The 144,179-nt window shown below is 37.6% G+C and overlaps 2 protein-coding genes and 1 long non-coding RNA gene across 4 annotated transcripts; 1 reads left to right on the top strand and 2 right to left on the bottom strand.

Annotated features, from left to right (window-relative positions):
* Positions 1 to 66,821: 66,821 nt before the first annotated feature.
* On the bottom strand, positions 66,822 to 104,767 carry NUP35 (nucleoporin 35). Its single transcript, XM_026492381.4, has 9 exons — positions 104,660 to 104,767; positions 101,421 to 101,591; positions 97,999 to 98,126; positions 95,558 to 95,624; positions 74,563 to 74,704; positions 71,525 to 71,594; positions 69,965 to 70,093; positions 68,741 to 68,905; positions 66,822 to 67,481 (listed from the first exon to the last, which is right to left on the bottom strand). The coding sequence occupies exons 1-9, from the start codon at positions 104,697 to 104,699 to the stop codon at positions 67,404 to 67,406; spliced, it is 990 nt and encodes a 329-aa protein (XP_026348166.1). The 5' UTR covers positions 104,700 to 104,767; the 3' UTR covers positions 66,822 to 67,403.
* A 73-nt stretch (positions 104,768 to 104,840) lies between these two features.
* LOC113250691 (uncharacterized) lies at positions 104,841 to 130,221 on the top strand. The gene is made up of 3 exons (XR_003314169.3): positions 104,841 to 104,995; positions 105,688 to 105,718; positions 129,962 to 130,221. It is a non-coding gene; the product is annotated as an uncharacterized LOC113250691 (long non-coding RNA).
* On the bottom strand, positions 126,421 to 143,748 carry DUSP19 (dual specificity phosphatase 19). 2 transcript variants are annotated; one of them, XM_026492382.4, is made up of 4 exons: positions 143,326 to 143,748; positions 139,840 to 139,886; positions 135,281 to 135,433; positions 126,421 to 130,123 (listed from the first exon to the last, which is right to left on the bottom strand). In XM_026492382.4, the coding sequence occupies exons 1-4, from the start codon at positions 143,549 to 143,551 to the stop codon at positions 129,884 to 129,886; spliced, it is 666 nt and encodes a 221-aa protein (XP_026348167.1). In that variant the 5' UTR covers positions 143,552 to 143,748; the 3' UTR covers positions 126,421 to 129,883. The 2 variants fall into 2 exon arrangements, with proteins under 2 accessions (XP_026348167.1, XP_026348168.1); XM_026492383.3 differs by having other exon boundaries at positions 130,028 to 130,123; positions 135,281 to 135,315; positions 143,326 to 143,562.
* Positions 143,749 to 144,179: the final 431 nt, after the last annotated feature.

Raw genomic sequence — 144,179 nt, 5'->3', positions numbered from 1 at the left:
AGTTATGTGATACACTTCAATCTGCATAGTGAGTTAGAAGCAGCATCAAGACCAGATGCCAGGCTCCATCCAGGATCCCAGGTCCTCGTTCTTCCTATTTACACTGACTTGTGCCTACTTGGAGCGAGTGGTTAAATATGTTTGCTAAGTTGAATATGATAAACTGTCAACTAAGAGTCTTAATTTATGATTACGTCTGGCATAGCATAAGGTAGCCGTGCACTGACTGGGTTTCTCTTTTTCTTTCTTCTTGCTCCGGCATGCCCTCTGTGTTGGCCCATAAAGAGGAGAAAGACAGTCCATAAAGGTGATAAAAATTTGGGTATCGAATTTGGGCACTCCATCTTGAGCAACAAAAAGACCATTTTTATAAACCTGATATTTGCAGCACTGACTTTCTCTACACTCTCCAGATACTTCAATCTCCTCTCTGCCTACCCTTTCCCAATTATTTTATTTGTTAGTATAACGAAAAATCTCACTTTATGGGCAGCTGAACAATGCTGATTTCCAAATCCAGCAAGCAATTCACTCAATTATTTCATAGGAAAGGGGCTTTCCAGTACATTAGGGACCCACTTAAAGGGATTCTTCAACTTTCGTTCAAACTACACTTCCCTACATTATACGCTGACCCATCCAAAACACCTGCCACATGTAGAATCCAGACTTACAACAGATATGCATGCATTTCAAGTTAGCTAACAGCTGTGCAGCTTTTTAAACAACAGTTCTGTTTATTTATTATTAGGTAATCATTTAAAGATTTTATTACATTTCCTGTCACACAGCATAGGAAATGGAAAATAAAAATGCACAACCAGCTCTACTATAATTAATGCAATTGAGGGAAAAAATGGCAATCTCTAGGTATACTGAAAACAATACAGTCAGATACTCATTGGATTGAGAAAGAACCCTGTGTTTATAATTGTGAAGGAAATAAAACAATATGTTCAAAAGGCTGAAAATATATTATCAAATATTTTCTTAAAGGCAATATTTTTTAACATTGTTTCAACTCTCTGGGAAAGGAAACCTCTTATAACATGTAAGTTGTTCTCAGACGCCAGACAGGTTCCAGTAAATCATCTATTAATTCTCTTCGACTTTTTGTTCTTGAATAAAGGAACTTACTTCTGCACCAGCTCCCTGGGCTTTCTACCCTTTCTAAAATATTGGTTCTTCCCCCCTTTTGTTCAGAAGCCAAATGATTAGCTTCAGGCTCATGACTGATTTCCCATTGTTCCATTCACTCTAACCTCTCCTCATTGCGCCAACAATCTGGACCCCAGAGGGATTTGTCACAGTTCTCCAATTCTTTTTCTACCTTGGCAGCAATTTTTTATTTGATTTTTCTTTTCCGTTACTTTTATAAAAAGAAAAATTCTCACTTTAACACTTCCTTTTAAATCGTCCTTTGGTTATGAGAGGAGGAAAGGGCCTTAACTTCTTGGAACTCACGCAACGTTGACAGGGAACGCTGGTGCTCATCCTTGTGCTACAACCCAGAGATATGGAAATGATACTCTTAAAAACGGTATTGCCTTTCCATCCATATTTGAGTCTATTCGTCATGATGATAAATTCAGTTTGATTCTGTCACAGAAGCTATTTTTTAAAAATTACCGACAAAGTAAAAACAACCAACAGTTACTAAAAAAAAAAATCTCTGGAAAGGAGTGCAAAAATGATACTTTGCTCTCAAATAAATGGTATGACTTTCAGATAACAAAGTACATGCAGCAATAGAACGAATATAGCTGTTGAAATCATGCCGGGGTGAAGGGGAGGGGGAGATACAGGTTTCCAGTTATGCAATGAATAAGTCACGGAAATAAAAGGCACAGCATAGAGTATAGTCGATGGTATTATAATAGCATTGCGTGGTGACAGATGGTGGCTACGCTTGTGGTGAGCATAGCATAACAGACAAAGAAGTTGAATCACTATGCTGCACACTTGAAACTACTGTGACGCTGTATGTCAACTATACTCAAATAAAAAAAAATTTAAGGAAATTATTCTGAGTGGGGAAATCTGTTGCCATCATTACTAGTAATAGCATCAACGACCCAGGCAGTATACACTGGAAATTGTATTTAATCTTCACAACACTCTGTGAGGCATATAGTTCCTTATCCTCCTTTTTTATGTGTTAGGGAACAGGCTCAGAGAGGTTGCTTAATGCCCGATGTCACATAGCGGAGCCAAAATAAAAACTCATGCATAACTGGGAAGGCCTGAATGCAAGAAGAAAGTGAGACAAATGAATACTGTATTGGACTCTGTATCATTTGAAATCTAAGAATTTACCAAAAACAACAGACAAAAAAAAAAAAAACAACTCACTTAGTTGAAATCACATCTCTTCTGGTATAGTTTTTGAGCATATGGTTTGCAGGATAACACAGTAGATGAAAACATTAACCCATGACACCCATTTTTGTAACCTGTAAATCCAGTCATACACAGGAAGTATTCCAAAGGATAAAACAACAAAATTAAAAAGTTTCATAAAAGTCACCTGATAAACAGTTATCAACACTACTGAGAATTTTATTTTTATATTTAAATTTTTAGGTAACATCTTTTTTTTTTACCATAATTTAATCTATGTAAAACAGTCATTATTCCGTTTATCTCAATCAGATATTATCATTTTACCATTTGAAAGATTTTAAGTTATTTATGCATAAGACATGTATCAAGAGTGGACTAAACAGTTAAATTACAGAAATTTAAAAGCTGACTACTAGTTTACTAGAATTCTAATTCTGATTTTTTTTTTTTAATTGTATCGGCAGTAAGATGCAGCAGATATGAGAGAATCCTTTTGGAAGCAATCCCAATGACTACAGGATATCTTTCATCTATAGTTCATGTCTTATTTAATATCAGAGAACATGAACCGGGGGGTGGGTATTCAAATTATTACAAATCAGTTTTGAATTATAACATGGGCAAATTCTTGTTGATTTTACCATGAATTTTTTTTAAGTTCCTTCGAGCACTGTTTCCACTTACTAAATAAGATCCTCCAACTTCAATAAGAACTGCATCCCTAGAAATTGAAGAATTAAGTTCTTTGTTCAGAAATAAAAGAAAATTATTTTTTTCAGTCTTCTCCTTTCCCCTTAAGATTTCTAAGTCAACATAGTAGTAAGAGAGAGTCTCTCTCTCTCTTTTTTAAAAGATTTTATTTATTTATTTATTTATTTATTTATTTGAAAGAGAGTGAGCAAGAGAGAGCACACACGAGCAGGGGCAGAGGGAGGGGGAGAAGCAGACTCCCTGCTGAGCAGGGAGCCCGATGTAGGGCTCCATCCCAGGATCCTGGGATCATGATCTGAGCCGAAGGCAGATGCTTAACTGACTTAGCCACCCAGGTGACCTCTCTCTTTTTTTTTTCTTATTTACATACCTATAATAGCATTAGCTCAATTTTAATAATAATTTAAAATAAATCTGTGTCTTAAATCTCTTGATTTGGGGATGATAAAGACAACTACATTTTGAGATAGAGAATTTAGAAGGGACAGAGGCTCTTTTCCTTGCCAAAACATGATATCCTGTTACACAATTAAATGAGGAGTCTTCAAAAGGCTTAACTGACATCCTGGGCACCTCTGAGCTCAACAGCATAACATTTTGATAAGGAAAGTTGTAAACAGATGAGACACATATGGATTATGTTTCCCTTGAAATGCTCAGGGTTTTAAAAACTAACAGATAATGTGCTTTGAGCTTTCATCCAATTCTCTGTTCTTGTGAAATGCAACGACCCTGAACATAGATCTCTCCCTCACCCAGGATTATGAACCGGTCTGGAAACACAAGTCACATAGTGCAGCAGATCAGTGACTAGGACACATAAAAATATCTGATGCACCGAATCCACCCTGTATATGCAGATGTGTAATTCAAGCCCAAGAGACACATCAGAAAGTAAAGGGTAATAGAGAAAAAGGCAAAAGAGGCAAATGAAACAAACACGGCACAAGAGCATTGTAAGGGTTTTGCTGTACTACGAGTCCACAGTGCTCGATTTTGCAAAATCCCTGAACCTTGAAACAAGATGAATTAAATATGATTAGCCTAAGAAACAATACTAAAATAGGGCATTTTCCCCTTATACTCAATGGCCACAAACAATACATTTAATCAACTCAAAGGGATATAGGTGTAGAAGGAAAGAACATTTGAACATATTCTATTTGACAGTGTCTTACAGGACCCCGTCTTGGAAATTTTATTATTTTTTAAAAGATTTTATTTATTTATTTATTTATTTATTTATTTATTTGAGAGAGAGTGAGAGCGAGAGAGATCACAGAGGGAGAGGGAGAGGGAGAAGCAGACTCTCCACTGAGCAGGGAGCCGGCTGTGGGGCTTGATCCCAGGACCTTGAGATCATGACCTGAGCCAAAGGCAGACACTTAACGGACTGAGCCACCCAGGTGCCCCAGAACTTTTATTATTTTTAATATATAATATAAATATATGATGATATAATTAATATTCTTGATATAAGTGAATCCTTAGAAGAATTTTACATACTAGTAACCTGAAAATAAGCCGGTAGCAGAGGGAGCTATACACTAAAGCACTTCAGGAAGGAGAATGAATAGGCATTGCAGTTTGCTGTTATGGCATAATTACGCTGTGGGCATAGTTGCCTGGAGCTTAAAAATACTATAGGACTTAGCACTGGACAAATAAACTAATATTTTCAGAGAGTCTGCTATCAGCCAGGCACTATATCTAAATTACATACCTGATTTCTTTCTTTCTCCTCTTTTCTCCAGGAGATCAGACCAGGTCATAGCTAACTCTCAAGACTGTCTTGAGGATTAAGAAAGAACATGGGTCCTGGGTGGCTCAGTCGTTAAGCATCTGCCTTTGGCTCAGGGCGTGATCCCGGCATTCTGGGATCGAGCCCCACATCAGGCTCCTCCGCTGGAAGCCTGCTTCTTCCTCTTCCACTCCCCCTGCTTGTGTTCCCTCTCTCACTGGCTGTCTCTATGTCTGTCAAATAAATAAATTAAATCTTAAAAAAAAAAAAGAAACAACATATATAACGTTTGTATATAAGCCACAAAGAAGAAATGCAAATCGTTCAAGATTTTATAGTTAACTTCTAGGTCAACGTGCCTTGTAAACACACATCTTTCTCTTCTCCCTCCCCAATTCCCTTGGAAATTACAAATGTAAACAAACAAAAGAAAAGGAAAACCAAACCCAGGGCACTATGGAGTCAAGGAAGGATGCTTTCTATGGATTTGGTAGTCTGATGTATTTACAAATTTCTGGAAGATGGGAAGACAAAGACTTATATTTATAGACCTAGGCTTACAAAACCGAAACCGTTCAGCTCACATACGTGAGGAGGCTATAAAAGGGGATGCTGGCTTTCTCTGGAAACAGATACACATTCAGAAGGGATGTAGCATTCATCTCCAGCTGGAGCTGCAAGAACTTTCCACTAAAAACAGTGTAAGATTTGTTTGGGAAGGATTATTAGAGTGTTTGGGCTGGGGACATAGGCAGACAAGCCTGAAAGAATCCCAAAATAACTTACTGTACCCAAAGAGTAAAACAAGGGTGACAGTTCCTCCCAGGAGTGCGACTCAGCGAAGATCACTGCTACAGGCTGAATTGTGCCCTTCCCAAATCCGTATGTTGAAATCCTAACCCTAGTACCTCAAAATGTGACCATATTTGGAGATTGGGTCTTTAAAGATGTAATTAGGTTAAGATTACGGGTGGGCCCTGATTCAATAGGACTGGTGTCCTTACAAGAAGAGGAGTTAGGACATAGACATAGAGGGAAAAAACCACACGAAGGAAAAGAAGGCCATCTATAAGCCAAGGAGAGAGGCCTCTGAGGAAACCAACCCTGCCGACACCGTGATCTCAGACTTCTAGCCTCCAGGACAGTGAAAAGGTAGACTTCTGATGTTTAAGTCAGCCAGTCGGTGGTGCTTTGTTATGGTGGCTGTCGCAAACTAATACTATCACTACCACATTAGCCCAGTGAAATCTTCACTGCTTTGAAAACTGCGAGGGGTCCAAGCTAGCCACCAATGGCGCTGAAAGTCTGTAGTCAGTCTTGTAACCCATTTAAGATAGACCTTTGCAAAGGCAATTCCATACCAGGATTTATATGAATCAATATATTCCTTGTTTTGAAAATGTGATTGCTCAACCAAAACTCAAAAGAAATCTAATGGAAACAGTAAAATGGAGAAACTTACTTTGGATGGATAAAAAATAGTGTAAGGCAGAAATGCAATCTAAAAAAAAAATCTAATTAGTATCCTCAGAGTGTTAGGTCAAGCTAATATGGAAATGAAGAGCCAGTTTCAGAATGGAGAACTATCTCATTTGAAATTCCCTCCCCAGTACACCAGCGCTGTCAGCTACCGGTTTCTTTAGGCTCTAGACAGCTAGGGACAACAATTAGTAAATGAAAGAGGAAAATACAATCACAGAAAGAACAGGGTGGACAGGTTTTCCTTGGCTACATCCCCACAAAGTTTCAAAATACCTGGTAAGGAAAATTTGATCAGTACCAGAACTATGGTGTATTCTACCATAAGAGATAGTAGTTGTATATATGTAGATAAGTTGCAAACTTTAAATATCACTATAAATCTGATATGCAGAGAAAATGTAATTTCTTTATTTCATCTGTAATGACTCTGGTCCAAGGTCCTATCTGTTGGTAAGCAAAAATATGCACAGGGATAATAATGTTTGATGATAGATATTAGGATAAATGTCCAATCTTGTAAAGTTTAGTCTCATTCAATACATTAAAACAGTTCCTTGACAGCCAATTCATACGACTACATCAAAGTGCTCTGACAAAGCGTATGTCACTGGCAATCTTCTGTCCAGATCCCCTTTATTGGTTTTGTGTTCATCCAGCTCTGGCTGGCTACAGGCCCCAGATCTTCTGCCCCATCTTCCACCCGTCTCCTAGCCCATGGGTCCCCCTACCATGGAGGAATTTTTGGCAAGCTGGCTAGAATTCCAGAGCTCACACCACATGAGAAATCTTAACTTCAAACCCCTACACAATCTCATCCCATGTTGTTATCAAGTTTACATTCATGTGGCTGTGCCCCAAGTTTAATGTGGGAGAACCCAAGAGATTGTCTTTTTACAGAACCCTAACAAAGAAAGGGGAGAGTGGTATAGTTGGAGGAGCCCTTCTGCCCTTGATGTCACCCCACATACCTACAGTCCCTCCTCCCGAGGACCTTCATGTCTGGCCATCAACATCAACATCGCTGTGCTTTTCTTCCCCGCGTCTGAAAGAGCAGGCTCTGCCCACTTCCTCTTCCTACCTAGATGTCTTGTACCTGTCCGGAGCAGCCCAGCAAGCCCACATCTTGATAAGTTAAAAAGAAAGATAAATGAATTTAGAGAATCCTTTCTGAAGTTAATAGTTTAGTTTTTAAATCTACAAAATCTTGTTTTTGAACATGAACAGTGAAATATTGTCTCTGTTCTCCTTGCATTCAATCATACTCTTCTTAAAACAAACCCAGACCTACAGATGCTCAAAGCCGAGCAAGATCATCTACTCAAAAAAGAAAGAAAAAAACCCACATTTTCTAAAAATGAGCCATTTTTTTTATAAATGTGTTTTAAAAACTTTAGTCATATTTCATAGCAGAGATTCATTCACTGTGATCCTTGTATGCCAGCTAGGGTTCCCCTGCATCTAAAGATGGAGATAAGTACCACTGGAACTCTGGTCCACGGCCTTTGGGTTCCCAGTGCCTTCCCTAAGAGTTCCATGAAGTCTGAAAGGCTTAGCGTCTTTCAAGGTGCCTCTGAATCATTTCCTGCATCTGAATTCTTGTTCTCTTCTCTGCTTTCTATGATTCCCATAAGTCTGTTCAATGCTGTCAACCCAAGCAACCGACACAGCCTGTCTCTTTGATTTCTTCCACCTGCTCTCAACACATATGAGTCAGCTGTCAGTGGCTGGCTTTCAACAGACATCTGAAACAGTGAAGGGGAGAACATATCGACACTGCAGAAGATTTAAAATTCAGTATTAGACATTTGCTTTTGTTAAAAATAAAAGCAATTGACTTTTTATAACTCAGATTCCAATTTTCCACTCTTTTGCTCAACCATTTCACTTTCTGTGCAAGCTGCGGCACAACTGAAAAAAAATTTGCTTCCATATATTACAGAAAGGATGCATCTCTGTTCAGCATTTATATCCAAATTCATCAAGTGATGAACAGATAAGTAAAATATGATATATTCATACAATAGAATATTATTTGGCAATAAAAAGGAATAAGCTGCTAATTTATGCTCCATGACGATCCTTTGTCAGGCGTGAGAGATAGTGCGGGTGTCCTGTGAATGGAGGTCTTGGTGCCTGGATTCCCCAGGACAAGATGGACGTAGGGAGCCACGCTCAGAATGAAGACGGCCAGAAGGGAAGTAGCAAGCACAGAGCAGTTTATTAAAGTAAAAGTACATAGTCAAGGCGGGAGAAGTAGAACCTGCTGCTCAGACTTGGATATAATTAGGTCTCTCTGGGAGCAGCTGTGACAGACAGCGGGGTGGTCTCTAATGGAGCCGGATTCCTATCACTGGGGAAGCTCCTCCCACAGGTGGGGTGGGAGAACCATCATGGCAGCCTTTCCCCATGTAGGCCTAGGGGAGGGTGCTGTGCCTGCAAGGCTACTGCACTGTAAGAGGAGAGCCCTGGCTCTGCCCCTGTGGCTCTTGGTCTGTCAGCCCCAAGGTCTTGGAAGTCACCAGGTCCGGGTGTTGTGTCCCCAGGCTTTCAATGTGAAGCCTATTTATCACGGTCCTTGCCTCCAGCTCCTGTCTCTATCATTCCCCTTCAAAGGCTCGGGATGCCTCCGCCTAAGGACTTTCCTTCCACTGCTCACGTCAAGCTTCCACCTAACGCCTTGAAAACCTTATGTTAAGTTAAAGAAGCCAGTTCCAGAAGACCATATAGTGTCTGGGTCTGTTGTAAGGCACGTCCGGAAGAGGCACATCTACAAAGACAGGAGCAGCTTGGTGATTGTCTAGGGCTGGGAAGTTGGGAGGAAATGGGGAATGGCTGCTAAATCCGTCCGGAGTTTCTTTGTGGGGTGATGAGAATGTTCTAAAATTGTGCACAACTCTGTGAATACAATAAAAACGGTTGAATTGTAAACTTTAAATGGGCAAAATTTAGGGCATGTAAATTACATCCGAATTGTTGCAAAAAAGTAAACAAAAAAGCCCTGTACTTCCCAACTGACAATTGCAGTCAATATTCTGTGGCCAAAGGATCTGAAGCAAGCAGGCTATAGCCCCTTCGGAGGAATCTTAGCAGGTTTTTCCCTCTCCGGAGGTGTGGTGTATTATAATAGCTCCCCACGGACTGATAGTGTGAGTTAGCAACATCATCGACCTTCATCTGGCATAGTGATCACACAGTTCAGTGCCACCTGTCTCCTGCCGAGACTCCTATTGTTCTGTTTATCTTACTATTAAATACATCTGCTTCATTTTAAAATGCTATGTTTTTCAATACATGAGAAACAAATAAATCATAAAATGGGAAGAAGATATGTACAGACACTTTTCCAATGAAGACATACAAATGGCTAACAGACACATGAAAAAATGCTCAAAATCATTAGCCATCAGGGAAATTCAAATCAAAACCACACTAAGATACTACCTTACGCCAGTTAGAATGGCAAAAATTGACAAGGCAAGAAACAACAATTGCTGGAGAGGATGTGGAGAAAGGGGATCCCTCCTACATTGTTGGTGGGAATGCAGGTTGGTACAGCCACTCTAGAAAACAGTGTGGAGGTCCCTTAAAAAGTTAAAAATTGAGCTACACTATGACCCAGCCATTGCACTACTGGGTATTTACCCCAAAGATACAGACGTAGTGAAAAGAAGGGCTATATGCACCCCAATGTTCATAGCAGCATTGTCCACAACAGCTAAATCGTGGAAGGAGCCGAGATGCCCTTCAACAGATGACTGGATTAAGAAGATGTGGTCCATATATACAATGGAATATTACTCAGCTATCAGAAAAAACGAGTTCTCAACATTTGCTGCAATATGGACGGCACTGGAGGAGATAATGCTAAGTGAAATAAGTCAAGCAGAGAAAGACAATTATCATATGGTTTCTCTCATCTATGGAACATAAGAACTAGGAAGATCAGTAGGGGAAGAAAGGGATAAAGAAAGGGGGGGGTAATCAGAAGGGGGAGTGAAACATGAGACACTATGGACTCTGAGAAACAAACTGAGGGCTTCAGAGGGGAGGAGGGTAGGGGAATGGGATAAGCTGGTGATGGGTAGTAAGGAGGGCACGTATTGCATGGTGCACTGGGTGTTATACGCAACTAATGAAGCATCTAACTTTACATCAGAAACCAGGGATGTACAGTATGGTGACTAACATAATATAATAAAAAACATTAAAAATAATAATAATAAATAAATAAATAAAATGCTATGTTTTGGCTCCTAGGGCACAACAGTGAGCCCTTGGGAACTTGGCTCTTCATGTTTATTCCTGATACCATTTTAATGGACTTGGCACACGTAGGCAAACTACAGGTAGGCCATTTTCTAAAAGATTCTTTTCAGAATTGATGGAGAGATTTTTTTAAAGATTAAGATTTTTTTAAAGATTAAATTTTCTCTTTAAGCTCTTCAGAACTGTAAGATGAATGAGTACCAAAAAAATCTGGTAAAGCCAAAATACCTCACCAGCGCATTAATGTCAATTACTGAAGTAATAGTTGAACTCATCCATTTTTTTCTTAGTCACGAAAATATATTTTAAAATTTATGTTCATCAATGTAGGTTTATTATGGGGGTCACATGGACCCACAAGGACAAGGAGGAGGCCCAGTTCTTTGTCCCACATCAGGGTTGCCAGAAAAATAGAAATCTTAGACAGGGTAATTCTGGGTTGTAGAAAGGGACAACTGCATCTGAAGTAAAGGGTCTGCAAAGGACCCCAAAAGATGATTAAATCCCTTTGGCAGAGCCTAGAAGGATTCTCTAATGTCATCAGCTGCAGGAGGTGGGAGAGAGCTTTGTAGTAGCACTACAAACAGCCCATAAACAAGAAAAAAGATTGTGAGGGGCGCCTGGGTGGCTCAGTTGGTTAAGCAGCTGCCTTCAGCTAAGGTCATGATCTCAAGGTCCTGGGATCAAGCCCCGCATTAGGCTCTCTGCTCAGTGGGGAGCCTGCTTCTCCCACTCCCTCCCCCCACTTGTGCTCTCTCTCTCTCATGCTCTCTCTCTCATAAATAAATAAAATCTTAAAAAAAAGAAAAAGATTGTGAAGGATATTAGGATTCTGATTTTCTTTTAATCTTTATTTTTTCTTGAGGTCTTAAAATGTATTAGATTCTATGCCCATGCATATTTCTTGAAATGTTAAATAAGAATTGAAATGCAACTCTAAAATCTTCAAACCTGCAAAAGTATTTGCTCTCAGAACTCATGTTCATACCATATACCATAACTTTTACCTATTTCTTCCTGTGACTTTCCTACCAGATGGAGTTAAGGAAAAAATGACTAAAGCAGCTGACTCAGGCACAATTTACCACAAGTTCCCAAATAAATACTTCATGAATTCATATTGAGAAAGCATAGATGGGAGGAATCATAGACGAGTGCCAGCTTCTGTGAGTCCATAGGTGAGTGTAGATGCTCGATAAGTGTTTGTTGATTGAATAAAAGTGACTAAATGTGTGCCCAAACTGAGTCCTTACAACAACCTCGCCATAAAATATAGTTTTGGAATCACTAACAAAATACTCCTGAATTCTAAGTGTGTAGAGACACTACTACAAGTCATATTAATCCCTACAATCCTTCACACCAAAGACCCCAACTGAAAGTCAGACACACTGTAATTATGTTGATCCTAACTTTTAATAAACTCCAAAAGCCCTGGAAATGAGCCACTTTAATCATTTACTCCGTATACTTACTCTGAAGCTTCCAGAGTGGATGGGTAACCAGTAATGATAATTCCATGAATGCTTTATGATATGCCACGAAAGATAAAGTTTGGAACTCTTTTTATAGATGTCAAAGAACATTTGTGTCCTTCCCATTTTCTAGATAGAAATGTTCATTGTGTCAGTAATTATGCATGAAACCCGAGAATACTTTATTTAGGAAAAAGAGTTTAAGTACATTAAAAGAAAAAAACTATTAAATGAATATGATATGAAAATTGCCTGAAGAAATAGGTAAAGTCTTAATCCTATTGAAAGTGTCAGCTACTAATGCACAATTAATCATTCTCACACAATATTCATTTCTGACATTGTTCCACATTTGAGGAAAATATAAGGAATTTTTATGGAAATCAGTTTTCATTGTGACATCATAAATAAAACCTACTACTTTTCTAGTAGGTAATTAATAAGAGACATTTGACCCATCACATATTCTAATAAATAATCATGGATTTTACAAGCTTAATGAATGGGGAACCAGACAGTGAGAAAGAAGATGGGCAAGCCTTTAAGCAGAGCAGGAAATGGAAATGGGTAATTGTGAAGTGATTATTTCAAAATCAGGTTAGTACTTAAAATAAGAGTAATTCTAAGCAAATAAAATACAGTGGGTTAATTTTTATGATCATAGAAAAATAGATCAAGTCCAAGGTTTTTAATAACGAAAGACAACTAAAATTCTTACAGATGCCAATTTTTAAACTCTAGACAATACCATTGACCTACAAGAGCTATTTGAACAGTTTCTGAAACTTTAGAAAAATCCATCTAATTTTATTAGCTGCTGCTGCCAAGGAATGCATCATGTTAAAATAAAAATGTCCTACAATGTGTCCTTCAGCCTAAAATCACCAAAGTGTTTTATGTTATTAACACAAGCACCTTTATTATTCACAGAGAACTGCATTTCAATGCCTTTGAGTTAAAGGGGTTTAACTTAGTGAACAGTGTCCTCCATTTATCGCATACTTTCTCTAAAGCCCTGGACATTTCCAGCTGACAAATACAGACACAGTTTTCATTTTCAGAAACAACATTAGTTTGCTGCACCACTGGGTGAAATCCAAGCATTTAGTCAGGCTTGTTTCCCTTGCTGCCTGGCTTAGCACATGTAATGAGAATTATGTCTTTCATTTCTACGCCAACTTGAATACATTAGATGCAAGAATAACAGAGTCAGCACTATATCAAGACAGACATGCCTGCAGAAAATAATCTAATGCGTCCTTACCCAGGTGGCATTCAACTTCTAAGCACTGTAACTAATGAACCACAAAAACCTAATGACAGACTACAGTTTTATATTAGTCTCATAAAATTTCATAAATTAAACTCTTCAAGCCATTTGTTCTTTTAAGCAGAATTACCTTAAGAGACTGTCCAATAATCTACTTGAGTATTTTTCTTTCGCTATTTTGAAAGTAAGCACACAAGGAACATGGAGATATGATCAGACTTTATCTGAGAGGTTAAAAAGGCTAAGTACCACACCAAACAGAATACTATTCTCTCAAGAATAGTTAGGATCATGAAAAGTAAATCTGAGTAAGTGTACTTGTTTTGTTGTTTTTTTTTTTTAGTTTTATATGTAAATTTTGGACTTTTTCCCAGTAAAGGGCTAAGTGCTAGGCTATACTATTTCACATGTATTTTCCAATTGAAGACTTCCCGTTATGAATGAAATAGGTACTTCATTATCTTCATTTTAATGATGAGAAAATGAGGCTTGGAAGAATTAAGTAACACCCGGAAGAGCTCAAATCCAAACTTAGGTTTGCTGATTCACTTAATCACGAGGCTGTGTGACCTCCCTAGGAAGTTTTGTCCTTAGTGAACAATAACTACCTGAGGCGCCTGGGGGGGCTCAGTCGGTCGAGCATCCGACTCTTGACTTCGGCTCAGGTCATGATCTCAGGGCCCTGGGATGGAGCCCCCAGTCGCACTCTGTGCCTGGTGGGGAGACTGCTTAAGATTCTCTCTCCCTCTCCCCTCCCCGCCTTGCACTTTTTTCCTCTCTCTCTCTCTTGCTAATAAATAAAAAAAATCTTTAAAAAAAATGATGACTACCTGTTTTATAATTCTATCATTTTATTTCATTTGTTATTTTTCATTGTATTGAATTTTAGGTACTTATACTCTCCTTAGGTTTCGTTAACTATCAAAAATCCAAGTTCCTTATAAAAGTTAATATTGATAAACAGGAATTTAGCCATTTACTGCACTCCTGAGCTAAAGCAACTCTTGTCGTTTTGATTAACATTCATTCGATGATTTTTGTTGACCCAATTTTTGTTGAATTTTTGTCCCAAAGGCCATTCCTAAGACCCTCTTCCCCTTTGCTTACCTCTGCTAAAGCATTTGGACACTTTGAATATTCACCTTCCAGATTCTTTGTCAGCTAGGGGTGGCTATATGACACAATTCTATTCGATGACATGTAAGCAAAAGTCAGCTGGGAGTTTGTGGAAATGTCTCTGCTGCCTGATAAAAGCAACAAAGTTTCCCAGCGTCACCTCTTTCCTTCTCTTTCTGCCTGGAACTGAGGCTATCTTGTGTCTGACAGTCAAAAAACATAAGGACCAAAGAACAAACACCAAACATGGCAGTGCAGATACAGAGAAAAAGTCTTAATACTCCACTCCAACCCCGTGACAGTCAGCACTTAGGGGTCTGATAAAGTGTAGATGAATGTCCTGATAGTTAAAGGCTCTGTTGGCTGCATTTTCTGTAACTCAGAACCAAAAAACAATTCTAACTCATGTATGTGCTAGCCAGGTTCCAGGCACTTTCCTAAGTCCTGGGAATACAGCAAATATTCTCATGGAATTCACAGTCTCATGAAAAAGACATTCAACAGATAAGCAAGTAAAGAATGTTGAGTGCTATAAAGAATAAGAAAGCAGGGCAAGGGGAGAGAGTGTGACAGGATATGCCCATAGAAAGTTTCTCTAAGGAGGTGACATTTGACCTAAATAAAATATGGGACAAAACCATTGTTTGGAGAAAAATCATTTTAAGCTAAAGAAACAGTATGTGCAAAAGCCATGAGACAAGAAAATGCCTAACGTATTTGAGCATCCACAAACGGCCAGTATGACTGAAGCCCAGTGAATTTGGAAAAGCAGACAAAAATAAACAAGGCAGTTAATATCCATGAACTTTCATTTTAAAGCCTTGTATTTATCTGCAAGCATTTAATTTCTTAAAAAACCATTCACTTGACTTTTGGTAATTCACTGCCATGCACTACAAAGTTTTTGTAGACCATTATCCTATCTCAAATACCATTTATCCATGATATCATTGGAACAATTTCAAACACGCATCCATTCACTATTTTTAAGGACACTGGTGATACCATAGAAGAGTGGAGTTTCTTCAAAGTCTGTCTTTAGACATTCAAGGGGTGAATAACAGCACTTACAGGGACCATAAAATCGGTCTCTGAACAGAGGTCTGGCATATTTTTCACACTTCTTTCCCTAAGAGGCTCCCAACACTAAACTACGGCACTTTTTTAAAGTGAGTTAGCACCTAAAATGGAAAAAATTAAACAATTTCCTCACAACATGTTCAGAAATTTTGACATCCACATTTATTTATTTATTTATTTATTTATTTATTTTTTTTTTAAAGATTTTTATTTATTTATGTGACAGAGAGACAGCCAGCGAGAGAGGGAACACAGCAGGCGGAGTGGGAGAGGAAGAAGCAGGCTCACAGCGGAGGAGCCTGATGTGGGACTCGATCCCAGAACGCCAGGATCACGCCCTGAGCCGAAGGCAGACGCTTTAACGACTGCGCTACCCAGGCGCCCCTGACATCCACATTTAATGATGAACTATAGGATTCCTTCAAGTCACCATCTGTTAGCAGAGCTGTTTTAGAACCAGTCGTGCAAAGATGCTGGATATTTCCCTCTAAGAGGAGACAGCTGGCAGCCAAAAGAGAAAAATGATAGATGCTAATCTAACCAATTAATCTGGTTTCCATATCCCTTTGTATAAGTGTTATGGCAATAAGCTAAGGATGATTGCTTTTCACCTTGCATCTTAGTGGGGAAAAGTGATGGATTTACAAAAAGTTAGAACAATTCTAAAAATGGGATCAGAGGAAAACACTACACCAAGTGGCAAGACTAGGTTCTCTTTTAATGTGTATTTGAAACTCTAGTATTAATGTGTAGTTGAATTCATGAGAAGATAAGCCTCCAAAACTCCATCATAAATCTAAGTACTGAATCTGAAGATGAACAGAGAGATACATTCATAGAAATAAAATATATCAGATTATATTTCATTGTATCAAAATATTTATGAAAATTCTATTCAACATAAGAGAAAGTGTTTCTTTATAGAAGTATCCCAGCTAATCAATGTCAAAGGAATTAGAATTTCACCATTTTGCAACCCAAATGAGATCATTGATTCAAGCACTACTCATTAATGAATGAAACCATTAGTTAACAGTTTTATGGTGAACTTTTCAATGGGAGGCATCAGGCTGTCACCACCAGAAAACACTGATGAAGCTCAGGTTGTTTTTTTTTTTAAGATTTTATTTATTTATTTATTTATTTGAGGGAGAGCGAGCATGAGTCAGGGAGGAGGGGCAGAGGGAGAGGGAGAAGCAGACTCCCCGCTGAGCAAGGAGCATGAAGCAGGGCTGGATCCCAGGACCCGACTGAGCCACCCAGGTGCCCCCCCTCAGTTTTTATAACAAGTGGGGCAACTAACGTTGTGCCTCCACAGGAGATGCACTAGGAAACACAAAGGACCACCTAGGGAATAATCTGGCCAAAAAAGTTGAATGTGAATCAAATCAAACCCCTAGCACTAACTTTTATTTACAAGAAGTATGTAGAAAGGAGGAACAATTAGAACATTGAAAGAAAGCAAATAGACATATTCAGAACATGGGCAACTGCAGGGCACTTGCCTCGAGTCAATGGCATGGGGAGAAAGTAATGAGGAGACGACTTTATATGAAAAGGGACTTAAGGAGACAACCACCAAATGCATAAACTTGTTTGAATCTTTAAAAAAAATGTGTGAAAAGATCTTTAAAAAAACGGGAGAAATGTAATTATGAACTATTAATTAGGTGATACCAAAGAATTATTTTCAATGTTTATTGTGAGAACGGCACTGTGAGAATATAGCTTTTTTTTTTCTTTTAGAAATGAATACCAAAGTTCATAGAGGCGAATTGATGCTATGTGTAGAACGTACCGTAAGCTAAATCAGCAAAGTGGGGGGGGAGAGTAGATGAAGCAAATATGTCAAAATCCTGATAATCTGAGTGAAGGGTAGAGTGAGTTTATTGAACTACTTTTCCTATTTTTTCCTTATTTAAAAGTTTCTTTTTGAGAGAGAGCATGTATGAGAGAGCAGGGGTAGTGGGAGCAAAGGGGCAAAGGGAGAGAGAGAATCCCAAGCAGACTCCACATCCAGCGCGGAGCCCCATGCAGGGCTCAATCTCACAACCCTGAGATCATGACCTGAGCCAAAATCAAGAGTCAGTCACTTGATTAACTGAGCCACCCAGGAGTCCCTCATATTTGAAAGTCTTTATAATAATTTTTAATACTCATTAATCAGAACTTCATTAGGTAATTTGTTTGAAAATGTTTTTCTTAGGTCAAATAATATCACCAAAGCAATTTTTAAAATATGTGGCTATTGAAAATGTTGTATAGATACAAGCTGTCCTACATGCATCCACTTATATATGGTACATTTCATTAATGGTAAATCTGCCTTTTTTTACTGGTTTATTTTAACATACTTTCATCTTTGGTATTCTAGCATTCCATTTTTATTTTTCTTGTTTGAAACTAATTGTGCTTCTTAAAAACAAAACTTTGTGTCTTTCATCAATTCTGCTAAATTCTCAGTCATCATACCTTCAAATACTTTCTCTAATTCATCTCTTTTGCTCCCTTCCTGGGTATGTGATTAAATGTATGTTGAATGTTATCTTCAATGTCTGCCACATTCACCTTCTTATTTTTCATTTTCTTGTTTTTCTGTGATTATTTGGTTTATTTACTCAAATCTGTCTTCCAATTTGCTAAATTTCTCTCCAGCTAATCTATTGTTTAACTTACTCTCCAAATTTTAAATCTAGTGACTACATTTTTTCATCTCTAAAAATCCTATTTTTAACTTTTACCTCTTCCTTCATACATATCTTTTTACCAATAGCTTCCATTTTCTTATCTTTTGGATTGTTATAAACATATTTGCTTTATAATTTCTTACAGATTATTGCACTATTATCTCAAATTCTTAGATAAATCTTGTTTATTGAGTCAGTCTGACTCACTCATTTTCTTGTGTGCACATATGTGTGTGCCTGTGTGTTCACTCATCTAGTAAATATATATTGGGCACCTATGTGCCAGGCACAATTCTACTTGCTGGCCAGTAGAAGTGAAAAAGAGATAATAATAGTCAACAATAGATATTAATCCCCGCCCTACATACCTTTCTTTCTAATCTTGTTCTTAAGCAAGACTCTCCCTCCTTTTGACAACCACAAGAAAATATGGTGCACAGTGGGTCATTGAAATATTTCTCCTGAGCAGTTTTATTTTCCTTCAGTCAGGTGCCCCAACATGTCACAGCTTTGCATACATTTTTATGTTAATTTCTCATTTTAGAATTTCTTAAACCATAAGGATACTATAACTTAACTCCAAATCCTTTTGGAGAATAGACCAAAGTTTAAATGTCTCACAGGAACTTTTCTTCCACCCAAAAAAAGAGGGAATTTCCCTTTTTTATCTCTTTCAGCCTCCACCCTAATGGGTGGATGTTTTCAGTCCTTTCTCTTAGAGCTCTGTGCATGGATCCAGGCTCTAAATCTCCATCTCAAGAGCCCAAGGCCTACTCTCACATCTCTGTGTATGTGATCAAATCCAAGCGTCTAGTTGCTGTCTGGTCCAATACCTTTTCCAGGCTGTCATAATGTCCCTGTTTATACCTATCCAACACTCATGTTCCTATTTGCTCGAGCACCTGAGGATTTCCCTTATACTCTTTTTTTTTTTTTCTTTAAGATTTTCTTTATTTGCCAGAGAGAGAGAGAGTGCACAAGCTGGGGGAGCAGCAGGCAGAGGGAGAAGCAGACTCCCCACTGAGCAGGGAGACCCATGTGGTACTCAATCCCAGGACCCTGGGATCATGATCCGAGCCAAAGGCATTCGCTTAACCAACTGAGCCACCCAGGCATCCCCCCTTATACTCTTTTAAGTTCATCCATGCATATTATAAAAAAATATTTTGCAATATTTTTTCAAGAATTTCTAGGTATTTGTAGCAGGAAAATTTCTACCAACTTTCTGGAAGCAGAAATATCAATACTAACATTTAATGAATTGCTGAGCTGATCTGGCTGTCATAAAGTTGGTATGTCTTCATATGACACCAAGAACAATTCTTTTGCTTCTAACTCTGTATGCATGTTGAATTGTTTTACTGGTTATAAAGTCAAATTTTCATCTTATAATGATAATTCACAAGTTAAAGAATTTCCTAGAGTAAGAGTTTAGTTTCTAAGGTATTTGGTGAGACTTGATTTTTATGTGGAAAAATACAGAGTAGAGTAGAAAATTTATAGGTTTAGTCATTATAGACCAAAAAGAAAGGGTCATATGTGCACTTAACAACAAAATGATGCCACGTGAAGCCAAATAGAATCATGGAGACATTATATGAATAAAATTTCTCAGTGGACATAAAGTAGAGATGTGAAGGTCACCTGGCTGGCTTAGTCAGTAGGCATGTGACTCTTGATCTCGGGGTTTTAAGTTTGAGCCCCATGTTGAGTGTAGAGATTACTTTAAAAAAATAAAATCTTAAAAAAAGTAGTAGATGTGAGTTATCAATTAGATACGACACTATAGCCATTATTACCAAAATTCTTATTATAAAATATGACTTAGTTTCAGATAAAATCTACTCTCTATCATATTAAATTATTATTGCTAATTTGAGTTTTATTTGCTTTTATGGTTTGACTGATTTTAATGTGTAAATTTGTTATGATTTTATGGTTGTATTAGAGCTATAAGAATGAGAAGAGTCTAATATTATGTTTACATATATTTATATTAATGTTATAAAAATGTAAGTAAATACTAGAGACTGGACTTTTTTTCCTTTAAAAAGATTAAGAAACAGAAATGCAAGTGCAAAAAGTTATTCTCTCCGGATTTGTTTGCAGTTGGAAATAACCTATATGCCCACACACAGGAGAGTAATAATAGCAAACTATGGGCAAGTCTCTTTAGGCTGCAGTTTTAGATTAGTGCTTAGAAAGTGAACTTTTTGCTCTATGAAACTAAAATGACATTATGTTTTGTCAAAAGATAATTTAAATATCCCTTTTCAATAATTAAGGAATGAAGGTAACATGTTAAGGTATAAAAAACATGGTGTCAGACAACACAATGTTCAAATGCTGACTCCACCATTTACTAACGGTGTGACCTTGGGTAAATTAAGTAACCACACTGAACTTCAGTTTTCTCCTGTGTAAAATGGAGTTAATAATTACTTCAAAGGGCTGTTGAAAAAATTAGATGAGATTTACTCTTGAAATCATGTGACTAACACTCAATCGGTCTTAACTCAAAGTCAAGTCCCTCCTCCCACTTTTCCCTTATCCTATAGAGGACAGGCAATAGAGTCCTGATTTTTTTTTTAAGCCCTAAAGAAGATGTTCATATTCTATAAGTCTCTTTTTTTTTAAAAAAGATTTTATATATTTATTTGACAGAGAGAGCCCACAAGCAGGGGCAGCAGCTGGCAGAGGGAGAGGGAGGGGGAGAAGCAGGCTCCCCGCTAAGTGAAGAGCCCAACATGGGGCTGGATCCCAGGACCCTGGGATCATGACCTGAGCAGAATGAAGGCAGAGGAGACACTTGACCAACTGGGCCAGCCAGGCACCCCTCTATAAAACTCTTAATGACACATGATGATAGTTCAAGCATCTTTAAGGAAATAGCAATGGAAATAATTTATTTTTAAAATGCAAGACTGTATCATGTCAAGTGTTCAATAAACAGCTGTGGTTTTTCATTTTGTTCAGAAAAAAATCTTCTTTACTTTATTGTAAATATCATGTGTAGGTTTAAGTATTTTAGTCAAATAAAATCTTTTCTTTAGTATAAAGCTGCATTGGAATTAATGACATAATAATACTTTTTTAAAGTTATTATTGAATGAGATTGAATTTTTAAAAGAGCTAATTCTGAAAAATTATAACCACAAATAAAGGAAATACTAGAGACTTTACAAAGGATTAATCAGCCAGTTAATACTGTTTTCTGAACATAACAATATAATGACAATGAATGAAAGAATGTAGAAACAAGACACATATTCAGTCAATATAAATCATAAAAGCTTAGGTTGAAAACATTTTTTCCTAATAATAGGTGTGTTTTAGTCTAAAGATACTCATTAAAGTCACAGTGTTTTGTACCCTTATTTTAGTTAGCTCAAGTAGGCACAGCCCAAATACTTAAAATCCAAGCTCTTACATTTAAAATGCCCTCAAATAAAACTTAATGTCAGAAGTAAATCAGCTGAAATTATTTGAAGACATTTTTAGACTCTTAATTACAGAGAACAAACTGAGGGTTACCAGAGGGGAGGTGGGTGGAGGGATGGGTTAAATGAATGATGGGGATTAAGGAGGGCACTTATGATGAGCACCGGGTGTTCTATGGAAATGTTGAATCACTATATTGTACACCTGAAACTAATACTACACTGTATGTCAACTAAGTGGAATTTAAATAAAAACTTAAAAAAAAAAAAAAAGAAAGAAAGAGAAGAAGGAAAAAAAAAAAAAAACAAATATACATTTTTGAAACCTAAACCTAAAAATGCATTTATAGTACAATGATACAGGTTGTTCATAATTTAATTTAATACTCACTAATGTCCTTCACTTCACTATGTAAAATAAATTCAATAAATAAAATGCCCGTTAAAGTAGATAACATATATTTATATAAATCAATAAATCAATATTTATCAAAGGCTTATTTTGTACAACACAATGTGATACAATCGTTGATTAAAATCATTTTTGATAAAATTAATGATGTCCTACATTTGAGACCAAAAATAATTGCTATTCAACAATCTATGACCAGGAAGCCATTGTATATCTTATTAGTCATTAACTTTAACTTTCTTCCTTAGTCAAATAAGTAAATGAGTGAGATTTTCTCTTTGTCTTCCTCTCCTTAAATGCTATATAAGAAAATGCAAATAAACGACCACTACTCCTAATAAAACTTTCTTCCTGTGCATGTAAGAAGAGTAACATATGGAGAAGCAAAGCACATTTCATATTCACCCACAACAAAAGCTCATCAAAGTTATGTAGCCCCCCCAAATCCAGCTCAGTAAACAAAATTCACAGAGACATATGTGCATATAATAGAAGCACTAAACAGGATTTTTTAAATGCAATATTAAAAATATGGCTGAGGGGAGCTAGGCTGGCTCAGTTGGTAGAGCGTGAAACTTGATCTTGGGGTTGTAAGTTTGAGACCCATGCTGGGTGTACAGATTACTTAAAAAAATAAAATCTTAAAAAAAAATAATAAAAGAAAATATGGCCTAAAAATTTTAGAAAGGGAAAGTATATACATTAATATATATCATTATAAGTACCTTCATATACAGCTATATATACGAATATAGTTATATATAGCTTTATGGTATCTAAGCTGTCCTGGTGTCATATTTAGAAATAAGATGTTAAGGGGCGCCTGGGTGGCACAGCGGTTAAGCGTCTGCTTTCGGCTCAGGGCGTGATCCTGGCGTTATGGGATCGAGCCCCACATCAGGCTCCTCTGCTATGAGCCTGCTTCTTCCTCTCCCACTCCCCTTGCTTGTGTTCCCTCTCTCACTGGCTGTCTCTATCTCTGTCAAATAAATAAATAAAATCTTAAAAAAAAAAAAAAAAGAAATGAGATGTTAAGAAACAAGTGAGTTGAGAAATAACAAAGGATTCTTCAGAAGCGTTTTGGTCCTTTATCAAAGACTTCTTGAGAAAGAAAATAGCTTCCGGATAATACTCATTCCTGATTAAACGCATAGAAAATAAGGACTTACGGTGAATCATTTAAAATGTGAGGAATAACAGGAGCCTCTCAGTCCTCTGAATTGCTTCATAAATGCCAGGGGATTGGAGTGAGAACAATGTAAAGTTAGCAAAGGTGGTGATGTTGCTAACTTGTTTCTCTTGTCTGAGCCCATGAGAGGTAGCAGATAGAAAAACAGAGTGGGAAATTTGACAGCTTTATGGCAAAAGAGTTCAACTCAGATTAATGTTAGGCAGAAACAATAACAAAATTGTCAAGACTTCTCATTTACGGTGATGACTTCTCAAACTGCAGGGTCTTCCAGTCATTATGTGTCCCAATCAAAGCGCTGGTTTTCAAGTACATGGATCCCTCGCTTAATGATTTTCATTAGTGCTTGAAAACCCTGTGGTTAAGTAAAGAGCTTTTAAATGAAAAAAAATTGTTTCCATTAAGTTTAATAAGAAAATTGTGATGTGTTTGATCTCAACACAAAATACTCAAATCATTTTCACAGCTAGAAAAATATATCAGTTGAATGAAAACATGTTTATATTAGTAATAAACAGCAATTTGAAAGTACCCAAATACAGCTTGTACATAAAATCCACTGTTATTGTATTTGCCTTTTCCCTTATTTCTGAAACAGTTTTCTTCACCAATCTTTCAGATTTGGGGGCTCATGATCCTTTTGCACTTAAAAATAAAATCATATCCCAGAAAAATCTCTTTTGGGCAAAATATAGGTTAAGTATGGGAGGACCTAACAGACTGAAGATTCACAGAAGATACTAAATCTGCATCTCTCTCTTTAGAGTATGTGCACAAGGAAGTTTAGAAGACATTACCTAAAATACGGAGTGTTGGCATGTAGAATATTTTAAACCGAAGGAATCTGAGGAACAGCAGGTGCAGGAAGCACTCTCTGACCTACCTTTTTCCTGTGAAGCAGGTCATGTAACCCTCATGTGAGAGGTGCCCTCCCTATCTCCCACAGGAAAGGATCATCCTTATTTCCAAAGATGGAAGGATATGGAGAGGAATCCAAACAGGATTTTTAAGTTTCGCCCAGTTTACTAGTCTCAGCTCATACCCTTTGTCCTATCACATTTTGCCACAGTTTTCCACTCTTCATCAAGCCTAATATAAAAACACTCAGATTCAACCATTTCTTCCGGTCTTCATTTCCTTATGAAGATTCCTGGGTCACATAAAATTCATATTAAATAAACTGGTATGCCTTTCTCTTGTTAATTTGTCTTTTGTCAGTCTAATTTATAGGGCCCCCACCAGAGAACCCGGGACGGGAGAGAGAGAAGATATTTTTCCTTCCCCTACACACACGAAGCAAAATGGTTTGGATTCATTTGTACATGGCAGGCAATTCAAATGTGTTCCATATGAAAACCTCTGAATAGAAATTGTTATGTCAAGTAAATTGTCAAATATGTCTTTGCCTGAAATCATAATGTTGAACTGTCATTTTTATAGTGTATTTATTTAGTGTATTTTTTAGTGAACAAGTTATTAAAGGGAAAAAAAATAAAAAGAATCATTGTCCAAAATGGTATCACTTTTCCAGAGTCATCACAGTGAAAAGTTCCTTCACTGAACAGTCATTATGGGGATAAATCTGAATAGAGTTGCAAACGAAAAACAGATCGGTCATTTGATAAGAATTTTTTAAATGCTTACGCAAAGCAAATTGGACTGTTCATAGGACCTAACCTTTAGAATGATTTAACTACCTTGTTTACTCTTGTTGAGATTTTGCTGGAAGAAATGCCCCAGGCTAAACCTGTTTAACCTCAATGTAGCTTTCCTTTCGCAAAATACTGCAAAACAAAAGATACATCATTTTGTTACTGTGTTACCGTTTAGCCTCATTTCTTAAACCAGAGTAAGGGCAGCTAGCATTATCAACCACACAATATCTAGATAAATATTGTAGGCTGAAAAAAATTACTACTTCTAGATCTTAGTCAAAACAGCTGTCTTCTAAAAGCCCGCTTTTGCTCGGGAGGTCAGGATCGGCTCGGGAAGTAATGAACACCTGCCTGGCCGGTGTTCAAACTCAGCCCTGGCTTGACAGATCTGTAGCTCAACCCCTTTCCTCTGAACTCTACTTTCAGATCATCTCTTCCTTCTTAAACTCCACCCAAAACAATTCCTGTTCCTTAGTGCTTTGCACAGAGAGTTAATATTTCACCATTTTTAGTATCTTTCAAAAGTATATGACAATTAAATTAGGATTATTCCTCCATTGGCTGATCCTGTGTAACTATGTCATTTGTTAATTTTTTTAAAGATTTTATTTTTAGGTAATCTCTGCACCCAACGTGGGCCTCGAACCTACAACCCCAAGATCAAGAGTCACACACTCTACCAGCTGAGCCAGCCAAGTGCCCCAGACTGTCATTTAGATGTCAGAAAAGCAATATAGCCGTCTGAACTCAAGTCTGAGAAGCTGTTCTGTTCTATTTACAACTTGAATCTTTTAGAACAGCATAAAGGCAGTGCTAGCCAACAGAAATTTCTGCAGTAATGGTTGTGTCCAATATCTGCACCGTGCAATAGGGTAGCCACTAGCCAATTTCTATTAATTTAAATTTGAATAGCTGCATATGCCAGTTTGGCAATGGAAAGAGGCAAAAAGAGAAAGTCTGGAAGGTCCTGGCAAAGTAGCCCAGGTAGCATAGTAAAGAACCGTAGTTGGGATGTTCTTAGACCAATGCAAACAGAAGTCTCAAAGTTACAGCTCTCAGGCAAGAGGTCTTCATTTCCATATCAAGAAAGCAAGAGCCATAATTCTGTTCATACAGTGGGAGCTTATCTAAGACTTACTATTGTAGGAGAGGAAAAAACTTTTTCCCTACCCTCTTAAGTTTAGTACCTGAGACCTGTGAATTAAACTGACAAAAGACAGATTACAGAAGAAAAGGCATACAAATTTTATTTGATATTAATATTTTAATTTTTATGTGCGTAGAAATCTTCATAGAAAAGAAATGAAGAAAATAAAATGGGTAGTTATACCCAGGAGCTTATATACCATTTTAACAAAGAGTGATAAACTTGTAGAGAATTGGCAAAAAAAAAGGGGCTTCTAAGGTTGGTAAATTGTGTGAAGGTAAATACCTGGGGGAAACTAATGGAAGATAAAGGTACTTTTAGTAAGGGTTGTTTGTGTGGACCCAACTCAGTGCTGACTTTCTGTCTCCAGTAATAATGTTTGTTTTCCCCCATCCTGGTTTAAGAGAGAAGACATGGAAGATCTTCACCCAAAGGGAATGTACATCCTGCTATTTGGCAGATGGAGAAGGCGGAGACCTCTTTCTGCCTTCATCGCTTCTTAATTGCCCTCAGCTCAAAACAATTCTGCAAAAGTGGTATATTTTGATGTGGCATGTTCTAATCACCTTCGCTAACACGACCGATTTTTTTATAAGCAGAAGTCATTTGTTTTCTAAGATGATTTTCTTTTCAATTTCTTCCTTGTTCAAAAGAATGCATGTAGAAATATAGTGGGACAGAAGTACCAAGTTCAGCCTTCTCAAAGACATGGTCCCACCTCCACCATTTCTGAGATTTTTGCATTCCCTATCTCTAACTCACCTCACATCTGGACTCTATACAACTTTATAAGGCTGATATTTCTGCTGACATCATTGTAACACATTGAAATACATAAGATTGTAATCATATCCTACACACATTTATTCAGCATCTACTCTGTACGTAAGACTGTGCTAAATACTGAAAATGCACTGGCGAACGAAGCACGCTAACTCCCTGCTTGTCCTCAGCGAGCTTACAGTCTGATGCATAAGACATAAAAAAAGTACACAACTTTTTTTGGAACTGGAGTGAGGCTCTGCAGGAAGAGAACTGAGTAGCCCTAAGAGAGGATGGCAGGGGGACATACTTGAGCCAGGGGAGTTAAGGAATGCCCTGGAAAGGTGAGACAAGAAGCACACAAAGGAGCTAAGGAGGTAAACATTAGAAAGAGCACAAAGGAAGGACTGTGGGAAGGTGCATTTGAGGGAACAAAAGGACAGAGGTACCCAAGAGAAGATGAAAGAAGCAGGCGGGAATGCGTTTATTCAGGGTTCTGTAGTCCTGAGTAGGTGTTGGGATTTTATGCTAAGTGCAGTAGAAAGCTTGGAAGCATTTTGGAAAGAAAATGACATGATCCATTTACACTCTAAAAGAGTAGTTCTGGCTGCTACATAATAGAGAACAAAATAGAGGGAACAAGAATGGATGCAGGCAGAACATTCTGGAGATTATAAAGTGCCCTTGTAAGTGCTAATAGAATGACTGCAAATATTCCCACAGCAGTATATAAATAATTGCTGTCCCACATGAACCATTTTTTGAAACCCAGAACTGTATCAATAGGTTAAGAGGGTGGTGCTGAGATTTCATCACACATCAGCTTAAATCCTGAGACTGATGCCTGGGATTCGCTAAACTGAGAGACTACAATAGCATGGTCAGGCTTTAAGTGATGAGAACCCCAAAAATGAGAGGAAAGAACAATCCAAAGACATATGAAATTGCAGCACTTGATGGTGACAGGAGGACTACAGGAGACAAGAACGAATCATGAAACCCAGTTCTGGAAGGGGATGTGACTCAGACCCAAGACCACCCAGCTGCTCAACAGCATGTATCCATTTGGAACTCTGCAGTGTACTTTCCTTGTCTGTAGGACGGGCATAAACTAGGGATTCCAGATCATGCTGGAATGGTGAGGATTCAACAGCTAACAAACAGAAGCGCTTGGAAGAGTGTCTCAAAAACTGTAGTGGGTTCAGAACACATACCAAATTTAAGCAAATTTAAATAAAGTGTCAGATACTGCCAAGTTTTGTTTTGACTTCAAATAATAGCAATTCCATATGGCCATCCAGGAAATTTAAGTTAAGATTTACAAGGTCATTTTAATATAAATTTTGTTGACTTATATGATTTAGCTGCCCCATTTCATTAACTTTTATTTTTTTTATTAGTTATTTTATATACACCCAGTACCTCCTTTAGAATTCTTGCTTATTCACTTTGTGGCTCCCTCTTGAGTTTAATAAGATATTTACTCTTAATAATGTAATAATTCTAGGTAAAACAGTATTGAATAGTTTGAAATTTATTTTCTGACTTAATAAAATATTTAAGTCTCTAGATAGATCAAGGCTCTATCTCGCAAGGCTAGGATCAACCTAAAAAATAATCACCTTCAAGATGATGAGTAAGGGTCTTGAGACATCAGACAAAACAGAGAGGCATCCTTTTACTTTGAAACATTTTTGGGAAATGTCAAAAAAGCAAGTATTTTTATTTGAAGGATGATTCATATTGCTCTTTCCGTGATTACAAATCAGTAGAAAGTGTTTCATGACATTTCAATACCTAACTTGTAAATCAAATAGCTATTGGGGTCATAAGTATTTACAATATATAATAAATTTTTCAGTTACAAGTGCTGATATGAATCAATATTAACATTTTATTCTTTTCCTTCACAAAGGGATTAAGGGATTGAAATCCCTTTAATTGTTGCTAAATCCTATTCTGAACTTGAATTTGCTCTTATGGAAAGTTTAAAGCACTAGAAGTTTGAACCCAGTCTCCTTTTAAAATAAATGCCACTTATTTCTTGCAACTTTTAAAATAATTGTTTAAGTTATTTAAATGCATGCAGACTTCTTACTGAGTGCTGAAAGCAGGTACCAGCACTAAGGGTAAAATTAAATAACTCATTTCCTTTACGATCAAGGCAGCAAACCTTTTCTTGCTATTATGTTGTGAATTCCAGCAAATAACTCCACAGCCATTTATTGAATTGTTCTTCTTTCAGATTTCACATTCCAAGCTCTTGTATAGTAAGTGAACTGGTAACATTTTTCAATAAACCTCAAAATTTCATTTGAAATGCCCTGCAGCAAAGACAATACTAGCTATTTCCTAGCAGAGGGGTGAGCCAGTTTAGCCTTTCTAAAGTTTGACATTTAAAAGAAGTCCAGAAACATAATAAGAACATCTTAAATTAATGCTGTAGGTTAACATTCAGCCAAGAACACATTTGCCATTAACTATTTTTGAAGAACTCTCCTACTTGAAAGGAAACAATGCACCTTCTTTCCCAAACAAGTTATCCTCTTGTGAGTAGGCTTGAAATGTAATTTCCAAAACCATAAAGCACCTTTGCTCTTTTTCTGAAAATAGAACTCTAATACCTCTACTTATATCATGACATCATTCTATTGAAAAAGAAAAAGGTGGGGCACCTGGGTGGCTCAGTCAGTTAAGCATCTGCCTTCAGCTCCTGGAATCTCCCTCTCCCTGTCCCCTGCTGGTGTTCTTTCTCACTATCTCTCTCTCCTTCAAATAAATGGATAAAATCTTAAAAAAAAAAAAAAAAAGGATCAGAAACTCTACAAGAGTAAAACCTGTCAACTGCTAAATGGTGATTTTCAAGAGTCAGGAACAGAACATCGCTAATGAGCTCTAAGAATCCTGGTAATTGTTTAAGAATTTTTTGAAAGCTTGATAGGGCAATGTGGTGGTCGTTCATTACAGTAAACTTTTGCATCTCCTTTAAAATCAACTTTCTTGTCTCCTTTAAAATCCTACCCAAGATCAGTTTGGCTTTAGATGGAAAAATATTTGAACCCATCGATCACTAGTAAGAACATAATCTTCATATGTTTGGTACGTTGCATTTCTGGTTTCTGGTGCGGATAAAGAAGAAAGCAAGACGTCAATCTGTTGGTAGGACATCCCAAAGGATGTCATATTTTTATGTCATGTTTATGAGATGAAGTAGGGCAATGCTATGTGCAATTCCAACTATTAAAAATGATATGAGGTCGCAGTATGATTTCTGAAGGTGTCTTTCACTTTCTCCCTTTATCTTCTACATTCAATTTGTCGCCAAGCACCACCATTCTTCCATTATCGTCTTCCTGCCTTCACTATTCTTTCTTCTCTTTTCCCAGATTCTCATCATCTTATGCCTGAATAATGATGATATTCTCTTAGCTCAGTGAATCTCAGACATTAGTCTGAGGAGATGGGCAGGGCAGGGACAAAGTTTTAGTGGTACAAGAGAAAATGAGAAAATAAGGACAAGGAGGTAAGTTAGTCTGTAATACGAAGTGGATTCATTTTAATGTTCTGTCCTTGGCTCTGGGAGAGTGTCCTTTCTACTAATTTGACGTTAAAATTCGATTCCTTTATGAAACAGTGGAGATAGCATGTGCTCATTTACTTTTTATTTTTTTTGGTTTGTTTTTTTCCTTAACCACATTCCTTAGCAAAACAAATATTTGACAACTATATGTTAGTTCTCAAGAAGTTTTTTAGGAATTTTACTGACAGATGAAATCCAAAATTCTGTAAAACAATAGATCTCCCTGAGTCTGGTTACCTCCTTCGACATCCAAACCCCAGGATCAGGCCAAACACGTGTAATGAATAGCACGATGACGATAGTTAATAACACTGTACTGTTTATGTGAAAGTTGCTAAGAGAGTATATCTTAAAAGTGCTCATCACAAGAAAAAAAGTCCGTAACTATGTGAGGTGGTGGATGTTAATTAAGCTTATTGTGGTGATCATTTTTATAATATTTACATATATAAATGTATCAACACATATATCAAATATCAGTATATCCATGATATCATAATACCATTACATTGTACACCTTAAACTTACAGAACATTGTACGTCAATTACATCTAAATAAAATTGGGGGGGAAAGAAACTTCAAGAGCAAATTGGGGCGCTCGACATGCATTCCCACACCAGCAGCAGCCTGTACAACAGGCTTTACTGTCCCTACCCATGTACACTAGTGAGCCAGGGACCTCACTGTCTCCCACATACACTAGCATTTCAGCTCCAGACTTGATTATGCTCTTAATTTCTGGGAAAACAAACAAAACAAAACAAACCACCTCATTCTTTCCCCAGTTTAGTTATTCCTGAAACTAAAAACTTCTCTTTCTTCCTGTAAGTGGCTGTTCATCCTGTTTACCTGATCTAGTTGCCTTCTAGAAACAAATTCTCTGAATTCCTTTTCTTGCTGAGTCCACCAATTAATCCTAATCGTATTGTTTTGACCATTTCCAGGAGTCTGTGCATATTCTCAAGGAGGCTGACTTCAAGATGGATTTTATTAATATAAATTTGAACCGGGAAAGGCAAAGCCAGACTTTTTAGTCTAAGTGTTCACATATCTGGTACTTTAATTTTTAAAAGTATCTAGAAAGTCTGCATTTTAGTTTATCATCTACATATCAGCCTTACAGATAGAGTAGTGTCCTGTAGATTCATAGACACGGATAAATGAGCCAGGGTGCCCACAAAATTTTGTTATGAATATTTTAGGACAGACTGAAACCTAAATCAACAGCATGTACTTAAGAGAACAATCGTATCCAATTGCTCTTCTCACCATTTCTACCCAAACTTCTTTAAGCTCCTCTCGTTGCCAAAGACTATAAAACAGTCATCTCCATGTTAAGGACAATGTAAACTTATCTGTTCAGAACAGAGTGGTGTGAAAGAATACCTGTCAAAGTGTAGGGCGATTCCTTATTGCCAGCCTTAGCTCATTAATATTGAAACACATTCAACACGTAACATTCTGATAAGGCATCAACATAGCTTTAAATTATGGAAAATGTATGGTCCTGTAATGTTTTAACAAAAATGTCAGTTTAAAAAGCAGATTCACTTTGTTTTGTTTTTAAAGATTTTATTTATTTATTCGACAGAGACAGAGACAGCCAGCGAGAGAGGGAACACAGCAGGGGGAGTGGGAGATAAAGAAGCAGGCTCATAGCGGAGGAGCCTGATGTGGGGCTCGATCCCATAACACCGGGATCACGCCCTCAGCCGAAGGCAGACGCTCAACCGCTGTGCCACCCAGGCGCCCCTAAAAAGCAGATTCACTTTGAAGAGTCACTGTTCCCCTGTACACGTACTACACTCAAGTAGCTGGGTCACTGTAGAAACAGCTCTAAACTGGGATCAGAAAAGCTAGAGTTGAGCAAAGGCATACTCACAACCTGTGGCAATGTGAATGTGGCCGTTGATCTTCCTCTCTGAGTTTCGGTTTCTTCATTTGTAAATAGGGGGAAAATTAAATACCCTTCCAAAAGTCGTTTGAGGATCAAATGAGGAAATGTCTGTGAAAAATCCCTGTAATATTATTGTATTACTCTAGGGAAGTCTCAAATTGAACAAGCCCTCATTATATTTGTGTTCAAGTATTGTGACTCTAAGCCAAAAGGGAAAAAAAATAAAAGGTACGCTGCCTGCAATCAAAGTCCCTACCAAAATAAATAAGGACAGGAAAACACTTTGCATACCTTTCAAACTTGCAACCAATGGTAATACTTCAAGTGACACAGAACATTTTTATTGTACAAGTTTCTGTTTGCTGCTAACAAAAATATATTATTTCTTATTCCATGCAGTTTGACTGACAGGTTCAATTTTCTCTTTCGCTAATGTAAAATGAACTACTCAGCAAATAACAATGCACTGTGTCATAATACAAAGTTAAAGAGATTTATGCAGAAAGTAAAACAAAAAACCTAATTATATGTGGTTTTCATGAAAAATGAAACAATGGCATGAGCCTTGGCATGAGCCATTTCAGTAGATTGATGAGGTCAAAAGTCAGTTTGCGATAGGCTGAAGAGGCGAAGAATGGCAAACTGAGATTACGTGCCTCTCTTTTAAGAAGTTCCACTGAGAAAGGATGGAGGAAGCTGTGAGCGAATCTCAAGGAAGCCTCCAGAGGTGGGAAGGGGGGATGAAGGAAAGAGCATGGAGGTGCATAAGTTCAAAGTGAGCAGGAAAAGGGGAAGGGAAAAGTTGTTGGGTCAGATGCCAATTGCTGACGTTTGTGAATTAAATGAGAAGCAAGGAAATGGCAAGAGCAAGAGCTTCCCTCACTTCTGCTACAGCCCAGACTTGTCATTTTTGTCTTCTGTTGTTAACCATTTGAAAGGGACTGTGTTTTTTTCATATCGTGTAACTTACTAAAATGACAACTGACCTCCTAAATGCCAGATCAAATGAACACATTTCAGTCTGTCTTGCAATGAATCCTTGCTGTCTTCATCTTCTTGAAACCTCTCACCATTCTCTTTTCATCTCCCTGAAAGTCTCCTTTCCTTAAAGCCCTCCGGGAATCGGTGGGACCGCCGAGGTTATCGTGCGGTAACGAACAGCTCAGTGGCATACCCGAAACAAGTATACTCCTCTCTCGCACTGCAAGTCCCGGACAGGTCGTGAGGGCCTTCAGTATTGATAATCACTCAGCGAGACAGGGTAACAGAGGCTCCATCTCGACACATTTCATAATCATCAAGGCAAGAAGAAGGGAGCCAGCTGACTCATGCATTGCCTCCTAAAGCTCTGGCAGAAAAGTGGTACCATCACTTCTGCTCACATTTCATTAGCCTAAACAAGTTGCATGGCCACAACCTCACAAAGGCCAGAGAAATGTAATACTTCTCTAAGCCCAGAAGGAAAAGAATGGGAATATTTGTCAGCAGTCCCTATAACTATATCCTCTCCCTCCCACTATAAATATTTCACAAAATTCGATTCTTAACTTCCTTTTTCCACTGTGTACATTTTTCCTGAGTAACCTCATTCACTTCCTTATGACAATAACACCAAATCGACATGTCCTGTCCAAAACTCTCTTATAAACTCAAGACGCATTTATCTCTACTTGGATATCCCAAAAGCACCTTTAATTTAACATGCACAATTGTAAACTAATCACCGCTCTCACCCTAGCCCATCTGCTAGTAACTGTTTGCTGACTTTCTCTCCTATTAAACTATAATTTCCTTTAAGCTAGGTTTTATTTATGTTTGCATCCCCAGGACCAAGGAACACATGAATCCTGGGAGGATACAAACATTCAATCCACAACTGCTATTAAAGACTTTGGATTATACCCTGAAAAAAATGAGGAGCCATTGGACTGCTGTGGCTTGCTATTTTAAGAGCTGATTAAAGGAGGGTATTAGTTAGCTATTTCTACATGAATTTCCAAAAGACATAGCAACTTAAAATAATAAGCATTTACATTTTCTCGGTTTCTATGGGTCAATAATTTGGAAGCAGCTAAATCATTCTAGCTCAGGGTCTCTCATGAAATTATAGTCAAGATGTCAGCTGGGCTATAGCTCCAAGGCTCAAATGGGGCCAGATGATTCCTTTCCAAGATGGCTGACCCATACAGTTGCTGCCAAGAGGTCTCAGTTCCCTGTTGGCTGTTGGCAAGAGATTTTTCAGTTTCCTGCCATGGGGTTTCTTCATAGTGTTGCTTAAGTGTACTCATGGTATGTCTACTGATTTTCCCCAGAGTAAATGATCCAAGAGAAAGAGGCTAACACCGCAATGTCTTCTATGACCCAGCCCAAAGAAAATGCACTGTCCCTTGTGCCTTATTCTATTCATTAGAAGCAAGTCTTTAAGTTCAGCCCGCACTGAAGGAAAAGGGAATTAGGCTCTACCTTTTGAAGACTCGGAGTTTGTGAATATATTTCAAACTTCCACAGAGGGCAAAGGTAGAAACAGGGGACTAGTGAGGAGGCTAAGACAGGGAACGGTGATAGTAGAGTGGAACAGGGTGGTAGCAATGGAGCTATTAGGAACTGATTGGATGGTTGCCAGAGGCAAGGGGGTGAGAAGTTGGGCAAAATGGATGAAGGGGAGAGGGAGATACAGGCCTCCAGTTATGGAATAAGTAAGTCTGGGAATAAAAGGCACACGACAAGGAATGCAGCCAATGACATCGTAATAGCGATATAATGGGACAGATGGTAGCTATACTTGTGGTGAACATAATGTATAAACTTGTCAAATCACTAAGTTGTACCCCTGAAACTAATGTAACATTGTGTGTCAACTACACTCAAAAAGAAGCAGCAGCAGTAGTAGCAGAAGAAGGAGGAGGAGGAGAAGAGGAAGAAGAACTGATTGGATTCTTGATATATTTTGAAAATAGGGGGCACCTGGGTGGTTCAGTCAGTTAGGCATTTGCCTTCGGCTCAAGGTCATGATCCTGGGGTCCTGGGATAGAGCCCCACATTGGGCTCCCTGCTTCGCAGGGAGTCTGCTTCTCCCTTTCCCACTGCCTCTCCCCCAAGCTTATATTCTCTCTCTCTTGCTCTCTCTTTCTCCCAAATAAATAAATAAAATCTTTTAAAGAAAAGAAAATAGAGCTAGCAGGACTTACTGAGGGACAAGCAAGATGAAGTGTATAAGAGAATGAGAAAAGTCAAGAAGTGGCTACAAGTTGCTTGGCCTGAGCAACAGAAGGATAGTTATCACTAACCGAGATAAAACTGACGCAGTAGCAACTTCTGGGGTTAGTATCAGCAGTTCCATTTCAGACATTCAGAAGTGAGACCGAGAGGGAGTAACCAATAAGACAGGAAGGAAACAAAGTCTGCTGTCCCAGCAGAAGCAAAAATGTGTATCAAAGGGAAGGCAGCGATTGATGGTCAAGTAAGATGAGGACTAGAACTGACCAGGGAATTAGGAAAGCGGGGGACATTAGGAAGCTCAACTGACACCATTTCAGTGGAGTGTGGAGAGAGAAGCTGAAAGGATGGAGCTCAGAGAAAATGGAAGAGGAAGAAGTATCTACCATTAACAGCTGAGGAGCCCAGGCACAAGTGCAAATGGAGGCTAATATACATTCTCCTCTTTTAACCAGTAATTACGTCTTTATTTATGAAGAATATGAAGTTTCTGAGATTTCTTGTGACCTATTCAAGCTGTGGGTTTGATAAGAATAATTTTCTTGCTCATTTTCCTTATTTTGGTCAATAGTTAAGTCATCAGTAATTTATTAAGTTTATTAATTTATCATGTCTTTTCATGATTTTTATGTGAGTCTTACTCAAAAGAAATTTTTGGCTTGTTTCTAGGTTTTAAAAATGTAAGCAGACTGCCTCTTTGTAAGTTTTCTATTCCTTTTCTTTTTTTTCCCTCTAATTTTCTTCTTTCTTGAGCCTCACTTACAACGGAAGTACTTAAAAAGTAAGACTTTATTTTTTCCTATTTTTATTCTATTTTTATCACCATGTTGTCGTACTCATCCTCAACAACTTAAAGAATTAAACAGTAAATGGGGGCGCTTGGGTGGCTCAGTCAGTTAAGCATCTGCCTTCACTTCAGGTCATGATCTCAGGGTCCTGGGATGAGCCCTGCATTGGGCTCCCTGCTTAGCGGGGAGTCTGCTTTTCTTCTCTCCCTCTTCCTGCTGCTCCCCCTGCTTGTGCTCTCTTTTTCTCTCAAATAAATAAATAAAATTTTTAAAAAATAAATTAAAAGTAAATGTAATTTTTTCAAAGTGTTCAAATGTGTATATATTTGTATCAAAAACGTGAGTAAAAGCGAATGTTAAAAATTGAAATATTATTCCTCATATATTTTCAAATAGTTTTTCTCTTAAAATATTCAAAACTAAAATTAAGTCACAACTATGAATGGAATCAATTTTAAATCAGAATTATTTAAAGTCAGTAATTTAGTTTAATTTTTTAAATTTAATTAAAAACCATAATTACTTAATTATGGTTATTAATGTTAGTTAATATTATCTAATACTTTGGAAAAGTAAAACCATTCCCAATTCTAACCTTAAATAGCCATCTAGTTGTCAGTGTGGTGTCATACTTAATATAGAGTGTCTCTAAACATAAATACACAAGAATTGTGTCTAAGAATAAAACAAATTGGGGTGCCTGGGTGGCACAGCGGTTAAGCGTCTGCCTTTAGCTCAGGGCGTGATCCCGGCGTTATGGGATCGGGCCCCACATCAGGCTCCTCCGCTATGAGCCTGCTTCTTCCTCTCCCACTCCCCCTGCTTGTGTTCCCTCTCTCGCTGGCTGTCTCTATCTCTGTCAAATAAATAAATAAATAAAATCTTAAAGAAAAAAAGAATAAAACAAATTGTTTATCATTCCAAACATTCCTCAGTAACCACGTGTAACCATCGAGAACACGTCGCTAACTCATGAATGCCTCCAAAACACACATGAAGGGAGACAAGAAAATGACACCAGGCACTATGGGATCCCCTGCATTCATGCTAGCTGACAAGAAGGCTTTGGTAAATTAATCTGTCTTTCCTCTCACTTGCTGTTTCCTCTGCTCACATTCTCCCCATGCCTTGAAGCTGTGTCCTTCCCAAAGCCAACATCACCACAACACACCACCACCACTGGACAGCATTCAGTTTTAAGGACTCTGGGCAAGAGAAGTAGGGAAGTTTTCCCTGCGCCTAAACAGCGCAAATCCTGAGAGTGAATGCTTTCTTTTTTTTTTTTAAGATTTTATTTATTTATTCGACAGAGATAGAGACAGCCAGCGAGAGAGGGAACACAAGCAGGGGGAATGGGAGAGGAAGAAGCAGGCTCATAGCAGAAGAGCCTGATGTGGGGCTCGATCCCAGATCGCCAGGATCACACCCTGAGCCGAAGGCAGACGCTCAACCGCTATGCCACCCAGGTGCCCCGAGAGTGAATGCTTTCTAACTGGATTTCCCGGGGGTGCTCTCTCTCACCCTCCCCCACCACTGAGAGAAGAGAAATGGTCAGAAATGCCCTATTTTGTTTCAGGAGTAACTCAGTACCCTTTACAGGCTGTTAGATGAAAATTACACAATCACCAATGAGTGAACTAAGAGCTTGGGCACCCAGGACTTTTTGGATAGTTTGAAGACTCTCACCTTCAGGCAGAGGGCTGAAAGCAGCGTGATTAAAATCTGAATATTACTGGGAGACTTGCGTTCAACAGAGAACAAGGGGCATTACAGAAGAAGTCAAAGAAGTCTTTGAATGATATTTCTTAGCTTCTTAAAATTTCCATTTTATTGCTATTTCAAAAATCAAAGTAATGCCTAGCCCAAGATGGAAAATCATCTCTACTTTTGGCAGACAACTGTTTTCTAGTTAAAGGTTTTTTTCGTTTTTTTGTGCTTTTTTTTTTAAGAGGAGAGGAGGGGCAGAGAGACAACCCCAAGCAGGCTCCACGCCCAGCACATATACCTGACGTGGGCCTCAATCTCGCAACACTGAGATCATGACCTGAGCTGAAATCAAGAGTCAGATGCTTAACCGACTGAGCCACCTAGGCACCCATACTTAAAGATCTTTTAATTTTATTTTCAATCCCTCTGTTCTATTTTCTTTAGTCTTAATTTCTTTCAGTTCCTATAGATGGGTTAATTTATGTAATTGTAACACATCTTCCATAAGTAGTCATTCATAGGGAGTAAGTTTATAGTTTTGCATATATTCTAATTTTTGGATTAAGTCATGCAGAATTTTTTAAACAGTTGAGATCCAAAATTTAGCTTTTCTGGGAAAAAAATCTCCTCTAAGAATGTGGTATACTTTTTTTTTTTTAATAGCCACTGTGTTCCATACTTAATTTTATGAAAGGCTTAGTCCTCCATTGAGCACATGATAAAACTGATCGCAGACGCGGTTTTTATTTCACTAAACGCAATCTGAAAATGAACATGCTCTTTCATTTGGGAACAAAATTCAATTATAAAGAAACAGAAAAATGCGATCTGAGATCAATAGCCTATTACAGTGCCAGCATGAGGGATAATTTCAGTTCGGTTTAATCTACTGAAATATGTGGCTATATACTGTTTATTTGCTTGTGCATCCCTACATGAGAAGTGACATACATTTAGTTTAATTTTATGGGAATACAAAGGATAATATGTAGAATTGAGTAGTGTTCACAAGCCTAATAGAAAATTCAAAACCAACAAGCTAACAACCTACAGCAAAAAAAAAAAAAAAAAAAAAATTTATCTCAGCAAAATATATAGATTCTCTTTTAAAAAAATACAATGGAATTTTTATATCCAGTAGTCTCATTTTAATGAAATTTATTTTTTTAAAGTTGATTGTCAACAACGCACTATGTCTCTGAGTTGAAAATTAATTTTAAAGATGCATATTTTAATTTCATAGATTTGTTTTTAAGGTATGAGATTTATACAGATTATGTATTCCGCTTCTGTGTTTTCATGGATGAACAAGCAGAGGTCCAGAGAGGAGACTGAGTGACCTGTTAAGGTCAATCAGCTAGTTAGTTGGGGTAAGAAGCGTGCTTTCATGGCTGGTTGGATGGGATAGGAAGCCTCCCTATTGGAAATGTCTCTGACAGGGCTCAGGACATGCTACCCCAACACTGGAACCTCACTAGGTTGAGCATCTGACTCTTGCTTTCGGCTCAGATCATGATCTCAGGGTCACAAAATATTTTAAGTTGAAGGAATCTGAGGAATGGTGTGTTGAAGCAAATTTCCAGGCCCAGGATGGAGCCACTCATGTCTGGGGTGCAACCCAAAACTCAGATAACTTTCAGGTCTCTGAAAATGATCCACTTGACCAGACACACAGCCAGTGCCCATTATCTGAGTTATCCATATACTTGTTTACATATTTTACTTATGAAAATAATGCATGTTTGCTATAAATAATTCAGACCAAAGAAAAGGCCTCATGTTTTATTTCACAAATACTCTCCATATGCGACTATTAAACGGCATAATTCTCTTAAACTACATAATGTCCAACTTCACAGTCTTATCAGGAAATTTCTCCCTCTGTCGCAAATATTGATTCTGATCAAGGGCCAATCTTCAGTCAAACACATTCTTTTGGTGTTTGTGAAAAACCTCATCCCTTGCTAGGATTCCATCACACTAATTTTATAAACAGTGACACAGGAAGTGAAGTCCAGGTCCCTGACATTACTAATGTCCTCAGCTATTAAGTCTCCTCAGCTCCTTACAATAATAAATAAATAAATAAATAAATAAATAAATAAATAACAAACAATCATCAACAGAAAGAAGAAATAAGAACGCCATCTGGATCCCTAAATCCTTTAATGGTCTACAAAAACATAAAATGCTCTAAACATTCCTTTCAGATTTCTTCCGACAATGTAATGTACTGTTACAATAAGAATTAGGGGGATGATGTGTCACAAAGGAAGGTGGATGGACCACCTGTGTCGGAATCACCACAGCAGCTGGTTAAAACTTCAGATCACCCACCTGACCCCCAAACCTGACTCAGAGCACCTGATGGTAGAGCCAGGAAATGTGCATTTTTAATAAGTGTCTCCACCCCCACCGCTGGTTCCAGGTGATTCTTACAATAATTTTCAAGAACTATTTGGTAAGTCTCAGCTGCAGTCCTCACTGTCCCCTATGACCTGGTCTAGATAGAGTACAGCAGCACTAATAAAATGGAACATAGGCTTCTTCGGGACTCTTCTCCCTCTTCTAGACCACCACAATAAACTTAAATTTGCAGTAACTATCAATTTAATTAACCTAGAAAGAATGAGGACAGCATAAGTTTCTGCATGGGGTCTCTCACTTTTTGTTTTACATCTACAAAGCAATGGTATTCCTTAGATCCCCTGGAGAGTCCCCTGTAAAAACTGCCCGTGAAACAAATTTTATGTTTCTTCACACTGTCCCAGATAAGAGTTCCCTTTAAATGTACTCAATCCTGCCCTTGTCTAGCTGTGAACTGAATGTTCTGTCTTTAGCAAATTACAGTCAACCTCTACTTCTTAGACACATTCACACAACATTAAAGTACAACTCTATTAAAAATAAGATAAATAGGGGCACCTGGGTGGCTCACTAGGTTGAGCATCTGACTCTTGCTTTCGGCTCAGATCATGATCTCAGGGTCACAAGATCAAGCCCCGAGTGGGACTCTGAACTCAGCACAGAGTTGGCTTGTTCTTCTCCCCCTGATTCTCCCCCCACTCATGCTCTCTCTCTCACTCTCAAATAAATTTTGAAAAATAAAATAAATTAAAAATAAAAATAATATAACTTCCTCAGGATATTAGAAAGTCATAAAAACTATGGAGAATAACAACGCCAGAAAAAGGATAGAGAATGCCAAATTAGGGAGTAGAGACTATAATTTTAAATAGGGTAGTCAGAAAGGCCCCACTGAGAATGGATCATTTGAGAAATGAAAACAAATAGGATGAGAGTCTGAGTCATACAGATATTAAAGTTAGAGCTTTCCATAGAGAAGGAATAAAAAATGCAAAAGCCCTGAGATCAGAATGTGCCTAGCGTTTTTGCAAAACAGGAGACCAGTGTGGCCAAGCAGAGTAAGCAAAGGAGACACCAGCAGGTGAGGTAAAGAGGTGAGGAAGAAAGGACAAAACTATATGGGAGCTTGCGAACCAGAGTTAGACTTTAACTTTTACTCTGAGGGACACAGGGACACCTGTGTCTGACTACCTCTTTCCTTCATATTCTGAGACCATTCAACCACTGGAGGGTTGAACAGAAGGGTATCATGACCTCACATTCAAAAGCATCACTCGGGTTAAGAATAGACTCTAGGGGTACCTGGGTGGCTCAGTCTGTTAAGCTTCCGACTCTTGATTTCAGCTCAGGTCATGATCTCAGAGTCGTGAGATTGAGCCCCGTGTCGGGCTCCATGCTCAGCAAGGCATCTGCTAGAGAGGTCCTCTCCCTCTCCTTCTGCCCTCCCCTCTCTCTAAAATGAATAAATACATAAATATTTTTTAAAAAATAGGCTCTACGGACACAAAGGTGGAAATAGTGATGGCAGTGGTGGTAGTAAAGGTGGTGAGAAAGAGCAGGATTCTCAGATTTGCTGGTGGGTTTGATATAGATTGTGAGAGAAAAGGAGGCGTCAAGGGTGACTCCACGGTTCTTTGGCTTGAACAACCACAGGATGGAGTTACTGACTGAGGAGGAGATTTCATCTGGACATGTTAAGTCTGGGTGTGTATTAGATACTCCAGTGCAGTTGGTGAATAGACAATTTATTACAGGAGCTAGTGCTTCAGAAGATAGTTTCATACTGGGTAAAAGGATTGGGAAGTATCAGCATAGGAGTGATATTAAAAATCATGAGCCTGGGCATGATCACAAAAGAAGTAAGTGTAGATAGAAAAGAGAATGCAAGGACTGAGCCCTTACCACTGCCAACGTTGAGAGGTTGGAAAGATGAGGAGGTGCCGACAAAAGAGACTGAGAAAGGGCAGCCAGTGAGGTAAGAGAAGAGGAAAAGAGGTGATTGACGGTGCCGAACGCTGTTGATGGGTCAAAGCAAAGATGGAAAATTGGCTACTCCATTTAGCAACATGGAAGTTGTTGGTTACCTTCAAAAGAACAGTGCCAGCAGAATGTTCTGGGTGAAAACACATGGCAGTGAGTTTAGGAAGAACTGGAAGAAAGAAACTGGAGGCATTTGAGAAGTTTTGCTAGACAGAAACAGACTCTGAGAGCTTGCTCTGTCTCCCTCTGGTCTCTGCCATATGAAGACAAAGCAAGAAGATGGTCATCTACAAGCCAGGAAGTGGGCTCTCACCAGACACCAGATCCGCCAGCACCTTGGCCTTGGACTTCCCAGCCTCCAGAATTGCGAGAAAGAAATGTTTGTTGTATAAGCCACCCAATCTATGATAATTTGCTATAACCTAAGGCAGGACAGAAAGAACACCATATTATTTTATGATGGAATAATTCGCAGCAGGGGCAGAACCGATGACTCAAAAGAGAAATGAGAAGTGTTGTGGTAGGCCAGAAGAGACAGGATCTGGTGGCCTAGCAGAAGTGTTTGCCTTTGGATGGAAGACCAGACAATTCCCCTATAGGTACGGAAGTGAGAATAGGGTATATGGTCACACAAGTTTGTAGGTGAGAAAATGTGGTGATGGAAACATGTGAAAGTTCTCTTCAGGTTCCTTCCATTTTCTTAGGGAGAAAGCAAGCCACGGTATCAGCTGAAGAGTGGGGTTGGGGCAGCAGTAGGGAGGGGTGCAGCAGGATTCACCAGCACAGTCTCACATTTATACTACTCCTGAAATGAGCAAAGAAAAGCCTAGCTTCTTCATTTTCTATAACTCATTTAATATTTCCTCCCATTTGGAGGAACATGAGAGGACAAAGATTTATCCCAAAACTGCCAATTAGCAGTTTCAGTTTAAATAGACTCTATGATATAAAAAAATTCAATCAACTCAAAATTTAACTCCCTATCAGAGCTGTTCTTCTCATCCTCCTCTTCCCAAGCTGGCACCTGGGTATGGAAAAGCTTACTGAGTTCAGGGGATTATCCCTCTCCTGTAGCCTGCCATTCTTGTGCTGATCTCCACTGTGGGGTGGCTGGTGTGACCCTCGATTATATCAAATTGTATGACTGAGGGATACAAGGTCTGGTTTTTTTGCTCAGTCATAGCCATGAGACTCCACCCTCCACCTCACTCAACTGGCAGTGATTGAACCCCTAGTCCGGCCTTGCTTCCTGTGCAGATGTCCTCCTGGGGTCTGGGGGTAGCTCCCATGGAGTGTCTAAGCTCACCCACCATTGCAGCAAGTTCCCAGCAAGATCCCTTCCAGACAACAGCTGGACTGCGGGAGCCAGGAGGGCTGCCTCAGACTCATGTCTCTCTCCAGCCACCTTCATCAACCATTCCCACACTCCTGCCTCCCATGGGGACACACAAGCCACCCTAAATGGCAGCCCCATACCAACATTATAAAGGAGAATGGAACAAAAGCTAGTCTATTTTTGGCTGTCTTGTGAATTTATCCGCTCTAAGCAGCACACCTGTGTCTGACTACCTCTTTCCTTCATATTCTGAGACCATTAGAAACAGACTTCCTCCTTTCCTTCTGGCAGAGTCTTCTGGAGCACAGCATCCTCTTTCTATTCTTTCGGGTACTAATCCTTACTTCTCAGTCTGAGTGGTAAAAGGGTTATTTTTACTGTTATAGAAGAAATTACGTGGTCAGAGTCCTCTTGGCATGGTTCTAAGTAATGGAAGCCCCGGGTGAACTTGGAACTGGGGATTACTACGATGGAAAACGTATTGGTTGAGTAGCCTTGAGGTATTATCCCTTTCACACCAACAACTACTTTCTCCTTGCTCTGTGTAACTTGGAACTATTAAAAATCCCTGACTTTCCTCAATAGTAAGTCATTAAAAGGGTGACTTTTGCAAACCATTTTTCGTTCCATGATTGTTCTAGTTGTTCACGTTTGTGGTCATTACTGTCATTTTGCCTTATTTCTACACTGAAGTGATTTCCCAAAAGGCACAATTTTTAAAAACCAAATCAACAAATAAATATGCTTTATTGCCATCTAAACTGTAAACCCAAAATATTATACCAAGTGATTCTGTTGAGATAATTTATGCATTCCCTTTTAAAGGTCACTCCTCTAAATTGAAGGCTTTCTATCAAACTGACATTGCCTGTGTTTTGCTCATCATTGTTTAACCTGTAACAACCTATTTTCCTCTTGGGAGAAGAAAACCTCATTAATTCACATTAATACACACAGGTTTGACAGCCAGCGCTGTTAGGAATTCAGTGCTTATTAATACTTATGTACCAGCACCTCACTGAGAACTTTTCTTCTTCCCAACACACTGAAAACATGGAAATATCGCTTCACCAAAGAGGTTTTCTTGAGAGTTAACACTGTACCTAAGGGATCAAAAATATTTACTCCATTGATTGTTCCTCTTTAGTTCAAAATTTAGTAGGCTAATTCATTAATCATATAGAGCTGTTTTGTGAAGGAAGTCAATTCATTTGCACTAACTATATTTTTGTGATGTGAGAACATGGACGCTTTTGGGCTCAGTTACAAATATATTGGAGGTTAGGTAGAATGGTAAGGTGGTAGTATAAATGTTTTATAACACGCAAATTTTAATTTTTTTAGTTTTGAATTTTATAGTAGGAGAAATTTAATGATACTGGGTCCATAACACCCCCAAATTTTATATTTCATTGTAGTTTTTATGTTATATCTTATTAGTAGAATTTTTCTATTAACATTTTGTGCTTTATTTTTTAAAATATTTTTATTGATTTATTTGAGAGAGAGAGAGCAAGAAAGAGAGCGAGAGCGAGAGCACGAGCAGGGGGCAGAGGCAGAAGGAGAGGGAGAAGCAGACCCCCTGTTAAGCAGGGAGCCCGACACGGAATTCGATCCCAGGACCCTGAGATCATGACCTGAGCTGAAGGCAGACGCTTAACCCACTGAGCCACCCAGGCGTCCCTGTGCTTTATTTTATTTCACATTGAGCAAAGAAAGATTTTAGAAAGTGTTTTTTAATCTAGGCAGTTGATGGTAAACAGATAACGACAATTAAAACTGCTTATATCTATTAAGTTCCCATCTTCTTATAAATGCCCTAATGAACTTCAAAAATAACTGATGGTTCTTGCCCTCAGATACTCTCAATTTCTAATTTTCTGGGACTAGTGGCTCCTACTCAATGGAAGCACATCTTTCAATGTCCTGGATTCTATTTAACTGAGCAGATATTTAGTGAACATCTACTAAATGCAAGTATTACTGTACCAGCTAATGAATGGGATCAGTTTTTTTTTAAATTGCTTTCAGTTCCCTAGGAGCTTATGATCTAGCTTCCAAGAAGCCAACCACGTTTAACAGTAAAATAATGACCTCATGCATTGCATTTGCATGCCTAACTGTCCTTATGGAAATTGTACAGTGGATTTCAAAAGCATGTAAGCTATATCCCAGAATCCCCGTGTGGGAAAGTGCTAGTGTGCAAACACATAAAAACAGGTGCGCTGTGTTTAAGCAGCTGCATCAGAAGCGCCTGCAGAGCCAACTTGAAAACCCCTGCTGGGAGGAGCAAGGGCTTTAGAGTGAGTCCTAGATTTGATTCAAACTACTCCTTTCTACTTCCATGGCCTGGGCAAGCTGCTTCACTCTCCTCGGCCTCCATGTCCTTGCCCGTAAAATGGGAACAATTATGGCTAGGTTACTTTATGGATAGTGACAGTATTGCCTGACAGAAAGTAGGTGCTCAGTAAACATAGTTGAAAAGATTCCATTAAAAAGGAGGACTTGAAAGCTGGATGCAGAGGAAACAAGGCATTTGGAATGAATGAGGCATAGACCGAAGACTCAGAGGCAAATTGAGCCTGGCGTATCCAGAGTGATTGCTCATAAGCAGAAAGATTTATTAGGTCTCGTGGGAAAGAAACTGGAATATACAAAGTTGGGCCATATTTGAAAGGATTTTAAAGATTGATTTATTTATTTTAGAGAGAGCAAGAGAGCACGAGCAGGAGGGGCAGAGGGAGAGGGAGAGTTTCAAGCAGACTCCACGCTGAGCGCAGAGCCCAACACAGGGCTGAGATCACGATCTGAGCTGAAACCAAAAAGTTGGACTTTCAACTGACTGTGCCACCAGGTGCTCCTTTATCTGAAAGGGTTTCGAACGTGAGGCTGAATATTATCCTTTCCGATAATTCTCAAATGTTAGTGTGCAGCAGAATTATCTGTGTTGCTTTCTAAAAATGCCAATTCCCAGAACCCAGGTCCAGAGATTTGGTTCCATAGACGTGGGATGTGCACAGCAAACCGTACCTTTAGCAAACACCGCGGGTGACTCTGGAGCAGCTGTTCACGCATCACGTGACTACACTTAGAAAAGCTAAGAACTATGCAAGGTTGTATTTATTGGGCGAGCAACATAGGGAAAAAAAGAAGTCACAATTGAAGATTGGTGTCCCAGTATTCAGTCTAGAGTGAATGGAAAATACACACACAAAAAATGAAAGCATATTATATTAATCTATTCATGAAATTATCAAGGACTGGATAAGAGCAGTTGAAATGAGACTAGAACATAATTGGTGGATATTAAGCGATTTCCAGACAGGAGTCAAAAGGACTCTGATTAACTGAATTTTGAAAATAAAGGCAATGGAATAATACCAAAAATAATACCAGTGTCAGACCTAGAAGAATGGGGGAATGGAATGAAAGAAATTGGTAAGAGACGCTGATTTGCCAAGGAAAGATGACAGAGCTCCATTTCCATATGTGTAGTTGGGGATAACAGTGGGGCCCCCGGTAGAAGTAAATGTTCGGCAGAAGGACTGGAATTTGAGTGAGAGACATGACCAAAGATACGAGCGTTAAAATCAACGGGGAGGAGGAAGTGTTTGAATCCCTAAGAATGGGTCATTTCTTCATGGAGAAAAGTGAAAAGTGAAGAAAAGCAGAGGGTCAAAGGAACAGAAAAATCAGGTAAGGAGACCGACAAGCAATGTAAAGACTATAAATGAAACATACTGTTCAAACTGATTAGTTTTATATTTATTCTCTCTAAAACCTCGAGAAGAGCATTAAATAATTTCAGAGAACAAATTTAGTGATGTGCCGAAATACTAAAAGGCAAGTAATTCTCTGATGAGCTATCTGAAATCAGAAATAACATCCACGCATTCATTCATTCATTCAACACCCACTCTATGCTGTGCACTCCGTGAGGAACTGAAGATACTGAGTTAAATAACAGTCCCTGACCCAAAGACGCTAATTTGAATGTTGTTAATAAGGCCACCTATAAAGAAAACTCATGCTTGAGAAAACTATGCAAACCGTTTCTATAAAGAAAACTACGCAAATTAGGCTTAAGTGTTTCCTAATGGCTATTATAAGAAACAAGAGACAAAGATAGCCCAGATTTCTGGTTCCTTGATGCACCTGCTCTGGCGAAGACAAGCCAAGCTACCATTACATTTGGCTTGCTTGTCCAGTTTGGAACTGGTGCTGAATCCTAGCAAACAGGGAGAGCCCGATTAACGTAACTAAAGATATCTGTGGGTCTGAATGCTGCTGTTTGACTTTGAGGTAAGTGTGCAATCGGTGGATATCGGACTTCAAGCAACATGAAATGATCTAAATTCCAGAGGTTAGAAGTCTAAACTGGGTCTTACGAGGCTAAAATCAAGGTGTCATCAGGACTACTTTTATTCCAGAATTTCCAGGGCGTAATTCTTTACTTTGCATATTCCAGCTATGAGACCACCTTGCATTTCTCGGCGATGGTCTCTTCTTCCACCTTCAAAGCCAGCAGTGTGGCATTTTCAAATCTGTGACTCTGACCCTTCACATTCCAGCCTCCCTCTTTTACTTATTAGTACCCTTGAGATCACATTGGGGCCAACCAGATAATCCAGAACGGTCAAGGTCCCTAATTTGATCAATTCACAAAGTCTCTTTTGCCAAGGAGGGGGACAGAGTCAGAAGTCCTGGGGATGAGGACATGGACATTTTGGGGTGCCATTATTCTGTCTACCACACTGAGGTTTTATTTTATACTTAGTTGTCTATAAACTCTTCTCACAAACACTTCCAAGAGATGGAGTTTTATCCGAAGTTTCCGAAATTGGGAGTATTGGCTGGTTCAGTTGGTAGAGTATGCAACCCTTGATCTTGGGGTAGTGAGTTCAAGCCCCACTTTGGGTGTAGAGATGAAGGAGAGGAAGAAGAAGAAGGGGAAGGGGAAGAAGAAAAAAAAGAAGGTGAAGGGGAGGAGGAGGAAGAAGTTTCCAAACTTGGCTGCATACACAGGCTGCAGTATCTAGAAACCTAAAGACTGTAAGTTCCTGGCATAAAGTCAAAAAGAGAAAATGCGCAGGTTAAGACAGCCAAGAGGAGCCTGTCTGTGGGCTTCAGACAGACAAGTAATTGTATTTATACTCTCTCTACCAACACTGGAACAGTTAAACATCAAGAAAAAGTGCTAAAGCAACATTTTCAACAGAGATGAAACTGCTCTTCAGTAGTTATTGGGTAAGTTAGTGAATATGTCAATTAGTTAGTCAGTTGTCATTAGTGGAATGTTTTTGGTTGTCACATGATGGGGAGGGACACTAGGAGCATTCAGCAGCTGGAGCCAGACATGCCAGATACACTAAACACGAGGACTAGGGCTACACAAATTCCGTAGGAAATGGCCACCACAGGATTTGTGGAGGGGAGAACCTGTTTAAAATTACTTGGGCCTAGAACCTAATTCCATTTGACCTGTCAATACAAGATACTTTTTGCATTTTGTTTTGCAACGACTATATACGTGGTACCATGTAATCAAGGAAAAATGTATTTTTCATTCAGCACTTAACCTAAGAGTTGCTTATCATTTTGGAAAATCATACCATCACTCTTCCTGCTTCCTCGGCCTCTCAGTACAGTACAATCTGCACGGCGGGCCTTTGTGGCCAGTGTGGTTCTACGTACACACGCAAGGCTCTCAGGACATCAGTATGTCCTCCAGTGTAATTGCAGGGTTTATTAGATATTATTTCATTTTTCTCTTTGTAATTATGGCATTATATGTTTTTTCCTAAATTTGTGAGTGTGGATAGGTTCAGGTATCTATGAATTCCATGTTAAGATAGTAAAAGGGGGGAGGGAAGGTAGTAGAAGAGGCATAATAAAATAGAAATTTGTGATATAAAGGGAGCCTTAGGATTGTGCTGGATTTTTAGGGCTTATGCCTAGCATCGATCTTCACTTTGGCGTTGATTTTATGTAGCCTTTGAAAATTACAGATACTCCTTACTCCAGGCACCAAATAACTATGAAGATTTTGCGTGCCACTTTTATACTTCAGGCAATTTCGTTGGCTGCTTAGAGCTTTGTTCTATCCCACGGCTAACGGTCCACAACGTGTCCCTCTACCAGACCCCAGGGACTTTTTCTCGAACACTATTCCATCTTCAACCGCAGACTGCAGAAGATAGGAGAACACTACATGAAAGTATTTTATTACACTAGTAATACCAGGTAACAACAAAATAGACCCCCATTTTTAAAAATAGACAAGTGTTATGATACCAGTTGTAACTACAAGAATTTGGTTTGTGTAAAAAGTGACCTTTTGTCAATAAGATAAGCAGAATATCCGTATGTAGAATGTTGGACAGTAGGTGTCTATAGAGAGATAATGATTTACTCTATTTTTAAAACATGAATTAAGATTTTATTCCTGTCTCTAAATTTAGGGAAATGGTTTCCCATTTCTGAGAGAATTTTGATGTATATGTTGAGTTTTTAGAGGGAAGGATAATTCCTTTAAAAGGAAACATACTGCATAACCGTAGGTTAGAGGAGATACACATATAACCTAAATATCGGTGGGCTTCTGGGAAGCTTCTTTCAGCTTATCAACCAAAAAAATTAAAAAGACAAAAACAAAAAAGAAAAAAAAGCATTGCCAGAAGCCTTGAAAAAATCACATATTTACCACTGCTTTCCTGAAGGGGCAGTGCAGGTAAGTGTTACGTAGCATATCACACAGAAAGTTGCCTAAAATTCCTCTTGACATTTCTCTCTCTTCCCAATACATGGTCATTCTTTTCTCCACAGTCCTTGTACGTTTTCAAGTTACAAACGTCCTTACCAACCCCTCAGGATAAGGGTTTTACGCTCCAGGATGATCACTTTTCTTGAGAGACCAGTCCACCAAGACTTTTGCCAAATAAAATTCTTTGCGAATTTCCTAATGGAGGTTTATTAACCACACATCCCAATTGGTTCATAAGGCTTCTGCTCCCTGCTTTGGTTCAGTCTTCAAGACCGACTCACTCAGATGCTCTGGGCCCTTCTGCACCTCATTAGTCTATGACACATATCTTCGCAAATCATGAGCCAGACTAGAAGTTCCTGAATCTGAGATACTGTATGATATCTGAGCCATTACAATCACCACTAGAGTCTATTTACATATGGGTTTCTAGGCTTGATTTCGTCAAGTGCATTCCTTCTATGAACCCTAGACTCCATTCCACCATCTACAAAATCCTTCCTTCCAAGATGGACTTTCACTCCTTCAGAAACTAACTACATTAAATGGATTAGGAAGCAACCACTTCAAATCTCCTTTCCTATGAATTTGATTTCTTAACTGTGAGGCCATTTAAATATTCATTTTTAAATTTTCTAAGATATTCTTTACTTGGAACCATTTATACTTTTTATTGAAAGAAAAAAATTAAAATCTTTTTGAGACTCAATTCTCATTAAGTAAATGCCTTTTTTGCCTCTGTTACTAAGCAGTATGACATTAATCATAGTTTCTGTCCAGCATTGCCCAGAGGAGACTTTGTATTTGGAAGACATGACTGAGCATTGTAACTAGAAATACTCATCCTTCTCTAAGAGGTCGCAGAATTCCTCAACCCTTTGCCCTGATTTAATTTGCTCCCAAAGAGTGATCAATGGATTGGAGTTAACTGGAAATTACATAGGTAAATAGATGGATAGATCAATAATATAGTATCTCTATTGATATCTATAGATCTATATATGACTTTTTAGTCCTGAAAATTCTGCTTTCTTAAATAGTTCAACCTCCAAATGGGTCAGCTGCCACTTATCAGAGTTGGTATCTAGTCACCTTATTACTAATTTGATGATATCAGCTTTCACATAACACTTGATTTTCTATTCTATGCAAATAATTCTCAGACAGAAAAACAAAAAAGGGGACAGATAAAGGAAGAAACAATGTCCTGCTTATGTTCTTCAACTGATGTTCTCTTTAAATGATTTTCATCCTATTATACTATTTATATTTTTAGAAGCTACTTCAAATGCTTTTTGAAAAAGACCAGAGTACAAATATAGACACATACTTACATAATATAGTTCTATTTTCTTCTGATGCTTCCCATTCTAATCCCTGTTAGAATATTTTCCCCCATTCTGGAAAAACATCTCTCTAACACAGATTTTTTTTTCTTGAAGGTTAACGCAGTTTCTATCACGCTTACTAAAATATAACTATTTTAGGAGCCTCAAAATCATTTTTTTAGCAGGATGTAAAGGGCCTTACAGATGATTGGTAAGGTAATTAGCATTGTGCCCAGCAAAGGCCAAAACTAAAACTTTACGGATGTTTTTTTTTTTTATCGTTGTATTTCATTTTATTTTATTTCATCATGATAAGTGCACAGGGATGTTTTTAAAGCTACATGGGTTCATATTTCTTTTGTCCAGTCACAGAATGGCCAACCTCAAACTTCTCTAGCTCTAAAATCACTCAGGGAAGTTGTGTTAGGCCATATAACAGAACATACATCTGCTCCTTGAACAGATCTGTAAGAGCCATTCCGTGCCTCCTGCCTGCTCGCCACCCTCTGCCAGCAAGTAAGTCTAAGTAGCATTTTGAGCTCAGAGATTAGAAAAGGAATAAAATATTTCAAGCACATTAAGATTTATCCAACTCACTAATGAAATTATTTCTTGAAGACTGACCTCTTTATAATTTTTTTAAAGTACAAAATCTTCCCACCAATAACAGGAGGGGCTTACTTAACAACGACTTAGATAATATTTACTACTTATCAGGTACTATCTTAAGTACTTCATATATACTAATTCATTTACTCTTTCAACAGTCCCATATGATAGACACTAATATCATCTCCCAAGATTGTGCTGCCTGTGGGTGGAAGATTCTGCCCCCAAAGTCCACACATGATTAAACTGCCTTCCATTTGTCTCTGTTTGGGAAACATGTATTATTTTTAGAAACCTTACTGAATAGGATGCCTTTTTTCATGGAGGTAAGTGATCAGAGGTAAGATGAGGGAGAGATGTGCCTTTGGGAGGAAAAATGACCTTTTGTCACCACAAAATTTATGATACCTTGAATTTAATTACCTGGAAGTCTTCGTAACTCTTATTTTTACTGTCTATATACATTTCTATGTAAACATACTTTGAGAAACCACATTGAGGCTTGGCACGCTCTCAATTATCAATTGTCACAATAATGCTGCTTAATAAGCTACCCCAAAATGTCGAATCTTAAAATAATAACCATTTATTGTTTCTCATAATTCCGACAGTCAGCTAGGCAGTTCTGGCCTCAGCTAGCCTCACTCATACCTCTGCAGTCAGCTGTGGGTCAGGCAGAAGGTCTGCTATCTGGGCCAGGCTTGGATTGTTTCTAAATACCTGGGAGAACTTGGCTTTGTTCTACCTTCTCTTTCATCATCCATTAGGCTAACTCAGGCTTGCTTTTATGGTGATGGTGGGGTTGCAAGAGAGTGAGAAGAGTGCAAGCGTTTTAAGGACTAAACTGGGAACTTTTACACTCTCATTTCCATTTATTCCATTGGCCAAAACAACTCACTAAGCCACCCCAGATTCAGGGTATAGGGAAAGGGATCCTGCTGCGTAACGCAGAGAATTGCTGAGTCAGATTGCAAGGGATATAGACACAAAGTAAAGAATTGGGCATTTTTGTGATTATCTACCATTTTACATGCCATTTCTATTCTGAAACATTCTAATATATGGTCAATTCCCAATTACTGTATAATTCTGTATACAGCTTATACAGCATACGCAATAAGATAGACCATATTGAAGGTGATAAAACAAATCTCATCAAATTTAAAACAACAGAAATCACAAAAGTACATTCTTAGACCATAACAGAACTAACTAGAAATCATAATAGAAAGGTATCTGAAAAATCCTCAAATACATGAAAAGTAAACAACACATGTCTAATTCGCAGGTTAGAGAAAGTCTCAAGGGAAATTTTAAAATATTTTAAACTAAATGAAAATTAAAATATAATATTTCAAAATTTGTGTAGTATAATTAATAGTAATAGTAATTACTATTAATAGTAATTAATAATAATAGTGATACAGTGCTTAAGGAAAAATGTATAGCTTTAAGTGCCTATATTGAAAAAGAAGAAAGATTTAAAAATCAGTAACTTAAGCTCTACCTTAAGAAACCAGAAAAAGAGGGGTGCCTGGCTGGCTCAGTCGGTGGAACATGTGACTCTTGATCTCAGGGTTGTGAGTTTGAACCCCACGTTGGATGTAGAGATTACTTTAAAATGTTTTCTAAAAAGGAAACCAGAAAAAGAACAAATTAAACCTAAAGCAAACCAAAAGAATAATATAATAAATATTATGGCAGAAATCAGTGAAATTAAAAATACAAAAACAATTGAGAAAAATCTATAAAATCAGAGGTAGCTCACACTAAATGAAGTTGAAATGAGAACTTCCTTGAGATATTATAAGACATTGGTTCTCAGACTTTTTAGTCTCAAGACCCATTTACACTATTAGAAGTTACTGGAAACATGCCCCTAAAAAAATTTAAAACAAGAATACACAATCATGGGGCGCCTGGGTGGCACAGCGGTTAAGCGTCTGCCTTCAGCTCAGGGTGTGATCCCGGCGATCTGGGATCGAGCCCCACATCAGGCTCTTCCGCTATGAGCCTGCTTCTTCCTCTCCCACTCCCCCTGCTTGTGTTCCCTCTCTCGCTGGCTGTCTCTATCTCTGTCGAATAAATAAATAACATCTTTAAAAAAAAATACACAATCACAGATTCTATAAACCATCATAGAGATATTATCATCACATGTCACGTAGACTCTGAAAAACTCCACTGTGCACTCATTTAAGAATGGAAAAGCCGATGTCTTAGTATTAGGAAAAAAACTTTGAGCTCATGGACACCCAGAAAGGCTCTCAACAACTTCCATTGGTCCCCAGACAATACTTTTGGGAACTGGAAGAGGAAGATATCCAAGGTGGAGGTAGACAAGGATGCCAGAGTGAATTTATCATATAAGACTTGTTCATCTGCCCCCAACCATATCGTTTGCGAGGGTCCAGAAGACACTCCTTTCATGAAGGCTTTGCAATATACATTCATAAGGGGAGACCCAAGATCCTCAAAACTCCGTGGTGGCTGTTCTTTTTAAGTAAGGAAAGACAGGGGAAGCTCCTGCCATTGAACTGGGTCCCTTGAATTCACTAGGGCAGAGTGACAACGCCAAGCTGATTGCGAAAGACAAAGCTGATATGGTCGCCAAATGGGTAGTAAAGCCAAAGCAGTTATCAGAATAGTTCGACGTAGATTACCTTTGGCACAGGTAAGTCATGGTGTCCCTAACACTGAATCAGATGGGCACCCTATTTTTTAATTCCAGTTAGTGAACATACAGTATTATATTAGTTTCAGGTGTATGAAATTTAATTTGTAGAAGTGGAATAGGTCTGACTTGAATCACAACAATAAAGATTGTACGTTGCCCAACAAACTTCCAGAGTGAAGCCTCATAACTCATGATAAATAAGTTTACATTAAATGTTACAAGCCCTCTGTCTCCTTGGTTTTTCAGCATTTCACAGTACCAACTTCACTTTCCTAAATTAATCATAATATTCATCATTAATATTTCAAAACTCAGAGTATTAATTTTCTTTCCTAAATTAATCATAATATTCATCATTAATATTTTAAAAGTTTTAACTTAAATCTGACAATGTTACATTGGGGTTGGGGTTTCAGTGGGAATAGGAACTTGCTGCTTTGAGAATTTGCATTATGCTAAAGTGAACAAGCTTTATTGATACTTAACAGAACCCATTGCCTTAATGTTTGGTGCAATTTACAATGCATACGTGAATTTAATCTTAGGTAAAGTAATTTCATCTTTTTTAGTTTAGGAATAATTGTCAAAGCAGCATATACACTATGCCCAGCATTTCACCACCAAAAAAAAAAAAAAAAAAAAGAGCAAGAGAGAGAGAGAATTAAACTCTTGTCTCTCCAGGGACATGGGAATTTCTCCCTAAGAATACTCATATAATTCTATCAATTAAGTTATTTTTTAAAGCTAGTGGCCTTCCAGTGCACAGAGTTGGTCAATTTATTTTGAAACAGAAAAGCACAGCAGAGGATTAGCTTCCATCAATATGCATTCTATACTGAGTACAGATAATTTCGAGGAGACCTCTTTTTAGAACATTCTATTAGTAACTGCTAATTCCCACTTTTGGCCTTTCTGCACGTAGACCCAGAGCTTCTCCTACAACTACAACTTCTTATCCGTAGCTGACTGGAGAAGCTCTTTGGTCCCACACTGAAGTCTGTTGCCTCAAATGGAAATAGGTTGCCCTGAGCTACTATTCTGTACCAGCTTAGAACACAAATAGCTATTTACTGAGGACTGATTCACTGAACTCCTGTGCTGTTTCTGCTTGAGACAACCAAATGGGATGCTGTGGAAAATATATCCAATGTTAAGAAACATTGAAACAGGAGCTTAAAGACAATTTTAGCACCTTTTACGCTTCACTTAATCCTTACTACTTTGTTTCTAACAAGGACTTAGCTTGGGGGAAGAAAATGTAAAAAAAAAAGAGGAAAAAGGGAAGTAGAGGATTAAAATTAACTTCAGAGATAATTCAGGTTGGCTTTGCTACAGACAATAGGTATCATTTTTCCCTAATTGAGTGAAATAACTTTAAATTCACTTAATTGTTCCAGATCATATTAATCTGTATTTCTTGGTGGGGGGGGGGACATATATAATGCTGAAATTCAGAAAGTGTAAAAGTCTTTTCAAACTACCAAAGTTATGTCACGGATATAAACAACTGGGCTTTCAACTACCAAAGGTGAAAGGTAATTACCCTTCCTGAGATATTAATTGTAAAAACCACTTGTGTTGTCAAGAAACCACAGAAATGTATATGATTAGCAAAAAGGGCACAAGTTATATCCTGATACTCCTGTACTAAAAAGTATCCAATCCCTTCCTGTTTCACTCAGCGTTCAGTTTTTTATTACTGCTAAATCAAATTATCACAGATTTAGCGGCTTAAAACAGGGCAAAATTTGTTATCTTACAGTTCCCATAGGTCTGAAGTCTGGAGGCTGGGAGGAGTCTCTTCTTAGTCTCACGAGGCCAAAATCAAGAAGTCCACAAAGATGTGCTTCTTTTTGGAGGCTCTAGGAGAAAATCTGTTTCCTTGCCCTTTGAGGCTGTTGCCAGAACTGAGTTTCTTGCAAGGCTGGAGGACTGATGTCTCCATTTCCCAGCTGGCTGTCAGCTGAGGGCTCTTCTCAGATTCAAGAGGCTCCATCTCTGGTTTGGGGGGAGGAGGGCCTCCTCCGAGTTTAAGGGCTAATATGATTGGATTGGGCCCACCTGAATAGTCAGAATCTTCCCACCTTGAGGTCATACCCTTTTGATGTTTGCTTTTGTTTTGGATTTTTTTTTTTTAATTGAGGTACAATTAACGTACAAGTTTCAGGTGTACAACCTGATTCAATATTTGAGTGTATTATGAAATGATCACCACAGTCACAATTTTTTTTTTTAAGATTCCATTTATTCATTAGAGAGAGAGAGCACTCTAGTGCACACAAGCAGGGGCAGGAGACAGAGGGAGAGGAAGAAGCAGACTCCCCACTGAGCAAGGAGCCCGATGCGGGGCTCCATTCCAAGCTCTGCGATCATGACCTGAACCAAAAGTAGCCACTTAATCAGCTGAGCCACCCAGGTGCCCCCAGTTTTTTTTTTCTTTTTAAAAATTTGTTTGTTTAGAGAGAGATCGAGCATGTGAGCAGGGAGAAGGGCAGAGGGAGAGGGAGAGACTCTCAAGCAGACTCAGCACTGAGTGGGGAGCCCCTCATGGGTCTCCATCCCACGACCCTGAGATCACAACCTGAGCTGAAATCAAGGGTCTGATGCTCAACCAATTGAGCCACTGAGGCACCCCCAAATTTTTTTTTCTTCCTATGAGAACTTTTAAGATCTACACCCAGCAACTTTGGAATACATATTATAGCATTAACTATAGGCATGGTGCTGTACATTACATCCCATGGCTTTTTTATTTTATAACTGGAAGTTTGTACCTTTTGACCCCCTTCACCCATTTTGCCACCCCACTCACACCTCTCCCCTCGGGCAACCACCCATCTCTCCTCTGTTATCTATGAGCATGGGTTTTTGTAATTGTTGTTGTTCTTCCATTGGTCTTTGTTTGCTTAGATTCCAAATATAAAATGAGATCATATGGTATTTGTCTTTCTCTGTGTGACTTATTTCACCTAGCATAATGTCCTCAAGGTCCATCCATGTTGTTGCAAATGACAAGATTTCATTCAAAGATGGCAGAGTGATATTCTTTCGTGTATATATACTACATTTCCTTGATCCATTCATCCACTGGTGGAGACTTAAGGTTGTTTCCAAATCTTGGCTATTGTAAATTATGCTGCAATGAACATGGGAGTACATACATCTCTTTGAGTTAGTGTTTTTGTTTTCTTTGGATAAATATCCAGAAGTGGAATTATTGGATCATGAGATAGTTCTATTTTTAATTTTTTAAGGGAATTCCATTCTGTTTTCCATAGTGACTGCATTCATTTATACTCCCATCAACGGTACATAAGGGTTCCCTTTTCTCCACATCCTCACCGACACTTGTTATTTCTTGTGTTTTTGGTAATAGTTATTCTAACAGGTGTGAGGTGATATCTCATTGTGGTTTTGATTTGCATTTTTCTGATGATTAGTGATGGTGAGCATCCTTTCATGTACCTGTTGTCAAGGGCCATACCTTTAATCATTATCTGCATAGTTACCCTCACCATGTAATGTAACATATTCACATGTTTTGGGGATTAGGACACTGACATCTTTTGGGGCCATTATTTTGCCTACCACAAAAAATAAAAGTCAAAATATTAAAGTCTAGAAGATCCAATGCAATCTGAGCCCCCATTACCTCTCATTTATTTTCCTACTACTCTCCCCCTTGCTCACTCAAGTCTAGCTTCCTCTATGCTTTCCTTTAACACACTAGGCAAACTCCTGCCTTTGTTCTTGCTGTTCCATCTGCCTGGAATGTCCTTCCCCAAATTCCACCCTAACCACCTCATCCCCTTCAAGTCTGCTCAGATCTCACCTTATCACTGAGGTCTACCATGAGTGCTGTGTAACACTCCAGTATTTCTGATCATTTTTTCCCCATAACACCTATTACCCTTTAACTTACTCTGTGGCTTATTTACTATGATTATTTCCTGTTATCTCTTTCTGCCGGAATGTTAGCTCTGCTGTCTTTATTCCTCTGATGTAATCCAAGGCTCTAGAAAGTATGAAGAGCTCAACTATTACTTGACTTGGTTTTTGAAAGAAGTTTTCCAAATATTGATTGGTAGGATTACAGGTACTATGTACTTTTTGTAGGTCAAATAAACCATAGCACAGCTGTTTGAAATACTGAGTCAGATCTCCTTGAGATCTAATTTCTCCTTGATACTAATTTCTCCTTTTTAAATCAATGACATAACTCTGTGTTTCCATATTTCAGTTCATCAATATTCCTTTTATTCTGGCTCAAAAGAAAACTTTGAAAAATGACCTATTTATACATGTTCATTTCCTCCAAAAATATTTTTGATCTTTTATGATAAAAGTAAATATGTGCAATAAGATTAACACCAAGGCTCAAAAAAAGGCAGAAAGGAATGAAGATGTAAAAAAGTTGTCAATATTTCCAAAAGCTTAAATTTAGCAATTGCTTTTCATCTCAGGTTTTCCAGCTTGTTTTTACTTTGAAAACTTTTTCATTTTGGACACTTCTGATAGTCACCACAAGATGGAGGTACATCTGTAGTTTGAGTTAAATGTTTCTGAAGTACTTGGAACACGAATATTATTTTCAACAATCGAAAATCTACTTAAATTCCATTTCAAAACTGTTTGGGCAAGAATTAGCAACTGCTTGTAAGAAACAACCAGAAAGAGATAGACAACATTTATAAAATATGTCCCACAGATTAACCAAGAAATAACCTGGTAATTTGTGACCCGAAGTCTCCAAAGAAACCTAGTTCACTGACCCATCTCTTAGAAAAAAGTCCCAAGTCCCTTTCTAGTGTCCATGTCCCCACTCCAGCACACAATGCCGAGATTTCTCCCAGTTTGCAGAAACCTGGAGCCTTATTGTGCCAAGAATTTCCCTATGGTAATGCCTTGGGTAAGCGCTAGGTGGCACGAACAAAATATATGAAGAACTCAGCAAACTTTGATGTTTAAATATTCACATTAACAATTGTGTGCAGTGATTTATTTTGAGATACATTGTATATTGTTAATTTTTAAGTAACTTTATATGTCAGAAAATAATTCACTTATTTGGTTTTATATTGCTTTTAATACTTTCTTTTCAAATATTCTTTTACATGGTAGTTGATTCTAGAGCTGCAATTGGAACCAGGAGATTCATTTAAAATACTTCTCCAGTGCATCTTAAATTTAAATGACGTAAAAATCAAATAACCTAAATATAAAAGAAAATAAACTATAATTGCACAACATTGCGTTCTAAAGAATCTGGGTTTCTGTCTTATTCCTATCAGTATGTATTTATGTGATCTTAGGTGAGACATTTATTTTTTTTAAGGATTTATTTGAGAGAGTGCCAGTGCACACACGTGCACACACGAGAGGGTGAGAGGCAAAGGAGAGGGAGAGATGATCTCCAGCAGACTCCCCGCTGAGTGCAGAGCCCCACCACAACCAAGTAGGGCTGTTCCCTTGACCCTGAGATCATGATCTGAGCCGAAGCCGAGTTTGGTGGGCCACACAGGTACCCCTCAGGTGAGACATTTATGTGTTCTGTGTTCTCACCTTCTGTGCCAGTTGCTGTGTAACCTATCTCCCTAAACTTAGTTTAAAACAACCATTTCATGATATCTCACAATCTTGTGATTCGGGAGCTCGAGCAATGCTTGGCTGGATAATTCTCTGTAGCATGGGATGTGCATGGGCTCTTGGTAACATGGACCTGGAAGTCAGGCTGTGCTGCAGGGTCTGGGACAGCGTCACTTACACACTCAGTGCCTTGGGCAACTGGAAGGCTGTGCTGATCCGAGTCCCTCTCCACTCCGGTGGTCTCAGGCCTTTTCCATCTCTGTCCTGCAGGGTACGGGGTCTTCTTATGGTGGCAAATCACTTCAAGAGACCAAGGTAGAAGCTGCTGGTCGTCTCACAGGCTAGCTGTGGAACTGGCATAACATCACTTTCCCTGTACTGTATTGGTTTTATATTAAAAAAACAAAACCTACACAGGAGAGGAGAAATGGATCCTGGCTCTCAGTGGGGAGGAATGTCAAAAATTTGAAGGCATCTTTAATCCACCACATGCTCTTTTTTTAAAAATGAGGCGAATTAGCAAGCATATTAACTGATCTTGCTAACTCCTTAATAATGGTTAATGTTTAATGGGTTCTTAGTACATGACAGGCAGTATTCTAAACGATATACAGGTATTTATTCATTTAATCCTAACAACCTTATGAAGAAGACACTAACATTATTACCATTTTATTGATGAAGCTGAGGCACAAAAATGTAACTTGTCCAACCAAAGTCATGTAGCTAGTAGACAGAATTTTAAGTCTCACTCCAAAATCCATGCTCTTAATCATTGTAAAAAGCAAATTCTAAAATTCCAGTAACTTTAACCACTACTTTTTTATTAACCAATTAGTACTACAGTAATGTGAACTGCATACATTATCAGAATGTTTACTAAAATTAAGGTAAAAAGACCTTGAGTCAAGAAAACAAGTATTACAGAGTCAGTCAGATATCCATTTCGGAAAGCTTTTAAAATTATGTCAAATAGATTATTTTCACTTTAAATCATGACCTACTTAAATTGTAAGTTAAAATAATATTGATTCAACTTATTTACTAACCTGCAGTTAATTTCGGAAACTGAATCTGAGTTACAACACCCAAGCTTTTCCTTCGTTAGCATTCAAAAATCTTACCACTTCATTAAGAATTTCAACTTCCATCAGCTTTCTACATCAGGTAGAAATCCCAACTCTTCTAAAGCCTACCTGGACCTCCAAAAAATATATAGTAGTGTTTAATTCTGTGGGGAAGGAGAAAAGTTGGAATGGGGCATATGGAAACTGCAGGTAAAATTCTATTTCTTCATGCATGGTAATTACAGGATTATTCACCTTATAATTCATTAAGCTGTATTTTAATTTTCTGTATTTATGTCTCATTTGGCAACTAAAATGCTTTCTAAAAAGAAGGAAAAGGAAACCAAAAGAGGTTTCGCTTTACTTACAATTTTAAAAGATCAAAAACAGATATGAAGACTGACGTCAGCTGCCCTGTAGCCCAGTTTCCAGATACAAGTCAATTCTTAGACCCAAATGAAATGGGAGACAAGCTGCAGTTGAGGAAGGAATTTTCAATGCCACGGCAAGTATATACACTGGCAATTCTTCCAAGTCTTCCTCATTTTTCACAGTGCACTGAAGAGAAATACCCAGATATTTTAAGGGCTGTTAGATACAAGGTCATAGGTAATGCTGATGAACCCAAATGTTCTTATGGTTCCTGTTAGAATGGGGCCATGACACTGATGAACCCAAATGTTCTATAGTTCCTGATGAATGGAACCCTGGCCCATGTCAGGGGGCAAATCAACAAGATACAGTCAGAGAATTCGATCATTCAAATATTGTGCATTGATGGCATCACGTTCATTAAACCTGCAAGAAGTGGCAAATACTCAGACATCCTGGAAAGGCAAATTTATGCCAGAGGGTGGGAGGTACAGCCCAAAAATTCAGTTTTACCACATTGGTGCAGTTATGAAGTTCTACCACTGGGACATGGTGAGACCTCTCTCTAAAGGATAAATTATTATACCTTCCTCCTCCCACCACGGAAAGATAGCACTTGGTAGGCTTCTGGATGTTGAGACAACACAAAACCAATGGGGAAAATGCTTCAAACTATTCCTTAGGTGACTTGGAAGATTTTAGAGGCGTCCACGGTGAGAGGGCGCCACAGGTGACTTAGTAACTAAGCATCAATTACATAGTGTATCAACCAGGGGACCAGAGCGGCCCATCATCAGCTCAGTATTGTCAGATTCACCAGTCACCAGCCTGGCCAGCGTGGCAGCGATCCATGGTACATTCAGGATGGGGGCCAAGCAGGATCACAGGCTCCCAAGTTTCATGAAAAGGTGGCCCAGAACCCTGCATCACTCACCTCCAAGATACTAACACCTCTCCCTCAATTCACAATCTACGACTTAGAGTTCACTATCACCAGCTAACAGGGGAGAAAAAACACAAGTTTTACTCAGAGAGGCATCAGACTGCTGTACGTCAAACACTGACTGCTGCCGTATTAGCCACAGAGCAGACATGAAAGACAGTCATGAGGGAAAATCCACCCAGTGGGTTGAGCTTCAAGCAATGAAGCTGGTCAGCACTTGGGTGTGACGTGATGTCAAGTTTAATGCTCACCATAGACTTTGTGTCAACATCTTCCTAGTTACTAAGTTCGTCCGAACACATTCTCTGGTCCATTTCCCAGGAAGCATTCAAGGAAAACGTTTCCTGAATTCCTGCAAGTTGACGTCTGAGAAGTAATCTTTACCCTTCAAAATCAGTTTTGTTAGAAATAGAATATTTTGTTTACATTTTTCCCCACAAGTATCTTAAATGTATTATTTTCTCCTGACACAGTGCTGCTTCTAAGTCACTTGCTATTTTTATCTAGATAGCCAAATCCAAATTTTTTACATGAGAGAACATCATCAGGTAGACAGGGTGTACTTTCAATATGTAGCTCCAAGTATTTTTTTTTTTTCCTTTTTGGAAAGTATTCCTCATATAATTTGTTCTGTATATATGTTCTTTTTTAATCTCTAAAATTTGTCATTTTCCCATGAACTCTTTTTATAAAGCCATCCTACTTTTTGACATTCTATTTCCCCGTAAGACATTATCTGCTGTCTGCTTTGGTGTTTATCCTAGTTTAGTCTTCATTTCCAAATTATTTTTCCTTTTATTTCTAGTACTTTCCCAAGTTTTTGAAATTCTGAATTTTGGTATTCTTTCCTACTTTGTATCACTTTCGAAACATCTTAGAAGTCATTTTTAAATAATAGGTCATAGTTCTGACCTATTATGGGCATGCCGTTCTGGTGTTCAAGGTCTTTTTTTTTTTTTTTTAAGATTTTATTTGTCAGAGAGAGAGAGTGCACGAGCAGGGGGAGCAGCGGGCAGAAGTAGAAGCAGACTCCCCGATGAGCAAGGAGCCCGATGTGGGACTTGATCTCAGAACCCTGGGATCATGACCCAAGCGGAAGGCAGGCACTTAACCAATGGAGCCACCCAGGAGTCCCCTGGTGTTCAATGTCTTTAGGATATTTTGTTCCTTACAATCCATTTTTTATAACAACTTTGCATGATTATAGTTTTATGTTACTTATTTTTGTACGAAATCAGCTTTTCTGAATTTTGAGGAAGAGGCTTGGTTCAGGGTAACTTTTCTAGCTTTCTCAGTTTCCACTTCTGTTGTGTTTTGTAGTACTGAAAAATATGGCAGTTTGCTTTCTGAGATTTTCCTGGCTCTTTTCTGTTCGTTTTGGTTTTTGTTGTTGTTTTTATTTTTAAATTGAGATATAATTGACATAGAACACCGTGTAAGTTTAAGTCATAAAATGTGTTGGTTTGATACATTTCTATCTTTTCTGGCTCTTTTTAAGTCAATGATGTAATGGATACAAAGGCAAGTAATACAATATTGGGCTTACACAAAATCAACATAGCAAACAAGTATTCTTAGTCAGAAAGCAAAGTTCATGCTTCACCAAGGTCTACAGATATAAAATGCCCTCTCAAAACAAAAAAAACTATAATCCTTTTACAAAAATGTGTAAAACACAAATACAAATGCAAGAGTTAAATGGGATTTAGCAGCCAGTTCTACCTTGAAAAACTGAGTTCTGTATGTAGTAAGATATAAAATACAATCCTATTTTAAGTTGGAAGAGAAAGGCTTCAATGTTAAGTATCAGAAGAAAAATACTCTATAAATGTAACAATAAATGTTTTTTTACCATGCCAGTATATTCCTTAGTATCACACTTCAGAGAACTAAACAAAATCTTCAGTGGTAGTTTGCTGTGATTTAAAAAGCACACCAAACCTTCCCACACAATGTGCTATTTTATTCTTTATAAAGATGTATTAAAGATGAAGAAAGATGCAGATAACCTAGATACTTGTACTATGATAAAATATTATTTCAATTAAAAACCTCCTTTACACTCAAGAGCCAGATTGATGAAGTTCTACTGGCCAAGGTGATAATTTGCACAGAAGAACAATGACTACAATTGACTAAAAACAGTGAATTAAAAAAAAAAAGGGTGTATCTAGTGATACTAAAGGGAAAAACATTTTTTTAAACTCACTGGACACCAATTAGAGTTGCCAGGGCACCAAAAATTACTCTGAAAAAATAGTAAGAGGAAAGGATGAAATATTTATCCTGCCATTCTGGTATGAGTATATTCCATGTACCCAAATAGCCCTACTGGGTGGAGCAAGGTTTTTATATATAAAGGAATTCCAGCTAATAAATACAACAGAAATGATAGATTTGTAAAATCTTCATTTTGCAAACCTTAATGAAATAACTGACTTGGGCAAATACTGTTAATACACACTTTCAAAAACATAATGCAAAAAAGTTACAGGGAATTTTCCAACAAAGGTGCCAGGCTTTTGCCTATGTGCCCAATGACCAATTTGAGCCTCAGTAAAAGTGAGACAATCAGAATTAAATGCCTCTTGATTAAATGTAAGATGCACCATACTATCAAGTATTATTGCTCAAAAAAAAAAAAAGAGGGGCACCCGGGTGGCGCAGTCGTTAAGCGTCTGCCTTCGGTTCAGGGCGTGATCCCGGCATTCCGGGATCGAGTCCCACATCGGGCTCCTCCGCTGGGAGCCTGCTTCTTCCTCTCCCACTCGCCCTGCTTGTGTTCCCTCTCTTGCTGGCTGTCTCTCTGTCACATAAATAAATAAAATCTTTAAAAAAAAAAAAAAAAGAAGAAGAGGAGAAATCAGAATCTAATTAACCCTCTCTAGATCCAACTTTTAGGATATGGGATAAATGACAGAACAAGTTAAACACAAGAGCAATCGACCAAACCGAGTCTATGAGACTCTATAGGCAACTCCCATGGTTCGGTCAAGAAGTCATGGTGTGAAGAGAGCAGGAACTAATTTAGATTTCAAGATACTTTAAAACCAAAACAACCAGGGGTGCCTGGGTGGCTCAGTCAGTTAAGCATCTGACTTGATTTCAGCTTAGGTCATGATCTCAGGGTCCTGGGATCCCCACTCAGCAGGGAGTTTGCTCGTCCCCCTTCCCTCTGCCGCTCCCCCTGCTCTCTAAAATAAATTTAGAAATATTTTTAAAAGACAAAACAACCAAACATACCATGTACACCTACTCTAGACAGGGATTTGAACCAACTGACCATAAGTACATCTTGGAGATAACTGGGATTTTTTTTTTTAAAGATTTTATTTATTTGAGAGAGAATGAGAACAGGCACATGAGCCCCACCCCTGGGGGGGGGGGCGTAGAGGGACAAGCAGACTTCTTGCTGAGGGCGGAGCCCAACACAAGGCTCAATCCCAGGACCCTGAGATCATCACCTGAGCCAAAGTTAGAACTGAACCGACTGAGTCACCCAGGTGCCCTGATAACTAGGAAATTTTCAAATGGACTGGACTTTAGATACTAAGAAACTCTTACTAATTCTCTTAGGTATGATACTGACATTGTAATTACAAGTGGGAATGTTCTTTTTTGATGTATCCTCAAGTATTTAGATTAAAACGACATCATATCTGAGACAGGTTTTAAACAAAAGGGGGAGAAAAAAAAAAGTATGGCAAAATATTGATGGTTACATGGTTATTCAAGCTAGATTACATGTATGTGGAAATTCATGACATATTTCTTTCAGCAAACACTTCAAATTTTTTAAAATAGTTAATAAATCACTTACAAAAAAGGTTCAATATATATAATTGACAAAGTTTATTATCAAGAAACTTTAGTAGGTTTTTAAAAAGACTGTTTTGGTTTTAGAATACTAAAGGATGACAATCCATGACAGGACATATATAAACAAGGACAATTAAAATATTAAATACTATCTAAATTAAAAGACCATAATTCAAATTGTTAATTATAATCTTTGTGTCTTGTCAGAAGGAGCTGTACAAGTTACCCTTCATGAAATTCACCCCACCAACTCATGAAGACTACAAAGCTTCACCACAAATTCAATTAGATAATTTATGGTCATCAATGCTGAGTTTTTGTGCTTACACATGCACCATCACAGAAAGCACAAAATCCTATTTACAGGGATTTTTTGTTTCTTTAAAATGTATCTCAAGCATCTTTTAAAGTGCGAGCTACAAATATGCTGTACCCTTAAAGAAAAAGGCTTCCAAAGAAAGTCTGAGCTAGCTATCCAGTGCTGCCATGAGTGGTTATACAACTAACCAAAGGACAGCCGGCAGTACTCTGCTAACTCGGTTTAGTGTAGCGGCCTCCTCCGTGGTAGGTGAGTTCTCGGCTCTTACTCTACTACCAGCCGAACATGTACTCCATTGCTTTGGATACAAGACTTTCATCTTTTTTTGGCGTTTGTCTGTCAGAAATAACCTATTAAAAAAACATACACAATTGTTAGGTTATAGTGTCCTCAGGATCATAGATTCTAGAGTTAATGGCTAATTTAAAAGAGCCAAACAGTTAAATGTATTTGTAATACTGCACTGTATATTTAAAGATTAATATATGGATTTAGTTAGAACATCCTTATGCTTTAAAGGACAAAATCTTACTCCTTTGGCAAGATAAATTACATCTGCTCCTTATATCAGGAAACTGAACAAACAACACAAAAGCTACAAGAGATTTTTTTTTTTTAAGTAGGCTACACGCCCAGCATGGAGGCCAATGCAGGGCTTGAACTTGTGACCCTGAGATCAAGACCTGAGCTCCTGAGCTGAGATCAAGAGTTGGATGCTACTGACTGAGCCACCCAGGTGCCCTAGAAAATGAGTATTTTAAAATACTGGTTTAGGGGCACCTGGCTGGCTCAGTCGGTAGAACATGTGACTCTTGATCTTAGGGTTTTAAGTTCAAGCCCCGCCGTGAGTGTGGAGCCTACTTTAAAAATAAAAAAATAAAATAAAATAAAATACTGGTTTAAAAGAAAAAAGGAAAAAAATAGGTCTAGTCTCCAAATTTCAGGGGAAATCAAAAGACTAAATTGTTACTACCTGTCTTACTAAGTGTTTTATTTGCTGTTTCGGACCCATGTCTGTGGCTTGGCATGTTCAGAACCTGGTTAATTTACTAGCGGACAACAGCATACTGAATGAGAGTCATCATACTTGAATCATTCTTCAATGAATACAATCAACTTTCCTTTAAACTTTTTGAAATGAGAAATTTTGAAATGGAAGCTGGTCAGTGGTTTCCCGGATAATCACAGCTACTCCAACCTGAGGTTCTTCATTTGTGATGCCATCAGATTTAGTCATCAGTTTAACAGGGTTTTAACATTCCCTCAGGCCAGAGATGTTCACAAGAGAAACTTTTAATGTATGCAAATATAACTCAGAAAAAACTAAAACTCTCAAAATGTTTTAAATAACGGCAAAGAAATTTTTTTAAAAAATCGACCTAAGTTTTCAAGTGGCCAAAATTCTAATATTTAAAATAGGAAATTTAAGAGCGCAAAGTTTATAGGTATTTCATCAAGGCAACACTTCAGTAAGAAATATTAAATGGCACAGAAATCAATCCAATGAAAAAGTCCAACGTGCTAGGCACTTCACCTTTAAAGTATATCTTTTAATAAATAAATACATAATTAGATAAAGTATATCTTTTTTATCCAATTCTTAAAATACCTGATAGTCACTAGTAGAAGCTTTGTATGCTGTAGCAAGAGGTCTCATGGTAGAAATCTTAGGAGTACTTCCAGGTTGGGCTGGTGTACCTAAGGTTTTGATTGGTGGTGTAAAGGCTAGAGACGGAGATGATAAAGCACACCTGTCACTGTTTTCCATAACACTCTGGAGAAATAAAGATAAAAAACTTCTCTGTTTATAAACATACTATGTTATTATTCACTATTACATCCTACTTAAAAAGAAAACTTTATTAAAAGGAGCATACTTTCTTTCATCTAATTAACCTTTCAAACAATTCTAGCCTTGATAAAACTATATATGCTTCTTAGCTAGTATTTGAGATACAATGCTCAGCCAGAAAGTACACGTCAATGACCTCAAGCATGATCAAGACAACTAGAGACGCGTAAGAGTAAAAATTTCCTAACAAGTACTATGAAAAAAAACACAAGGAAGAAAAAGCAGAATCTTGAGGAAATCCTGGGGTAGGAGGAGGATTAAAGTCCAGTGTTACTGAGTAGCCAGGAACCCCAGATTCTCCTCTAGCCTCTACAAACATCTGCCACAGCACAACGTAATAATTACATAGCTATACAGCAAACACAGATTGCAGATCCGGAGCCATGCCTGCTTTCGTGCATTAACGTTTGTATACAAGCACCAAGCGCAGTGCCTGGTAGACAGAAGTTCATGCATAATTATTTAAGAATGATCGTGATTTTACAAGCCACAAAGGAAAGTATAAATTGTGCTAAATATTATTTTATGGGTATATATGTTTTAAAATATTTTAAAATAAAAATGACTAATAAAAAGCTTCAGCCATTTAATAGTTAACCCTGTTAACCATTCCTGTGAAATCTTTTGTTCTGAAACAGCAGCAGTCTTTTAAAGTACTTAAAGAATTTGATGTTGCTTTGCACAAGAGACTGAGAAGTTAAGAGACCTAAAATCTAGGTCTCACCTTTAACCACTGTAAGTTACTTATGTCCTCTTGGTCTCTTTATCTGTAAAATGAAGGGGCTGGTATGGATTAGCTCTAAATTCTAAAGTCTATAGCCTACATCTTTGGCTTCCCATGAAAACAGTAATATAACATCATCACATTTCGTAAGAAAAAGGGGCATAGTGAAGCAAAGTGGCATAACAGTCAACGTCAGTGCTTAGACTCGTGCTCTTCATATAGATTAAGCTATTTTCCTTACATCAGCAGTAACTTACTTTATCTATACATGGTTTTACACCAATCATGATGGACTCTCCAAAAATCCTCCCATCTTTGCTTAAGGCTTTCCGGGCCTGCAGTTTAGATTGATAACGAATATGCATCCAATTTCCTGTATTAGACATCTGCAAAGAATGAAGTTGTCTCTTAAAACATAAAATATATAAAATCTAAAAAAATGAATTTTATTAGAAAATACAAACATATATATGAAGATACAGGTGTGCCTGGGTGGCTCAGTCGGTTAAGTGTCTGCTTTCGGCTCAGGTCATGATCCCAGGGTCCTGGGATGGAGTCCCATATTGGGCTCCCTGCTCAGCGGGGAGCCTGCTTCTCCCTCTCACTCTCCCTCTGTACTCTCTCTCTCTCTCAAATGAATAAATAAAATCTTAAAAAAAAAAAAAAATATCTGCTTCCACTTTTTATTTGATGCCCCCAACAAGCTGTATGTTAGGATCCAACAAAAATCCTATTAAACAATTTCTTTTTTTTTTTTTTAAAGATTTTATTTATTTATTTGAGAGTGAGCAAGAGAGAGAGAGCATGAGCAGGACGCAGGAACATGCAGGAGCAGGGGGAGAGAGAGAAGCAGACTCCCTGCTGAGCAGGGAGCCCCACACAGAGCTGGATCACAGGACCCTAGATCACGACCTGAGCCTAAGGCAGACGCTTAACCAGCTAAGCCACCCACGCGCCCCCCATTAAACAATTTCAATAATTTCTACCTAACTCTCAATTCTCTACTATAAAGAATATGTGGCAAGTATTGGGGCACCTGGGTGGCTTAGCTGGTTAAGCATCCAACTCTTGATTTTGGCTCTGGTCATGACTTCAGGGTCCTGGGATGAAGCCCCGTGTGGGGCTCCACACTCAGCAAGGAGTCTACTTGTCCCTCTCCCTCTGTTCCTTCCCCAGCTTGTGCTCTCTCACTCTCTAAAATAAATATGTAAATAAAATCTTAAAAAAAAAAAAGATATGTGGCAGATATTCTCTGAAACAAATTCTCAAAAGGTAATTGTTCCTTACACTCGCTATCAAGTTTTTGTATTCATCAATCCTATTTTCTGTAGGAATTAAAGTAAGTCAATCCCTGGTGAAAGAAAAAAGATTTGTTATTTATAACTCGTTATAGGTAAGGTAAAGCAAGGTAAGATACTTTTTCAAAAAAGCTCACTACAAGCTAAAAAAAGCCCTAAGTACTCTGTAAATCAGGAATTTCTCTCTTTTCCTTTATCTCCAATAAAACAAGCTCATACTGGAAGACAGTAATGTAATATTTGGCATAATTTTTGTTAACAGACTGTTAACAATTTAAAAAAAAACGGGGGGGGGGCCTGAAATTCTCACTCTCTTATCTTCTCTCTTTATCCCTTTTTATCAACTACTATGCAACTTCTAGCCTTCACGACTCCAACAGGCATATTCAATGAAAACTTAAAAAAAGAAAAGCTTTTAAGTTTGGAAAAAGCACACAATATTCAGGAGCAGAGTTTCCCTCAATTTACAGCTTGTTTTTCTTCAGACTAAATCTTGAACTGAAAAGAGGTAAGCCTTACCACATGTTTTAAGATATTCCCATACTGTGCAAATTGTAATAATATATAGGAAGCAGATGCTTGAGGAAACCTGAAAAAAGAGTTGTCCAGTCAACTTCCATAATAAATACAAATGCAAATTACCATACTTATAAGTGTTTCAAGATAAGGTCCCCCTAACAGACTAGAATATTAATAGGAAATCCCTGATCATTGTTTCCCCCATATCAGCTAAATCTATCATTGCTTATCACCCCAAAGCAAGTATGTTAAAATTACTTTTGCCTCAGCCATTCTTCTCCATCCCCAGATTCCATTTATGGAATCTCTAAAATTCCATTCTCACTGTCATTACCACACCCTTAGGAAAGAACTATGATGCGGCAGCTCTGTATGTATTTTACAAGGGTGTGTGAGCATGTGTGTGTGAAATACTTGGGTGCACTACAGTTATTAAAAGGAAAAGATGTCTAAATTATACAGTCATATTATTTTACATTGGGCACCAACTGAAAATTCAGAAATTTAGTTCTGAAACAAAAATGAAAGTCAGTACCAATATCAATAGTATAGAAACATTTAAAAGAATGGTTATCAAAGTTTTAATAGCCAAAAATCTCTGAGAAAATTGTGATATTTTCTTCTTTATAAAGTTCTGTATGGCTTAAATATTTTATCAGACATTATTTTTATAGTTCAAACAATAAAGCTATTTTAAATAAAAAATCTGGAGTTTCCTTAACCAGTAACTTCAGTTATCGAGAACCTGGATTAGAATCTAAGGGGAAAAAATCTGAGTCACAAAAATAAATGAGAAAGCCCACATATTAAAATGTATGTGAGCAAAATACAGCATTCAGGACTGAAATTTTATTTTATGTTACATATGTTTGGATTTAAGATTTAAGAAAAGCAACAAATAAGGTAAAGTGCCTACAAAGCAGAGCTAAAGAAAATAAAAATTAAAGAAAACTAATGGTTGCAAGTGAGGGAATTACTTGAAAAATAAAATATAATTCTAAGACTCTAGGACCACTTTGAGTGGAAACATTCCAATATCCTGTAAAAGAACCACCCTAAAACAATGAATGATATTTCATGATGATCCTGAGTCAACAGAAAAAAGTTATTAAATTATCGAAGAAAGAATATACGTATTTTAGATGTACTACCCTATAAATTACCAAAATATTTTATCCTTTAGAAGAAAACGTTTCAGTTCTTGCAATCAAACTCATATAAAGGGTTACTAAAACATAAAACCAGAAAAGTAATAGGTGGGAAAGTGTGTATATTAATGAAGAAAAAGACTAGCAGGAGAACTTCCAGTAATTTATCCAATTACTGAGGAATCTTAAAAGTGACACCATTACTACTGAGCCTCAAAAACAGACTTGGGAGTGGACATCCAAGTTCAAAAATCTTGCCATGTCGTGAGAGAATATGAAAATTTAAACACAAAAAAGAAAAAAAAAAATCAAGCAGCCATCCAATTGCTATGCATGGGCTTTCTGGAGCGTGAGATGATCCCGATTTTCTACCTAAACGAGATCAGTAACACACAGAATCTCTCTGGAAGGTTACACAAAAAACAGGTGGCAAATACTGCTTCTTAAAGGGGAGAAAAATTGTGGCTGGGGACAAAAGTGGGAAGGAAAAGTTTTCACTGTAGATTCTTATATATTCCTTTGAATTTTTAAATTTTAAATAAACTGAATATATAAAGTCCACTAACATTTACTGTGCATTTTTCTTCAAGAAGCTCATGTGTTATTTTTATACTTTTTACCCCAAAACTAAATATAGTAAGACCCAGTATCAGTATGACATATCACATTTTCAGAAGCAAACCTTATGTAGTATGGTATAAACAATAACAGCTTAAAAATCAAAGGACCTGAGGATTTTTGCTTACACTTTACTAATATAGATGTAAATCTCTGAATAAATCATTTAATCTAAAACCTCAGTTTTTCATCTGTAGGTGATGCAGTATGACCTCCAAAATGCTTTAAAGTACTTTTTTTAATCTAAAAAATCTATTTGAAATGCATCTAGGCCTGTCATGTATAATTTCTATCAATACTCAATATCCTGTAACTGTAAAGTACCAACCTTGTAACACAGTATGTACATACACAAATGAAATTCAATTTGATAGTTTCAAACTGGTTAAGTCCAATATAAGCAGAGTAATAACCACTACAAAGAAAGGAGCTTCCTAAGTCTAAAGAGGCAATCCTGTTTCATTACCCAGCAAATATGCTTAAGAGAAAAGAATATGGGGGCGCCTGGGTAGCACAGCGGTTAAGTGTCTGCCTTTCGCTCAGGGCGTGATCCCGGCGTTCTGGGATCGAGCCCCACATCAGGCTCCTCTGCTATGAGCCTGCTTCTTCCTCTCCCACTCCCCCTGCTTGTGTTCCCTCTCTCGCTGGCTGTCTCTATCTCTGTCAAATAAATTTAAAAAAATTTTTAAAAATCTTAAAAAAAAGAGAGAAAAGAATATGAGAAGCAGCAAACAGATAAATGATTAAAAAAAAAACAACTACACACAAACACTGAACACTATTAGTAATGTACATGCTGGTGGTCCCTGGGAGGCTCAGTCGGTTAAGTGCCTGACTCTTGATTTTGGCTCGTCATGATCTCAGGGTTGTGAGATGGAGCCCTGCATCGGGCTCTGTGCTGAGCATGGAGCCTGCTTAAGATTCTCTTTCCCCTTTCCTCTGCCCTCCCCCTCCCTCTCTAAAAAATAAATAAATAAAAAATTTTTAAAAATAGTAATATACATTCTGAAGTGTCAGGTGATTGATTTGTAGTGATGTGTGCAACTTACTCTGAAATGTACCAACAAAAAAAGATGAATTAATGGACGATAAAATGAATGTAAGTAAAATATTAACAACCGTAGAAGCCAGGTGGTAGGTATATGAGCATTTGCTGTGCAATCTTTTTTTTTTTTTTTTTTGGTATGTTTGTTTATTATAAATGCTGGGGACAGGTTTTTTCTTCCTTCCCCCTCCTTTTTTTTGGAAAGGTAAATGATTCAGAAACCTTACCCGAACACAGTCACCCAAGTGTCATCCAGGTGATCTTCAGAAGTCAGAGAATCTCCTTGAGTATAAAAAGGATCCAACTGTGCAGGAGATAATGTTGTCTTTCGTGGTTGACCAATGTTTGCTGGACTAAACATACTTTGCCCTATATTAGTATATTTAGTAAGTTAGTTACCAATATAAACATCTTGGTTTATTTTAAATTAAAGCTCTCAGTTTTAAATAAAAAAATACATTAAAAGCTGGCAATTGCACACATAGTTCAAAATATACAACTGCAATCAAATGATAATTTTATACTACCATACAATTTCAGAGCTCATTAATAATTGAGCATAACTTATGATTTTGCATAAGTTTTATTATTATGAATTTGCCAATGTTTTAATTTCCAGTTAAGCCTACACAGAAGGATCTCCAATCAACCTCAAGGACTTTTACTTGGATTCATCTTCCAAACCTACCACTTTCATCACAGCACCACCTCTGCCTTAAAAATATGCAGTAACTTGTTACCTACAGAAAAATTCAAATGCCTTGGCCTCCACAATACAGTTCCAACCTTATTTTTTCAATAGTCCCCTAAAAAGTATCTACCCTAGCTCCTGAGATGTAAATGCAGCTTTTATTCAGGTCATCTCTATCTGAAATGTCTAATTCTGTTTTTTGCTTATCCTTCAATAACAGCTACCTATTAATAAGTACTGCTACATGTCCCAAATGCCAAGCTGAATGCTTTATATATTCACTTTATTTCAAAGGCACTGGTCCTTTGAAATATGACAACACATTTCTGAAAAGCAGAGATTATTCTTTCATCTTTGGAGTAGTAATGATTCATTTAAACAAAAAATATTTTTTCAGCACTTAAATATGCACCAAGCAGGGGAGCCTGGGGGCTCAGTTGGTTAAGCATCCAACTTTTGATTTTGGCTTAGGTCATATCTCAGGGTGATGAGATCAAGCCCTGCATCGGGCTCCACCCAGCAAGGAGCCCGCTTGGGATTCTCTTTCCCTCCCCATCCTAGCTCACGCTCTCTTAAAAAAAAAAAAAGCACTAAGCATATTCCAGGAATTGAAGATACAGGAGTAAACAAGTTAGACCAAAAAAAAAAAAAAACACCAAAAGAACCAAAAAAAACCACCACACCTATCTCTAATGGAATTTAAATTCTAGTGGAAGAGAGACAAACAAGTAAATAAAGTATGTTAGAAAACAGAAACTCCTACAGAAAATAAATAGACAGATAAAGCAGAGAAGGGAGACAGGAAGTGTGTATGTATCATACATGGAAGTGTTAAATAAAAAGAAGATTTCACTGAGGTGAAACCAAAACCCCGATGGAACTGGAGGACGAAACATGACAATATCTGACAAAGTAAATGTTAACTGGAGAAAAAAATTACATACAAAGGCCCTGAGAAAGGATATGACTGGTGTTTGACGAAAAGTAAGAAAACCAGTACTTGCACAGTGAGGAGGGGCATTTGAGATCACAACAAGTATATGAACACAGAGAGGTAACAAGAAGTCAGATGATGAAAAAAAACTTTGCAACCCACTGTAAATAAAGCCTTTGGCTTTTACCTCAAACGAGTTGGGAAGCCAATGGAAAATTGTGAGCTAAAGTGACATAACAGGACAAAAATCTTGAAATAATAATAAACAGCAGCATTTTATTGAGAGTATTTATTACAACATTTTTTACATGTACAATTTTATTTGATTCTAACAATCCTTTAAGACAGGTCCCCATTAGTAACTCTACTTAACAAATTAGGAAACAGGGGATGTTAAATAATGTCCAGAAGGGATTCCAATCTAGGCAATCCAAATTCAAAGTATGAGCTCTTAGGAAGTAACATAGTTAACACCTGTATTTACTATGGAGCAGTTCTACAAGTGTGCACTGGAGACCCAGAGCTCCCGACGACCCCTCTCATGGGATTAGCCAAGTCAAAATTATTTTCGTAGTCATTTAAGGTTTCATTTGCCTTTACATTCTCACTATCTCATGAGTACACAGTGGACCTTTCCAAAGGATACTTATTGTGATTCAATCAAGATTGAAAACAGAAGTAGACAGGAGAATTCAGCTGTATCTTAAGCTAGACATTAAAATTTGAAAAGCACAAAGCAATGTCACTCTTCTCATGAGAATCTCTTCTTGTAGAAAGTTATTTCTTATTTTAAAAAAAGATTACTTATATTTACAAGAAACAAATTACTTTTAGATGAATTAACACATACTGCAAAATATTGTCTTAATTTCTAATATAATAAATATCAATAGCTATAATCCAAAGCTCTTTGGGCTTTAATATTTAAGAGCGTATTAAGGACCCAAGGAGCGCCTGAGTGGCTCAGTCAGTTGAGCATACGACCCTTGACTTTGGCTCAAGTCATGATCTTAGGGTAGTGAGATGGAGCCCTCCTGAGTCAGGATCTGGGCTCAGCGAGGAGTCTGCTTGAGGATTCTCTCTTTCCCTCCGCCCCTCTCCCCACGCTCTCTCTCTCTAATAAATAAATAAATCTTATTAAAAAAAAAAAAAGAGTAATAAGGACCCTGAAACTAAGAAGTCCGAGAACAACTACAGGGCCTTGTACATGATTCGCAATCCGTGTTTACTGATTTCCGGAGGTTCTCTGCTCAATACTTTCTAACTATGTATCTGCTGTCTAGTCATTTGTCCTGAATTCCCGACTGTGTTGAAAATCAACCTAAATCATTTCAAAGTGTTTGTAGTCAAATGGAGCTCTGAAAGTATGCTCTTAAAAAAACAAAAGAGGGGGGATAAAGCTACTGTGTTAAGTTTTATAAAAGGCCATATACTATATAAATTATCCTGAAGGGAGATTTACAATTCACATAAAAAACTCTAAAAGATTATTGAATAAAGAAATATTTTTAACTTTATTCAACCCCAAATCTCTTCATAAAATATGTATGTTGGTAAATGTTGATCTTGGGTTGAGTATACCTTAAAAATGCTTGATTAATGAGAGAATTTACAGGAACTGCTATTACAAAATGCATAATGAAGCTATTCAAATCCAAAGCTGAGATGCAAAAAGGGTAACTGAGTTTTCCTATTCATTAATTTCCTATTTATGAATACAGAATGATTTTCTCAGAACCATACAAAAAGAAGTTCTCTTACCAAAACATATTCAATGACCAGTCACGGTGACACACAGTTAATCCACAACAAAGTAGTACTGGAGAGTCAAGTTACTCTCCAGATATAACACTCAAAAGGTCAAACTAAATTTTAAAAAGATAAAAATCCTAAACAGCTCCCCAAATTTTATTTTGGGACATTATTATTTTATTTTAGATCCTCATGTTTCAACTGCTAGTGAATTACGAAAAATATAAAAATATCTTTAATGTATGGGGGATAAAGGAAGTACAACATCTTGCTTTTTTGGAAGGCAACATGTAATTGTGTTTGGAGCCCAGAACACGATTGGATTGGATGGCAGAAGGCTACTGTTGCTAGCACTGGACTAATCATTCACCTTGGTAGAGAGCATTATGGGAAGATGAGAGGGAAGACAGTAAATGGGTTTGTAGTTAGGTCACGTGTAGTTCTAGTACTTATTGTTACAACTAGAACAAGTTATTGAACCTCACTTCCCAAATATTACCAAAAAAAAAAAAAAACCCAATTACAATATTAATGATAATTGCTGGCAAGTACTGAGCACTTATACTATATTCAAGGTGCTCTTACAGGTTCTTTGCATGTATTCATATTTAATACTAAAAGCAATTCTATGAGATAGAACCGACCTTCCACATTCTATATATGAGGAACACAAAACAAATATATATAAAACACCTATCCAACATAAAGATTAACTGAAAGAGCATGTTTAAGAGGTTCAATAAATGTTAGTGTCCATTTTATGAGGCCAGCATTATTCTGAAACAAAAGCCAGATTAAGATCAGACGATCATCAAAAGATGCAGAAAAAGCTATTGACAAAAGTACACCCTCTTATGATAAAAATCCTCAACACCTGGGTATAGGAGGATCCTACCTCAACATAATAAAGGACATATATGTCAAGCCCACATTTGACATCATACTCAATGGTGAGAGGTAGAAAATTTTTCCTCTAAAATCAGGAACAAGGTTGCCCACTTACCACTCCTTTTGACAATCATTATTAACTCTAGAGAAAACGAAAGGTATACAAGAAGGAAATGGAATCTCAGTATATTACATGGGTCAGTCTTATAGATTTATCTTTTGAAACTAAATTCATGCTTAAGAAAGAGACAATATAATTTACTAAAAAAAATCAAACTGCATACAGGATATAATACATTTAACAATTATTCTTTCTCCTCATCATCACAGATGCATTTAATAAGTACAACACATTTTTTAAATGAGGACGATTTAAAATGGAACGTGCTACATTGACAACTGCCTGCTTATCAGCTAACTTATCAACTACCCCTTTAGGAAATAAGCAAAAGCACACAAAAGATACTCTTAAATAAATTTAGTTCTTACTACAAAGACACGCCTTTAACATACAAAAGAAAGTAAAAGGCATTTCAGTATAAAATCTAAAGCCAATTCCAATTTTTTATGTTGTGTATTACCATTAAAAAGGTTCAATTTAGTAATGCTACATCATGTAATAACCTTCAAGCAAGAAATTAAATGAAGGCTCAAAATTAGACAACCATTATGACCTTTAAAAATAAAACAAATCAAAATTAAGTCTCAAACGAATAAGCAATCTAATTTTTGCCCTGTCAACTACTCTGAAAAACGTAATTACTTATACATAATCTAAAACTATTTACATAACTTTAGCATAATTGCCCCCCACCTTGTTAATGTTTAATTGCTCCACTGATTTTACTTCCTTTCAATCAGACTTCTGGTACCCAGCTTTATAAGATGAAAATAAAGTATACCTATCAAACCACATCAAATTGAACTGTAATGTGTCTCCCTTGGTAAATCACTATTCAAACACTCTTCCTAAGATCAAATTAGAGGGCAAAAGACCTTATTACCTTTTATGAAATGTCTTCAATTAAAGAATAGATTTAATTATTTCAAAATAGGCCACTAACATAAATGAAAACAAGAAATAAAGAGTGGTAAATTTTAAACAGATACATGGCATAGGAAACTTCGGAAAAAGAGATTCCTGGCAGTGTATTACCTTCTTACCATGAAACAAAGTAACACAATGTGTACTAAAGAATTTGACCTCAGCTAGAAGGAGGAGTTAAGATGGCGGAGGAGTAGGGGACCCCTTTTTCAGCCAGTCCCCCGAGTCGAGCTGGATAGGTACCAGACCAGCCTAAACAACCATGGAACCAGCCTGAGACGCAGGAAGATGCATCTGGATCTCTACAAATGAACATCTCCAGCGCTGAGTATTGAGGTATGAAGCAGGGAGCCGTGAAACCGCGCACAGATATCGGAAGATAAACGGAAGGGGGAGGGAGCCGCCGCGTTCGGGCGCCGGGAAGCAGCAGCCACCTGCACGGGGGAGCGGGCGGGCTCACGGAGGGCACCCGCAAAACAGCAGACTGAGACCGTGAGCTGGGTGCGCACGCCACCAGGCATCTCGCGGAACACCGGAATCCCGGTGCGCTCACTGGATCCAGACTGAGACCGGGAACTTCCGGAGCGCGCGCGGGGCGGCTGGCGGCGTTAGAAACACAAAGGACAGAGACGCACCGGCCCTGGAAGTGAGGGCTGGGACGCCAGGTGTGGGGCGCACATCCCGGGACGCTGCAGGGTTGAGCAGCACCAACAGAAACAGAGTTAAAGTGGCCAGAACATTAGTAGAGAACGGGCCGCAATCCCTCTGTTCTGTGACAGAGGCTGAAATTTGGCCGCTGCTGCTCTGACTCTCGGAGCAAGCACAGCAAACCGCCAGGGAAAGCCACCAGAGAACAAAAGCTTGGAAATACCGGCTCAGGGAGTGCCCATCCCCATCCCCCCTCGCAGGGGACATGGAGACTCTACCCAAACAGGGCTGCCTGAGTATCGGCGCGGCAGGCCCCTCCCCCAGAAGGCAGGCTGAAAAATCAAGAAGCCCACAACCCCGGCGCCTGGGTGGCGCAGTCATTGAGCGCCTGTCTTCGGCTTAGGGCGTGATCCCGGCATTCCGGAAAGGAGTCCCTCATCGGGCTCCTCCGCTGGGAGCCTGCTTCTTCCTCTCCCACTCCCCTGCTTCTGTTCCCTCTCTCGCTGGTTGGCTGCCACATAAATAAATAAATAAAATCTTTAAAGAAGAAGCCCACATCCCTAAGATCCCTATAAAACAAGGGGCACGGCCTGGGACCCAGTCAATAATTTGGGCTCTGGACAACCCCGCAACCTCTCCTTATCAGAATGACAAGAAGGAGAAGCCCCCCCCCCCCAGCAAAGAAAAGACAGTGAGTCTGTGGCCTCTGCCACAGAAATAATGGATATGGATATAACCAAAGTATCAGAAATGGAATTCAGAGTAACGATGGTCAAAATGATGAGTAGAATTGAAAAAACTATTAACAAAAAGGTTACTGAGAATATAGAATCCCTAAGGACAGAAATGAGGGCGAATCTGACAGAAATTAAAAATTCTATGAGCCAAATGCAGGCAAAACTAGAGGCTCTGACGGCCAGGGTCACAGAAGCAGAGGAACAGGTTAGTGAATTGGAGGATGGGTTAATAGAGGAAAAAACCAAAATAGAAGCTGCTCTTAAAAAAATCCAAGCCCACGAATGTAGGTTACGGGAGATTACTGACTCAAACGATCCAATGTTAGAATCATCGGCATCCCCGAGGGGGTGGAGAAAAACAGAGGTCTAGAAGAGATATTTGAACAAATTGTAGCTGAAAACTTCCCTAATCTAGCGAGGGAAACAAACATTCGTGTCCAAGAGGAAGAGAGGACCCCTCCCAAGCTCAACCACAACAAACCTACGCCACATCATGTCATAGTGCAAATCGCAAATATTAGATCCAAGGATACAGCATTGAAAGCGGCCAGGGCAAAGAAATTTCTCACGTACCAAGGCAAAGGCATCAGAATTACGTCAGACCTGTCTACACAGACCTGGAATGAGAGAAAGGGTTGGGGGAGCATATTTAAAACTCTTTCAGAGAAAAACATGCAGCCAAGGATCCTTTATCCAGCAAGGCTGTCATTCAGAATTGATGGAGAAATAAAGACATTTCAGAATCGCCAGTCACTAACCAATTTCGTAACCACGAAACCAGCCCTACAGGAGATATTACAGGGGGTTCTATAAAAGTAAAAAGGCCCCAAGAGTGATACAGAACAGAAAGTCACAGCCAATACAAACAAAGACTTTACTGACAACATGGCATCATTAAAATCATATCTCTCAGTACTCAGTCTTAATGTTAATGGCTTAAATGCTGCCATAAATGCCACATGGTTGCAGACTGGATAAAAAGAAATGACCCATCCATTTGCTGTCTACAAGAGACTCATTTCGAACCCAAAGATGCATTCAGACTGAGAGTAAGGGGATGGAGTACCATCTTTCACACAAATGGACCTCAAAAGAAAGCTGGGGTAGCAATTCTCATATCAGATAAATTGGATTTTAAACTACAGACTATAGTTAGAGACACAGAAGGGCACTATATTATTCTTAAAGGAAGTATTCAACAAGTGGATATGACAATTATAAATATATATGCCCCCAACAGGGGAGCAGCAAGATACACAAGCCAACTCTTAACCAGAATAAAGAGACATATAAATAAAAATACATTAATAGTAGGGGACCTCAACACTCCACTATCAGAAATAGACAGAACACCCTGGCAAAAACTAAGCAAAGAATCAAAGGCTTTGAATGCCATACTCGACGAGTTGGACCTCATAGATATATATAGAACACTACACCCCAGAACCAAAGAATACTCATTCTATTCTAATGCCCATGGAACATTCTCAAGAATAGACCATGTTCTGGGACACAAAACAGGTCTCAACCGATACCAAAAGACTGAAATTATCCCCTGCATATTCTCAGACCACAACGCTCTGAAATTGGAACTCATCCGCAAGGAAAAATTTGGAAGAAACCCAAACACTTGGAGACTAAGAACCATCCTGCTCAGGAATGACTCGATAAACCAGGAAATCAAAAATCAAATTAAACAATTTATGGAGACCAATGAGAATGAAGATACAACAGTCCAAAACCTATGGGATACTGCAAAGGCAGTCCTAAGGGGGAAATACATAGCCATCCAAGCCTCACTCAAAAGAATAGAAAAATCTAAATTGCAGTTTTTATATTCTCACCTCAAGAAGCTGGAACAGCAAAAGAGGGACAGGCCTAATCCACGCACGAGGAAGCAGTTGACCAAAATTAGAGCTGAAGTCAATCAAGCAGAAACCAGAAGTACAGTAGAGCAGATCAACAGGACTAGAAGCTTGTTCTTTGAGAGAATCAATAAAATTGACAGACCACTGGCAAGACTTATCCAAAAGAAAAGAGAAAGGACCCAGATTATTAAAATTATGAATGAAAAAGGAGAGGTCATGACGAACACCATTGAAACTGGAAGGATTATTAGAAATTTTTATCAACAGCTATATGCCAATAAACTAAGCAATCTGGAAGAGATGGAATCCTTCCTGGAAACCTATAAACTACCAAGATTGAAACCGGAAGAAATTGATTCCTTAAACAGGCCAATTAATTATGAAGAAATTGAGTCAGTGATAAACAACCTTCCAAATAACAAAACTCCAGGCCCGGACGGTTTTCCTGGGGAATTCTACCAAACATTCAAAGAAGAAATAATACCTATTCTCCTAAAGCTATTTCAAAAAATAGAAACAGAAGGAAAGCTACCAAACTCATTCTATGAGGCCAATATTACCTTGATCCCCAAACCAGGCAAAGACCCCAACAAAAAGGAGAATTACAGACCGATCTCCCTAATGAATATGGACGCCAAAGTCCTCAACAAGATACTTGCTAATAGAATCCAACAGTACATTAAAAGGATTATCCATCACAATCAAGTGGGATTCATACCTGGGATGCAAGCGTGGTTCAATATTCGCAAATCAATCAGCGTGATACATCATATCAACAAGAAAAGACTCAGGAACCATATGATCCTCTCAATTGATGCCGAAAAAGCATTTGACAAAATACAGCATCCTTTCCTGATTAAAATCCTTCAGAGTGTAGGGATGGAAGGTACATTTCTCAATCTCATAAAAGTCATCTATGAAAAGCCTACTGCAAATATTATTCTCAATGGGGAAAAGCTGGAAGCCTTTCCCTTAAGATCAGGAACTCGACAAGGATGCCCACTCTCGCCACTATTATTCAACATAGTACTAGAAGTCCTTGCAACAGCAATCAGACGACAAAAAGGGATCAAAGGTATTCAAATCGGCAAAGAAGAAGTCAAAATTTCTCTCTTCGCAGATGACATGATACTCTATATGGAAAACCCAAAAGAAGCCACTCCCAAACTATTAGAAGTTATAGAGCAATTCAGTAACATGGCGGGATACAAAATCAATGCTCAGAAATCAGTTGCATTTCTATACACGAATAATGAGACCGAAGAAAGAGAAATTAGGGAATCCATCCCATTTACAATAGCACCAAAAACCATGCGTTACCTTGGAATTAACTTAACCAGAGACGTAAAGGACCTATATTCTAGAAACTATAAATCACTCTTGAAAGACATTGAGGAAGACATAAAAAGATGGAAAGATATTCCATGCTCATGGATCGGAAGAATTAACAGAGTTAAAATGTCCATGCTACCCAGAGCAATCTACACTTTCAATGCTATCCCGATCAAAATACCAAGGACATTTTTCAAAGAACTGGAACAAATAGTCCTTAAATTTGTATGGAAACAGAAAAGGCCCTGAATCTCCAAGAAACTGGTGAAAAGGAAAAACAAAGCTGGGGGCATCACAATGCCGGATTTCGAGCTGTACTACAAAGCTGTGATCACAAGGACAGCATGGTACTGGCACAAAAACAGACACATAGACCAATGGAACAGAATAGAGAGCCCAGAAATGGACCCTCGGCTCTTTGGGCAACTAATATTTGATAAAGCAGGAAAAAACATCCGGTGGGAAAAAGACAGTCTCTTCAATAAATGGTGCTGGGAAAATTGGACAGCTACATGCAAGAGAATGAAACTTGACCACTCTCTCACACCATACACAAAAATAAACTCCAAATGGATGAAAGACCTCGATGTGAGACAGGAATCCATCAAAATTCTAGAGGAGAACATAGGCAGCAACCTCTATGACATCGGCCAAAGCAACCTTTTTCATGACACATCCCCAAAGGCAAGAGAAACAAAAGATAAAATGAATTTATGGGACTTCATCAAGATTAAAAGTTTCTGCACAGCCAAGGAAACAGTCAGAAAAACTAAGAGGCAGCCCACGGAATGGGAGAATATATTTGCAAATGACACTACAGATAAAGGACTGGTATCCAAGATCTACAAAGAACTTCTCAAACTCAATACACGAGAAACAAATAAACAAATCAAAAAATGGGAAGAAGATATGAACAGACACTTTTCCAATGAAGACATACAAATGGCTAACAGACACATGAAAAAATGTTCAAAATCATTAGCCATCAAGGAAATTCAAATCAAAACCACACTGAGATACCACCTTACACCAGTTAGAATGGCAAAAATTAACAAGGCAAGAGACAACAATTGTTGGAGAGGATGTGGAGAAGGGGATCCCTCCTACATTGTTGGTGGGAATGCAAGTTGGTACAGCCACTCTGGAAAACAGTGTGGAGGTCCCTTAAAAAGTTAAAAATTGAGCTCCCCCATGATCCAGCCATTGCACTACTGGGTGTTTACCCCAAAGATACAGACGTTGTGAAGAGAAGGGCCATATGCACCCCAATGTTCATAGCAGCAATGTCCACAATAGCTAAATCGTGGAAGGAGCTGAGATGCCCTTCAACAGAGGACTGGATTAAGAAGTTGTGGTCCATATATACAATGGAATATTACTCAGCTATCAGAAAGAACGAGTTCTCAACATTTGCTACAACATGGACGGCACTGGAGGAGATAATGCTAAGTGAAATAAGTCAAGCAGAGAAAGACAACTATCATATGATTTCTCTCATCTATGGAACATAAGAACTAGGATGATCGGTAGGGGAAGAAAGGGATAAAGAAAGGGGGTGGTAATCAGAAGGGGGAATGAAACATGAGAGACTATGGACTATGAGAAACAAACTGAGGGCCTCAGAGGGGAGGGAGGTGGGGGAATGGGATAGGCTGGTGATGGGTAGTAAGGAGGGCACGTATTGCATGGGTGTTATACACAACTAATGAATTATCGAGCCTTACATCGGAAACCGGGGATGTATTGTATGGTGACTAACATAATAAAAAATCATTAAAAAAAAAAAAAAGAAAATAAATATTTCCTTTCAAAAAAAAAAAAAAAGAAGAAGATTTCTGATTATGTCATTGGGATAAAGATTAAATGGTGTCATTTGAATGTTATAAAAATAAAAATAAAAAAAAAAAAAAGAATTTGACCTCAGACCAAAGAGAGGTCTGGCCTTTATTCCGGTTTCTGGAGGTAACCTCTAAACCCTAGAAATTTGCCCAAAGACAGGAGTGTTTTTGTTATTCACACACGCTCCTCAATGCACTTGATAGTTTATGCTAACAAGGTGGCTCAGGCTGGAGGCAGATCACACTACACAACAACCATGTGATTCTGGTTGGAGCTTTGAGCCAAATGCTACCATCACACCCGTAGGCAGAGGAGGGGACTGGAGACTGATTTTAGCCACTTGATCAATGACTCAATCAATCATGGTTATGTAATGAAACTCCAATAAAAACTCTGGACATGAAGCCTCAGTGATCTTGCCTAGCTGGCAATATGGCATGTATAAGCACCACATAACAATGCTGGGAGAGGAACACATCATGGAAGCTTCATGTTTGGAACTCTCCTAGACTTCGCCTTATGCAATCTTTCTTTGGCTCTAATTTATACTGTTTTGCTGTAATAAAACTGTAACCTTAAACATAGCATTTTCAGTGGGTTCTGAGTCTTTCTAGTGAATTATCAAACCTTAAAAAGTAAGTTTGAGAAATCTCTGCATTTGTAGCCAATTGGTCTGAACTGAAGGTAGCCTTGAGGACCTCCAAATTTGCAACTGGCATCTGAAGTAAGGGCAATCTTGGGCAGAATGTTTCCTCAGACTTTCCAGATAACAAACCCATTATACCCAAGAATATATTGAACAATGGATATAACAACACCCAATCAAACATGGTAAAATGAACACTTGTATTCATCTCTAAGCCTGGGTTAGACAACCAATGACAGTCATTCTAGAAAGTCTCAGGTTTTAAGAACATAGGAACTATGGAAGGTGTGAAAGAGGATGCTGGCTGGAATCACGGAAACCTTGTTTAAAGTGTATATAAAAAGGAATGATATGGTAGGCCCTTCCTCATCTTAGGCAGCCAGATGACTACCGTTCAGCCATTCCACCCCCAAGAGTCCTAGAATTTAGTATCTGAGGAAAGGGAACCTAACTGGCTCAGGACACAGTGAGTCCAATCACAGTAGAGAACAACTGTATGGAAACTGATTACGTGAAAGCCTGCATATTGAAAGGAGACTTCTCCCTTTTCTATATTAAGAATACCTGCTTAGACATAAAGATTGAATGTAAAGAACTCTTCTTTGGGAAAATTTAAATTTGAAGGAAAAAAAGATCTACATATGCTGAAATCAGATTTTCCGAACAAAAATCTAACTGACTGTTATATAGTAGAGCCCAGTAAGAGACAAAACAGCCACCAATTTCCACTTTCCAACCAATGTTGATCCACATACACACAAGTATTTCAAGTACCTTTTTAGTGGCTCATTCAATTAAATACACCCCCACCAAGAAAGAAAGAATACTGGAAAAATAAAAAAGAGAGAAAGAGAGAGAAATAAGAACAAGAAGGAAAAAGGCAATATGAGCAGGAATTAAAAAAACCAACATTAATCTCACTGGTAAGATATTTTACCCATAAAAAAAGAAAAAGATACTACGTTTTTAAGTACATTTAGAGAACTACAACAATAAAATGTTCTTGGAAATTTTAAATGGCAAAATAAAAAATTACAAGAGTTGGAAACTGAGATTAAAGACATGTCCCAGAAAGTAGAATACAAAAGTAAAATACAATGTAAGGGAGAAAAAGTAGAAAATTAGAAATCCCTGCAGAGCTCACAAACTAAAGGAATTCCAGAAAGAGGAAACAACAAAAACAGAAAAAGAGCAATTACCAAACAAATACAAGGAAATTTTCCAGAACTGTAGGTTAAATATCTTGATTTAAAGGATCTATCAATTAACTCCCTAGGAAAACAAATGAAAAAGTCCCACACCAAGGCACAGTTTTGACATTGAGAATACTAACCATAGAGAGATCTTCAATTTTTTGAAACCAGACCACATACAAAGCCTAAAAAATCATCACCACACGTGACTTCCACAAAACACTAGAAGCTTGAAGACAATGGAATGATGCCTCCAAAATTCTGAACTAAAAATCTGTACCCAGCCAAACTACCAATCTAGTGTGAAGACGGGGGGAAAAAAGCATTTCAGATATGAGGTCTTAAATTTCATTTCTCTCATAAGAGCTTTCTTAGAAAGCTACTCAAATATGTTCCTCACAAAAAGGGGAAATAAACTAAGAAAGAAGAAAGCATACAATAGGGAAAATAGCTCAACTCTAGAAGTTTGCTAAGGCAAGTCCTAGGATGATAGGTGTATACCATGCTGAAACAGTAAACAGCCAAAAGAGAGGTTAAGACAGAGAAGTTCTCAGTTTAAAGCAAAACAAAAAAGTATTTGAAACTATCTTTGAGCATTTTTAAAAAGGCAGATATGTATCTTAGCAACAACATTTGCTTAAAATAAAGGGAGCAGATGGCACAGAGACAATCAGACAAATGGGAAAAAAAACAATTATTAACTTAAAGAGAAATAAAAATTTTAGAGAAAGGATAAATTACACTATTTGGTTCAGCATAAAAAAGTGTTTATATAGTCGCAAACGCTGACAAAGGAATAAAGTCTGATATAATTATATTCAGTAATGTGGGGGAGAGAAGATAGATAATCTCCAATTACCTTAAGATAAATATACCAATATTGAAAATTGAAAATCAATTAGCAACATAAGCATATATGGTTGACTGAGTAATGGACCTCCAACATGACTACATCCTAATACTTGGAACCTGTGAATATTTACCTTATATGGCAAAAGGGTCTCTGCAGATGTGATTAACAATCTTGAAATGGGAAGATTATCCAAGATAATTCAGGTGGGCCCCCAACATATCCACTAGTACCCTTACATAAGGTAAAGGGAGGGAGATTTTAACTATAGAGAGGTGATGTGATGATGGAAACAGAGATTGCAGAGACACACTTAAAGATAAAAGGCACCACAAACCAAAGAATACAGGTAACTGCTAGAAGCTGGGAGGAAAAAAAAAAGAAAATGGATTTTCCCCAGAACCTCCAGAAGAAAATGATCCTATCAACACTTTAACTTTAGTCCAATGATTCTGGACTTCTGACTTCTAGAACTGAAAGAGAAGAAATCCGAATTATTTTAAGCCACTAAATTTGTGGTAACTTGTTACAGCAGCAATAGGAAACTAATACAGCATCTCATTTAGATAAATGGAGATAAATTCCAAAAGGAATAGCTATAAGACTAGATCTAGACTGGTTGGTTCTGGAGGAATAAAGCTAAAGAATGCTGTACTTCATTATAAGTATCTAAAGTACTGTTTGATTTTTAAAAACTATCTGCTTTTATTGTTTCAACTAAAATATAAAATATTATCTATACTACAACTAGATGCCACCCATGGTACTATGGTTAGTCTGGCATGAGATTAAACAAATTTTGGTGACTAATTTTTAAAAAGTCAATATGGTAGGCAGAAAACGGTCTCTCAAAGATGCTCACATCCTAGTACCCAGAAATTGTAGGTTAAAAGAAATAAGGGATGTAGATGGAATTAAGACTGCTAATCGCCTGATCTTAAATGAGAAGATTACCCTGGATTAACCTAGTAGGTCCACATAATCACAAGGTTCCTTAAATGGGGAAGGAAAGAGTGATATAAAAAAGGTCCAACTGGCTAGTACAGGCTTCAAAGATGGTAGGGAACCATGAGCCAAAGAATATGGACAACTCTAGAAGCTGGAAAAGAGAGAGAAAGAAAAAAAAGATTCATCCTAGAACCTCCAGAAAAGAAAAAGAACCTACCAATGCCTTGATTTTAGAACACTGAGACACATTTTAGGACTTATGACCTACAGAATTTTAATATAAATTTGAGTTGTTTTAAGCCATAAATCTGCAATAATTTGTTTCAGTAGTATCTGAAATTAATGCAATCTAGAATAAGATTATGGTTTATTCTAATTACATATATATATATATATTTTTTTTTTTTAAGATTTTTATTTTTTTACTCACTTGACAGAGAGAGAGAGAGAACAGCAGGTGGAGCAGCAGTGGGAGAAGCAGGCTCTCCACAGAGCAGGGAGCCTGATGTGGGGCTCGATCAGAGGACCCTGGGATCATGACCTGAGCTGAAGGCAGGGGCTTAACCAACTGAGCCACCCAGGCACTCCTAATTATATTTTTTAAAAACTATGCCATGCCAAGTTGCACACAAACATTCCAACCCTCTTTTTGGTACTGGGATGTCACTGCCTCAAAACATTATATACATATATATTGGTTTCCTGTGTCTCCTATAACAAATTACGCTACCACATACTGGGTGGCTTAAAACAACAGAAATTTATTCTCTCACAGCTCTGGAAGCCAGAAGTCCAAGATAGATCAAGTTTTCAGCAGGGTCAAATGTATGCCAAAAGCACTAAGAGAAAACCCATTGCTTGCCTCTCCTAGCTTCTGGTTACTGCTGGCATGTTTTGTTGTTCACTGGCTTGTAGTGACAACACTGATCTTTGCCTCAGTCTTCACATCACTTTATCCTCTGTATGTCTCTCAGGTCTGTGTCAAATCTCTCTCCTGTTCAGGACACTAGTAATTGGATTTAGGAACTACCTAGGTAATTACCAGGATTACCTTCTCCCCATTCTTCTCCCTCCTTAACTCCCTAGCTTTCCCTGGGAGCTCCTCCTCTCAAGATCTTAAACCATTTGTTTTAACCACAGAGGTTCTGGGGATTAGGACATGGACATTATCATTTCACAGCCACCAAACTCCCTACAACTTATATCCACCAATCCATTAAGTCAACAAATATTTACTGAGATCCCTTTATAACCAGCTCTGTGATGGGTAAATAATGAAAAAATAGAAGGAATCTGTGTCCTGAAGGAGTTCATAATCCAGTAAAGGAGAAAGATAGGAGCTGAGCAGAGAGAGCTGTACAGGAGCACATACAAGGAGTCACTAACCCAGATCAGAAAAAGAAGTGTCAGGAAAAGGTCCCTCACAGATAAATTAGTCCTCTATTCCCCTCTATTCCCTTCTGAGAATAGTATCCGAACTCTGAGCTCCTAGCATCAACAAAAGCAGGCAAGAAGTGCTACAGTCTGAATATCACACTTAATCTGTTAACAATATGCTAAAATAAGGACTCTAATTCAGTAGATAAAATTGGTATACCATCTGAGAAGACAAATGATAGATACAGGAAAGAACTGCTCAAAAAAAATTAAGAAAAATTTAAAAGAGTGTAAAAAGCAGAGGAATATTTAAATAGTAGCAGAAGAAAACTGAGGGGTAAGGAGGGGGAAACAGGGCAAACATATTCAGTGCAATAATAGGCCATTGTTGAAAAGAGTTTCTGAAAATTTCTAATCTGGAGTTCCCACTTTGTTATATGACTAAGGTTTCCCTGCACCAGAAATAAGATATTTAAAAAAATTTTAACATCAGCTACAAAGTTAAAACAAATAAACTCCTTACTGGACAAAAACCTAAGCATAAAATAAGTCACGCCATTAAATCCCATGACATCTCTTTATAAAAGCTGCCAACCTCAGAAAGTTAAAATTTACAAATTATACAAGAAATTTTCATTTAGTTAAAACTACAGGAGAAAAAAAAAACTCCAAAAGGTCTATGTTTTCCCTTCAATTTTCTCAACTCCTTTTCCCAATTCTTGCTTATTACTGACCATGTATGATAGATCCTCATGCCTATCATCTCTTCAAAAATATTCTTTTTCGGGGCGCCTGGGTGGCGCAGTCATTAAGCGGCTGCCTTCGGCTCAGGGCGTGATCCCAGTATTCTGGGATCGAGCCCCACATCAGGCTCCTCTGCTGGGAGCCTGCTTCTTCCTCTCCCACTCCCCCTGCTTGTGTTCCCTCTCTCGCTGGCTATCTCTCTCTGTCAAATAAATAAATAAAATCTTTAAAAAAAAAAAAATTCTTTTTCACTTATGCCCCATGAAGACTTTCTATACATACTCTTTAACCTCAAAGTAGAAGCAGCAGTGGCTCCCAGTGGCCAATTTATGATAGGTGTATTTTCCTACCACAGTTCTTGTATTTTCACATATTAATTTCTAAAAATACAAGAACCTCATAGGAGTTACACTATTAGAAAAAATAAAATAACAAAAGGATGTTTAATTAACTTGAAATCATGTTCTTCCACTTGACAACAATATTACAATGTGTGCTCTTCAAACAACTAAGAGATCCTTTAAAGCATAAAATACATTACTTAGCATTATGTGTTTTTGCATTTTCAGTGTCTCTGGGATCATTTATTGACTCAATTAAATAAATGAATAGTCACTACTGTAGCAACTAGTCAAGTAACAGCACTGTCATCTACCTATTTGTATGACCAGATTAAGATTGTTAAAACCTGGACTAATTCCCCAGAACATTCCACTTCACATATGTAAGTGAAACTGAGATAACAAACCTAATTTTCACTATGATATAGGTGGCAGACAGAAATCTAAAGATACTCCCTCAAAGTTTCTGTCCCCTGGTTTGACTGGTAATTCGAACACTAATCCAAGTACTACTAAGAAGGGACTTTGCACGTAGAATGAAATTTATTAGTTAGTTATATCTTAAAATAAGGAATTAGCCTGGATTATTCTAGTGGGCCCACTGTAATCAAATGAGTCCTTAATAGCAGCAGATGACAGAGAAGTTAGAGATACAACAGAAGAGGGAGGTCAGAGAGATTGAAAATATAAAAAAGATCTTGATCAGCCACAGCTGTCTTTGAAGATGGAAAGGGAGCCACAGGCCAAAGAAGAAGGGCAGCCTCTAGAAGCTGAGAAACACCTCCAGGCAACAGAAACAGCTAGCAAAAAACAGTGACCTCAGCCCCACTTTCACATGGAGATAAATTCAGCCAACAACCCAATGAGCTTGGAAGTGGATTCATCCCCAGAACCTCAAGAACAGAACACAGCCCTGCTGACACCAGAGCTCTAAAGCAAGAAACAATCTGTGTCCAGACATCTGACCCATAGAAATTGTAAGATAATAAATTTGTATTGTTTTAAAATCTTTAAAAAGGGGGGAGGGGGAGCACCTGGCTGGCTCCATTGGTAGAGTGTAAGACTCTTGATGTCACAGTTAGAAGTTTGAGACCCGCGTTGGGTGTACAGATTACTTAAAAATAAAATCTTAAAAATAGTAAGTTTGTATTGTTTTAAGCTACTGAATTTATGATAATTAAAGCAAATTAAACTAAAACAGATTATGATACAAGGGTGGGTGCTGCTGTAACAAATGCCTAAAAAACATGGAAGTGGCTTTTGAACCAGGCAGTGGGTGGATCCTGGAAGAAATCTGAGGTACGTAACAGAAAAAGCCTAAACAGCTTTGATCAAACTGGTAGTAGAAATCTATCTACAAGTGACTATAAGGACACTGCCACCAATGAAGATTCAGAGGGCTAGGAAAAACCTGGACCTAGAAGACAAAAAGATCTAACTTGTCATTGGATATTGCTTTCGTTATCCACTCTGATGGTCTCTGCCTTTTGCTGGAGTGTTCAGTACATTTCGCTTTATAACAATTGTAGATTTTGTTCATTTTAAATCTACTGCCTTGCTACTGTTTCTTCTGTTCCATTTTTGTTGTTGTTCCTTTTTTTCTCCTTTCCCGCCTTGTTTTGTCCCTCATTTGGATTAATACAGTAGTAGCCTCTTAACTGGTCTCCTTGCTTCTACCCTGCCCCTCACCCCAAAGTCTATAATCACCACAGCAGCAATCTCAACCTATTTGTTTTCCACCTTTTCTGGGTAAAGACCAGTTGATACCATGACATACATGGCCCTGTACTATGGGTCCCCCATTATCTTTCTGACCTCATTTCCTACTATTCTACCCCTTACTCACTCCACTTCACACTAGCCTCCTTGAACACCCGAGACACACTCCCACCTCAGTGCCTCTGTACTTGCTATTTCCTCTTTCTAGAACACTGTCCCCACTCCCTTACTTAGCTCAGGTTTCTGAGCAAACGTTACTTTTCCTCTACCTTTCCGTAGGAAGCAGAGTAATGGCCCCTAGAGATGTTCATGTTATTATCCCTGGAACCTGGGAATAAGCCATGTTACATGGCAAAGGACAATTAAGGTTGCAGATGGAATTAAGACTGCTAATCAGCTGCCCTTGAAATGAAGCGATTATCCTGGATTACCCAGAAGGGTCCAATGTACTCATAAAGGTATTTAAAAGAAGGGGGAGAGTGGAGATGTGATTACAGAAGAATGACCAGAGAAATGCAAAGTTTTGTTAGCTTTGAAGAAGAGGAAGGGGATCACAAGCAAAGAAATATGGGTAGCCTCTAAAAGACGGGAAAGGCAAAAAAACAGATCTGTCCCCCAGAGCCTCCATAAACTAAACACAGCCCTACCTATGCCTTGATTTCAGCCCACTGAGACCCATTTCAGACTTCTCACCTCTAAAACTGTTGTTTAAGCCACTTTTAAGTTTGTACTAACTTGTTATGGCAGCAAGAGAAAACTAATATACTACCTTATTTAAATCTACAAGACCTGACACCCCCTACTGCCCCCCTTTGCTACTTAATTTTCCTCCATAAAATGCATTACCTTCTAACAAACTTTACAATTTAATATATCTGTAAATGTAAATTCTGTAAATAAATGCAAGCTCCACAGAGGCAAGGGTTATCTATTTGTTCAGTTTCCCAGGTCCCATGAATATATGTATTCATACATTTGCTGAGTGAACATTTGACAGATTATATGAATATGTAAGAAGTGTGTGCTAATGATGATGCTGATGGTGATAAAAATACTATTAATCTTGAAGAAAAACTACATATAATCAGTGGCTGTTTGTAGTTAATGACATTTAGATTTATAGGTATGCATTAACACAGCTTTCAAAACACCTTTATTCCTCAGTCTCTGTATTCCTTTTCTTCCCAATTGCAACACCTCTTTTTTAAATTACAGTTTTTAGTAATTCAGGAGACACTATTAAGTACATATTTTTGGGGGGCACCTGGGTGGCTGACTCTTGATTTCAGCCCAGGTCATGATGTCAGGGTCATGGGATCAAGTCCGCAACAGGCTCCATGCATGGAGTCTGCTTGAGATTCTTTCTCTCCTTCTCTCTCCTTCCCTCCCCCCTGCTCGTGCGTGCACTCTAAGTAAATTAAAACCTTAAGAAAAAAAAAAGTATGTATTTTTTTAAAACTCAATATTTTGAGAATATCACATCTTACCTAGAAATTCAGGGGAAAAAAATCCCAATATACAAAGTATTTCCTCTCTGAATGAAGTTACTAACATTTGAGAAAGTCTCCAAGTTTGAAATACAAAAGAAAAAATTTTGTCAATTATCAACAAAGTCTTATATTATCTCAAAGAGGAAAGAAAAGTCTTTGATGTTAAACAGAGTTATTTACCTGTTCCAGGAGTAGGCGTAGTGGTCATAACTCCAACAAGAGGACTCTGCATTACTGAAATGTTTGGCTACATGAAAAGAGAATAAAGTGTTAAAGTAAAAGCACAAAGTTCTAAGCGTAACCATAACACAGTGTTGAAAGGTCTCATTCAACAGACTACTGCATGTCTACGAAGTACTACAGATGCCTCTAATTAGTTCACAACCTAAGAGTGCTCCAACTTTTTTCCTTTTTAAATTGAGCAGTATTAATCTAAAATATGCTAGACCCTTTAGCATATTCTTTGTTTAAAATAAGTTACATCAGATAAAGACACTATTTTTAGTAGAAAGTAACTTTGCTATTGGTTTTTATTTGTTTTTATTTTTTTATTTTTTAAGATTTTTTATTTATTTATATGACAGAGAGAGACAGCCAGCAAGAGAGGGAACGTAAGCAGGAGGAGTGGGAGAGGAAGAAGCAGGCTCCCAGCGGAGAAGCCTGATGTGGGGCTTGATCCCAGAACGCCAGGATCACGCCCTGAGCCAAAGGCAGACGCTTAACAACCGCGCCACCCAGGCGCCCCTGCTATTTGTTTTTAGTTCCTAAAAACACGGTTTGAAATAACAGAGAGCATGGTGATTCTTCTTCACATCACCAAGCTCACAGAGAAAAACAGAAAGATGGGAGAATCCTGTTTTTAAACATTTACAAACCGTGAAATAATACAGATAGAAATCAGTCTATAAAGACAGCATATCTGTCTCTACTAGTAGAAAGTTACAAAACAGGAAAATTATCAATACTAATTCCTTTAAATGGGAGAAAAATGAAAGACTGAACAGTTAAAAGTCCTTCTATAAACAAACACAACAAGATCTAATCAAGAATAAGAACAGACTCTCTACAAGTAAATATACAAATATAGATTCTTTTGTAACAAACTGATTAAAGTAAGGAAATCTAAAATCTGGCTATTATCTAGCAACCAGAACCAAATGTTGAAATAATATTAAGAGAGATACAAAACTTATTATTGTTCAATTCTTAATGGCAGTTTCTTTCATGATTAGGAAGAGGTTGAGCAAAGCTTCAGGGGGCAAAACTAATTTGGGCTTTTTAATAAGAATATTCTTACCAACCTTTAAGTCAAAAACATTCTCTACAAATTACGACACAAGGCTTTTAAACATTTTGAATATAGCAATAACTTTAAACTACCTTTGTTTTCATTGATCATTAGAGGAGTAATGAAAACTAGCATGAATTTATAAGCCAGTGGTTCTCATACCAAACAAAACATCAGATTTACTTGTCAACCTTTAGAAAAATATCCCAGGCCAGAATATTCTGATTTAGTTAGAATACCACTGCCCAAATATAACACAAGCAATATAAGTAATTTTATATTTTACAGTAGACACATTAAGAAAGTATAAACGAGTAGTTTATTTAATCTAGTACATCCAAATTATCACTTTCAATATGTAATTAACCTAACAAGTAAGTGAGATAGTTCATTCTTTCTAAGTCTTCAAAATCTGGTGTGTATTTTACACTTAAGTATATCTCAATTAAGTACAGGACTGGCCACATTTCAAGTGTCAACAGCCACACTTGCCCAGTGGCTACTGTGTTGGGACAGAACAGTTATAAAAGTGTTGGAAAGAGAAGGTAATGTGTTTAACACAATGAATCAATTTTGCTTTGCTTAACAAGTAGGCCTAGTATGCTAGGTGTATCAAGCCTATAAAAAGTCAAAATTTACTGAAAGATGCTCCCTACCATTCTTAAACTTTCCAATAACTATGCTATATTTGGTTTAAGGAAAGACAAAACATTTCTCCAAACCAAACAGCAGAAATGTCTTTATTCAAATAACTTATCAGTTAAACTGACACACTGTTTAAGTCCTGCTAAGCACAACAGTGACAGAACACTTCTAATTATATCAGCTACTAACTTCATACTTAGAAAAATCCATACTACCTTTCAACTAACAATCAAGAGTTAACCACAGTAGTGCTAGCACAGCATGGCTGTTACAAACACTGGCTCTAGATTGAAGACTGCCTGGCTTTAAAGCCTGGCTCCACTAGACTAGCTGACAAATTACTTAAGCTTTCTGTGTCCTAATTTCCTCAATGATAAAATGAAGCCCGTAATAGCTACTTTGCAAATTCACCTTGAGGATCAACTGAAATAGTAAGATCAGAACCTGTAAAACCATAGAATTACTGATATGAGAAAAATAATCTGGTGTTCTATTACATTTTTAAGTACATTTCATGATAAACACAATTTAAGTAGATTCTATGATGAATGTCCTTAATGCTTATTCTGTGCAACACAGTTACAATAAAACACACCTCAGAAAAACATTTTAAATTACCAATCCTCAGTGAACACCCACATAAAAACATGCAATTATTGTGGATCATAAACAGGGTTATGTATGTCACCTGTCTTCTTGAAGTTAAAGGTGTTGATCCAAGTCCTGGGCTGGAAATATCATCATATATACTTCTAACTGGTGGAGCTCCACTTTTATCTTTATGAGCTGGTACAACTGGCTGTGGTGGTGACCCACCTACAATGTACAAAAAATACACTCAGGTGAGAAAAAGATTCTTTTTCATTTATATTTTTAAAATAGTTAAGATTCTTTCTGGTAAGATTCTTTTCCATTTATATTTTTAAAATATTGACTTAAACTCCTGTTTCGTAGGGCTTTTCAAACTGTAATACACTTAAGAATCACCTGGGAATCCTGTTAAAATTCGGATTCTGATTCAGAACATGTGAAGTGCAGCCTGAGATTATGAATTTCTAACAAGCTCCCAGTTATGCCAATGCTGGTGATTCACAGACTGTATGTGAATAAAAGGTTTCAGAATAAGAAAACAAATTTTAGTTTGTTTTTGTTTTTTTGCTTTTTTTTTTAAGATTTTTTAAAATTTATTTATTTGACAGAGAGAGACAGCCAGAGAGAGGGAACACAAGCAGGGGGAGTGGGAAAGGAAGAAGCAGGCTCCCAGCAGAGCAGGGAGCCCGATGTGGGGCTCGATCCCATAACGCCGGGATCACGCCCTGAGTCAAAGGCAGACGCTTAACAACTGCGCCACCCAGGAGCCCCAGAAATTTTAGTTTTTAGTAAACACATTGAGCCTTTGCTTTCTCTATAAAATCTTAACATTTCAATACAAAACTTGATCCTATTTCTCATTTGAAAGTAGGTAAACAGTTCCAGCTTGTATACACTTGAATAATTATAATCCCCTAATGTGGAAATTGACTGTCAAAATTAAATAGATCCCATTCATGTTTCTCACAATAGAAATATATTTAAGTACATAATAAATACATAGGAACAGTATCAACTTTTGGGGACATAAAGATGTCTTTATAAGTTAGAGAATCAGCAATGCCAAACAGTGAAACAATCCAGACTCTGTTATGACTTAATGTCTGAGCTTAAATAGTATTGTATGAGCTACTTAGAGCACAGGCTATAAAACAAGACTGACCTAGGCTTTAACCTCCTGCTCTGTCACTTATTAATAAGTAGGCTTAAGCAAGTTCATTATTGCATTCAGCCTCAGCTTCCTATCTTGAAAATCAGGGATACTACTACCTATCCTTTAAGACTGACAAAAGAATGAAAGTAACATATAAAATGCTTGGCATACTGCCTGGCTCATAAGTACTCAATATATAGTAGCTACAATAAAAACACATTTAAAATATACATTTGACCCTTGAATAAGACAAGTTTGCACTGTACAGGTCCACCTATACACAGATTTTTTACAGGATAGTACTGCAAATGCATTTTCTCTTCATTATAGTTTTTTTTAAAGATTTATTTATTTATTTTAGAGATAGAAAGGGAGAAAGCATGCAAGCAGGGGGAGGGGCAGAAGGAGAGGGAGAAAGAAAATCCTCAAGAAGACTCCCCGCTGAGCTCAGAGACCAACAAGGGGCTCAATTCCAGAACCATGAGATCATGATCTGAGCAGAAATCAAGAGTCGGATGGCCAACTGACTGAGCCACACAGGCGCCCCATCTTCCTTATGATTTTCTTAATAACCTTTTCTTCTCTTTAAATTTCTTTACCATACAGATAGTTTATAATACATATAACATACAAAATACGTGTAAGTCAACTATGTTATCGGTAAGGCTTCCAGTCAATAGCAGGCTATTAGTAGTTAAGTTTTTGGGGAGTCAGAATTATGCGAGAATTTTCAAGTGTCCAGGGGGTCGGTTCTCCTAACCCCTGCATTGTTCGAGGGTCAATTGTATAAAAAACAAAAACCTATCCAGAAGGTTAAGTCAATTACTTCAAATATAATTCATATTATCCCTGATCAATCTTAAAATAATAAACCACTTTAAACCAATACCTTAAGGGCAATCAAAGTAAGAAGTTTTCCATTTAAACATCCATTAAAAGGATATCAGCTCACATCTGGAATTCAACCATTTTTGTAGCTAATTCTCATTACTCATAGTCAAAACTTCAGTTATCTTTTAAATTCTTTCTTTGCTAGAGTCATGTAAGGTACATGCTGCATTTAGGCAATAGTATTTTATGCCGATAATTGCAAATTCTGTGTAAAAAACTTCCCCATAGTTTGTAGAGTAAATCCTTTAACAAGGTGAGAATCTTAATCTCTATGACTAGAATTCATATCTACAAATTTCAAATTACATTCTTTTTTTTTAAGATTTTATTTATTTATTCGATAGAGATAGAGACAGCCAGTGAGAGAGGGAACACAAGCAGGGGGAGTGGGAGAGGAAGAAGCAGGCTCATAGCGGAGGAGCCTGATGTGGGGCTCGATCCCGTAATGCGGGGATCACGCCCTGAGCCGAAGGCAGATGCTTAACCGCTGTGCCACCCACGCGCCCCTCAAATTACATTCTTATTGTCACAAATGGCAATGTCTCATTCTTTTTTATGGCTGAGTAATATTCCACTGTGTACATATACCACGTCATCTTTATCCATTCATCTATCAAGTTCCTAGAGGGTACTGTGCTAAGTGAAATAAGTCAGACAGAGAAAGACAAATACCATGATTTCACATATATGTGAAATCTAAAAAACCAACCAAACAAAACAAACCAGACTCCTGAGTACAGAGAACAAACTACTGGTTGCCAGAGAGGAGGTGAGTAAGAGGATGGGCAAAATAAAGGGGATTAAGAGGAACAAGGTTCCAGTTATAAAATAAGCAAGCCACAGAGATGAAAAGTATAGGGAATATAGTCAATAATATTGTAATAATGTTGTGTGGTGACAGATGGTGACTACACTTATGGTAAGCACTAATACACAGAACTGTCAAGTCAATATGTTGTACACTGAAACTAATATAACATTGCATGTTGATTATACTTCAATAAAAAAACAAATTAGTTCTTTTGACTAAACATTTGCTATTATCATATTTAAGATAAATTATTTAAATGCATTAAATTATTCAGTTGAAGTTAAATGACATTTCTTCCTCAGCCCTCCACACTTTTAACATCTTTGATGTGGATAATTTACAAAAAATGGTATCTTGGCATTGTATCCTATTTAGTGCTTTTCTTTCTTAGTGGTACTTTAAATAATAGTGAGTTTTACAATCAAGGGCATCTTAAATTGGATGAAATGTAGTACACAGAGTTTTAATGAATGGTTCCTGGAATTACAGTAGCTTATAATACTTATACCTCTATTTCAAGAATCTAAAAATTGAAAAGAGGCATTGCTTAATTTTTTCAATTAATTAATGTGCTGATAAGGGTGAATGTTGTAGCATTACTCTTTTTAAAATCCTAATACATGTATTAATAGTACTATGAAATTATTTTAAGCAATTTACCTACCTGCAAGTAAAGGTGATCTCATTTCCATTACTCCTACTGAAGGGCCACTGATTGATCGAGGTTGTGGAGTTACTGGAGCTGGCAAATCCCCCATTAAAAATCCAGGTAAGAACTGGGCATTAACCCCTGGCTTTGGAGATGTTGGTGAACCTAACATCATTGGTTCAGATCCTAAATGAAGCAAAAAATAAAACAAAGGACCTTAAAGTTACAATATCTAACAAAAAGATGCAAGAATCTAGCATAAATAATTCTGAGAATTTAATCAAAACTTACATATTACAGAAGCATAGTTGAATTTATTATCTTAAAAACCAATAAAAATTATTTCTATAAAAATGTAAAAGTATTTTTATTAACAATATTAATCTCCAAGTTATTCTTGTTTACATTATTTCCCAGGTTTAAGAAACAACACTTATTATTAAATGGAAAAATTTTGGATTACCTTAAAAAAATTCTTACTACATACAGAATAACTTCTTCTCACTTCTAGGTCAGCTTCTAAGCAACAACCAAAAACAAGGGCAGGGTGCACTAGTTACTTACACAAAGTCTTAGCAAATCAAACACAATGGGTTTAGCTTGCTATGTGTCCCATTTTTTTCTTTCCCAGAAACAACTGTAAATCATTTTCGTAATAAAAGTAAAAGCATGCACACATTGGAGCACACATGAAATAATAGTAATGACTAGCATCCCAACTAAGAAACATTGAAAAATTTGGAAAATTTATTTTTTGGATCATTCTTTAAAATAATTTTAAAGTTAAGAATAACCAATTAAAGTCTCCCCAACATAAAACCAATTTAAAGAGAGCTGATATTTCACAATCATCAATTCAAAATTAATTTTCCCAATTTACAGGGTAGGTATTATTATCCCACTATGAAGATAAGGAGGCTATAACCTCCTCTAATTTCAGAGCAAAATACAACAGTAAGGATAACATGGGCCCTGGAGTCAGAGACCTGGGTTCAAGTCTCTTGGCAAAAAGGGCATAAACATATTACTCAGTCACAGAGCTTTGCTTAGAATTACAGCACATATAGCACTTAACTCAGTACGTAATATACAGTAAGTGCTCAACAAACATTAGCTATTATTATTCTGAAGGTATCTCAGAATAGCAAAAACTAAGTGACTAAAATGTAAATGCAGAGTTTGCAATTTCTGCTTATGAAAACTTAGTTTTCAACTGTGACAAGCCTGAATGTGATTCATGGCACTCAGAAAGGTCAAACATTCGATGTATTATTTATTTATAATGGTTAACTATTCCTTGACTTCTCAGCAGCCTCAAAATTTGTTTCTTGCTTCCAAATGCAGTCAATTATTTATCCTTCCTCATTATAGTAGACCTAGGTATCAACAATACCAATGCAAGTGTATAAAAGAGGGAAAAGGCAAAGTAATTCAGGAAAAAATAAAGCAAATACTGAAATAAATTGTGAAGAACTGTAACTATATTATAATTATTTTGAAGTGCTATGTTACTATGTTACTATTACATATTTCCAAAGAGCATACACACCAAAAGTCTAAACAAAAGCATATTCTGAACAGATCTTTAGAAACCTATAGTAGTAAAAACAAAGTTTTAGGTACCACCAACTACCTCATTCTCCCATCCCCCAAAAGAAAAAATATATATGGCAATTGGTAAGAAGAATTAAGTCAAGAAAAGTTCTGAAAAATACTGTGATACACTAGAAAGACGAGAGTGAGTGCACAAAGGGATATTAATCCACCTGTTACTAACCACCCCTCAATCCAAATTTCACTTGGAGAACTATAACAATAGATCCTACAAGTCTTTAATTCCATTTCATGGCCTGTACATCTAAAATGGTAAGCCCTAGGTCTTACTCAGCCAGCACTGTCTGCTGACGTAATCGTTAATTTTAATATAATATTAGGTGCTGGGAAAATTATTTATTCTTCACATGCGACACCTGCAATATGTGAACTTGAACAATTAATATCAGGAAATGTCAGATTTCTAATCAGGCAGTGAACAGGGCCAAGTTTATTCACATTTGCAGTCCCAAGAAATATGCACTCCCAAAATGTTTTAAGTAGAAAACTTTGGAACTGGAAATGAATGGTCTCCTGTTCTCTAAAATAATACAAAGCATAAATACCTAGACCATTATCTGTACGTAAGTTTAAAGGTAGCAGAGCACCTGCACTGACGTTATGCATTTAGTTTTTTAGGACCAAAACTAAAATCAAGTTACTCTAGTCTGAAAAGAAACATTTTGCACAAAGCATGGCAAGCACTAAACACCCTTCAAATCTAAAAAAAAAAAAAACAAAAAACAAAAACCCTAATTCTACAAACACATATCGCGCTGGCTCTCTTTTCCAAGCTCAGAATGTTGTAGCTTAATTTTCAAATACGTCTCTATGATAGCACTTTTCCGCTCTAAAAATCTTGACGGTTCTCACAAGTGCCAAAAGTCAGCAAAGAAAAAGGAAATCGACATCCTCTTCACTTGATTTTTTTTCCAACGATAACATTTTCAGCAAGGCTCTCCGTTAAACAATGGGAATTTTTTTTTTTTAAATTCATTACGTGACTGCTTAGAGGAAAAGACCTCCTACAAAGTCACTTCCCCAAGATAAAGGCGGGAAAATGGTACTAACTGCTGGCTCCTTATTAACGCCAATATCTTCACAGCTATAATCAACGGGTTAAATGTCGCACGATTCAAGTTTCTAGTAATAACAGATTACTTTTTACAAGGCCCAGGAGAGGAAAAGAATCAAACAGGAACTAAAAGGCCAGGTGACCAAAGAACGGTAAATCGTAACCACACTCCAGGGCACCGCCCACCCACGTGTACGCCGTTCAGCTCCTTCCCATTAAAGCCGCCCGGGATCTGGGAACTCAGCATCGCGTCCCCAGCCCTGGGAGGGTCTCAGGTTTGGGCAGGTCGAGCGAGGCCCGCGTGGGGGGCGGGGGGGGGGGGGGGAGACAAAAAGGCGTAGTAACCACTCGACAGTCATTTCCACACCCAACCCAGAGCCCGCAGCTTCCCGGAGCCACCTTGCTGGCTACAGGGTGGCGACCCCCTGAGCAAGGGGACAAGTAGAAACCTGGGGGTGAACCAGGGGCTCGTCCCCGCGACTGAAACTAGCGAAGAGCCTGATGACTATTGGCTTTTAGTCTTGCTTGCTCCCAGGCCTACGGCGTGGATCGCAGCGCCGGCGAGAAGTAGTAGTTTTTCACTCACCCAATGTGGGCGCCTGGGGTTCCACAGCAAAGGCTGCCATCGCAGCAGCAACTACACTTGGCCCCGGACCTTCCCGATTTTCAAAAATGGCGGAAACTCTCCCCACGGGTAAGGGCGCGCTGCCTTATGAGGTGGCGTAACTTCCGGACATGCGCTATGTAGGTATTGTGGGCGCCGCAGCCGTCATTTTGGAATCAGGCAAACATCGTTGCGCAGACTCTGCCTTTCCAACAAGAATTTAGCAGGGAATGTGATGAACTACAGTGGGAATGATGGTTCTGAGAATGTTTTTGCGGACGCTGTGCGCCTCCTGAATGGTTGGTGCTGGAGTTTCATGTAAGCTCAAGTTCTTTTACTCACGGTTTTATAATTAGCGTGAGTTTACTCAGTGCCCTGTCATCTGTTAGCTTTTCCAAATAACGCCTGGAAAAATTCCCTTAATGAAGCAGTTGGTGCCGCTTTCCAATATTGATTTCGGGCTTAGTGTATGAGTCCCATTCTCAAACTATATTTCCTACGGTCTCTATGCCATTAAAAAAAAAAGTTGTTATAGAGGCACAATTTAACATTAAGCATAATGCATATGCCGTTTTATTACGTATTAATACATAGAAAAGATTTTAAACAATGTAGGCTAATAATGAACGCACGTGAACCCACCAACTGGAGAACCTGTGCGCTCCTTCCGTCCTTCCCCCACTTTTCTGCTTTTCTTTAGAGGGTCTTCAAATATAGGTTACATGCACTCACATTCTATATCTGTATGCAAAAATATGTTTAGTTTTGTTAACTTTATGAAAATGATATGCTTCATGTATATATTTTGAGATGCTCTCAGCTCCATAACAAACTCATTAACCTCTAAATACCCACCCATCCTTCCTCCCTCTTTCCTCTGGGATTTCCTGAAATCCCAAATCCAGCAAGAATGTTGCAACTGAGTGAGGCAATAACAATTTAAGCGTTACTTAATTGCTGGCAAGTTCCCAGAAACCAAACCTAAAACCAATTTAAATTTTTTTTAACAGGTATGTGGGTTGAATTGTGTCCCTCAAAAAGGTATGTTCAAGGTCTAACCTCCAGTACATATTTATGTGACCTTATTTGGAAATAAGGTCTTTGTAGATGTTACCAAGTTCAGATGAGGTCATACCACTTTAGGACAAATTTGGTGGCTTAAACCAACAAAAATGTATCTTTTATAGTTCTGAGGCCAGAAATTTGAAGTGAGTCTTACGGGGCTAAAATCAAGGTGTCAGCAAGACTGGTTTCTTCCGGAGGCTTCAGGGGAAAATCTATTTCCTTGGACTCACAGCTCCTTCTTCCCCCTTCAAAGACAGTGGCATAGCATCTTCTATCTCCCTGACACTGCTTCTCTCTGCTTCTGGCATCACATGCACTTTTTTTTTTTTATTTTTTAAGATTTTATTTATTTGACAGAGATAGAGACTGCCAGGGAGAGAGGGAACACAAGCAGGGAGAATAGGAGAGGAAGAAGCAGGCTTCCAGCAGAAGAGCCTGATGTGGGGCTCGATCCCAGAATGCCGGGATCATGCCCTGAGCCAAAGGCAGACACTTAACGACTGAGCCACCCTGGCGCCCCTCACATGCACTTGTTCTGTAGTAAACTTTCCCTGTCCCTTCCTCTTATAAGGACATTTGTGATTATATTTAGGGCCCACTGAGATAATCCAAGTTAATCTTCTCACTTCAATATCCAGTTGTACTGAGTAAGTCAATAGTCATATCTGCAAAGCACCTTTTGCCCTGTAAGGTAACATTCATATGTTCCAGAGATTAGAGTGAAGATGCCTACAGGGGTTATCGTTCAGCCCAACACACCCACCAATCCCCTTTTTAGAATGAAGGTACCACGAAGAGTTCATAAATGAAAGAATTTCTATATAAGTTGTGATCTAGCCAAACAAAAGAACATATGCACCTGTTAAAAATCAGGAGATATATTTGATGTGTGTATTGACCTAGAAAAATCTTCATGATTGATATTCTGAAAGAAGCAATTTGAAAAGATATATGTGGCATCATTTTATCTTATTTCTTTAAAAGAATATTTGGATACATATGTAAAGGGGTGAGGGGAATGCTTATTTAAATAAAGGAAGAAGTTGGAAAACATTTGTGCTAAACTATTAACAGGGATTTGTAAATTGGAGTGCTTAAGAAGGGCCTTTAACTTATTCTGTGTAACTTTTTAGTGCCTGATTATAGGTGTTATTTACTATTGTTATTCTTCCAATTAAAAACTTGGGGTTTTTTTGTTGTTGTTTTTAAGAAAGAAAGTCATTTTCCTTTCTTCACTTGCATTTCATTCTTCTACGCTTTCAACTGGCTCTTTTCTTATCAAGTTATAAAGATGCCCAGTTTAATGCCCTATCAAAAAACCTTCTCTAGATGTTGCTCCTTCTTCTAGATACCATGCACTAATTTCACTCACATTCTTCTCTTTTTTTCAAGATCTCAAAAGCAGGGTCTACAGACTTTAGTAGATGATATCTTTCCTTAATTTTTTAATTCATTACATACTGGCCCCTGTGTAAATCCTCTTTTGAAACCACTGACCCCAACTCTTTCTCGTAATTGCCAAGTCAAGACCTGCCTCTTTGACATCTGCAATATTTAACAGCTTTGACAATCTTTTCCTCAATACAAGTGTTTTTTTCCTATTTTGGTGATGCTACACTTCCTATTTCTCCTTACAACTTTCTCCTCTTTCCCTAACTTTTCCGTACCTGATTTCATTTCATTCTAACTTGGACATATGATTGTTAATCAAAACTTGGTCCCCTCTCTCTTCTCATCTGTGCAGTTAATGCCCCACCACTCTCTAAGGCCAAATGCTACTTTTCTAGATGCTTGCTGAACAATCTACCAGCATTTCAAACCTCAAAAACAAAAACAAAAAAAACAAACAAACATCTTACCCCTAAAACAAGCCCCAGTCCATTTGTCCCTTTTTCTATTAGTCTCATAGAGACCCAAAATTAAAATCATAACATGAAAGCAGAATTTAAGGTCAAACAGACTTGAATTCAGAGTCCAGCTTGCCCACTTAAATCCTATATTACTTGGATTTGTACTGAATATCTCCAGATTTTATTTTCTGTAAAATAGAAACAATACCGTAAAAAAAGTGGTTATGCCTAATACAGGTGCCTGGTCCACTTTGCTTTTTTCTGGCTTCCACCTTCCCTGCCATCAAACATTCAGATACCAACTCTTATTTTTTCTGTCTCCTCAATTCTTAGACAATGGTAGTCAACATTTAACGTTTCCTTTCTTTGAGTCTCTCCCACCAAATCTAACATACCACTACCCAATACTCTCTTCTTTGTACATCTTACCTAGATGTTCAAAAGCTCTCACTGACTTCCTGTTCTCTACAGCAACCCCCTTATCCTCAAATCCATAAGCTTCTCATGTGCAACATATACCAAACAATCATACATTCTCACCTGGGCAGAAAGGGAAAGGGAAAACCAGAATCTCAGGGTGTAAGGTACTATAGACTGAATGTGTGTGTCCCCCCAAATTCAAATGTTGAAATCCTAACCCTCAATCTGATGGTTTTTGGAAGTGAGCCATCGGGAAGTGATCAGGTCATGGAATGGAGCCCTCATGGATGAAATTCCTAGTCTTATAAAAGGGACCCTGTAGAGCCCTCCATGCCTCCTACCTCTGCCTTGTGAGGATATAGTGACAAGACTGCCATCTGTGAACCGTGAAGCAGCCTCTCACCAGACACCAGATCTGCTAGTGCCTTGATCTCAGACTTCCCAACCTCCACGACTGTGAGAAATAAATGTCTATCTTATAAGTCATCCAGCCTATGGTATTCTATTATAACAGACCAAAGAGACTGAGACAGGAGGGTAGGAGCATCTATTTTAGAGGTTGCAATAGGCAGCCTAAAAGAGAATACACATTGTCATCCTAATTTCACCTGAAAGTGGTTGAGCACTCTGGCTTCAAAAATCAGGTCCCTTTACTCTAAACTTCTTAAGTCAATTCTCCCATTATTTCCCTGGGCAAACCTTCAATCTCTTGTGAAAGGCATTCGCACTCTATTCCTTGATCACAGCAACCCCTCTTTACTTTCCACCCCAATTTATGAAGTCCTGTCCTTTCTACAAGTAGCAGCTCAAGGGACGGCTGGGTGGCTCAGTCGATTAAGCATCTACCTTCCGTTCATGTCATGATCCCAGGGTTCTGGGAGCAAGCCCCACATTGGGCTCTTTCTCTTTCTCTCTCTGACAAATAAATAAAATTTAAAAACAAGTAGCAGTTCAAGCCTCTCTTCCACCATGAAGCTTGCCGCAGCCATGCCAGCCCTCAGTCATCATTCCATTTCAGAATGTCCAATGCATTATTTCTGCAACTCACTTTCTATAAGATGTTTATTTTTTAAGTCTTCTTTTCAACCCCACCCACAGATGGATTTTCTCGAGGATAGGGTCCATAACTTTTTCTTTTCTGTATTTCCATCAATTTTCAGTAACTGTATATTGGGAATATAAATGAGTAACATATTGAAAGAGTAAATGAGTGAATGAGCTCCAAATAAATAAACATTGGATAAAGGTTAATTGTCTGACATTTTGATACAATTTTGTAAGATTTCAGATTTTTTTAAATCGTAATTTTTCACATTAAGTCTATTATAAGTGCTTATTATTTATATTATAAAAGGAAGTTTATAATTCTAATTAACCTTTTTGATAAAATGAAATTATCATAACTTGGATTATCTTGAATGAAAAACCTGGGTGGCAGGATTTTACATTTTTGTATTTCTTATTAAACTACAATCTGTAACAATATTGCATGTTCACCATATTCTTCTAAACATGAATATTATTATCTTAATTACAATACTTGTTTTCCTCCTTTCCTTTCTGAACATATTAAATAAAATTTCACATAAAGTGAAACACCTATTCCCTATTTCTATTCTGTATTCATGATTCCCTGAAGTCTGCCCTCTGATGGCATAAGATTTCCTCAAAGTGCTATCTTTGTAGACTACTGATATTCAAACTTAGGTGAGGAACCCTTTCTTTAAACAAAATATTGTGCAAATATTTAGTACATACAACAGAGCTGCTCTGGTTGGGAAAAAATGAGAAGGATATGAGGCCCACTAACTCAGACTCTTGTGCCCTAAACTGTCTGTGGACTATCACACTTTCAGGTGACCCTCGAAACCCTTGGGTGGGGTACCTGGGGTTACAGAGAGCCCAACTTGAAAATTAGTTCTGGACATTATGTATATTTCAACTTTCTTCTAAAGTCAAAACAAAATTTTTAAAAGTCAGAAATATGTGAAATCTCAAAGTTTTTTTATGTTCAATATATTTGATATATTCACAGCCAAACTGCTTGTGTATATATCATATATACTCAATACTCAGTTTCTACTTATGTTTATCAATATGCAGTATTTATATATAAGCATAAATTCATTCTCTTAAAAGCCCCATGCACAGTCTATTCGAAAAATAAAAACAAATAACTTTTTAAAATTAAAGTGGAGAAAAAGAGATAGCCACCTTTAGGAAAACTTTAAGAATAGGACAGTTTATCACCTTCAGAAAGAAAGCAAGGAGAGGAAGCACCTTATCACTCATGTTCTCCTCATCTCAGCCTTTGGCAGTTGGTGTGGCATGGTCTGCCAGTCACTTAGACTGTGATGTCACATAAAGCACACAGAGGAACCATGACTTCGTAGGGCCCAAGGACAAGTGATCTCCAAGAGACTTTTGTGATGTTTAAGATGTAGGGAACATGTCTAGAAAAATACAAATCCATTAGTTACTATTTGCACTATCTGACTTCCATAAATAATCACCAAAACCATGTCTTTATAAATTAAAAATAAACTATTACATTTGGAAATGTATGAGTTTTGTCTTACCATTTCATTACAGTAAACAACTGGCAGAAAGGGGGCAGCCAAATGTCAGGAAACATCAGTTAAGCTGATTCACCTGTTGTCTTTAAATCAATTAAATGGTTCTTTGCATCTGTTGGAAGTGAAAAAGTAACATCAAAATTTACATAACTTTGAGAGGGAGGGATGAGTAGGTACAACCCAGAGGACTTTTAGGGCAGTGAAACTACCCTGTATGATACATAATAGTGGATACATGTCATTACAAATTTGTTCAAACCACAGAACATACAACGGGAAGAGTGAACCATAATATAAATGATGGAATTTAGATGATAATGAAGTGTCAGTGTAGATTCACCAGTCATAACAAATGTACTATTCTGGCAGGGAATGGTGGGGAGGGGAGCACGGGCAGAGGTCATGTAAGAAATTTGCTGTGAATTTAAAACTGCTCCAAAAAATAAGGTATAGTTTTTAAAAACTCGTATAACTTTCAGGTGTAATTTTTTCCCCTGCTTTTGTATTTGAATTATCATATAGATTTAATCACATATTTGAAAGCCCTGTGGAAGTTTATAGTGGGCAAAATAGACAGCTTTGAAGAAAAATAGGATTGATTTTAGAAAGAGATTTGTCTGGGATTTGGCTTGGAATAATCTGTTGGGATGGTGAAGGCAGGTACTGGGAAGGAGCATAATGTCTAAAGGTATCCTTTAAACAGGAAAAGCCATGGGGTGGTAAATACTGATGGGTAATTGATTATGCTATTCTCTATAATTTTGTGTATATTTGACTTTTTCCCTAATTAAATTATTTTTTATTCAATAAGCCCAAATTCTAAGATGTTTGAAGGTCATACATTTTGCCCCAGTTCATGTAAAAAACTGTGAGCAAAAAAATCGATGGAAAAATGAATCTTTTCTTACTTGACAATGTCGTCATTTAGGGAAGCAGTATTTTGTTGAGGACAGGAGCAAATCTTGATTTTAAATTAGTATGTGATATTAAAATCTCTAAAAGTTAGCTCTATTATCTGAATAGTGGACATAATAGTAACTACCTCATATGTAATACATTGTCTTATTCACCTAGTGATAGATATATAAAATATATATTCAGTAGCTGAAATTTATCCTAATGTTCTTATCTGTCATTCAGCATATTACATAGCTTTTAATAAACTAATTTGGCTTCTTTCCCCATTGACCCACCAAACAGCTCTTGCCAGGGTCACCAAAGATCTCCATGAAACTGAATCCAAGACATTTTCAGTCCTCACTTTAAATAAATCTCAACAGCATTAGTTCACATTAAATGCTCTTTGAAATTCTCCTTAGTTTATTTCACATTATACTTTCTTGGTTTTCCTCTCTGATCATATGGCTTAGTTTCTTTTCTTGACTCATCCTTCCCTGTTCAGGCTTTAAATGTTGTTGTTCCCCAAGTTTCAATTATATGGTCTGGTCTTTTTTTTTTTTTTTTTAAGATTTTATTTATTTGTTTGAGAAAAAGAGAGAGAGGTAGCAGGAGTGGGGGAGGGGCAGAGATAGAGGCAGACTCCCTGCTGAGCAGGGAGCTCAAGGAGAGGCTCGATCCTGGAACCCAGAATCATGACCTGAGCCGAACGCTCAGCCTTTCCATATACATTTTAGAATAATCTTATTTATATCTATAAAAATTCTTGCTGAGATTTTGATAGGAATTGCATTAAACCTGTATATCAACCTGGGGGAAATTGACGTCTTTACTATGGTGAATCTTTCAATTAATGAACACGGTATATTTCTCCATTTATTTTGATCTTCAATTTCTTTCATCAGCATTCTGAGATTTGGGGCATAGAAGTCCTATATATATTTTGTTAGATTTATATCTAAGTATTTCTCTCTGTCTCTCTCTCTCTCTCTCTCTTTTTTGAGTGATTATAAATGGTATTGCCTTTTAAATTTTGGTGACCAAGTGTTCATTGCTAGTATGTAGAAATACAGTTAATTTTAGATATTTATCTGGTATGCTACAACCTTGCTGAACTTTAACTTATTCTAGTCTTTTTGTGGATTCTTTGAAATTTTTTTATGTAGACAACAGTGTTGTCTGAAAAATGAAGACTTATTTCTTCTTCTTTGATCTGTATACCATTTATTTCCTTTTCTTGATTTATTGCACTGGCTAGAAATTGAAGTAATATATTGAAGAAGATTGGTGAGAATGCACATCCTTGCCTTGTTCCCAATTTTTAAAAAAAGAAGCAGCAGCATGCAGACTTTCCACCATTAAGTATGTTAGCTATTGGGCTTTTGTAGCTCCTCTTTATCAAGTTGAGAAAATTCTCCATTTTTCTTATTTTTCTTGGAGGATGCTCAGTTGGTATTGCACTTTGTCAAACGCTTTTTCTGCACTGGTCGACATGATTGTGTGATTTTTCTTCTTTGCCTGGTAATCAGGTGGATTATACTGATTGACTCTCAAATGTTCAACCGCTTTTGCATACCTGAAACAAGACCCACTCCATCATAGTATACAATTCATTTTTTATATAGCTGAATTCTATTTGCTAGTATTTTGTCAAGGATTTTTGCATTTATATTTCAGGAGTTATATTGGCTGTAGTTTTCTTTTCTTTTTTCCACTGTCCTTGTCTGGTTTTGGTATGAGACTAATGCTGGCTCCATAAAATGAATTGGGAAGTGTTCTCTCCTCTTCTATTTTCTGGAAGAAATTGTCTAGAGCTATTGTTAATTCCTTTTAAACATTTGGTAGAATTCTCCAGTGACATTTTATAAGAAAATCTGATCTTGGAGGGGCACCTGGGTGGCTCAATCGGTTAAGGGTCTGCCTTCCATTCAGGTTATAATCCCAGGATCCTGGGATCGAGTCTCCATCGGGCTCCTAGCTTGGCAGGGAGTCTACTTCTCCCTCTCCCCCTCCCTTTTCCCCTCCCCCTGCTCGTGCTCTTTCTCTCACTCTCTCTTTTTCACAAAAATTTTTTTTTTTAATCTTAAAAAAAAAGAAAAAGAAAATCAATCTTGGAGACTTCTCTTTTTAGCAGCTTTTAAATTGCTAATTCAATTTCCCTAATAGTTTATAGACTTATTCAAATTATCTAATCGTGTTGGGGGGAGTTGTGGTAGTTTGTGCTTTTCACAGAAGTGGTCCATTTTGTCTAAGTTGCCAAGTTTATATGTGTAGAGCTGTTCATTGTATCTCTTGTCCTCTTGATGTCTGCTGTTTGATAGTCCATTTAATTCCTGATACTGGTAATCTGTACCTTCTCTCTTTTTTCTTTGTCACGCTTATAAGAGGTTTGTTAATTTTATTGGTCATTTTAATCATTGATTTTCTCTATAATTTTTCCGTTTTCATTGATTTCTTTCCTCCTTCTGTTATTTGAACTTATTTTGCTTTTCTTTTTCTAGGTTCTTGAAGTAAGGGCTTAGATTATCAATTTGAGGCTTTTCCTTTTCTCTAATGTATGCATTTCATTTCTCCAATAAATTTCTGTTTCAGCACTGTTTTAGTTATGTCCCACACATTTTTCTATGATTATTTTTATTTTCATTTAGTTCAGTGTATTTTTTTGTTTCTCTGAAATATTTGCCTTATTTGCCCAATGGATGATTTTGAAGCATGCTGCTTAAATTACAAGTGTTTGGAGATTTTCTTGCTGTTTCATATTACTGATTTGTAATATCATTCCAGTGTGGTCAAGAAATACATTCTAGGAACACCTGGGTGGCTCAGTCAGTTGAGTGTCTACCTTCGGCTCAGGTCATGATCCCAGGGTCCTGGGACTGAGCCCCACGTCATCAGGCTCCCTGCTCATGGGGAGCCTGCTTCTCCCTCTGCCTGCTTTTCCCCCACTTGTGCTTGCTCTCTCTCTAATGAATAAATAAAATCTTAAAAAAAATACACTTTGCCTTTACATTTAAAAAAAATTTTTTTAAAGAAATACATTCTACATGATTTCAATTCCTTTACATTTGTTGGGGTTTGGCTTATAGCCCAGGATACTGTCTATCTTGATATACGTTCCACTGGCACTTGAAAAAAAAATGAATATTCTGCTGCATTTGGGTGAAGTATTCTATAAACGTCGACTGGATCCTGCTGGTTGATGGTATTGAGTTCTTCTATATCCTTGCTGATTTTTTGTACATCTGTCCTATCAATTGGTAAGGAGTGAAGTGTCTGAGTATGATTGCAGATTTATCTATTTACTCTTTCAGTCCTTTAAGTTTTTGCTTTGCATATTCTGTATCTGTATTGTTTGGTACATACACATTTGGGAGTGCTATGTCTTGTTGGTCTGATTAGTCTGTCAGTTTATTTCTTTGTCCAAATTTGTGGCATGTTCAGCCATTCTTTCTTCAAGTACTTTTTCAGCCTTGCTTTTCACCTGTCCTTCCAGGACTCTAATAACAACAGTTGTAAATCTTTTGTTATCATTGTACAGGCTCTGTTCATTTTTTTCAGTTTATTTTATCTGTGCTCAGATTGTGTGATTTTTATTGTTCTGTCTTCCAGCTCACTGAGTCTTTCTTCTGTTCTCTCCACTGTATTGTTGAGCCCATTTCCTGAGATTTGATTGTGCATATCTTTTCATTCTAAAATTTCCACTTAGTTATTATTTATATCTTCTAGTTCTCTGGTGATGCTTTGTATTTCTTTGCTGAGGATTTCTAATTTTTTTTCATTTGTTTCAAGTATGTTTATAATTGCTCACTGAAACATTTTTATCATGAGTGCTTTAAAATCTATTCAAATGTTCCATAAATAGTAGTTAATATTATCTTCATGATCATAACTTAATTATTGATAAATTTTAGCAGAGAATCTCAAAATTTCTCCCATTACATAGATTTTCCTTGTTATAGCTTTTCAGCTTCTTGTACCCTGCACCATCACGGGAACCTGTGGTAACTTCTATTGTCTGTCATCTGTCATTCCAACTTAATCTGTCTCTTATCCAACAACTTCCCAACAGTTTCTAAGTCTTTTCATTATTTTTATATATTGCCTACAGTTATATTGAACTCTTTCCCCCACAAAATGCACTTACAAACATAAGAAGTGTTTTTAGACATGTTCTGAGCTTTGAACAGTATTTATATATGTAGTACTAAGCATAACTCAGTAGTACTAAGAAACCCAATACTTATTAAGAGTATTTGTTGAGAGTATTAGTTCTATGCCTACATTAGGCTACAATATATGAGGTTCTTTTTTTTTTTTTTAAGATTTTATTTATTTAGAGAGAGAGAGCAAGAGAGCAAGTGCAGGGGAGGGGCAGAGAGAGAGGAAGAGAGAGAATCCCAAGGAGACTCTGTACTGAGTGCAGAACCCTACATGGAGCTCAATCTCATGACCCTCAGATCATAACCTGAGCCGAAATCAAGAGTCAGATGCTTAACCAACTGAGCCACCCAGTTGCCTCCATGAGGTTCTATAAATACAAGAGAAAATAAAGTGCTAACACTAATAACAAGAAACTTTATTGTTTGGAAAATCTGTGTGTTCATTAACTAATGAATTATATTGTGCAATTAACATTTTATTATTTAAAGTACAAATGGGGGCGCCTGGGTGGCACAGCGGTTAAGCATCTGCCTTCGGCTCAGGGCGTGATCCTAGCGTTATGGGATCGAGCCCCACATCAGGCTCTTCCGCTATGAGCCTGCTTCTTCCTCTCCCACTCCCCCTGCTTGTGTTCCCTCTCTCGCTGGCTGTCTCTATCTCTGTCGAATAAATAAATAAAATCTTAAAAAAAAAATAAAGTAAAAATGAATCAAGGGACTATCTTATACACTGGGGGAGGACTGGCATACCCCATGCTATTGACTGGGAGAGGACGGGTATACTCTATGCTATGGACTAGGGGAGGACTAGTATACTCAGTGTTACAGAATAAGGAAAGGCTGGTACACTCTGTGTTAGAAGCACATCAGATTATGTTATCCTGTGATGTGAACATATATTTTACAAAAGCAGAAAACAAGTGAAGTTTCTTTAAAAAGTCCAAAAGGACTAAAAGATTTTTCCTGACCAATTCAGAGTAAGAAAATAATAATATTAGTATAGTACTTTATAGCTTAAAAATATTTTTTCATACAATTTAAGTATAGAGCCATTGATTAGGTGAGATGATTATCAAATTAACATATAACAAAAGAGAATGATTTGATGCCTCCAAGTTCCTCTGACCAAAGTATTGCAAAAGGTAGACCAGTCATACTTGGTATGAGTGGGGTTGAGCCTCAGCTGGACCAAGAGTCTGCAATGTGGTCAGCTTGGGGTATTATTTATGAACAAGGTCCACAGCTTTCCATCCTTGCTGAATGGGAAAAGACTAAAAAATTGAATTCTAGTGATTTCCCATGTTCTTAACTCTACTGAAATGGTAATTTACTTCTTAAGTAAAAGCTTTATGAATGCTTTTTTTCTGTAAGTAATAAGAATTGTAGGTTATATTAGTACTTAATTTTTTTAAAAAAGAGTCTTCTTGAGATCTAAATAAGTGCTTAACCTAGTCTAAGGAGATGAACTCTATAGTGAGAATTTTCATTCCTAGGCTACTAATCATAGGTGCTATCATTGTAACTTCTTCAATAATTTTACTTAATCCTATTGTAATAATAATTGTAACACCTTTCAACCAAGAAACACTTAACATTCAATTGTTAATTCTCTCAACTTTCTTGTGAGGACAGTTAATAAACAGCTTACCCATGTTACAGATACAGTCATCCAAGGGTTCCATACCTTCATGGAATAGAAGATATCAACATTTTTGTCTTTAAATATCAGGCTTGATTAATACATTTTAATTAATATTTTTAATGAATAAGGCTCTTTTTGAAAATCACTAATAAAACATTCACTACCTATATTTGAATATATATTATATATTATATGATATATATATCCTCAGCTTGATGAGACTCAAAAAACATAAGCTGCACATTGGGGAAGGAAGTTTTAAAACTAGGATTTTGCAGCAACGTCTTTGATATCAGACATAGCAACTAGACACATCTCCAAAGGCAAGGGAAACAAAAGCAAAAATGAACTATTGAGACTTTTTCGAGATAAAAAGCTTCTGCACAGCAAAGGAAACAATCAACAAAACCAAAATGCAACCTTTAGAATGGGAGAAGATATTTACAAATGACATATCTGATAAAGGGTTAGTATCCAAAATCTGTAAAGAACTTATCAAACTCAACACCCAAAAAACAAATAACACAGTTAAGAAATGGGCAGAAGACATGAATAGACATTTTTCCAAAGAAGACATGCAGATCACTAACAGGCACATGGAAAGATGTTCAACATCACTCATCATCAGGAAAATACAAATCAAAACTACAATGAGATATCTCCTCACCCCTGTCAGGATGGCTAAAATTAACAACACAGGAAACAACAGATGTTGGTGAGGATGTGGAGAAAGGGGAACACTCTTGCACTGTTGGTGGGAATGCAAACTGGTACAGCCACTCTGGGAAACAGTATGGAGGTTCCTCAAAAAGTTAAAAATAGAACTACCCTACGAACCAGCAATTGTACTACTACAAATTTACCAAAAGGATACAAAAATACTGACTCAAAGGGACACATGCACTCTGATGTTTATAGCGGCATTATAAATAGTCAAATTGTGGAAAGAGCCCAAATGTCCATTGACTGGTGAATGGATGAAGAAGATGTGGTATATATATACAATGGAATATTACTCAGCCATAAAAAGGAATGAAATCTTGCCATTTGCAATGACATGGATGGGGTTAGAGTCTATTATGTGAAGTGAAATAAATTAGAGAAAGACAAATACCATATTATTTCACTCATATGTAGAATTTAAGAAACAAAACAGAAGAACATGGGGGAAAAAAGAGAGGGGGAAACTATAAAGCAGACTCAACTATAGAGAAGAAACTGAGGGTTGCTGGAGGGGAGGTGAGTGGGGGATGGGCTAAATGGGTTATGGGAATTAAGGAGGGCACTTGTGATGAGCACTGGGTGTTATACGTAAGTGAAGAATCACTAAATACTACTCCTGAAACAAATATTACACTCTATGTTAACTAACTATAATTTAAATTAAAACTTGAAACAAACGAAACTATAATTTTTAGGGATCTTTTCTTACAATGAAAAAAATACACAATTGGTGTCTGTAGACAAATTTTCCTGGTGATGATAAGCAGGAAATTGCTTTCTTTAAACTTTTTGTTTTTCATTTTTAATTGATGTTACCATTGTAAGAAGATGCTGGTAAGGAGGAGTTCTTGTATTTCTTCTTAAGGCTGCTATTTACTTCAACAGGACCAGGAGTAATTGTGTTCAGAGATCCTTAGAAAATCCTGCCCTTTCAGGCCAAGGCTTTGGCAATTTGTCTACTTCTGTTAAGAAAAAGGACTCCATGGTTCAGACATTTCAAAATAGGAAAAAATCTTACCTGCAGAAGGCTAAGAGATCAATGTAGATAATATCTGATTATTACTTAATGGTATTACTTTGAACACAAGCTCCACGGGGGCAGGAATTTTTGTGTTTTGCTCACCATTGTATCCTCAGTGCCTAGAACAGTGTCTGACATATGATAGATGATCAATAAATATTTGTTCCATGAAAAAATAGTCTACAGGGGAACCCCCAATATGAAATGAGTTATTTTTACATGTTGAAAAAGTACTGAAAAAAACTGCTGATGATGTCCCCAAAGTCAGATCGGTCATATCTGAGGCATGCTGTGAGAGCCATACAGCTGAAGATAGGCAATTATTATCTCAGTTTATATTTATTTATTTAGTTAGTTATTTAGTTAGTTGGTTAATTGGTTAGTTTGTGGGGGTTGGGGGGAGGAATCCCAAGCAGACTCCTGCTGAGTCTGGAGCCTGACTCAGGGCTCTATCTCATGACCCTGAGATCATGACGTGAGCTGAAACCAAGACTTGGAGGCTTAACCAACTGCACCACCCAGGCAGCCCTATCATATCTGTTTTTTTTTTTTTAAGTTAACACTATAAATTACACATAAAAAGCTATTGTTATGGGAAATTATACATTTCTGAATCCTGAGAAAATTTTATAAATATTTTTGCTTCTGAGCACTTGTAAAAAGGATACACCAGAGAAAGCTTTGGTTTATGAAGTCACGGCAGATAAAGAACCACTTCTTTCAGTGATGGAATTACTAGGTTGCTGGATGGAGAAAAGTTAGGCATAGGAAAAACACACACACACACACACACACACACACTGGCCTGGTAAACCATACAAAAGAGTTTACTTAGGTGATGGATTATAAGTGTTTAAATGGTTGATTAACTTGAAAAGGAAAACTCAACTAAGAGAGCTGTGTCTAATGATATGTAGTAATATGCTCTATCCTAGGCAATCCAACCCTTTTGTCAATAACCTGAATAAAGATAGACATGGCAGTCTTACAAGGTTCACAGATTTTATGAAACCAAAAATAATAATATGGTGGGTGGCAGAATCAGGATCCCAAATGATTTTCAGTGTTTAGTATGCTAGATAATCTCTCTTGGAGCCTACAGATTTACCATCTTTTTCTGTTCTGCCGTGCACCTCAGGAGACCTATATATAAAGACTGTGTCATCTTGGGTTCCACTGACTTCCTGCTTCCAGCTGAGTCTGGCCAATTAAAGTTACAGGGAAGAGATCAGAGGAGGGGAGGAAAGAGAAGTCCAGGTACCCATTTCCAGGGCTCCGTCCCTGTCAGGCCACAGTTTGGCAATGGCTGTGTGCCTCTACCTAAGGCCACTGCTCCCTCCTATCCAGCAGTCCTCTCCATGGCTACAAGTTTTCCAGCGTTCTGTCTGATAACTTCTTTACCCACTCCACTTTCTGTCCGAGAGGTTGCAATGGCTGTCTTCTATTGCTAGATTCAAAGTGCTTCTCCATCTCCTGAATGTTCCCTCTGTCCACACCTTTTGAGTAAGCCATCTTCCCCCCTAATTTTAAATTCTACTTAGGTTGGGGGAAGGCAAAACAAAAAAACAAAAAACAAAAAAGTGCAAGATGGAGATGTGAAAAAAAGCAGGATCAAAAAAAAATTATAATCACAAGTATGAGACTCTAAGTAATGTGATGAGGCTCCTGAGAAAGTATTTAACTTTGAATTGCCCTAGTGCATCTATCAGTGACCAAAACAAGAGAAGTCATACATACATCTGGGTCCGTTGTTCTGTACTTTGTGCCACTGATCTATTTGTCTCTTTTTCTGTGAAAATCACACTGTTGAATGATGCTAATTACTATTGGGGGCATTTGGGGAGTTTGTGTTTTTCATGGTGGGGGTAGAGGAAATGCCATTGTATTCTCAGTAGCTATCTGCCTCACTAAGCAAAGCACTTACATCCCTGTTTTAACTAGTGGCTAAAGGCCTCCACTGCTAATTCTTCAGCAAAAGTGGGGAGGAACTGGCCAAATGCCCAACTCACCTCCCAACCCTTACACCCAGCCCACACCAACACACTCTCCCCAGACAATATCCATACATAGTCTCAGCTTAGAGCAATTCTGGAATGACTCTGTCTCCAGAGAAGTCCTACGTATACATGATTTGTGGTTCCTTTTATCCTAAATCCCACATTCTATCTTTCAGAAATTGCTCATAATTTCTACTCCACTGGTGACATTGTTTCTTGCTTTCCTGTGCTCTTGAAGATTTATGTATTTATCTTTCTAGTCATTTCTAAGGGAGTAGGTTTATCAGATGAGGATGCCAGCTGGATTCAACCCCAGTAACTATTATACTTTTACTACTTTAATAATAGTAACTAATACTTATTGAGGACAATGTGCCAGGTACTGTGCTAAAAGATTAGCTTATATTATCTCCATTTTTAAAACAACTTAATGAGGAGGCTTAGAGATGTTAATTTACCTAGGTAAGCAATGGAGTAGAAATTTAAATTAAGACAATCTGACTTCAGAGCTCAGGCTCTTATTTCAGAAAAAACACATCCGCTTTTATAAAGAGAATATATAAACAAATCTCTAGTGGCAAGACATGATCTGTTTTCATTTACCCCTCAGCGTTCATGAAGTTGCACAGCAGTAATTACAATGATTATTAAGTAATTCAGAAATTTAGGAGAACTGAACTATAGAAAGAGGGGAATGGGAGCTTAGAGAGTGCAAGCAACGGAACACATTTCCTCTCCAGCTAATATACAAGTCAAAGAGTGGGTAAAAAACAAGAGTAAAATCTAACTGTACTATTTGTGCTTTTTTTTAACTGAAGAATTCATCGCTCTGTGGATAATAAGCATTCACAAAATTAGGTCATTCTTACACTGGACACCATTTATACTGATAGAATAAAACCCTCAAAAATATTCCAACATTAAGAGCTGTTATTATGATAATCTGCATGATTGTAACATAACTTGAACTGCTGTTAGAAATATTCAAGAAGCATTACTAAAATAATTATACACTATAGGTTGGATCAGCCTGGATCCAATCAGTAGAGATAAACCACACACTAAATTGAACAGCAAAAGTTTAATAAAGGTTTATTAACTGTAACAGGATTGGAGTAATGAGGGATTGTTTAGAAAGAAGTCCAAACAATATAGGAATAGCAGATATAAAGAGCAGCCACCACCCCTGGGGCTGAGAGTTCAAGGAAGAACACTCCCAGGGTTGCAATCTGAATCTTGTTGCAGAGCGTGGTCCACTGGGTGGCAGAGAGAGTGCTATGATGTTGACTGGCAGAACTTGCTGGGAGGTCACCCTCTAGGACTCCAGGCAAAGCTTGTCGGCAGGGAAATGTCTCACCATAGGCACTACTACAGAACCACCCCAGGGAATTATCTGGGAGGGCTGCTGGCCACTGTGTGTTACAGGAGCCAGGCGCTGGAGAAGCTACCTGCACAAGACCAGGTGGCGGAGAAGCCTCGAGCACTGTAGGAGCCTGGCCTGTACCGCCAGAGAACGGTTCACACTGCAGGACCTACGTCGGAGCAGACCAGGCCTTCCTCCTGAAAGGTCTCTCCAACACAGTGCCTTCCACTGACAAAACTCAGCATCGTACCGGTTGTCAAAGGGAAAAAAATCCTTCAATGGTCCATCTTCCTTTTTGCAGAAGCAATGAAGAGTGGGTTTAGAGCTGAGAGACAGTAAATTGATAACTGGCACATAAACCATTGTTTTCATATCATGAGTGAATGCAAAATACCACATACTGAATACTCTTGCTGATGATTTGATTTCCAAATAATTTTCGTAGAAGACTTTACCTTAGGTAAAAGGCACTCATATTTGCTGCTGCTTAGAGTCCTACGTGGATCCTGTTTCAGACCTATCATTCCACACTGTCACCTTCATGCACTATCAGATGTGGCTACCAATATACAGTGTGGACCATTTGCCAGAGCGTGATTTATAATCTGCAATGGCTAGTATTAAACTGCCACAACAACATGCATCAATTTTCCCCCCTTCCTTCCTCCCTTTCTTCTAACAAGCAATTTTTGAAAGACTACAATGGGATACACACTGGTATACATAAACAACAAAGTAAAAATCTCAGCCCTGTTCAGGAGCTCAAGTTTTGATGGGAAAAACAACAAAATAAGTTAAGTAAAATATATAGAATGTTGGTGATAATTAGGGAATGCAGTAAATAAAGCAGGAAAGGGAGATAAAAGTGTTAGGGATGGGGCAATTTTGAATAAGGTGGTCAGAGAAGACTCTACTAAGAGTTAACACCTGAGCACAGATCTTATGTTTCTGGGGGAAAGTATTATAGGTAGAGGGAAACGCTGGTGATGTTATGGAGTCTTGATTATGCATTATGCAGAGGCCAGTGTGGTTGAAGCAGAGTGAGGAAGAAAGCAGCAGCAATGAGGTCAGAGAAGTAATAATGTGTGAACATGGGAGGTAGGAGCCAGACTGCGTCCAAATAATCTCAAAGCTGTCATGGTCAGAATAATTCATTCAGTAGTTTAAGAGTAATTTGGCATATTCTCTTGATTTAAAATACTGGAATGTTCAATTGAATTTTCACTGCCAATTCATCCACAGTAATGCCAATTATAAGATCTTACTTTAGTTTTTCATTTCTTAAATAGCTGGCACAACAAATCTCCATAGACTTTTAACTAACTTAAATTCCAAAATGTATAATTTTGTGTCTTGCCAACAGAAGGTTTAACCCAGAATTTGACAACAAATAAGCAGTAAATCTTTTAAAACAAATAGCCTCAAAGAAATACAGATATTAATAGGGGAAAACAGTAAATGTATTTTTATTAAAGTATTATCAATACCTAGAAACAATAAAGGGTACATTATAAATATGAACACAAAATAAGTAGGTCAAAGAGTCACTTGAAATATAAAACTTTAAGTTATTTTTAAAAGTGTATCAATGGAAACAAACCATAAATCTGTTAACTTGAAATGCCACTATATGTATTTTAAGAATATAAAACTTTAAAATCTTCTTGCTTACATTCTTAAATAACTACAGAATGACTAAATATGTTCAGGATCCTTTGGGCATAAAAAATAATTATTTAGAGTCACCTAGCAAACCAAATACAGTTGACCTTTGAACGGAATGCGTTTAAAATACACAGGTCCTCTTACTTGCAGATTTTTTTGCAGTACAGTACCACAAATGTACTTTCTCTTCATTATGATTTTAATAACATTTTTTCTCTAGATTACTTTATTGTTAGAATACAGTACATAATGCATCACCTGTTTACGTTATTGGTAAGGCTTCTGGTCCACTATAGGCTATTAGTAGTTAAGTTTTGGGGTAGTCAAAAGTTATACATGGATTTTTTGACTATGTGGGGATTTGATGCCCCTAACCTGTGTTGTTCAAGGATCAACTATAATTCATTATTCTGTATTTCTGTTGTTTTAAAATGTACCACGGTTTTGCTTATAAAGGTGGTAATTCATTAACTCACAGAGTAATACTGTAAGACAATACTCTGACTTATATTTGCTACATTTTGGATATTTGAGAAATTACTTTTGAACCATTTCAGTCACTAATAATCACATTGACAAGTTCAGAAAATTCCCCCCCACCACCGAAATTATCCATCGGAATCAAAGTAGGTTCCCCATGTCACATGCACAAAAATTTCCAAGTTCTATATCCACACATTTCAGTCAAGTTCAAAAGGGAAGTAGGGGTGCAAAAGTAAACTGCAATAACAGTTTTAAATACTGTACTCCATTTTCCCTGAAATCTTTGTCTCTGAGTTAGCATCTAAATTTTGCCCAAAAGAAACTAGGAAAAATATTTCTTCAGTTTTCCAAAAATTTAAATACTTTCTGGGTTTTCAATTCAAGTTATATGTAATCACAAACCTACATTAAAGTACAAAGTTAGCAAAACATTTAAAAAATATTAACCTCAAATAAATCTCATTTTATCTTATGTTCCAGTACTTTTGTTCTACTCATTTTTTTCAGCTTGCTAGCAAGGCTTCAGATTTCTTTTCAATGTTTAAAAGCAAATGATATTTTCATTTCCTCTTCCCTTGAAAAATGGCAGAAAAATCTATTTTAAAATAGAGGCAAAAACTCCTTGAAACATTTTTCCTCACCTCAAAAAGGACCTATATATGGTATACTTTTTTTTTTTAATTTTTAAAATGTGGGCAGAGGATCATAATGAAACAATTTTCTTTTTATAAATAACTAGGTTGGACAAAGTGACATACCCATGAGACACACGAGAAAAATACTGTGTGTGTGTGTGTGTGTGTGACATATATATATATATATATATATATATATATATATATATATATATATATATATATATATATAAAACACACCATTGCCTTATAATACCCCTAATTTAAAAGACTGAATTACATTCACTGATCTATTTTAGATACAACAAATTACTATCATTTATCATAAGATAAAACAAAATTGATGTTCAAAGCACTTCTGTAGATGACATGGAAGATACGTGTTTGTCCCATAACCAGATAACTACAGGCAACAGCTAATCACACAAACCAGAGACATAAATAATATACTATCCATTATGAACAAGTTCTAGTCAAGGCTTCATGTCACAACATTTAATGGTTAAAAACTAAAGAGCACCTAGCAAAAGAAAACATATTTAAATGCTTTCGTGTGAATCGAAAAGGTTCACTTAGCAAACCTTCAGCAATACTGACCATAAAGACAACATTACATAGCAGTCTCATACTGGAGAAGATTCTTTCTCCTTGGTCTGCTTCAAAGAGCTCACTGTAGGTTGATTACATACATTTATGCTGCTTCTCAACAGAAGCAAATTTTATAACTTTGCATGTGATGGCATCTTGTCAGGCTATAAGCAATCTCAAACATAATTTGCATTTATCATTTCTACTTTTTGATCATGACAGTGTAAGAAAGCCCGCCTTCTCAAATACACAGAGGTATTCAATGTGCACTTTCCAACTTACACATAGGAATATGCTTGCTCTCTATAACGTGTACTTAAGAAGAGCTCAAGACTTTCTTTTTTTTTTTTTTTTTTTTTTTTTTTTTTTTTTTTTAAAGATTTTATTTATTTATTTGACAGAGATAGAGACAGCCAGCGAGAGAGGGAACACAAGCAGGGGGAGTGGGAGAGGAAGAAGCAGGCTCATAGCGGAGGAGCCTGATGTGGGGCTCGATCCCATAACGCGGGGATCACGCCCTGAGCCGAAGGCAGACGCTTAACCGCTGTGCCACCCAGGCGCCCCAGCTCAAGACTTTCTTAATAAAATATAGATGGCAATGAAATTTTCTAAAGTCATGAAAGACTATTTGAAAGCTATTAAATAAATTATATCCTAATTGCTATAATTAATTTAAAGTACACTTTATTCTGAATAATTCAAATAATATTTTTAAGCAAATTTATAATGTACAGAGTTTAGCCTTGCCAATATGGAAACTTAATTTAAAATAAAGAAAAGAAAACTATTCAAAGCCTCTGGCCAGAGATAAAATTGTTAATGATTTTAGGCTTTCTAACAAAGTACTTACATTTTCTTACAAAACCATAACTCTTCTTTCCTTAAAAATACATTCTCTCGTAGAATACCAAACTAGAAAAGAGATTTGAACAAATCATACCTAAAGCATGATCTTTCAGTGTAAAATATTTTCCCACAGATCCAAGGAGATCAAAATTATGACATGTAACTCAAAAACAGAAGGCTAGGGACCTGGGGTATGAAAAACATGCTATAAGAGACCAGGTCACCAAAAGAACCATAAGCTCACAATCACATGAGAGAACATCTATACGAAAGTTTTAAAAATTAAAAATAAATACAGGCAATAGAATTGTTAAAAATAAAAATGAAAAGTGGGTACTTTTTCATAAAAGGACATAAAAACTTTGTGAATACTGTAACCACTATATAAATACAGGCCTACCCCAGAGATATTGTGGGTTCAGTTTCAGACCACTACAATAAAGCAAATATTGCAACAGTGAGTCAAATGAATTTTGTGGGTTCCCAGTACATATAAAAATTATACTTACACTATATAGTAGTCTATTAAGTATGCAAAGCATTATATCTGAAGAAACAATGTACATATCTTAATTTAAAAATACTTTATTGCTAAAAAATGCTAACCATCATCTGAGCTTTCAGCAAGCTGTAATTTTTTTGCCGGTGGAGGGTCTTGCGTTGATGTTGATGGCTGCTGACTGATCAGGGTGATGGTTGCTGAAGGTTGGGGTGGCTGTGGCAATTTCTTAAAATAAGACAATAATGATATTTGCCTCATTGATGGACTCTTCCTTTCACGAACAATTTCTCTATAGCATGAGATACTGTTTGATAGCATTTTACCCACAGTAGAACTTCTTTCAAAATTAGAGTCAATCCTCTCAAACCCTGCTGCTGCTTTATCAACTAAGTTTATGTAGTATTCTAAATCCTTTGTTGTCATTTCGACTATCTTTACATCATCTTCACCAGGAGTAGATTCCATTTCCAGAAACCACTTTCTTTGCTCATCCATAGGAAGCAACTCCTCATCCATTACGGTTTTATCATGAGATTGCAGCAATTCAGTCACATCTTCGGGCTCCACTTCCAATTCTAATTCTTTTGCTATTTTTACGACATCTGCAGTTACCTCGTCCACTGAAGTCTTGAACCCCTCAAAGTCATCCACGAGGGCTGGAATCAACTTGTTCCAAACTCCTGTTAATGTAGACATTTTGACTTCTTCCCATGAATCACGAATGTTCTTAATGGCATCTAGGATGGTGAATCCTTTCCAGAAGGTCTTCAATTTACTTTGCCCAGATCCATCAGAGGAATCACTATCTATGGCAGCTATAGCTTTACGAAATGTATTTCTTAAATAATAAGACTTGAAAGTTGAAATGACTCCTTGGTCCATGGGCTGCAGAACAGATGTTGAGTTAGCAGGCATGAAAACAACATTAATCTCATTGTACATCTCCATCAGAGCTCTTGGGTGACCAGGTGCATTGTCAATGAGCAGTAATATTTTGAAAGGAATCTTTTTTTCTGAGCAATAGGTCTCAACTGTGGGCTTAAAATATTCAGTAAACCATGTTGTAAACAGATGTGCTGTCATGCAGGCTCTGTTGTTCCATTTATAGAGTACGGGCAGAGTAGATTTAGCATAATTCTTAAGCGCTCTAGGATTTTCAGAATGGTAAATGAGCATTGGCTTCAACTTAACGTCACCGGCTGCATTAGCCCCTAACAAGAGAGTCAGCCTGTCCTTTGAAGCTTTGAAGCCAGGCATTGACCTCTCTTCTCTAGCTATGAAAGTCCTAGATGGCATCTTCTTCCAATATAAGGCTGTTTCATCTACATTGAAAATCTGTTGTTTAGTGTAGCCACCTGCATTAATGATCCTGGCTAGGTCTTCTGGAGAACTCGCTGCAGCTTCTACATCAGCTCTTGCTGCTTCCCCTTGCACTTTTACGTTACAGAGACGGCTTCTTTCCTTAAACCTCATGAACCAACCTCTGCTAGCTTCAAACTTTTCTTCTGCAGCTTCCTCACCTCTCTCAGCCTTCAGAGAATTGAAGAGAGTTAGGGCCTTGCTCTGAATTAGGCTTTGGCTCAAGGGAATGTTGTGGCTGGTTTGATCTTCTATCCAGACCACTAAAACTTTCTCCATATCTGCAATAAGGCTGTTTCGCTTTCTTATCATTCGTGTGTTCACTGGAGTACCACTTTTAATTTCCTTCAAGAACTTATCCTTTGCATTTACAACTTGGCTAACTGTTTGGCGCAAGAGGCCTAGCTTCCGACCTATCTCTGCTTTTGACATGCCTTCCTCACTAAGCTTAATCATTTCTAGCTTTTGATTTAAAGTGAGAGACATGCGACTCTTCCTTTCACTTGAACACTTAGAGGCCATTGTAGGATTATTAATTGGCCTAATTTCAATATTGTTGTGTCTCAGGGAATAAGGAGGCCCAAGGAGAGGGAGAGATGGGGGAAGGGCCAACTGGTAGAACAGTCACAACACATGCAGTATTTATCAATTAAGGTCACCGTATTACAGGGGTCTGGTTCGTGGCACCCCAAAACAATTACAATAATAACATCAAAGATCACTGATCACAGACCACCATAACAAATACAATTATAATCAACAAGTTCGAAAGACTGTGAGAATTACCAAAATGTGACACAGAGACACAAAGTGAGCAATGCTATTGGAAAAAATGGCGCCAACAGACTTCCCCGATGCAGGATTGCCACCTTCGATTTGTAAAACACACAACATCTGTGCAGCACAACAAAGTGAGGTGCAATAAAACGAGGTATGCCTATATTGTGTCAACCTTCTGATTTGGGTTATCTCTTTGGGGAGGTTTAAGGTATTAGTTTTTTATCTCAAATTCTTTACAAAGAAATTTACCACCCTCTGAAATAGTAAGTCAAGTACCACTTCAAGTTTTTTCCTTCATGGAAATAGTTGCTGGAATAGAAAAAATCCTTTCATGCTCTAATAAAGATTTTGAATGTAAATCTTTTTCATCTACAGAAATCAATTATTGGTAATACCCCATCTTTTAGCAAATTAAAGAAGCATTCAATCACACATTATAATACCAAAGAAAACATGATATAATTTAAAAATGTGTTTATACACTAGCTCAAGACAATCACTTCACCTCCATTTCCACTTGAAAAACACAAGACAAAAGGAAGTTTTTACTAGTCCACTCTTCAAAAAAAGGGGACTGGTGGCTGTAGGGGCCAATTCAGAAATTACAGTTGTTCTTTATCTGTTGGAATGTAACTCATGAACTGTCACCCCTTTCTAATTCCTGTATGTTGTCAAACTTATTGCTTTCTTTGCCCTCTTGGTATGTACGTAGTTGCTCCATGAAGCCAGCATTTGGACATATGGAAGGCCTTGCATTTTTCACCAAAGAGAAAGCACTGGTAAATGAGATTTCTTCAGAATTCATCAGGAAACCTATTACAATTGCAGCAGCCCTGGAAACTCCTGCATTACAATGAACAAGAACCACTCCATCCTGCAATAAAATCAATCAAAAATCTCCATTATTCACTTAGAAAGGTTATTAAATCACCTGTACATCCTTATACTACCTGAAATTATAAAAATATTCATTTTATCAATTTGTTTGATTCAATGTATTCAATTACCAAAACACAATTCTTGGTAAGCAATGAATGGAAAAAAATCAATTAATCGAATCAACCAACTTCTCTTCCTATCCCCCAGGGATTGAAATGCTTTGATAATATATTTGGAATTTTGAAAAAGTATCTTTCATTAAACTGAAGTAATCTAATAAAGTACATATAAAAGCCTAGTAAACTTAGGAGAATACACATCCACAAATAAGAGAAAAATCACAGGTAATATATGTGGAAACAAATGAAACCATAATCATAACAGTAAACAGAAAGACTGAGACATCGCAGGTACGCACAGTGTTCCTATAAAGAAACTAGTATCACTGGCTTGGTAATCTATGTGTGAAATGACCAGCAAGGAAAAAATTTTCTACCCTTGGATATACTTTATTGTGGAAGGAAGTAACTTAAAAAATAGTTAAACTTAGAAGAAAGTAAAATGATGACACAAACAGCTCATGACAATGAAGTAGAAAAAGCAATTAGATAACCTTAGCATCAGGTCAATAAATGAAAAATGTTTCGGGTAACTGCAAATGATACTTCACAAGTGAAAACGTACACAGTGCAAGACCAATGTTGATGGGGGTAATATTGCATTAATAATGAAATGATGGAGCTGACGGAACAGCACTGATGTAGGTTGGCTTATCTCAGGCTTTTACAAAGTTAATGATCTAAATGAAATGAAGTGAACTGGGAGTACACCCTATAGAACAGATATTTTAGTTACTTCATTTCCTGATACTTCTTTTGGTACAACACAAAAGATGGGAATGGGGGAAGGGGGACAAAATAAAACGTAAACTGAAAACTCTCTACCCAAGCATATATTAACAATACCATATTTACGACTCATTGGATTATTTCACTTTTGCAAGGCAATTTTCTCCCAATTATAAATCTATTACAAAATTCCCTTCCTAATCTATTGCAATAAATTTGCGAATGCTTCTCATTTCAAGAAAACCAAATGATTCACAATAAAATTAGGAAATATTTTGAAAATCCTTATATCAAAAAGACAATTTCAATTGTTTTCTTATATATATGACTATTTCCAAATTTTAACTGTTTCTGTACAATACTCACTATACATACGTGCAACTTTTCTCACTTTGTATAATAGCTCATTTTTATGAGAGTAAAGGCATTTAAAAATCATATTACAGTAAATGATGAAAACTAGTAAGGAACTTCTTTTATCTCAAAACAAATCAGATGTTTGAAAGAAACCTGGAATTGTAAGCTAAAAAAAAGATACTATTCAATGTCATTTTTAATATTTCCTGACTACATACTAGTCATCTCTGTTTTGAGTCCTAATATGCCTTTGAAAATGAAACTGGCTTTATGTGCAGTCTTATATACTATGCATCCAGTATCAGTTCATCTTTAATAATGTTAGTATCTTCTTTCTTATATCCTGTATGTAACAGCTACCTTTCTGTTGCTTTCCATAGCCTCTGAATTGACTTATCTTTTATTATTCTTTGGGTATCATATTGTCCTTGAAAGTATTCCCAGAGGGGCTTCTGGGTGGCTCAGTCGGTTAAGCATCTGCCTCTCGGTTTCCGCTCGGGTCATGATCTCATGGTCGTGAGATGGAGCCCCATCCTGGGCTCTGTGATCAGCGGGGAATCTGCCTGAGATTCTCCCTCGCTCTCCTTCTACCCCTCCCCGCCTCGCTCTCTCTCTAAAATAAATAAATCTTAAAATAAAAAGGAGAGAAAGTACTCTTAGATAAGTTACTGGGTTTATATCCCCTTTCCAGCACTCAAAATAGTAATAATTTTAAAATTTATAAAGAAACTTTTTCTTTTGCACTAGCAATAGTCCTCTACCTGGAAGGCCTTTGCTCTGCTTCTTGGTCCAGCTAACACTGGCTGCTGTTCTAAGAAGCCTGTCTCTCTCTGAGCGAGATGGGGTCAGGGGGGATATCTTTGCCATCTTTGTAGGCTGCGTCCTTAGTGCAATTTTAGGCACATAGTAGATATTCCATAAATGTTTGCCAATCAAATAAATTAATTTTGTTCTCCCAATTCCAAGAAGAAAGTGTTCTCTGAAAAATCTGAATCACCATTTTATATGGGCAGATAGAAATCGTGTTATAGTATTTCGTTTATCAAGCATTCTTTGTTCTCACGCCATCGTGAATACGTTTGCAACGAGACTGAAAGGTCCGTGAGGGCAGCAGTATGAATGTACTCGTCATATCTTCCCAGAATAAGTAATTAGTATTTGTTGACAGATTAACTGGGCCAAGTTTAGGTCTTTTTTAAATGAGTCTTTTGATAGATTAAAAAAATACATCAAAATGTTACCAGTAGTTATATCTAAATGGTGTAAGGAGAGTAAATTTTTATTTATTTGTATTTTCCAATTTTTCTACAATGACACAGTTTACTTACATCGTGTTTTTAAAATCACATCTCATAAAATGAGTGATAAAGTAAACATGGAATATCAAATACACCTTTTCATATTAACAAAATCTTCTGCACATAAAAAAAAGAAGTAAATTTTCATAAAAGAACTCTTAAGGCTATAGAGGTTACCCTACTATTTTCCTCTCATGTGTATTTCTGTCCCTTAATGCATAAACCTAATAAATAATGCATGAGGCACAGGGAGAGGAAAGGCAGAGAAACCAAACAACAGGGTTTTATAAGTACAGAGGACAATGAGAAAAGACGGGAAAATAGAAGAGATTCCTTTTGGCAGCTGTATGTGAAAAGATAAAGTGTAGGGCCTAGAAAGGTAATTTTGAGACACTCAATTCACTGAGTAATCACATTTAATAAAACCTGCATATACAACAGAGAAAGTTATGAAAAAATCTCTTCTAGAAAAAATGAAGAAAATTCAAGAATTCTATTGCTAAAATTAAGTATGTATTAATCTGAACCATAAAGAGTTTTCAGGGCAAGGAAATATGGCTGAGGTTAGAATTGCATTGTAAAACACAATGCTTGAGAAATCAGAACAGATTATGGAATTCTAATACATCTTGTAGCAGAAACATTTTAGGTACCTCCTCAGATTCTCTTGGTGCCATCATCTCATGGGCCCTAAGCTTCTCCACCTCAGCCTCCAATTCTTGGCCAACTGCTCCCCTTAGGCCTGATGAGTTTTGCTTGCCTAAGAAGGCCTGGCTCTTCCCCTATGGTGGTCTCTGCATAAACAAGTACACCCTGAGTTCTAGATTCTCCTGCTGCTTCTGAATGTGGATGAAAAGTCAGACCACAGGCCACTGAGTCTGGCTTCAAGGCAGCTGCTGAAGGAGTGGAGTGCTGTAACCTGAAATTGTGGGATTAGTTTCCTCCCCATGGGTAAACTTTGACCTGCGTAAAACAGGAGCTGACAGGGAGCCAGGCAGATGAACTCTCTCTTCCTTCCCTCCCAAAGTCTGTACGGAGGTGCAGTTTCTTTGTGCTCCCTGCTGGGAGATGCCTTAAGGGAGAGCAGGTACACCTGCTGAGCACCCAACTATTTCACTGTCAGCTCATTGTGCAGTTGTGAAACACATCATCTCACGCGGCTTCCCATCCTTTCCTGAGTCACTTCCCTTCCCACTCTCACTGCCCACGGATTCCATCTCTCAAATGAAGCATCAGCTCTTAATCTTTGTCTCAGGTTCTGTTTCTTAGGTAACCCAAGCAAAGGAAACTTTTAATTAACTATTACCCTTTCTACCTTTTACTTGCAACATGTACATATTTTCCAATATGAATATGCATATGGACGATGCCTACATTTTTCTTTTACCATTTAAGGCATATCCCACATCTCCCTAGAGAAGCAACTAATACAGAAATATGATCATGTTTATTTTTAACACTATCAACTGGCACACTGGAATGTTATAATCTAGACTCTATAACATTTTTCATAAGAGAAAACACTGGGCAATATTAGGCCTTGAATTAGAAACCCTCTTCCTCTTCTTTTATCTAAATATCTGCTATTAAATAAAGCTGAACAGTAGAGTTGAATAGTTTTCCAGATTATCTAAAAGAAAGCATCTAGAACAGTGCTGGCATGGAAGGCATTCAATAAATTTTACTAAATAAAAGGAAGGAAGGGAGAGGGAAGAAAAAAGGGAAGGAGAAAAGGTAAAAGGGAAATCATTAGCCAGAATTTAAGCTGGATTTTTAATGTTAAGTGTCATTAATTTTTAGGTGCCCCAGGAGAGTTAACTTTTCTCTGTAAGTGCTTCTACATTCCCATCTATTTATCTCACATAAATTTTCAAAGAATTATATACTAACTAAAACTGATGTCATTTCAAGGTATAATTACTGGGAACAGCCAACCTTGACGCCCAGCGTTGACTTGGATCTATTACCAAGGTTGAAGAAGGCTATTAACCATTGGTCTTTCAAAGTCAGAGAACCAATGGACAGCTTCTGAAGAGCATTTCACACAATCTCAGTAAAGCAATACACGTTTAGTCCTTAGAGCACGCTATAATTTTCTATTGTTAAAAGTGCATAAATTCACTATCCCTACCACATCCACGAAAATGCAAACTCATCTTCATAAATACATTAAAAGGACTACAGCAGCATCTGTCCCATACTCCACCTGATTATCTTGCAAATTGGTTAGAGGGCACGTGGTTAGAAACCAACATAGGAAATCTAAGTACATACAAACATAGGGAAATCCAGTTAAGTGGAGAATTTTATCTCAGGAAGCCATAAGAAGATGAGAAATTAATGTTAAAAGTAAATATCTCATTGAGGAGCGCCTGGCTGGCTCAGTCAATAGAGCATGCGACTTTTGATCTCAGGGTCATGAGTTTGAGCCCCACATTGGGCAGAGATTACTTTTTTAAAAAAAGTATATATCTCATTGAGAAGAAAAAAATTTGGAGAATAAATAGTTGTAGTTCATAGAAGATTGTTGGAGGGGAAATTTCATAGTGGTTCTCTATGTATTCATCACAAAAAGAATAAAGATTGGATAACGGACTTATATTTTAAAATTTCTGCCTTTGAAGAACTGTGGATCAAAATAAAACTTACCTTCATTTTTGCTTGTTCAATAAATTCAAAACATTCTGGAAAATAAGACAAGATACTGGTTTCAGGCAGATCCAATATAGAAATGCTCTTATATACAAAGTCACTGAGGAAAGCATTTTCAACTCCATATGCAACATTGAGAATATGAGTCACCTTAAAGAGAAAAAAAAAGGTGATTTTTAAAAATTCTCTAATGAATTAATATTAGGCTAATTAAAGAGAATGAGATGTTGAGATTTGTAACAAGAATAAACAATTTAAGCATAACTCATTTTAATAATACTTGCAGAAAGCCTTCTCTGACTGCCCATTATTCACCAGAAGTGCTAATTCTATACATTCCCATAGCACCCTCTACTTGCCCTAAGTATAGCTCTTACCACTTTGAGATTATTTGTCTCCCTCGTGGTACTAGAAACTCCATGAAGGTAGGGACCATGTTTGGTTTATTCTCTATTGCAAGTAAGCACTGTGAGTGAGCAGTGACCTGAGCACAGAAAGCACTTAAAATATTTGTTGGAAAAAATCAATGAATATCCATATAAAAAACTTGAATAAGGGAAGTATACCAATAACACAAACTTCCCAAAGCGCCTGGGTAGCGCAGTGGTTAAGCATCTGCCTTCAGCTCAGGGTGTGATCCCAGTGTTCTGGGTTCAAGCCCCACATCAGGCTCTTCCACTAAGAGCCTGCTTCTTCCTCTCCCATTTGCCCTGCTTGTGTTCCCTCTCTCACTGGCCGTCTCTCTCTGTCAAATAAATAAATAAAATCTTTAAAAAATAACACAAACTTCCCTTTCAGTAATTATTTCCCAATTTTCCTTCATATTCATTACAAATATGATGGTTCTCAAGTGTGCCTGCATGTTAGAATCACTCAGTGAGGTTTTAAAAGATGTCAATGCCACAGGGCCTCAAACCCAGAGATTCCAATGAATTAGTCTGGTTGAAAGGATGATCATGAAAGATTTTCTTTCAAATAGTACACAAAAGCAACCTTCTACTCCAACTGTGCATTTGAGTTCTTTTCCTACAGTCTACCCAAGCGCATGGAAGGAGCCATGTGGAAAGTCAATTAAAAGAATCCAAAAGCGAAATGGATCAGAAAAATAAGGCATGTTTCTTGTTATGACATGCCTCACTGTACTGATTCTCTCTCTTAACATGGGTGTTAGGTTTTGCCTGATCTCCATATTTTCATGTACTTCACACATATTTTGGACTCTCTGTCCAGCTCTGCCTCTCTTGCCCCCGACTCTCATAGATATGGCTCCGGCAGTGCCCTACTCCTCTCCCTAGTAGAGCTGATTGGATTCAGGAAAACACCTGAGTTAAACAAGACTGATCAAATTATCGTTAGAAATGTAAAAAATAGGTGTACAAGACAGCTAGAAAGATCCTGCCTTGTGGAACTGCCTTGTGGAAGAAAGACAACAGAAAACACCTCAAATGTCTAATCAAGAAAGATTCTTAAATGGAGAGGAGATGGGAGAAACTAGAAAGAAAGGTAAGAACGTTTTTAGAAGATAAAGTCTGAAATGTCCTTCTGTTTTCCCCAGTGAAGTCTTATCTATGTCAAGTCACTCACTGCCAGTGTTACTTCTGACCAGGATTATATTATGATTCTGCCCTTAATTATGTAGCATCTTCCAATGTTTTACATTATTGATGTGTTTGCCTTGTCTTTACAACTACATTCTATATTCCCAAAAGACCAGGAATGAGGTCTTCTATATATAGATGTATTCATGTGTGTATTTCATGTGTGTATGCTATGCATACACACACATATATATATTCGCGCGCGCGCGCACACACACACACACACACACACCTCTCACTATCTGTAGATCTTCACAGGATTATGGAGAAAACCAAATGAGAATCTTGGGAAAACTTGTTGAAAGGTAAAAATGCTTTTACAAATATTGTGGATTACCAATGCCCAGGGAGTTTAGCTGTTGGGAAATGCAGTTTACATGTGTACTGATTGGTCCTGATTAAAAAGAATTGTACTGAGTCACAGGTGGTGGTGGTGATGGGCATACAGTCAAAAACCCTTTCTAGTAATTAAGCATATTTCCAAAATGTAGTTACGGAGGTCGTAACAATGATTGCCCTTCGGAAGCCCTTTGTAATAGGGATAATAATAGCCCCTTATTGAGAACCTAGTATGTACTAGGCATATAAGTTATCTCACTTAATCCTCACGTTTAGGCATTATTATTTCCAATTTTAATAAACTTACATATTTTGAAACTGGTTCAAAAATCAGAACATTATAAGAAACATTAAGAAATCTTGCTCTCGCCATGTCCCTATCTACTCTCTTATCTCCCACCCTAATGATAACCACCTTTGTTGGTTTCCTGTATGGTCTTTTAGAGCATCTTTAGGCAAATAATTTATTCCCTTTCTTACACAAAGGCAACACCTTGGGTTCCCCTCTCACTTAAATATGTCCTGGAGATTTTTTCATATCAGTATTTATAGACCCTTTTCTTGGTGTTCTTTTTTATAGCTATACAGTAAGTATTCTATGATGTGAGTATACTATTGTTTATTTAAACAGTTCCCTATCGATGAACATGTGGGTTGTTTTCAATGATTTGCTCTTACGAACAATGCAGCAATAACTTCAAACATTTTATGTTATAGTCAGTTTTCTGTCTTCCGTAGTGCTTTATAGGGCACACTCCAAGCACTTGGATACCTTATTCATAAAGCAACTACTATTACTATACCTAAACATTAAAATGAAATTCCTATTGAAATTTCTGAAATGATCCCCCACAAGAGAATTTCTATTAATTATAGCACTTGACTTAAGTCCTAGGATATCCCTTTGAAACGTGCCATGCATTTAAATCAATAATCTAATTTGGCCAAATCACTAAATTTTTCAATAAACCCTCTATTCAGCTGCTCAGTTTACCTTTGCTTCTTTTAGGCATCTAACAGGGTCACGTGTACAGAGACAGAAGGATCTTTTAAACAGCTGCTTGATTCACATCACCAGGATGAAAGCAAATTTGAATTGGTGTCTCCTAAGAGGGGATAGATAATGAAACACTTGCCAACGAATTTATCAGTTTTTCTATTTTTCATTTTTTCCTTGAGAAGTATTCACTTATTAGTGTAAGCAAGACTTTGACACTTATTCTACTTATGTTAAAATATTAATCTAAGATGGATCCTATTGGGAAATATAGTAATTCTCATATCCTTATGCAATTCCAGGCCATTATCTCTTATTGTCAGGCAGTTATAACAACGGTGACTGCAACTACCTCCTAACTAGTCTCCCCATGCTAGTTTGTACAACACTCCAACTGATTGTCCACACTGCCTCTGACAAGCAATCCTTCAAACTGCAAATTTGATCCTGTTACTCCCCTGGGTAAAGACTTTCAAAGGTTTTTGGATAAAGTCCAAAGCGTTTACTCTGGCTTCCATGGACTTTTGTGATCTTACTCTTGCTTACATCTCTGGTCTTGTTTCTTGGGATCCTTCTTTCTCACCCTCTAATTCCTGGGTTACTGAACTTTTTTTTTTCCTGTCTCTGAAAACACCAGCCTTTCTCTTCTGGGATTCCACACAAACCATTTCTCCTATCTGAACACTTTTCTGTCTGCTCCCTCCCCATCCCATTCCGAGTAAACTTCAATATTATTTCCTCCAGGAAGATTTCCCTTACTTTACAATTCCCAACCCAACCGAATCCAAACATGGGTGAAGGGCATCATCTCATATGCTTTCCAACAGCACCTGCATTTCCTCATCAAAGCACATAATAACACTGTACTAAAAAGCGACTTATTTGTCTTTCTCCCCTCTCTGCCCCTCAGATCATCCACTTCATGTGAATAAAAAACTCTTTCACTCCACAAACCATAGCAATTCCATACTGCTGAAATACTGCTTGACAAAATAGATGGCTGAAATTTTTTTAGTAAATACTAAAATAATAAATTTTATCAGTTGAGGGTGGGAGAAGACATTGGGGAAGAAGTGGTATGTGAGTTAGAACTTGGGCATGGGTAGGTTTTGGACAAGAAAAGAAGAGGCAAGTCTACTCCACACAAAGGAACTACATAAGCAGAGGCAAGAAAACATGCTTCAAAGTCAGGTTCCTAAGGATACATGAAAGGAGACAGAATAAAAATTGGAAAGATGGATTACAAATCCAATGTTTTAATTAGGTACAATAATTTTTGCAACTTTATTAAAATGACAGCCAAAAATGTTACCAGTTAAACTCTGAAATGAGGGCCCTTGGGTGGTGCAGTCGATTAAACATCTGACTCTTGGGTTTCAGCTCAGGTCATGATCTCAGAGTCTTGAGATCAAGCCCCACATTGGGATCCAAGCTCAGTGAGGAGTCTGCTAAAGTTTCTCCCCCTCTCCCTCTCCCTGTGCTCTCTCTCTCTGTCTCACTCTAAAAATAAATAAATAAATCTAAAAAACCCCCAACAAACTCTGAAATGGACTATTAGTTTCCTAAATAAATGTAACAAAATACTTCCTATACATGTTGCCAGACCTGAGGCATTTTTTTACCTTGTACTTTTTCAGAGTATCCAGATCATGAGCAGCATCTTGTGACCCTACAAGAAATAAATCATATCACCTTGAACATAAAAATAATCATCATAACTTTTTAATCTGATTTTTGCAGCAATTCTTTTATTTATTTATTTATTTATTTATTTATTTATTTATTTAAAAAATACAACTTGGAAGGATCTCAATCCAACCTTCTAAAAGACAATTTAGAAATATTCATTAAAAAATGTTCATCTTGTGGGGCGCCTGGACGGCTCAGTTAAGTGTCTGCCTTCAGCTCAGGTCATGATCCTGGGGTCCTGGAATAGAGTCCCACGGCATCAGGCTCCCTATTCAGTGGGGAGTCTGCTTCTCCCTCTCCCTCTTTCTTTGCGCCCCACCCCCAGCTCATGCTGTTTCTCTCTTGGGCTCTCTCTCATATGCTCTCTAATAAACGAATAAAATCTTTTAAAAAAATTCATCTTGTGTATGTATCTTGTCCTCTGAAACCCCACTTCCAGCAATTTGTCTTAAAAGTCCTGGGTGTTGCAAAGATTAACTATCAGGATGTTTACTGTGGTATTGTTTATAATACAAAAAACAAACAAAAAACTCCAAAACAAATAAAAACAACCAAATGCCTAACAATAGGGATTGGGTTAAATAAAATACGATACGCTTATGTAGTGAAATATATATACCCATTAAAATGAGAACGCACAGGCACCTGGCTGGCCCAGTGGGTAAAGCATGTGATTCTTGATCTCTAAGTCATGGGTTTGAGCCCCACGTTGGGGATAGAGTACTTAAACAACAACAACAACAAAACCCAATGAGAATGCAGAAGAATATTTATGGCATGGAGATACATTCCCAATATATTAGGTGATGATACCATTAGATTACAAAATACCATCATCCATTTTTATAAAAACAAACAATATGTGGGGCGCCTGGGTGGCACAGCGGTTAAGCGTCTGCCTTCGGCTCAGGGCATGATCCTGGCGTTCCGGGATCGAGCCCCACATCAGGCTCCTCCGCTATGAGCCTGCTTCTTCCTCTCCCACTCCCCCTGCTTGTGTTCCCTCTCTCGCTGGCTGTCTCTATCTGTCAAATAAACAAATAAAATCTTAAAAAAAAAAATATGTATATGCCTAAAAATGGACAGGAAGTATATTGAACAAAATGTTTACAGTGGGATTACAGGTGATTTTTTTTCTTTATGCTCATTTGTATTTTTTACAATAAATATTTGTTACTTAAAAAAGGGTATTAAAAAACACCTACAAAATAACATATATACATAACAAATAATACATGTATCTTTCAACTACCCAAGAGAAATGGAACATTCTACTTTTACAAAGTAAGTTGGTTTTAGGAAAAGTCCTAGTGATTTTGTTGTAAAAATATGATTTTCAAAACCTAGGACAAAAATGCTAAGATATTTTTGTCACCCTGTTAGATAGTTCAGTGGCCTGCGTAAGATTTTTGAAATTCAGAAGCTGGTTTGAATTTATGAGGTAACTGAAAAAGATTACAGTTTCACAGCTTCATTTTCTTTATTCCCTACCAAAATTTCATATAGTGCTGGGTGGGAATTGTGTTGCTTTGAAGAGATGAAGGAAGCTCTTTGAAGCAACCTAGAAACAATCCCCCATCCCCAGAGAGAAACTTAGTCCGGTCAGAAAGAACCCCTGTATCATTCATGTGGAAGAACTTAAGATGTAATCATCCATGGGTCCCTCAGGAATAAGGCACTTGTAACTAGGCAGAAAAAGGTCCATCTACCTCTCACAGGAAAGGAGGTTGTACCTGATAAAAATATCCCATTTCCTGGTCCAAAGAGGAGACCATGTAAGGTCTAGTTTCAGAAGTCTCACCCAGAACTCTCCCAGGATTCTGGGAAGGGTTCCAATGCCAATCTGAGAACACTACCTTGATCAGCTCACTTTGGATAAGTCTAGATTAAAAAAAAAATCACAAGCAAAGTTCATGAGAGAGTGAAATGGTATTTTAAAATTCTACCACAGAATTTTAAGCCATTATTACTACAGTGGAAGCCAAATAACTGAAAAATGTGCCTGGATGTATTTTCTGGTGTGCAAGTTCTGGGTGAACCTTTCAGACTAGCTAAATGATCCCTTGATTTTGCACTTGGCCTCAGGAACTAGTTGGAGATATTTATTTGAAGTGATATTTATTTGAAGTGAAAGATAGCTCACGTAGCAATTCATGTAACCCGTAATACAATAACAACTCATATGTATGCTGTAATTTGTTTCAAAAACTTTTCACAACCTCAGGATAACCCTATAAGAGAAATAGATACCTTTACTTTGGTTTTACAGATGGCTTCTTGGAGGGCCAGAGAGAACAAATGACTTGTGCTAGTTCATTTACTAAGAGGTAGAGCAGGACTGAAAATCTGGTATCCCCCCCCCCCCACCCCAACCAAGGCAGTGGTAAATGACAATGTAGAGTGGGAGCTCAGACTTGAGCTTGATGTCCAGCTCTGTTATTTACTAGGTGTGTTACCTTGTGCAAATTACTTGACCATTGTTAAATCCAGGTCCCATCTGTGAAATGGAGTTGATAATCCCTACTTCAGAGAGTTTTTTTTAAAGGAGATGCTATGTGCACTTCACAATAGGACCTGGCTATCTCTGACTCCCAGTTCAGTGTTCTTTCTACTCAAGTAGGGCTTGGCTGCATAAATATTGGCAAATTATTAATCCTTCCAAGTCTATTTTCTCTATTCACAAATGAAAAATAATTCAAATCTACTTGAACATACTAATTTTTTTAAAGAATGCCATACCATATTCTCGCCACACTAACAAGTTTGTACTTTTCATAACTGTGTTTCATTTACTATCTGCGGACCATGCTTTAGATAGGCAAACAATATTCTCCTAATACAAGAAATCATAAAACTATCAAATTCATAGCTATAAAATGAAAACATAATTTCTCCTTAACACTCCCAAAACAGGCACTTAGACAGATGTGGCTATAGGAGGCATACATTCCATATGCTTTGTAACAGCAGAGAAGGCAAACAAGCACTTGGCTATTTCAAGTACTAAGTTTTCTATAACCTTAACCCTTGCCACTTACAGTTTTACTTTTATTATAAAAGCATTCTTTCTGATGATTTTTATGGCTACATCCATTTATAATCCAAGAAAATACAAAATCAACATCCTATCCTCCAGAGAAGTAAAAAAACAAAACAAAAACCAGGATAAGAGTTGTTCTAAAATCCAAATACCAGGTGCCATGTGCTACGAGAATCTATGCTTCTTAGGATATATTGTGGGACAGAAACATCGCTGGCCAGCTAATGGAAGTTCCAAATCTAAAAAAGGAAACATTTCAACTTTTCAGCAGGATAGCTGATAGAACAGAATATTACACATCCCGGGGGGGGGGGGGGGTAACGGAACAGTAATATGTCTAAAAGGAATCAATAAGTTAGTGCCAAATCGATATACTCACCCAGGAGCAACCATGGCTTAATAACACCAATATGCAGGTCCAAGCTAAGGTCCTGCACATAACCACAACTACCCCCACTGCTCGGCTCTACTTCTTCCACAACATGAATTCTGGCATCTTTCCATGTTTCTATAATTTTCTTCCCAGTTAGCGTTGTCACCCTGGTGCATTGCTTCCTGAGATTATTCCGGGAGAACGCTTTAATTTCCTGGTTAAGGGAGTGCATTACATGAGCAATGGCTAAAAACAAAATACAAACAAATCTAGCCAAGACTGGAAAAGACCGGAACTGCTTGTCACTTAGCCCTCAGATTAAAAACAAAAAACAAAAAACAGAGCCTCAGGTGTGCGATCTCCCCTGCAGGTGATCGCAGCCACACACCGGAGACAAAGACTTCCAGGTCCGTTTTCCACAGCACCACCAAATAAGGTGAAATTTGATTGGCCATTGAGGAACGAGCCCCGATTGGATGCTGTTTTCACTTCCGGTCAGCCGAAAATCTGCATTATTTCCCCTGGCTCCAGGAATCCGCTGAGAGTTTCTTTTTGTTGCTGCTTAAATCTAGCTTTATTATTCATGCTAAAACGGGAAAATAGAAGACTTAATTGGAGAGACGACTGATATTTTCTCGCTCTTTAAATACAGTGATTTTCTGGCTATGCTGGGTTGGTGTCACTTGTAGAGACCATAAACTAAACGGGTTGAAGGAGGGATAGCTGCTGCTTTCAGGCTGAGGGGGAAGTTGTAGTGCAAAGTGTTCCCTTCCGCGGAACCTTTCTTGTTCGCTTGTTTTAAAACTAACGCGCTGGTGCTGTAAGTATCAGGGATAGTCTTAAACCTATGTTTTGTACGT

This window comes from Ursus arctos, unplaced genomic scaffold (assembly GCF_023065955.2).
Source record: "Ursus arctos isolate Adak ecotype North America unplaced genomic scaffold, UrsArc2.0 scaffold_1, whole genome shotgun sequence".
NCBI lineage: Eukaryota > Metazoa > Chordata > Mammalia > Carnivora > Ursidae > Ursus > Ursus arctos.
This window is presented reverse-complemented; position numbering and strand designations above follow the sequence as displayed.

Coding starts and splice junctions, on each gene's coding strand:
- DUSP19 (XM_026492382.4), bottom strand. CDS start 143,551: ATGCACTCCCTTAACCAGGAAATTAAAGCGTTCTCCCGGAATAATCTC. Junction 139,887..143,325: donor TAAGCCATGGTTGCTCCTGG/GTGAGTATATCG, acceptor TATTTCTTGTAG/GGTCACAAGATGCTGCTCAT. Junction 130,124..135,280: donor TTGAACAAGCAAAAATGAAG/GTAAGTTTTATT, acceptor ATTTTATTGCAG/GATGGAGTGGTTCTTGTTCA.
- NUP35 (XM_026492381.4), bottom strand. CDS start 104,699: ATGGCAGCCTTTGCTGTGGAACCCCAGGCGCCCACATTGG. Junction 70,094..71,524: donor GGAATATCTTAAAACATGTG/GTAAGGCTTACC, acceptor CATTCTTTGCAG/ATGTCTAATACAGGAAATTG. Junction 68,906..69,964: donor TAAAACCATGTATAGATAAA/GTAAGTTACTGC, acceptor TTATTTCTCCAG/AGTGTTATGGAAAACAGTGA.